Source organism: Xenopus tropicalis, chromosome 4 (genome assembly GCF_000004195.4).
Source record: "Xenopus tropicalis strain Nigerian chromosome 4, UCB_Xtro_10.0, whole genome shotgun sequence".
NCBI lineage: Eukaryota > Metazoa > Chordata > Amphibia > Anura > Pipidae > Xenopus > Xenopus tropicalis.
In genome coordinates this window covers 58201522-58345700 of record NC_030680.2, presented here as the reverse complement: position 1 = coordinate 58345700, position 144179 = coordinate 58201522, and the positions used below count along the sequence as shown (strand labels likewise).

General features: G+C 39.0%; 3 protein-coding genes and 2 long non-coding RNA genes across 8 annotated transcripts; 3 read left to right on the top strand and 2 right to left on the bottom strand.

Annotated features, from left to right (window-relative positions):
* Positions 1 to 1479: 1479 nt before the first annotated feature.
* aprt (adenine phosphoribosyltransferase) lies at positions 1480 to 7697 on the top strand. Of its 2 annotated transcripts, none has more exons than XM_018093015.2 (5): positions 1480 to 1719; positions 3592 to 3695; positions 4695 to 4828; positions 5396 to 5474; positions 5874 to 6379. In XM_018093015.2, exons 1-5 carry the CDS (start codon positions 1637 to 1639, stop codon positions 5924 to 5926), a joined length of 453 nt encoding a protein of 150 aa, XP_017948504.1. In that variant the 5' UTR covers positions 1480 to 1636; the 3' UTR covers positions 5927 to 6379. The 2 variants fall into 2 exon arrangements, with proteins under 2 accessions (XP_017948504.1, NP_001007941.1); NM_001007940.1 differs by lacking the exon at positions 5874 to 6379 and adding an exon at positions 7023 to 7697 and having other exon boundaries at positions 1520 to 1719.
* A 1250-nt stretch (positions 7698 to 8947) lies between these two features.
* cdt1 (chromatin licensing and DNA replication factor 1) lies at positions 8948 to 17525 on the bottom strand. Its single transcript, XM_002933654.5, has 10 exons — positions 17034 to 17525; positions 14592 to 14732; positions 13459 to 13676; positions 12315 to 12509; positions 12085 to 12230; positions 11870 to 11973; positions 11122 to 11310; positions 10425 to 10571; positions 10115 to 10316; positions 8948 to 9830 (listed from the first exon to the last, which is right to left on the bottom strand). The coding sequence occupies exons 1-10, from the start codon at positions 17379 to 17381 to the stop codon at positions 9667 to 9669; spliced, it is 1854 nt and encodes a 617-aa protein (XP_002933700.2). The 5' UTR covers positions 17382 to 17525; the 3' UTR covers positions 8948 to 9666.
* A 10924-nt stretch (positions 17526 to 28449) lies between these two features.
* On the top strand, positions 28450 to 31860 carry LOC116410559. The gene is made up of 3 exons (XR_004222477.1): positions 28450 to 29357; positions 29478 to 29604; positions 31293 to 31860. It is a non-coding gene; the product is annotated as an uncharacterized LOC116410559 (long non-coding RNA).
* Positions 31861 to 48557: 16697 nt separating this feature from the next.
* piezo1 (piezo-type mechanosensitive ion channel component 1) lies at positions 48558 to 142745 on the top strand. 3 transcript variants are annotated; one of them, XM_002933675.5, is made up of 51 exons: positions 48558 to 49440; positions 76915 to 77010; positions 91193 to 91315; positions 91961 to 92003; positions 92242 to 92386; positions 94884 to 95070; positions 95818 to 96031; positions 98052 to 98220; positions 99293 to 99394; positions 99848 to 99938; positions 100632 to 100723; positions 104234 to 104494; positions 106476 to 106581; positions 107111 to 107289; positions 109262 to 109410; positions 110165 to 110341; positions 110425 to 110516; positions 111228 to 111388; positions 111953 to 112129; positions 112657 to 112782; positions 114167 to 114367; positions 114536 to 114740; positions 114837 to 114941; positions 115759 to 115912; positions 117012 to 117255; positions 117639 to 117735; positions 119016 to 119184; positions 119546 to 119635; positions 120010 to 120086; positions 120497 to 120571; positions 121303 to 121406; positions 121509 to 121623; positions 122396 to 122467; positions 123191 to 123363; positions 125487 to 125599; positions 126284 to 126454; positions 127090 to 127348; positions 127532 to 127720; positions 128800 to 128974; positions 129211 to 129316; positions 129805 to 129952; positions 130069 to 130283; positions 132515 to 132673; positions 132792 to 132939; positions 135536 to 135724; positions 135901 to 135993; positions 138030 to 138202; positions 138315 to 138437; positions 139454 to 139533; positions 139945 to 140143; positions 140979 to 142745. In XM_002933675.5, the coding sequence occupies exons 1-51, from the start codon at positions 49377 to 49379 to the stop codon at positions 141226 to 141228; spliced, it is 7425 nt and encodes a 2474-aa protein (XP_002933721.3). In that variant the 5' UTR covers positions 48558 to 49376; the 3' UTR covers positions 141229 to 142745. The 3 variants fall into 3 exon arrangements, with proteins under 3 accessions (XP_002933721.3, XP_012817734.2, XP_012817736.2); XM_012962280.2 differs by having other exon boundaries at positions 100635 to 100723; positions 140979 to 141228; XM_012962282.3 differs by lacking the exon at positions 120497 to 120571 and having other exon boundaries at positions 140979 to 141228.
* On the bottom strand, positions 125975 to 127644 carry LOC116410398. Its single transcript, XR_004222360.1, has 2 exons — positions 127553 to 127644; positions 125975 to 127362 (listed from the first exon to the last, which is right to left on the bottom strand). It is a non-coding gene; the product is annotated as an uncharacterized LOC116410398 (long non-coding RNA).
* Positions 142746 to 144179: the final 1434 nt, after the last annotated feature.

Below are 144179 nucleotides of genomic sequence, written 5' to 3'. Positions count from 1 at the left end.
CTAAATAAGTTTAAAGGCACACCGTCAATTATCCAACCCACCAATTGGGAAACAATGCTAGAAACCCAGAAAATCCCAAAAAGACCACTATCTTTTACATACAAACTCATGATAACAAACCAAGACCTTCCCCAGCCGAACTATTTTGATGCATGGGAAAGGGAATTAAAAATAAATATTCCCCCAAATTATAGAGAAAAAATACTAACAAGCATCCACAAGGCTTCCAGAGCATCCAGAATACGGGAAATGCTCTACAAAATAACCACTAGATGGTATTATGTGCCTGAGAAACTAAACAAGCTCTTTCCCAACACAAGCAACAGCTGTTGGAGATGCAACTCTGAGGTGGGGTCCTTCAAGCATATCTGGTTCTCCTGCCCAGCCATGACACAATTTTGGAGCAAGGTATGTGAAATTGCTAGTAGAATCACCAACACTATTATTCACCCCCTCAATCTCCCTTTGCTTCTTTTCCACTACGGCGATAACAATAAATCAATGGTAAATGATAAACTGACGCTCCATTTATTACACGCAGCAAAAGCATTAATCCCCAAAAAGTGGAAATCAACAAATCCCCCTTCAGCAAATGAATGGGTCACTCTAGTAGAGGAAACCAGAAAACTAGAAGAAGTCACAGCTTTGATACACAATAAGATTCACCAATACCACAGTATTTGGAATCCCTGGTTGACCTTTATAAAATGTTAAAAGGAGTAAAAGACACCGTAACAATATAACCACATAGGAACAGAAGTCTAACACTGGCCAGTGGCACTGGCCGCATAGGATTTAGAATGTATTTTATTACCTCTGTATAACAAAACTCGCTGTTAACCCTGTAAAGAAATACATGACAAAGAAAATGTAACAAAATGCTCCTTCCCCCCCCTTTTTCCTTTCTGTACCCCCTCCCCCTTTTGAAATGCAAAAACCAATAAAGAAAGATTTATAAAAAAAAAAAAAAAAGATATTAAGCTCTACACATGTGGCGTGGTGCCTAAGTCACACTGTAGTTAAGACTTTGCAGGCTGTTTTTTTTTTTTTATTGAAAAATATACTTTATATATATATATATATATATATATATATAATATAAATATACAAAAAACAAACATTTTCATTATCATTCATTCCTTACTTGCATTATACTTTCAAAATAAAGCAATGGAGGTAGGGGGAGTGGATGGGGGAGGGATGTGGAGTTTGCAGGCTGTTGTGTCAGAAGCACACAATACCCATGTGTGACTCATTACTTTCCCCAGGCACTCAGAGAGTTAAAAGCAAGGCATGAGTGCCATTATGTCACTGGGGGCTTGCCGGAGGGAGGAGCATGACAAGTTGAAGGGGTGCTGGAGGGGGGAGAGGCGAGCGGGAGCGGAGAGAAACACGGAGGAGGAGGAGGAGGAGGAGGAGGAGGAGGAGGAGGAGGAGGAGGAGGAGGGGGATGGGGCTGGTGCTGACAAGTTGGTGTGTGAGCTGGGAGGGGGGAGGCACAGGGGGAACACATGCGCAGTAGAGACAGTGAGGGAAAGGCAGTGGTTCTGCCAATTCTCCTGCGCTTCAGGGTAACCACGTGGCTTCCGCAGAAGGAACTTCTTCCGACAGTAACAGGACCATAGCAGGACGGAAGATGTCTGATCAGGAGAAGGAAGAGATTATTCGCACAGCGATTCGAGCCTTTCCCGATTTCCCTTCCCCTGGGATCTGCTTTAGGTAAGGCAAGACGAAAAAGAAGAGAGCAGTCCGGTACTGACGGGCTACAGCTGGACCTAACCATAAGGCTGATGCCAAACGTGGCGTTTTTACGCCGCGTATTTTCTAATTCTCTCAGCGGCTGAAAAACTCCCGATATCATCATCCATAGAAATAACTTGAAAAGACTCGAAGCAAACCACACTATACGGAAATATGCTAGAAAACGCCTTAGCACGGATTTTTCAAGCGTTGGCTGAAATACGCCAGTATTTGCAAAGCAAGCTATTCCTATGTATACGCAAAAGCAGATGCCAGACCTAGCGGAAATATTTTATGTATAATTTTTTCACACTATTAGCACCATGGAAATGGGATTTGCTATGTCACCAGTACTAGGCTGAAAAACACCATAGTCAGGGGCTGTGTGGCTTGTGCAGCGTTTTTAGGCTGAGAAAGAACGCAGCGTAAAAACGCCACGTGTGGCATCAGCCTTAAGCAGGATGCGGCTGCTGTAGGATCTGGGGTTGGAATAATACTGCTTGAGCCCTTGGGGTCTTCAGCGCAATGTTGTTTTTATAAATTTTAATGGTGTCCAGCTACAGCTGTAGCAATGCAGTGTCCAGAATCGCAATTGTCTGCAAGTTTCTCTCCATCGCACTGGTGTTTCTAGTAATGATTGGCTAGATAAAAATCCTGAGGCCTCCAAATACCCTGAGGCTGCCACTTTAACAGCTGCATATATGCTGAATGGCTTCACAATAAGGGCATGCAGAGATTGGCTTTAGTTGTATTGTATTTAAGATTCACCAGGTTTGCCATTGTTGAAGGCAGGTTGTAAAAAGAAAATTCCTTCCACTTCTTCCTCTTTCGAGCTTGCAAATGGGGTCACTAATCCCAGCAGCCAAAAACTATTACCCTTTGAGGCTACAATTGTATTGTTTCTATTCAGCCCTGATCCTATTCATATTCCAGTTTCTCATATAAACCACTGCCTGGCTGCTAAGGTAAGCAAGACCCTAGCAACCACATAGCTTCTGAAAATCCGAACTGGAGAGCAGCTGAACAAAAATAACAGAAAAAGCATAAAAAATGAAGACCAGTTGCAAACTGTCTCAGAATATCAATGTATTCATTATACTAAAATTTAATTTAAAGGTGAACAACTCATTTAACCATGCAGAGTTTTGCTTTCATATGCATTTGGTATGGAGATGATTGATTATTGGGAGGTGGCCACCCTTGTTTCTTTATACTAGTGGGAAAAACCTATTGCCAAGTTGCAAGTATATTGAGCTAAAAGGGTAACAATGCTTAACGTGCATACAAGGGTAAAGTTCTATAAAAATGCTGCTCACTCAATTTTTGTAGCTGAACTTTGACCCTACTGCTTCTGTAACAGCTGAGGTGCCGAAGGTTGTTTATACAGATCTTATTATAGTACAATGTATTTGTTTTGCCTTTTTGTTGGCATTTGCTGTAGATATTTGAGATGTAACACCTATAAATAATGCTGGTGATCCCCTGGAAAACATCACTTCCTGCTAAAAAAAAAAAAACTTGGTTTATTTTTGGCATAAATATATACAGGGAGAGAGACCAAATACAGCCTCACTGACTGATACTTGAACATTCATGTATTTAGAAATAATTAGAAACAAATTAGTAAGGTATGTTAATGACATTAGGGTATATTTTCTATATAGTCCTTTGATTTAAAGGCCCGTATAAAGCCAGACATGTGGATCTAGGGTTGTGGCAGTTGGTTCATAGATATTTTTTGCTGCTAGAAAAGGGAATTGAATGAGAGCAGTTTGTTTTTATGCTTCAGGGTGTTTAGGTTAAGCCTTTCCAAAACTTATCGCCATACTTTTTTCTTTTGTGTTATTGTAGAGACATTACTCCTGTTCTTAAAGACCCTTTGGCTTTCTGCTCTGTCATCGATCTTTTTGAGAAACATCTGAGGGCCAATTTTCCAAAGATTGATGTAATTGCTGGTAAGAGACTTGTCTGATTCTAATCTTTCCACTTTGCCCCTGCTTGAGTCAGTGTAGATTGTCTTTTGTGCCATGCTCAACATGTAACGTATGAATCCTGGCACTGCCAGTTATTAACGGAGTCCAGCCACTTGACCAGAATGTAAAGCACCCTGAAGGTAAGATTGGGACATATCACTTTCTACTCTTTTAGGACATTAAAATAATGTGTATGACTTAGGCTGCTAAACAAAAAAAGTAATGTCTGTCTTTTACTGTCTTACTATTATAATTTGATCTATAAATGGGGCTATATGTTGACCCTTGTTTATAATAATTCATCCTGTTTTGGTCCAGGATCCTCCTTTATATACAGCATGTGGTAGTAAGCCTCTTAGCTCCTAAGGTTACAGATACAAAAAAATATGCTTACAACAGTCACCCTGATTATTTTCCAGGGGTTGTCTAGTACAATAACTACATATAATCTATAAGGTTGTTCTGCCAATAATACATTGTTATTTGCAAGGGAGGGCCAGCCCCTTGTATACATTTATTGCTTGGCAAAGCTGGGGTTACGCTCATTTTCCATGAGGTGTGAAATCTTATAAACATGAATATCAAGGACACATTGCCTAAATTTAGTTATTTTTAGACTCTGGTATTTTATACAAATTGTTGTTTCTTTATAGCAGTTAAGGGAGGAGGAGATGGTTAATCAAATTATTTTATTTCTAAAGAAAACCTCCTTAAGCCTCTGACAAGGGTAGTAGGTTAAGACAAGTGAGAAGTATGTTTATGCATGGGAGATACTAAGGGTGAAAGAAAAACAATCATCTATTAGCACCATTATCAAATTTAACAAAAAATATCTTCAGTACGAAGCCTGTTTATTAAGCTTATACCCATGATAGGTGTATATTGCCCCATAAGATTTTTTTTTTTAACTGTTGGCACAAAATATGGAATTAAAAGTTTCCAAAATTAAAGTTTTCATAAATTAAATGTATGTATTTTCAGGGCTTGATTCCCGAGGATTTTTGTTTGGTCCGTCGCTGGCTCAGAGATTCAATATTGGGTTTTTGTTGATAAGGAAAAAGGGAAAGTTGCCTGGTCCCACAGAGTCCGTTTCCTACAGTCTGGAATATGGAAAGGTAGCTCCAGTATTAATTCAGATCTTATCCACAGTTTAGTCACTAAGAATGCCAAATTCTGTGCAGAACAATCTATGATAAGGTATTAAGTGCACCCCACTGCTTGAAATAATTGGGTCAGTATTTGCAGGTTTTTGTCCCAAAGAACGCTTACCAAGGCTGAGCACCAGTAATTTTGGCCTTGATAATTTTTTTTATACATCAGCCCGATTCCACATGTACAGAACTGAAGAGTAGAATTGAACCATTTAACTCAGAGTGGCCCTGATGACCAGATAGCAGTTTAAATTCTATATCTGAGAGAGGCAAAATACAAAGGCAGATAAACCAAAAGATATTTGCTTTGGACAAGGATGCTGGAACTTTTATGCCAGGATTAAGCATCTTTTGGAACTCAAGATCTTGCTAAAATATATAAAAATATATGAAAACCATTTTAAGGCACGTGTTCCTTTAATGATTGCATGTTTTCATGCTGCAAATTTGTAATAATTTAGTTATATATATATATATATATATTAGTTTTGGGGTCCATAACCAACCAATTTAGCAATTTCATTCTTTTAGGCTGAACTGGAAATGCAATATGATGCAGTAGAGCCTGGACAGAAGGTGGTGCTTATTGATGATCTTCTTGCTACTGGAGGTAAAATCATATTTTTCCAGACTGGTTGTTACTCTAATTCACAATGTAACCTTTGCAAACTACATGGTTATTACTTCTAAACAAAAAAACACATGGGCTGAATTTTTTACTGAAATACTGCTATCTATATAACTATCTATCATCTAAATACACACACATACAAAACACACGTGTGTATTTAGATAAATGATTGTCTGTGTACAATTCTGTGTATCTCTCCTGTCCTTCACACATGTATACATGTAGCACCAAAATTTAAACATTAAAGTGCCCCATCAATCTTTGACAGTTGTGGTGGACCTTTAAGCACTTTTGCGCAATCAAGGCTTTAGTATCTGTGATTTCCCCTCTCCTAGGGAAAATGATAGTTCCTTCTCTCCTTTGCACTTGCACATACAGGTTTGGGACAAGACTTGTATTTCTTCCAGGAGATGAACTCAAATTCTGCTTGAGGGGAATTTGCCATCTGTTGCAACTGTGAGCTGAGACACCTGTGGGCAGTGTGTACCAGTGATAGGATGTGTCACTTATTATTCCTACTGTACTTCTGGCTGCATGACCGTGTCATCGTTAGAATCAGAATTTAGATACGTAGCACATTTTATGTTAAGGCTTACTAGATCAATAATGTCACAAAGGCTTATTTATCAGGCTACCCCACGTTTGCTAATGCCATCTATCTCACTGGAGTTTTAATTTAATAGAATTATATCTGCCCTTTATTCTTATTTTTGGCCTGGTAAAAAACCATTTTGCCTTGTTTTTTTTTTTTTTTTATAATTAAGTTTATTTTGTTATGTATGAGCAAACTCCCAATTCCCTTAAAGGAGACATATAGGATAAATGAAAAAAAAAAACCTGTAATCTTGCAGGCAGTTATGAATAATACATAGTGCTGGTTTCACTTTGGTCTAAAAAGTAATACTATCTGCAAAAATGGCCCTTTATTAGAGCTCCCTATAGATCTTATGTCCCTGTCTGTATTTCAAATGAGGGGTGGGCGTGTCCCAACAGTCCCTGCCAGAAGCACAGTAGGAGCAGATAGCCAATTACAGCCCTGCAGTCACACAAGCAACTACAGGCTTCAGTTCCCTTTCTCAGTTTGCTGAGTGCTCCCCCCCCCCCCCCCCCCCAACCCCTCCTGCACAGCCTGGGAAAGGATGGGCAGAACTTCAGAAATTTTCAATAAATCAGATTGAAACACTATTTTTTAAAGCACGTTCCTTTTAGATGAATACAATTCATTGGCACATTATTGTTTTTCGTGCAATATGTCCCATTTTAAACTGATCATCTATGCTCCTCTCCTTCAGAACTCTAGATGCTTGGCTTAGTGAAGCTGATTTAGTTCACATTTTATAATCTTGTCATTTAGGTTTTGCTTCTTTTTTTACCTTTAATAAAATATTATGTGATAAAGGACACAAGAGAAACAATTTGCTCCTTTCCCAGGGAATAGTCTACATTCTGCTTGCCCATGTTAGATTGATGCCATCTGGTCATTGTGACACCTTTCGCATTACTAAAGTAATTTGTGATTTTGTGCAGGTACCATGAATGCTGCATGTGAGCTGGTTAAAAGAAGAAATGCAGAGATACTGGATTGTTTAGTTGTAATAGAACTGAAATCTCTGAAAGGCGCACAGAAAATAAAGCCTTACACTGTCCACTCGCTGCTACAGTATGACTAGGGAACAGTACACTGTGGAATTATAGGAATCTTTCCTTGCTATTGACCAAGAAGCTTTCCAGGGATCAAGTGTGAAAATGAAAATAAATGTGACTAGTGGTTTTTTTTTTTTTTTTTTTGAATCCACTATAGAAGCAGAGAAATTGCCTGTTGCTGCTTCAGATTTAAGTTGCCCTGAAAATAAGGCAGTTAGAGATGTGCGAACTTCTGCATGGGCCCTTGCACCAGTCTAAGGAGTGCCTTTTGAATTTTTTTTTTTTTTTTCTCCCCATTGTACACTGTAACCATCTCCTGCACAAAAAGCCATTATCTGCATTGGCAGTTGACCAAGGAAAAGGATATATTATTTTCAGGACAACCTAAGCTTTCAATATGCTGAAACTGTTCTATAATTCCACTTCTGTAACAAGATATAGGATTTTACATTTATATATATTTTTTTTAACTATACTCTATACACATAACAGAAAGCTCTGTGTCTCCTGAATGTACCAGTACCAAATAAAACATCCTCAGTGAATACAAGGAGTCCACTGAACTGTTTGTAGATCCTGATTTCATATATTATATTCACTATTTGAAATCCATGCTGCCTGCTTTGTGTGTAGCATCCCACACATTTACAACCTAGAAATGAATAACAGTGCTCATGTAGAGACCCCAAAATGAAAATGCAGTTTCTGGGAAGTCTTTACAAATTCAAACCAAGTTGGACTAGAAATGGAGATGACTTTGTTCATACAGGTTTGTTAAAGTAACAAAAGCAAGCTATGCAGTCTTCAGCTTACAATAACCAGTACAATACAAACAGAACAGTTATCAGAAAATACTACTGGATATTTTTTTTTTAAACTCCAAGAATGTAGAGTTGGTTTAATTTCATTCTAAATTCAAGGGATCTGTAACCTGTTGACGAGTACCTACTGACTACACTGGAAGCTACAACAGGACTTTTTAAGCTTTATTTCATTCTACCTCACCTTACTTGTTCTTATCATTTGACTTACCAAAAAATGGAGGCAACATTTTAAAAGGTAAAAAAAAAAAATAAATAAATTTCAGATATTTTGTATGTCTGAGTCGTTAGTTTAATAGCACACAGGCATTTTGGCAGTTAAATGCTTCATTGTTTCTAATAGCACTGAATGGAAAGTCTGCTATTGAACACATGAAATGGTGACAGATTGACCTTGGTGCCAAACAATAGTCTCTCAAGGCAACTTCGGCAAATCACGGTGCAGCCTATGCCATCCCACCGGCGATTTACATTCTAGCCAGTGGGATGGCATTGTGGGGAGATTATTCACCCTCTAGTTATCTCCCCGTGTCACAGTCCTTAGGGGAGTAATTACAGCATCTCCCTAAAGAGACAGGCTGGAACAAAACCAGACTACAGTAGAAATATGCTTCTTAAAATTACTATTTAAGAATATAACACATCTTATTCAAAATACATTAAAGCCCTACATGTTTCATGCCCCATCTGGGCACTTAATATATTGATTAGGTGCCCTAATGGGGCACAGAATGCATAGGGCTTTAATGTAGTTTGAAAAAGAAAGGAATTAGCAATTTTAAGCAGTGTATTTCTACTGTAGTCAGATTGTGCCAGCTTGTCTATAAGATACTGTCCACCAGCAACAGAGAGGACCAAGCAAGGGCAGCCGTCACTATAGAAATCCATGCAATTACCCAGCCATCGGCTTAAACCTAGAGCAAGCTACACTTGCAGAAAGTGTTATATATGGCCACACTAGGTAATTACAATTCCCATTCAAAGCCATAGCATTAGAAATAGTCTTGTTATTGCCATGCATTGTGGTTAATTCTGCTTACAATTTTATAAATTTCACTGCCTGTAACTTTATCGCACACTGACCAAAACTAGATTGTAAAAACGAGTTTAATCCAAAGATAAAGACAACACATTGCTTTGGAAAACAGTTATGGAGGGGGAACATCTTTATAATAGTATTTTGCAATCATGGTAAAAGAAAAAATGTTGTTCCAACTACCTGCGGAAACATTGCCATTGTTCCAAATACTTTATCTTAATACTGTTTATCTGCCATGCATTGAAATGGACTAGTGTTTAAGTTTAATAGAGGGGAAAAAAAAAAAATCTAACAGCACTCCAATCATGTGTAGCGTATACAGATTACACCATACAAATTATTGGAGTGCTGCTGTATTTATTTTTTTATGAATATTAACCTTTCAGCAATAGAGGTGTTTTCCGGATGAACACCGTAATCTATCACAGTAAATAACATGGTAGGTTGAGCCCACCATCATTTATAATGCATGCATATGATTTAAAGTTTGTAAGATTTAGACAACCCAAATATACCATTATACCTGTAAATTAAAGCCACTACTTAAAAGTTGAATTCAATTTCAATGACACTTTTGGGCTAGTAACTTATCACAATAGACCACTGGTCTCCAACTGTAAATTGCACATTTTAAAATGAATACATCCAGTGTATTAAAAAAAAAAAACTAGAGGGACTCTTCTTCCTTTGTTTTCTTAGCCAGTCGTTCAATAATAAGATTAAGGTCCATAGATTTGTTTAGTTTATAATAAGTATCCTTTCTGATTGGGTGAATGCTGAGCCAGTCGGGCAGGATCTCTGATAGCAAAGCAAGGTGTTTTTCCATCTCACCTAGAAAAGAAAAAGAAAAAAAAAAAAAAGAGGGGGGTGGGTTGTAAAATACCACTGAAACTCATTGATAGTGGTTTTATGAGGTTCTTTTGATTCCTGATACAAAGTACCTCCCAATATGTTTCAGGACAGGGTTCATTTTGAATTATGCAACAGGACATACAATGGGGGAAAAAAAAATACTGTTTGCTAAACCCTCAGTAACCAGCCTATATTCTAATCACAACTGTACATAATTACATAGATTTACGAAGATGTACTTAACACATTTAATGCCTCCTCACCTGGCGACATGGAAGAACGGTAGCTAGAAATAACTCTGTTGCAAGTGACCTCCAGTGTCAATGCGGGCTTCTTTTCTGCCACAAACACATTGCGCAGGATTCTAGCCAGTTCTGGTAGCCTTGACATCATGAGAAGACGCTCTTCTTGCTGTGGTCTGCGGGTCATCATTGCCTGCAGCTTCTGAGCTTCTTTAGCACGTATCTGTTGGCAACAAAAAGCAGAAATGTCAAGTCTGCCTCAATGTCAGCCCCATGCTTACAGTCTTATTTTTAATCTTTTAAAATTGTTCAATAGCTGCTCCTCTCATACCCGTTCTAGCAGAGATTGCGATACTCCTTTTAGTGCATTTGATGTAGAAGCTGTTGCTGCAGATTTAGTCTCCTCACTAGATACATTTTTTGGTTCCCCAGCATTCTCTGCTGTTTTCAGAGCCAGGTTTGCAAGGGCCTTTTCCATCTGCAAGGGGAGAAAATTTGTCACAATGGGAAAATGAACTGCTACAACTGCAAAATGCAATATAAGTACTCTTCACACTACAGAATGGGATGAGGTGCTCAAATGGTGGTGGAAATACTGCAGAGAAAAGCAAAGGCTACACCTCACCTGACATCAGCCTAAGACATTAAGGGGCCTATTTATCATATGGTGTAAAACAATTAAAGGCAGAAAAAAAGTGTAAAACACTGAAAAATTAACCGCACTGACCTAGATAAATTTGCTGTTTAACTGGTGGCCAAAAATGTAATACAAGCCAGCAGATTGACAGACTGGTCTGGCTGGAGAAGCTTGGCATTAGCACTAATAATTTAATAAATTCATAATGGAAAGTAGCTTTGAATGATGTTTTTTTCATTATGCAAAAAATTTTGGGGGTTGATATGTCCTTTAAGTCTTTATACCCAAAAATCATCCTAAAAATCTTTTGAGCAGGGTTTCCAAGAGCATGGGTGAGCAAGAAGTACTTTGATCAGAAGTTAGCTGAAGCTCACAAGTAAATGCCACTAACCTTTGGTGTAATCATGCCTCTAGCTTTGGACAACACCTCTTGAGCAGTTGTGAGCTTCTCCACCTGCGGCGGCAATGGAAGTTCAGATGGCATAACATCAGGCACCTCATCAACATTAAATCGTGGATGCCATCGGGTTAGCTTATCATCTGGCACAACCATGGGAGGATTTAGGGATGCCAGGAAAACCTATTTTACAGGGAAAAAATAATTTAAATATGTAGCCAAGAAGAAAAAGCCTAGATTAGGGTTACACTCATTTTACAGAGATATATACATACATGGCTGCCCCCATAGCCACACAGCAGTTAACCTTTATAAACTATGGAAAGGGGGCCCCCAAACTTTTTTTTTTTTTTTTTTACCTTTGAACCACATTTAAGTGTAAAAACAAAACTAGGAAGCAACAAAAGCATGCAAAAAGTTCCTGAGTGCGTTAAATATGGGCTGTGACCGACTATTAGTAGCCCTAATGTGGACTAGCCGGCTACAGGAGCAGTACACTTTTGCAACTAAATCTTGCCTTTTTAAGCCGGTCAAAAATAAGCACCTGCTTTGAGGCCATTGGGGGCAACATGTTGTTCATCACTGAACTATAGTATAGGAAGCTTTTTGTTGTTACTGTTCCTGCAGTGCTTGGTCAATCTGGTTCTACAAAGAAACATTTGTTTACATTTTAGAAGTTAACTCAAATCAGACCATTGACAAAATATAGCCAGAAAAAAGCATCAAGTGCTGAATCATATACCTTGTGATGCTGTTTGACTATACTGGTAAGACTTCTGTGAAACAGCTGTCTACGCTGCAACAGAGACGATGCTGAAAGATGCGGACGTCCATTTAACTTATCACCTGCAAGGAAAATGCATGATTTTAATACGAATCTAAAGCTACTATCTGGATATTAGAAAATTTGTCTGCAAGTATGTCAGCATCCAAACCCCCACAAGCCCCCCTACCCACCTTCATCAATTAATGGATCTATAGTAAGCTGATAGTCCGTTTTCTTTACTCCATCCTTAAAGGTTGGTATGTTCTTCTCTTGTCTATATTTGTAGGCAGTTGGATATACAGTCTTTATCTGACCAACATTACGCTGTTCAAATTGCCTAGAGATTCAAAAGAATTAAAATCATTTTAGTTGGGTATTTTAAATCAAAGCCCAGCTTCATTGAATTGCAAAGTTTACTAACTTTCTCATCATGTCTTGAACGCCTTGTTTCACTTTGGAGAATGTGATAGTCTCTGAGCGGTTAAAGAGCATTCCCACAATTGTGTCCATACTACGGAACATCTCTGCAAGAACTTTATATTTATATGGCAAAGACAGCCCTGGAGCTGTATCTTGAGCAAGATTATGAAAACGTTGATAGGCTGGGGCTTTTTCACTATAACAAAATCAGAAATATTACATTAAGGCCTGAAATACATTCTCTAACTTAACTTATATCAGTTACACAGTAACATGCATAATGGGAAACAAAAATCAGTTTCAACCTGTCCACATGAAACCTGCTTGCTAATACATTATTTGAGTGAGGGAAAAAAAAAAAAAAGTCAGTCAAAAGCATGTGATGCATGACCCCATGGTCACAAAATGGAGACATGCAGGCCGATATGCTATAAGCTGCACAACTGAATGCTTAGGTACAATTCGTCCTAGAACCCCACTGTTTTTCCCAAGTGCATTTGCAAGAAGCCACCTTTACATCAATACTCTGTATTATGAATCTAATACTAATGAGCAATTTGGTTCAGTATATATTTTGAACCAAATTTCCTAAACTACATATGCTGCAGGAGGACATTTAATATGAAAGGAAAAAGAGCTCATTCAGTTGGGCTTATCTAGAAAGGTGTATAGACACTGTCTATACACCTTTTCTAGATATACACCCCCCACCCCTTAGGCTCACAGACAGCAAAATGCATCCCCTCCCTCACCTCATTCCACTGTGAAGTGATCGATCCAATGACTTTTATAAATACATAAAATATACCCTCCCAAATTTGTGGCCACAGACAGTGACATTCCTCAGAGAACAAAGTACAGCATACAAACAAACCCTCAAAAGTTATTTAAAGGACTAGTGCACTGCACTCTGTTCTCACAACAAAAATTTAATAGTTTAACTTACTGTATGACCTGATGTGTGGTACACTATAGTACTAAAATGACTGACCAAGGAAGGCAGCACAATGTCACAAAAAAAAAAAAAAAAAAAACTGCACTTATGTATGAATACAAACTAATTCAAGCAACTATTTAAGATTACCGAGACCACAGCATTTTGGTGATTAGCAATAAGCCAGCTATTCAAATCCAATAAATCCTACCTCTCTTGGGCAGGTGGCTGTGTAAATTCAACAACCTGCGTATCAGTCTTTGCTCTGATCTTCGTATCTAATTCTTGAGCACGCTTGAGTCTTGCTTTCAAATCTGCGATAGTGACTTTGCCCTCTGAAGATGCAACAGGAAGGTTAACTTTTTGTGCCAGCTCCTGAATCCTCTGTAAACGAGACTTAAGTTCCGGCAGATTCTCCTTTGCAGGTGCCTAGTCAAAAAGGTTTTTAATACACAAGTTAATAAAAATGCTTTTAAAATATGAAAAAAGGCTAAATGAAAAAATAAAAATTAAAGAGGACTTATAAGGATGAGTCGTCATTCACAGGTAGGGGTGTCATTGCTATGCATATCCCTTTTATTTAGAAAAAAAACCCCCAAAAAACTGTCCATGTGCATTGGGATAGACCAAAAATCCCGCATTTGTGAAGCGAGGTTTTCTCGTTTCCCACACAAGTGAAGCGAGAAAACCCTTAAAATCCATGGACTGTTTGAGAAGTTCGTTCTGAAGAGCCAAAAGGTATCCTAAGGGCTGACACACGGGAAGATTAGTCGTTGTGCGACAAATCTCCCTTGTCGAGGGCAACTAATTTCTCTGAAATGCCATCCCACTGGCTAGAATGTAAATGGCTGGTGGGACGGCATACCTGGCACCGTAATTTGCTGAAGTCGCAGAAATTGCCTTGAAAGGAAGTTTACTTTCAAGGCAACTTCAGCAAATTGTGGCACCGGGTATGCCGTCCCACCGGCAACATTCTAGCCAGTGGGATGGCATTTCAGAGAAATTAGTTGCCCGCGACAAGGGAGAATTGTCACGCAATGACTAATCTCCCCGTGTGTCACAGCCCTTAAGTGCGACAGGCATCTTCAAGTGCTTCTTTATATAAGTGCTTATATAGAATAGCACAGTTCTGCAAAAAGTGTGTATAAAAGGGACACTATCAGAATAGCTATATGGCCTTAAAATTTATGCTACAAGAAAACCCAAGAAGTCTTGTGATGCATGGGATGGAAAATTCCCAAACCACAACCTTCCTTGGGCCAAGGGACTTGACTACCACCATGCACAGCCTACCATCTATAGTAGCTGACAGCATAAATACCAAAGAAGCAAAGTACACCATACCTTTGTCTCTGGTGTGGTTTGGTTTCTTTCCAGTTCATTTAACTTTGGAGATAAAGACACATTGACCATGTCCTTAATCTTCTTTCCCAACGAACTAGGTGTAGCATGTTCCAAAGCCACTTTGTTGCATGGACTAGAAATCTAAACAATATAAAAATGTATTAATTGCCAGGATAATCAAATAAAGGATTATTTTCAGAAGAGGAACCCCCCCCCCCCCCCCCAAAAAAAACAAAAAAAAGCAACATTTGCTGGCTGTCAGGGTGTGCAACAGACAGATGCCCCTAAAACCTATGGCATATGACCTTATGGTAGTTTTCATTCAATTCAAATGAATGGCAGGCAAATCAGGGCCATGGAGTCGGTAGATAAATTCTCCGACTCCTCAGTTTCAGAAACCTCCGACTCCAGGACTCTGACTCCTCTGTTTTTAATATGCTAATGTATTTTATACATTCATACAGTCAATGAAAAGCATTCTTCATGCTTCATGGTCACCCAACGTGTTTGTTTATGCACTGCGTGCATTGGGCTTTATTCTTATAGCAGAAGTAATTAATTATGACTGTTTGTGAATTGGGACATTTAAACTTGCTTTATTTTTTTTATTTATTCCCATTTAAATTTAGTAGGAGTCAGTTCATTTTTTGCCGACTCCGACTCCAGGTACCCAAAATTGCCTCCGACTCCACAGCCCTGAGGCAAATTACTTATAGTAAGAGGCCAATCTTAGCCAGACAACATTGCCAATTGGATCCCTACTCAATGTAGCATTATTTGACAAGTTTGTTCATTTTTACATGAATTGAAGGCACTACACAATTGTCAAACATTTGTTTAGCACGGATCCTCAGTTGGATTTATACTGAACTGCAAACCCGTGTTTCAGTATATCAAAGTAATACAAAAGGAAACAGTGAACCTTCTGATGTATTAGTATTGGATCTGAGCCTCTTATCAATTCTGATCTGAGTCACTTATTAATTCTAAGCTAGCAAACAAAACAACCTAGATTGAAGTTACTGCATGCAAGAAAGTAGGCAAGGAGCAGGTCAAAAATTTAACCCAAACCTGCACACCAGTCCCGAAGACTACTACTTTATGACTAAAGCTGGCCATACACACACCGATAATATCGTACGAAACCTGGTTTCGTACGATATTCGGCTGTATGGCCAGGTTAAAAGATTTTAATCGGGCGCCATAGAAGGCGCCTGAGCAAAATCTGCCTTCAGGGCTGAATCGGCAGGAGGAAGAAATCCTATTGTTTCTACCTACTTATTTGCCGTTTCAGCCCTGAATGTTAGTGGCAGATTGAACGATCTTTTGTGTGACCGATGGTCACAGGAAAGATTGAAAATCGCCACGTGTGTGGCCACCTTTACACCTGAAGTGCCATCTTTTGACACATGGAGGCGGAGATTGACCACCATAGGAGAGAGGTCACCACTATCACCAAGCAGGGGTCCTGCTTAAAGTCTAAAGGTGGCCATTCATGGGCCGATTGTAGCTGCCAATATCGGTCCCTTAGACCGATTCGGCAGTTTTTCGGCCCGTGTAGGGGCATCAACGAGGGGCATGCCCAACAGATATCTGGCCTGAAATCGTGCAGATATCGGTCAGGCAGGTTAAAAATTTTAGTTGGATCAGGGACCGCATCGGCTTGTTGATGTGGTCCCCAAACCAACTGTGCCCACTGGCACACCTATAATTCGATCGTTTGGCACCATAGGTGGGGATATATCGGGAGAACATCCCTCAATGTGGGCATATTGGTTAAATACCTGCTTGTTTGATGACCTAACCAAAATAACAAATCTTTTAAAGGAAAAGTTCAGTGTAAAAATGAAATGGAGCAAAAATGTAATCTATAAAGCCTGGAGTGCCTAGATGTCTAACAATAGCCAGAACACCACTTTCTGCTTTCAGCTCTCTAACCTTAATCAGTGACTTTAGAGGGGAACACATGGGACATAACTGTTCAGTTAGTTTGTGAGCACGCGGGTCAGATTCAAACACAAAATAACTAAAGTTATATCATTTATCCATTGTGGGGTCAATTGAATGAGCAGCACATTAGCCTGCTTGTAAAGCATTTGGAGAGTTGCAGAAACCCCTCTCTGGCACAAGAACAAACGCTGCACACAGTGTGGGGCAGTAACTGAACTCAGAACCCTAGAGTTCGCACACTTTCCGTTTCCTGTCTAGCCTGAAAACACAGGTAGGTCCTACCTGTGACCATTTTACCCAACCCCCAAACATATTCCCACAATTCTCAACAAGGCCGCCATTAGGTTAGAAAACACCCATTTGGAGCCAAGCTAGGAACAAGCCTGTCCGCACAGGGGCTAGAGACCCCTGAGGGGATTAGCTTCCTAACTCCCAGCAATATGTCTGTTCTACACAGCGCACAAAAGCAACTCTAGGAAGTAATGACCGTACCTTCTGCTGGACCAAGCCTCCATCTTCCCCCTCTGGAAGCTTTAGTTTTTTTCTCGCCGATTTCCCCTGCCTTTGAGTCCGCAGCGGCTCAGAGTCAGAATCGTGCCGAGCTCGCTTCTTGCTGCTAGGCCCAAGAAACGACTGGGTCACTGTAGGTGAATTGCGTTCCGGGGTGCGGGGCGACCTGAGTATCTCCTCGGCTTTAATCGAGGCCGCCTTACTGCGAGTCACAGTGCGGCGTGTCTCCAGCACGGGTTCTGCCTTACGTCTTTTGGAGTTCTGGGCAGCGGAGCCCCGCTTACTTTGAGCGAAAAAATCGGTCACTCGCATTTGCGACATATCTGCCATTTCTCCCTGGAACCACTGAGAGCAATGCAGTGTAGAAGCGCGAAACTCGGTGGGTCACTAGCACAGGCAACACGTGACGCACACAAACGCTACTGTGATTGGCTATTAGTTAGGACACTAAAGGAACTTCTCTCTCAGATTTCGCGGGCAATGGAATCACGTGATATGGATTTGGATCGTCCCATTCAGCCTAAAGGAGGGGACTGTTGTGTTGTGATATTTGGTTAAAGGTAGTCCAGCCACACGATAAGAGAAGGAGCCCTCAAAAATAACAATAATAATAATAATATTAATGTTCTTGATACGGTGTGTGCATTTAATACAGTTATGCCACTACTTTTTCATATGTGACTTTCATGGGACTGCCGGCCGGCTTCCGTGTATATTAGTGGTACAAAGGTAATTGCATGGCAAAGTAGTATTGAGGAAGCAGTGTCTGCTAGTGCTGGGGGTCCAGGAAATATAGAAATGTAGCGCGATACTGACCGATAAGCAATTCATATGTATTTTTGTGGACAAAATATCTTACTCTCAAAGTTTAGTGTGGCCCAGTATTTTCTAGTGATACCGTTGACAAAAAGGATCTCAGTATACATATTTCAGAAACAATGTAAGTCAGATTGTGCCAATAAAGGTGGCCATACACGGACCGATTTTTTACTTACAAACGACCGATTCCCGAACGATCCGATGCTATCGTTAAGTTATCGTATAGTTGGTGGTGTACGAACGATCGTCGGCCCACTAAACAAGCCGACGTTATCGTCCCCAAAATCGATCGGCCAGGTTTAAAAATTTTGGTCGTTTAACGATAAAATCTGCCAGTTGGTGTGAGTGTCAGACATTTGTCTTTCAACGATTGTTCTCTGCGCATGTCACGATTGCCAGCAGCAGAAGTCAACGACATCGATCGTACGTAGATGTACGATCGTAGGTATTTTACGATAATGATGCGACAAAATCTTTCCCGAATTATCGTTGCCCGTGGATGGCATATCGTATGGGAACTCGATCGCCATACGATCGTTTGTCGATATAATCGTTCATCGCACAACGAGTGAAATCGCCTCGTGTATGGCCACCTTAAGCCACAGCACACCACAGACATTCAGTCAGGATCTAACAGATCCTAACTTTATTTAGTATTCCTTAACACTTTACATATATTGTGTCATTCACATTAATCCAATGGTGTAATTACTAAGGGGGGGGGGGGGTCTGGCCCCTAAATGGGGCCAAATGTAGGATAGCCAGTATGGGGGGGAGTGGGGGCTCGTGCAAATTTTACACCCAAGTTTGTGGCATAAAACCCTACCCCAACTAATTTTGCAGTGTAAGGTCTCTGCCACCAGTTCTATAACTAGTTGCTTTTGGGCCCCATAGCAAATTCAATGTAGAGCCATATAGTATAGTTCACCTATTCTACCAAGCTTTATTGAAATTGCCATGATTGAATATTCAGGCGCTGGTACTAGAAGCAACCCTAGTGGGCTCCTTGGAGGCACTCTCCAAGCTGCCATACAGAGGCTTATCACACTTTTAATGGACAACGCAACCCATGAGAAGGATTGTGAAGTCTTTAAAGACCGAACTAAAAATTTCACAAAACAAGCAATTTGATTCAAATGGTCTCCTATTTAGGGCAACAAATATCTTACACATCTTACTCTTTATCACACTAAACACTAGGGCACATTACCTCTGGCTTAGAGTGTAATCAATTTAATGTGCTATGAGACAAATTTCCACTTCAGTGTTATTTTTAAATACTTCCAGTTGAATAGTGCCTACCTGTCGTAGTTCCCTTTCAGGCTACCTTAAATGGAAAAAATCCTAACATATATGTATACTATTTTAAAGGACCAGTAACACCAATAATTAAAGCATTTTAAAATACTTCAAATAAAATGTATGGTTGCCCTGCACTGGTAAAAGTTAGCAGATAACAGATAAGCTTAATAGAATTGAATAGGATTCTACAGGACTTTTCTGTTATCTACACCTGTGACTTTTCTCTCTTTTTCCAACTTGAATGGCTGCCCCTATCACTACACAGCAGCTTATTTATATGAACTTTAATAGTCATTCTGAAGCAAACACCCCAATGTTACCAGTGCAAAGCAACAGTACATCCTATTTTAATTACTTTAAAACACTTTCATTTTTTGGTGTTACTGTTCTTTCAAAGTAGATGCAGGAAAAGGTGATGTACCGTGTTAGCCAGTCAAAAATGTTTACAGGGTAACACTTTTGAAATAAAAAATAACAAAAGTGGTATAAAGGTGATACCTTTATTTGCTAACTAAGATAATCTTAGCAAGCTTTCAGAACATTTTAGTTCCTTTTTCAAGCTGATTACGTAATCAGCTTGAAAAATAAAGGTATCACCTTTATACCACTTTTGTTATTTTTTATTTCAAAAGGGTTACCCTGTAAACATGTTCTTTTAAAGAGTGGAATACTAGCCAACTTAATAAAGGCCAACAGCAATGGTGTAAGGATATACCATTGCAGGCAGTGAAGGACCGGACTGATCAACATAAATCTGATATTGTCGACAAGAGAAATACCCCAGTTGCACGGTATTTCCTGGGAATGCAACATAATGCTGCTCAACTGAAGTTTCAGGTTCTGGAACAAGTTAACAGACTTGGAAGAGGGGGCGACCAAGATTGCATGTTGTTACAGCATGAGACACGCTGGACACATTTACTAGACACAGTAACCCCTCTTGGTCTTAATGAGAGGCTAGAATTACATTGGTTCTTATAAATATGAACTGGGGTCCTGCAGACTGTTGAGTATTATTTTCCATCTGGCTGGCATTTCTTATGGTAATACATGGGCATTTCGCATTAAAGTTAGCTTGAGTGCAGTTAGCGCTGGATTTCAAATCTGGGCGCCCCTGGGCCGCCCCCCATTCGCGCCCCGCCCCCCCTGCGCATGCGTGAGCAAACCCACCTCCTACCGCGCTGATGCAAGCGCGCATGCATGGGCATTTAAACTCCTATAGGGAGCAGTGGGGAGAAGTCCCCATTGCTCCGTATGGGAGCAAAATGTCAAAATTTTGTTGCGGCGGGTGGCATGCCGACCCTAAATTTCTGCCGCCCTAGGCCCGGGCCTTTGTGGTCTCACCACAAATCCGGGCCTGAGTGCAGTAGCTTTTGTATTATGTATAGTTGTACAGAATTGTTGACAGGTTGTCTCGGTAACCAGGCTCTGGACTGCTTCCTGGTAGCGTGATACATATGCGGATGACATCATTACTATGCGAAATTTGAAATGGTCACGGATGAGTGTCTTGGGTATTAAATTTCTTCCACTTTGTGTTGGTAATGAGGAATTTGCATTGAGAAAGGGGGCAAGAGGCCTCCGAAACATTTGTTCTGTGTATCCTCACTGATTGCTCCAATAAACTACTGCAGAGGCAGGTTTTTCACCAGCAGTACTTGAGTGGCTTTCATATGATATTTACAAATACAGTATATTGTGCATCGGCCCCTGAGCTTAGGTCGCTGGCAGCATCACTGGGCATGCGCAGTAAATCAGCATAAAAGGGCTGGTACAGAATCTCAAAACATAATGTGACACATTTCTACCCTACTTCTTTGTTAAAGGAGAACTACACCCTGCTTGTGCATGCTCAGTTGGGGCAATCAGCTTCAACTGCGCATGCTCAAGCAGCATCCATGTCAGGTTAGCGACAGGGGCAGTTTTTTAAGTTACAGAGTATGCGATAAGGGAGAGGTGAGGGGGGTCAAGGCAGGCCGGTTGTGATAGTTGTGCTATCCACAGGGGAGGAGGAGGCATATGGATTAAAGGGTGTGTCTTAATATGACATAATATAATTCTTTGACATGAATAAAGGGTGATATCCCTACAGTGAGCACCAACCATTTGGGTTTTTGCTGCACTACCACCATAAGAGGCTCAATGCACGATTGAGTCTGAATACAAAAAATTTGTATTTTTTCTAAGTTTTAGAACTGTGCGTATTTTCTACGATATTTTCATTAATTTGCGCAACTTTTTCATACTTTGAGCAACAATTTGTGTGACAAAATCGTATCTGTACAAAAGTTTTGGAATTCATTCAAGCTTTGGTATCATGACTTTTGGGCAGGTTGGAGCTGCAGAGTGCCATTGAGTCCTTTGGAAAGTTTAAAAGGGTCTTGTGCCGTTTACGATCGTTGGGATACGAAAATTTCGTATCAGATCGCCATTCGCAAATGATCGTTTCAATATGAAAATTTCTGAACTTTCGGATTGTAAGTACGAAATTTTTGTATTCAAACGAAAAGAATTTTCAGAAACGATTGGATTTCGTGATTCGGATTTGTACATTAGTGAATCTGCCCCTTAGTGTGGGTATGGTCTTAAAAGCTTTTGTGATAACATGGGTGTTGTTTGGAGTGGGTGTGGTTTAAAAAGGGGAGTGGTCAAGCAGACTTCCATTACCGACCCTCTAGGGGCATCTTTGGAGGCACTGATCTTTGCTAATTGGCTGTGGCTTGTACTGAAGCCCAAAATATAATGTACAATATTTCTGCCCTACTTCTTTAGATAGGCTTTAGTTCCCCTTTAAATGGGTAGTTCACTTTAACTTAACTTTTAATATGATATAGACAGTGATATTCTGAGATAATTTGCATTTTCTCTATTTTTTGTTGTGTTTTTCTTTAATTATTTAGCATTTTGTGGAGCAGCCCTCAAGTTTGGAATTTCAGAAGCTATCTGGTTGCTTGGCTTCAATTTACCCTAGCATTTAGGCAGTGGCTTTAATGAGAGACTGGAATATCAATAGTAGGGTGACTGAATAGAATGTTAAGTAAGAAAGAGTATCAATATTAATAAAATTGTAGCCTCACAGAGCAGTAGTTTTTTGGCTGCTGTGGTGAGTAACCCCCATTTCAGACCTGGAAAGAAGCAGAAGAAGACACATATATTTCCGAACTATAAAAACAAATAAAGAAAAAAAAGGGGAAGTTGTGCTCACCACCTAATTTTAAATCATTAGGCGGAGGTGCAATGAGGCACAAATTCATATAGACAACTACAAAATGTCCTATACATTCACTGCATTCACCCATTATAAATATATATATAGGACAGTGCTGTCCAACTGGCGGCCCGCGGGCCGCATGCGGCCCGCGACCCCCCTCTGTGTGGCCCCCCACCTGTCTGGCTGCTTTGATGGCTTACTCTTGTGTAAGCTCTAAGTGGTATCAGTACTGTGATTAACTGCCCCCCCTGCATGGTTCCACCTCAGATTCAGGCTGTAATCCCTCTGTATTGTTTAAATATGTAATCCCCTGTGTTGTTCCACCTTTTAATCTCTGCATTGTTCCCCCCTGCAGTGTTCACACCTCAGGCTCAGGCTGTAATCACCCCCATTGTTCCCTGTTCACACCTCAGGAGCAGTAGAAACCCACAAATAATCCCTGCACACTACAAAAAGAACATATACTGAGGTGGTACTGCAATTAAAAAGTTTTTTAATATATAGTTATTGTACAGACTGTAGGAGCAGTGCCAGCATTGTGTCACTGTAGGATGCCTGTGTGTACACACAGGCATCATAGGGCAAGCAGAGTATGGCACACACAGGCAGAGTATGGCACACACAGGCAGAGTATGGCACACACAGGCAGGGTAGAGAAGGCAGAGTATGGCACACACAGGCAGAGTATGGCACACACAGGCAGAGTATGGCACACACAGGCCAAGTATGGCACAAATCAGCCAAAAATGGCAATGGGTAGGGAAGGCAGAGTATGGCACACACAGGCAGGGTAGGGCAGGCAGAGTATGGCACACACAGGCAGGGTAGGGCAGGCAGAGTATGGCACACACAGGCCAAGTATGGCACAAACCAGCCAAGAATGGCACACACAGTGAAAGTATGGCACACACAGTGAAAGTATGGCACGCAGGCAGGGTAGGGAAGGCAGAGTATGGCACACAGGCAGGGTAGGGAAGGCAGAGTATGGCACACACAGGCAGGGTAGGGAAGGCAGAGTATGGCACACACAGACAGGGTAGGGCTGGCAGAGTATGGCACACACAGGCAGGGTAGTGAAGGCAGAGTATGGCACACACAGGCAGGGTAGGGCAGGCAGAGTATGGCAGGTTTTTTGCTGTACTACAACCATTAATATGGGTATGGTCATGTGATAACACGGGTGTGGTTTCAAGTGGGTGCGGTTTCAAAAAGGGGAGGGGTCAAAACTGGCTTCCATTATCGGCCCTCCACCACGTACGTCGGAAAAATTCCGGCCCTCGGTACAACAGAAGTTGGACAGCACTGATATAGGACATTAAGACATTCTGTGCATTAAGCTACCAAGCAATGCCCTCCCTTTTAAGCATAACAGGGATTGTTTGTCCATATATTGCAATATACTTCAAGCTGGCCAACTACGTCAAAGTCATCCCCAGTCTGGCCAGTCCTACACTCACTTTTCTAATTCATTAGATAGCTCCCACCCTTCCCAGCTACAGTCAGGTGATCCCAATGACCCCATAAAAGGACAACCATTTGGGGGTTTGAACCTTGAAAGCAAGCAAGTTGCAGATAACACCTGCCCCTTTGTTAAATGTATATTGAAGCAGTAGAATTCTAACCAATAGAACATTTTATAACATGCTAAAAGTTAACTTAAAGGTAAACTACCTATTTAAGCCAGATGAAATATGCAGACCTTAAATTGCATGTCTGGATGATGTGTCTACATGCCTCCCCCTTTCCTCCCCTCATTAATACAGCACTACCAGACATAACACAGACGTAACAAGCAGTGCAGAGAAGAGCACAGGGCAGACAGACACTGCTTTCAGCAGCAACAACATTTACAAATATTTTTGACAACACTTAAATTCAATGTAAAAACAAAATATATATTTGAGTGTATATTCTTTTTAAATTACTGAAGATCTTCCTTTCCACATCTTCACCCCTAGAGGCTGCTGCAGCACTATTATCCGAGGAGTATGCTGTAGATCTCTACTCATACTTATGTAGATGTGTAAATTAGTATGTATGTAGTGTTTGACCTCATAACTTTATTATTCTATGTTGACATACATTAAAATATATTTACATTAATTTCCATAAAATTACTATAGCTTTTAACTTTCACTATGCTAATTTTCTTAGGTGAATCCCTTCCCTTATTTAGATATACACTAGAAAATGTATCAGGATGAGGCCAAATGAAGAAATCTGAAAGGAGTCGCTATTTGGGTGTGACATTCTAGTGTAATGATGTTGCAGCCCTTTAATTATGATTGCATACCTAACAACTTTGAGTATTATATCCTTTGTATATTATATATTGTTTTCAGGAAATCGAATTCTGAATATAGTTGCCATATGCTGAGGGAATTCTGATGCTCTTATATACAGAACATCTAGAACACACAGTTTACTTTGGAATGATTCTTATCTGAAGGAATAATCACTGTGTGTAGAATGAGCAATGAATGATCACACCCTTTTATTTCAAAGCAAAGATCTTGGCTTCTTCATTATATCCCACAATGGCAAATCCCACAATGGCCAAGTCGAGTTTGTGCAGTTTGCTAAAGTTTACTCATCAGATCCTGTAGAGTGTATGTTATAAGCCTATGAGTAAGTGTCAGATAGACACAAAACGAGTCAGGCTACTTTGAGATGAGTATATTATAAAGTTTTCTCTTTTTAATTATTGGAATGGCCTGTTTTTGGATTACCAGAGTGCCCTTCCCCAGTGTTTTCTTGTTTTGATGTCTAACAGTGAAATTGTGCACAGTGCTTTGGATGAGTGCAAGCATACAACATTTTTGGTATGCTTTAAAGCAGTGCTGTCCAACTTCTGTGGTGCCGAGGGTCGGAATTTCTCTAGCATACAAAGCGGAGGGCCGTTAATGGAAGCCAGTTTTGACTATGCCCCTTTTGTTGTATTGTTCTGTTCACCCCCTGCATTGTGTGAACAATACAGGGGGCCAGTTAATTGCATTACTGATACCATTTAAAGCTTACACTAAGGTAAGGCATCAAAGCAGACAGATAGGTGGGGGGCCACACAAAGGGGGTCTGCGGGCCGCAAGTTGGACACCACAGCTTTAAAATGTTGTGTGCTGCTGGTTAGTATTGTAAGTTTTGTTAACATGTTCAGTTGTGCAGCTTAAGGTGGCCATACACGAGGCGATTTCGCTCGTTGTGCGATGAACGATTATATCGACAAACGATCGTATGGCGATCGAGTTCCCATACGATATGCCATCCACGAGCAACGATAATTCGGGAAAGATTTCGTCGCATCATTATCGTAAAATACGTACGATCGTACATCTACGTACGATCGAATGTCGTTGACTTCCGCTGCTGGCAATCGTGACATGCGCAGAGAACAATCGTTGAAAGACAAATGTCTGACACTCACACCAACTGGCAGATTTTATCGTTAAACGACCAAAATTTTTAAACCTGGCCGATCGATTTTGGGGACGATAATGTCGGCTCGTTTAGTGGGACGACGATCGTTCGTACACCACCAACTATACGATAACTTAACGATAGCATCGGATCGTTCGGGAATCGGTCGTTTGTAAGTAAAAAATCGGTCCGTGTATGGCCACCTTTAGACGTAATACTGTGTGCCGTATGGATGTCATAAGGTTTTTGAATCAGCCAAGGTTTTGAAATATTAACAAGGAGCTGTGTTTGTCTTGGGTTATTGATGAATGTGTAACATTGCTAACTGTGGTCCTAACTATGGGGCACATTTACTAAGACACGAATTCAAATCCGAATTGGAAAAATCCGATTGGAAAACGAACATTTGTAAGCGGCGGGCGAAACTTTCAGACTTAGCATGATTTTGGAAGCCTCCCATAGGACTCAATGGCACCCTGCAACTCCAACCTGGCCCAAGTAAAGTCACCATACTGAAGCTTGAATGAATCCAAATCTTTCGTACTCGGCATGAAGGCAACGAAAAAGTCGCAACAAAATACGAGCGCATCGTAACATCTACGAAAAACTCGCGTTTTTTTGCGCAAATCGTATTGGTAACGAAAAAGTTGCGACAATTTTCCGAAAAAATCGCCAAATACCGATCATTACGAAAAAAACACAATTGGACGCATTCGGCCGGTTCGTGAGTAAGTAAATGGGCCCCTATGTGTCCAGAAAAATAATATAGATAAATATATAATGTGGTTCTTTTATGTTGGTGAATTAAGTTCCTCTATTCATTTTATCTGCCACAAAATACACATTTGCCACTTCCCTTCCATTTAAATTTACAGGATATAGTACAAGCATTTATTATAAGTAATAGGGGAAACATTGTTTGTCTGTGTTAAAATATATGAAACTTTTTGTAATGAGTTTGACATGTATGCTTTATGCAATTCAATATTACAGCAAGGCAGTACAGAACTCTTTATGTATGCCATTAATATATAGTTGTGTAAAATTTCTCCAAATAAAGTTAATTATGTTAATGAAGGTTAATTGACTACTCACACATCTTTTTTTAAAGCAGGGCGTACAAGTACAAGATCCACTTGTTTGGCAAGGTCATGTGCATATGTAAAGAGGAGTCTACATAAGCTCTTCTCATATCAGCTGCCCAGGGATCTAACAATGCATGTGTGCTTAAAGGAGAAGTAAAGGTAAAAACTAAGTAAACTTTATCAGAAAGGTCTATGCCATAAGCACTCACAGAAAAGCTTCAGAGTCCTCTATCAAAGGAAACACAGGATTTTGTGTCTCCTTTTTTGTAAACATGTTGTTCCCATGTCTGACTTCCTCTCTCTGACAAATCCTTAATTCCCATGGCTAGAGTCTGCACAGTTCTCTCCTGCTCCCCCTCCCACAAAAATGCTTAGAACTCCCTCCCCCCTCCCTCAGGAATGTGTAATCTGAGTTATAACAGCTAGAGCTGCAACAGGAAGCTACTTAAAATGGCTAATGTGGCAAATCTATTGGCAGTAAAATGCCAAAATGGCTTTCCTTCTCCTTTAAGCGACTGAAGCTTTTGATGGTGCAGTGATGCCCTTGCTTTATGGTGCATGTTTGAGAGTGTTCTCCTGCAAGGTCACCAAGGAATGGTGAAGCAGGTATAGTGAAGAAGAACCAGCAATATTTAATTTTAAAATGCATGAAGTAAGGAAACCATACATAAAACGCATACCAATTTATTTTATAAAATAGAAGCCTGTGAACTGATCATTCAAAAAGTGAATCACTTCAAGGTTGCTTTGCTTTACAAATTTTAATGCAGCACTTCTCAGACATGTAAATATATTTGTTTTATTAAGCTAACAATGGTAATGTTTTCAGAACTTACAATTCTTCATTATAGTGTAATAGATAATAATCTCCTGTATTTGTGCTTCTTATATTTCTAACATACGAGTTAGGAAGAAATGGTAGGTGAAGGGTGCAAAAGGACCCACGCCCCCTAACCCCCTGCCCAACATCCTCCCCTGAACATGTCTGGGGAGGATGTCGGGCAGCCGGGGGAGCGGTAACAGGAATCAGGTCTGGCCTGCTGTGATGCCACGGCCCCGCCGACCCCCACCCCCTGCCCGGGTAAGAAAGCCTGCAGAGGTGGCAACCCTACCTCCTGCTCCATGTACATGTACTCAAATGAAAGCTGTGCTTTTAAGTGAAGGTAAACAGAGCTGCGTAAGGGAGCTAATCTGCTTCTCTCAGCCTGCAAAAACATATTTTGCAGGTGGGGTAAATATATAACAGTAGTGGGAAGGGAAAGATCTAATAATGTATAAAGGAGACTGGATCCAGGAACTCCCAATTTTTTAGCCATTTTTCTTAACTGCCACCCCCTTTTATCCAACATAATTATGTGCTCCAAATGCCTAGTAGTGCATAGCAGTAACATTATGCATTTTGTTGGTGATTAATAAAAAGTAATTAAAGTATAATGCACTAGATGTGCAAGCTGCAGCACCCCAGCAGATACCTTCCTTAGACTACACTCATGCAGCATGACTGGCATATTTTTGCAAAAACAGGTGACTGTGTCATGTGTTATATAGTTGCAAAAGATCCCCCCCCAAAAAATTATATACATATATACTGCATATATATTTAGGTTAAACATCCTTGATGTATGAAACCTCACATAAAATCAGACTGCAGTCTTTTATTATTGCCAGAGACCCAATTTTTTTTTCTACTAAATGCATTATTGGGAAAGATCAGTGGTGTGGCCTAAATTGTCCACATTTAAGCAAGTGTATGCTGTATGCCTTTCACTTATCTAGTGTCCATGTGACAGGTGTGGCCTAAATTGTCTGGGAGGTATTTTATATCCCTGTTACTTGTATAGTGCCCATGTGATAGTTCTATAATAATAGATAATAAATGTATAGTGTAGTGTAGGTTAAATATCCTTGATTTATGAAATTTCACCTAAATTGGGACTGCAGCCTTTTTTATTGCCAAAGACCCTCTTTCTTAATACTGGAGGTGAACAGGGAAAATCAGGGTTGTGTGGCCTAAATTTCCACTTTTAAATATTCAAATGATGGAATTATATGCCATTTCCCAAACTATGGTTGTTTTTTATAGGACCTGACTAACAGTGCTACAGAGGATATGACTTGCAATAAGAGCTGCAGAGTGCTGGGTCCTGCCTTCAGAAGTTAAGAAAGGAGAGGACTTGTAAAGGACAGATATCCTTTTCTTTCTTTTTATAAAAAAAATAATTGGTCTTGGCACCCCCCACAGTAAATCCTGGTTTCCTTGTCCTTTAAGAATAAGCGGTTTTGGAACGTATTAAAAAAAAAATAACATTTTTCATTTTAATTTGTTGTCTGATTTATTGTACACAGGACCTGGCAGTGTGAGCTGCAGAATGCTGGAGTTTCTGGTAAAGAGATTTGCAGTGTCCTCGGTCCCCCCTTGAGAGATGAAGAAAGTTATAGGACTGCTAAAGGACAACAAGACTGTCAATGGTAAAGGTAAAGACACTTTAAACCAGCAGAAGTTGTTAAGAACAGGTTGTTCTACAATATACTAAAGGATTTTTAAAGGTGGACTTTACATTTGACTTGCATTTTTTGATTATTTGTTCTAAACAGGACTTGAAAATGAGAGCTACAGAGGGCTGCAATTTCTAGCAAAGAGTTTTGCAGTGTATTGGGTCGTGCCTTGAGAGGTGAAGCAAGAAAGAGAACTGCTGAAGGGCAACAAGACTTTCAAGCAAAGGTAAAAATATCTTTACTGAGTAATTACATAGTAACATAGTAAGTTAGGTTGAAAAAAGACATACGTCCATCACGTTCAACCATAGTGCCTATATATAACCTGCCTAACTTCTAGTTGATCCAGAGGAAGGCAAAAAAACCCCATCTGAAGCCTCTCTAATTTGCCGCAGAGGGGAAAAAATTCCTTCCTGACTCCAAGATGGCAAACGGACCAGTCCCTGGATCAACTTGTACTAAGAGCTATCTCCCATAACCCTGTATTCCCTCACTTGCTAAGAATCCATCCAGCCCCTTCTTAAAGCTATATAATGTATCAGTCAGTACAGCTGATTCAGCGAGGCAATTCCACAACTTCACAGCTCTCACAGTAAAAAAACCTTTCCGAATATTTAAATGGAACCTCCCTTCTTCTGAACGGAGTGGGTGCCCTTGTGTCCATTGGAAGGACCTACTGGTAAATAAAACATTAGAGAGGTTTTTATATGATCCCCTTATATACAGGTATCGGACCCCTTATCCAGAAACCCGTTATACAGAAAGCTCTGAATTACGGAAAGACCGTCACTCATAGACTCCATTTTAATCAAATAATTCAGAATTTTAAAACTGATTTCCTTTTTCTCTGTAGTAATAAAACAGTACCTTGTAATTGATCCCAACTAAGATATAAATAATCCTTATTGGATGCAAAACAATCCTATTGGGTTTAATTAATGGTTTATTGATTTTTTAGCAGACTTAAGGTATGGAGATCCAAATTACGGAAAGACCCCTTATCTGGAATACCATTGGTCCTGAGTATTTTGGATAACGGGTCCTATACCTGTATTTATACATAGTTACCATGTCACCTCTTAAGCGCCTCTTCTCCAGTGTAAACAGACCCAACTTGGCCAGTCTTTCTTCATAACTGAGACTTTCCATACCCTTTACCAGCTTAGTTGCCCTTATCTGGACCCTCTCTAACTCAATCATGTCCCGTTTGAGCACTGGAGAGCAAAACTGAACTGCATATTCTAGATGGGGCCTTACCAGTGCTCTGTAAAGGGGAAAAATAACACCCTCCTCCTGTGAATCTATACCCCTTTTAATACAGCTCAAAACCTTGTTTGCCCTTGCAGCTGCTGCCTGGCATTGCTTGCTACAGCCAAGTTTATTATCTACAAGGACTCCAAGGTCCTTATCCATTATGGATTTGCCTAGTGCAGTCCCATTAAGGGTATAAGTGGCTTGCATATTTTTACATCCCAAGTGCATGACCTTACATTTATCCACATTAAATCTCATCTGCCACTTAGCTGCCCAGATTGCCAGTTGGTCAAGATCCTGCTGCAAGGATGCCACATCCTGGATAGAATTGACGGGTCTGCAGAGTTTTGTGTCATCTGCAAACACTGATACATTGCTTATAATACCCTCCCCTAAATCAATTATGACCAAGTTGGACGTAGTACAGAACCCTGAGGGACCCCACTGAGAACCTTACTCCAAGTAGAGAATGCACCATTAACAACCACCCTCTGTACCCGATCCTATAGCCAGTTTTCTATCCATGTGCAAACAACTTCACTAAGACCAATAGACCTTAGTTTAGAAATCGTTTTGAATAGACTGTGGTATAACATACTAAATATTATTTCAAGTGAACTACACCTTTTAATTTGCTTTTTTTCTGATTATTGTAAACAGGACCCAGCAATAAGTGCTGCAGAGCATTGGAGTTTCCAGCAAATAGATTTGCATTGCGCTGGGTCCTGCCTTGAGAGGTGAAAGAAAGAAGAGGACTGCCAAGGAAAAAAAAGACTTTCAAGTGAAGGTAAATAGAACTTAAATTACTGTGGGTAGGCAGCCTTCAGTGAATCTATTCGCTAAGTGAGTTTACCAGGCGGCATGTATGAGTGTATATCTAAAGTAGGACAAGAACAGTAAGTGAGTTGACACTGTAGCATGGCATTTGTTTCCCTTGGTTGGTTCTGATTTATTGTAAAAAGAACCAGACATCAAGAGCAGCAGATGATCAGAGTTTCCATGTGATTTGCCCTAAGCTGGGTCCTGCCTTGAGAGTGGAAGAAAGGAAGAGGGCTGCTAAAGGACAGAAAGACTTTCAAGCTCCGATAAAGAGATTTTGAATTGAAAATTTGTTAGGAATAGTATGTTCCGTAATATACTAAATGGTATTTAAAGGTGAACCTGGCACCTGGCAATAATAGTTCTTCCCTGCAGATTATTATTATTATTATTAACATTTATTTATAAAGCGCCAACATATTCCACAGCGCTATACAATAAGTGGGTTTCATACATTGGACATACAGAGTAACATATAAAGCAATCAATAACTGATACAAGAGGTGAAGAGAGCCCTGCCCAAAAGAGCTTACAATCTCATGTGGAACAGTGCAATAACCACTCCTGTGTCTGCCAAACCTTCCTGCAAGTCCTTTGCAGTCACATTAGGGTTTCCATTTACATTTCTGACCAGCATATAAGCAGCTCTCTCTGAAGATGTTTCATACCCTTCCTTGGCTTCCACAGTTCCCTTTAACTACCATTTCTTGATGACATCATGGAGCTGGAAGTGTTTTGCAATATTGCTGTACCCTCCCCCTGCTTTCACCTGCTTTGAAGACATCAATTAACTTTATTTTCTGATCTCACTTTGCTTAGAAGAGCCCAAGGTTTGCCCTCTAGGTGCAAGTTTACTAAAGTTTATGAGAAACATTCAATACACAGAGATATGAGAGCACAGAGCAATGTAGCAGATTCAGACAGGGCTAAAACTAGGGGTAGGTAGAAGAGGCACAAGTTTTGGGTGGGGGGCTAGGCATGTACCTCTTCTGTCTTCCTACCCAAAGTCATAAAGGATCAATGGATGGCAGTCTCCCATTGCACTGCCCACTCCCAGCTCCTCACTTTCCCACGTGCATGGTGTGCGGGGTGGTGTACAATCAGCAGCAGCCTTGAGCTCAACTTCTGCTTGGACTGGCACTGCAAAGAATAGCATAGACAGTGAGCAGACTGGACCACACTATCCCTGTGCTATCTCTGTCCGTCAGCTTTTGCTCTCCTATTGCAAATTCTTCAGCCCCATTGCAAATTCTACAGCCATCCTGGATTCTCCTGCTTGTCTGTGACTAAATTTGGCTTCTGTCTTTTCCCTGACCCCATTAAAGAGTTGCATGCTTTGTGCTCCAGAAAGGTCAAAGGGCCCACTCAGACAGGGGCCCACCGGAAAAACTCCGACATTGGGTTTTTGCACCTGGGCAATAATCCATGGCAGATATTTGCTTTCATTGTTCTAACTGCAGCAGATTTAAATTTGCCAGCACCCTCATTCACCCTAAACTAGGTTCATGACTAGCAAGACAACTGATATCAACCTAATGAGATTATTCTTTAATTCACATACGATACATGATAACGCAGTACTCACGGGTAGTACTCTCACTAGACTCTGCTAAGGCATTTGACTCGGTGGAGTGGACCTATCTGTGAGCTGTGCTTTCCAAATTTGGCTTTGGGCTCAATTTTATAAAATGGATCTGTATGTTATATCTGACACCTACAGCTAAGGTTAAGGCAAATGGAATAACATCTAACCCCTTTCCACTCACACGAGGCACTAGACAGGGATGCCCACTTTAGCCCCTATTGTTTACCCTGGCTATTGAACCCCTGGCCATCCTAATCAGGCAAACGCCGGCATTGGAAGGTTGGCGCTTGTGACCAATAGAGGAAAGAGTCTTCTTATATGCAGACGACCTGCTGGTCTACTTGGCAGACGCAGGCCCCTCATTAATTACATTGGCCAGTATCATAACACATCTCGGGAAACTCTCTGGATTGCAAGTTAATTGGGATAAATCTGCCTTGATGCTTGTAGACCCGACCCCCCTCCCTGCTCTACCACAAGACATCCCCTTAATGGCAGTAGAATCATTTAAGTACTTGGGAATCCAAATCCACCCAGATCTAAACACCTATATGACAAGAAACCTTGATCCAATCATATCCTCCTTAAATAACATCCTACCCATGTGGTCCAAACTTCCCGTAACACTTTGGGGGTTTACCTGCCATGCTTTCTATACATATTTCACAACTCTCCTATCCATATCCCCAGAAGCTTTTTCAAAGCCGTTAACCAGACCCTAATACACTTTATATGGGGAGGCAAAACACCTAGAATTACTTGGAAGAAACTAACCCCCCCCCCCACTAAAGAAGGGGGACTGGGACTACCAGACTTATACCTTTACTACTTAGCTAGTCAGTTGCACTACATTCAATTGTTGTTTGATCCCTACCCAAATATGACTCTGCAAGCAGTAAGAATAGGGTCATTGGAGGGCCTTAGACATCTTCCATATAGAGCAACTAATGACCACAAAAACCTTCCAGTGGTAATGACAACTCTGAGGACAGCCTGGAACCTAGCGCTGTATCCACAACACCCCCCAACCTTAACACCCAAAATACCATTATGGGCAAACTCTTGACTCCCCCACTTCTATAAGTTTCCTGACTTTGTGTATTGGCAACGCAAGCAGATCAGGCAGCTGCAGGACACACGTGATGGCTCTGCACTAGGAACATATGAGTTCTTCAAAGAAAAACTTGCAGAACCTACTCTCTCCCAATTCCGATACTTCCAATTTAGGCAGATATTTCAGGCGCAGTTTGGTGGAGTTGACATACAAACCTCCCAAACAACAGTTTGAAACTGCACTCTGGTCCTCCACTTTAACCAAACCTACATCGACACTATAAAATTCTATTACAAACAACCCCCTCACCATTCAAAACAGCACACCGTAAATGGTTGTCCAATGTCCCAGATCTTACAGAGGAGGACTGGAAAGAGGCAACAGATAGAGGGTATTACTACTTATTTTGAGTAAGAGATAAACTTGTCCAATTTAAATGGCTGCACCAATTTTATCTCACACCTATACGATTGAGGTCCATGGGACGCAACCCTGAAGCACGATGCCATAGGTGTGGAATGAAGGAGGCAAATTTCTTACACATGGCCTGGTCTTGCCTGCATGTAGCCAAATTTTGGTCCGAGGTTATAAATATCCTAGCATACTAAATATCCTAGCAGACAAATTAGAATTCCCCAAAATTCTGACACCCCAGGTGTGTATACTGGGAAATTTGAGAAAATCTGGAGCCCATGGTGGGAGGCAGGCCTAGGTGGACAAGGTTCCTTGACATAAAATGTAACACCCCAATTTGCACGTATGGATGACCTTAATCTCCTAACTAGACCCTTCATGTAACAGCCACTTACTTATAAAACGTCAATACTACATGCAAGACCTAATATAATAGAATGGACCCACGCTGAACAATTGTGATCATTGTCATACCAACCAAACTTATTTTACTATACTACTTTTGCCAAAACAGAATTGAAAAATGTTTAATACTTTACCGCAATACTGTAATCAGTTTTACCCTTTTTCCGTTATCTTTCTTTCTTTTTTTTTTTTTTTGTTTTTATGTATGTTGTTTAAAAACAATAAAACATAATCTTAAAAATTGAAAGAAAAAAAAATTTGCAGACACCACTGTCTTTTATTACATATACCCAATAGTATGTTATGGAATGTCAAATTCTTAGTAAATTTTTAATTTAACTAATGTTTATTTTAAAAGACACTGTTAAAGGTAGACGAAAAAATGTATTGCTCTGTGAGGCTACAGGTTTATTGTTAATTTATATTAACACCTTTCTGTTCAGGCCTTCATCTATTTATCTCCCAGTCTCTTGCTAAGGTAAATGAAACTACAGCAACCAGATAGCTGCTGAAATTTCAAACTACAGAGCTGCTAAATTATTTGTAAATTATGTGTAAAAGTAAATTAAAATATGCCATTATAATTAGTCCCCATATTTAATTAAAAATGGAATAAAAATGTAACTTTCACAATACTTGCCCTTTAAAGCAGGACACACTGCATAACGCTACACTTGAAAGAAAGAAGCCCTATTCTGCCCTCAAGTCAAAATGGAAAGAATGCTGCAACTACACCAAAAGCTTGCTCAAAATATATGTAATGATATAACATTTTTCTGAAACTGGTGATATTTTAAATCATTCTCTGTTGAGCTTAGTTCTAAAGATAAAAATATATAAAGTATTCAAGATAATATCATGGCTAGACATATATTACTATAGTTTTTCTTCTCAGAATGTAATCTTTTGCTATGAATAATAATTGTGGCCTAAAACTGCTTAAGCGCTTTATTTTTTGCAGTGTCCCATTACCAATGTCAGTATAAGAGGACCTTTCGGGCCTGTACCTTGACCTAAATGAAATACCCATTTTCACTTAGCAATAAGTAGTTCTGCAGCATTTTTTGTGTTTATTACAGCATTAAATTCACAGCCATAGATCCACGCATCATGATCAGTTTTGATCATATTATACATCATTACAAATTTCTGAGCTCGTTTAAAACCACAGCATAATGTGTAAAGTGCAAAATGTGTATGTACTTGTCATGTTTCTTTTACTTTAAATTACTGCATAATACTAGGTACCTGCTGCTTTTGTTTTGTTAAATCACATACAGATTGTGAAACTTAACCTATGGCAGTGGGCGGCATTACATCTGGTGTGCAAATATAATCGGCGTCAATAATGGCATTATCATTATTCATTTGCCATTAGCCAGTTGGGTCCATTCACACAACCAACTAGGGGAACCCTGTAATTACCACTAGGTGCAGGCTAGCAATGGTTTCAGGGTTTTTGCTAGAGCCATACAAGTTGCCAGGAGTGCGGACTGGTGCAAGAAGTTTTGTGATGAAGTTGATGTGCACTCAGTTTTGTGACCATTCCTTACGCTTACACTTTAAAGTGAAGTGCTCTGAAAGGAGCCAAATGGCCTTCCATTGTACATAAATACAGTAAAACCATCTTAAATCAGGAAAGTATTTCCACTGAATGCAGCTGTTGGCAAGATTAGATTTATGGCTCAGAATTAAGGCTGTTCTGTGCCATTAAACCAGCAGTTTAGGATGCTTAGTGTAACAGTAATAAGCAGGGATCCTTTGCTCCCCTTCAAATGTCGTTTTGCTTGGTCTGTCTCTTACCAGCAGATCCCATTGCCATTGATCTAAACTATGTCAGGCGTAGACACAGCTGAATTCTACTATTTATATGTTATAAGTAAATTATGCCATATGCCATTGTAAATGGTCCCTATAATGTAATGAACTGTCATTTTTACAATAGCTGTCATTTAAAACAGGTCACATACTGCATAACTCTACACATGTAAGAAATCTAATCTCCAGCTATAATGTGACATGTCACATTATAGCTGGAGGTTAGATTTCTTTCATGTGTAGAGTTATGCAGTATGTGACCTGCTTTAAATGACAGCTATTGTAAAAATGACAGTTCATTACATTATAGGGACCATTTACAATGGCATATGGCATAAGTACATGAAAAGCTTGGAGATTTTATATTAATAAATACATAATATCAAGACTATATATATATATTACTATCATCACAATATAATCTGGCAGATATTTTACCTCCTGGAAAACAGAAAGCACAGATACTGTTGTTGTATTTGCTGCATGTTGTTGAAAAATGCTTGCCGTGAATGTGCCCTGCTACCGTAAATGCGTCCTACCTGTGCCTGCACCCAAATGAATGAGATATGCTCGGGAGCAGGCACATGTAGCCAATATACACATAACAACGCGAGAGAATGCAAAGTCTTGCATTTTTATGCGTATTTAAGCTACATGTGCCTGCACCCGAGCATATATCATTGATTCGGATGCAGGCACATGTAGGATGCATTTACAGTAACGGGGCATATTGTCGCCAAGCGTTTTTCGGCTTGCCGAGAATATACCACGTCTGACATCGGCCTAATAGAACAAGGGGGTATTGAAGCCAGAAGTGAAAACTTATCACTTGGGTGTAATCAATCACACCCATTGCTTAATTTATACATAATTGTAAAAGCCTTTGTGTGTCCTCCTTTGCCCTTGCCTAATACTCTGAAAGCTAAAGTATCTCTTAGTGTTTTTTTTCAGAGCTCATGATTTAGAAACAATACAGCCTACATGAAAATTACTCATTATACCTTCTAGTGACTGAAATTGGACAACAGCCAGGAAGTGGTATAATCATGAGCTTTGTTACCCAAACCCAACAAAGGCTTATTGTGGTGCCTTTTTGTGTGCCTCTTATACACTCATCCAGCGGACTATCATTTAAGTGAAACTGAGACTGGTGAAACTTAAACTGGTGCCTCAAATGGTCTAAGGTAGCCAGGGTGCCCACACCTAACATTTTGCTTTCTGTTTCTAAGCTCCAAATTGCCTCCATACCAGGCACTTGTCCCAGTCCTACAGAATTTTGCTCTTGTGTAAAGATCCTTGTTTAATTAGTTGCCTGCCAAATGAGCGTCTCTTTCCTTGATTTTCCTCCTATGTGGTGGGCCAAATTGGGCTGATACAATCATTTGGAACTTGGACCAATGACTAGATCATAATGGAAACCTATGTAGGCCCATGGGGCAAGGAGGTTATAAAAAGGCCAGTGTGGGTCTTGGCAGATGGGATTTTTGGAAAATGCAATAGAATAGAAGGAAATGCAATAAAATGTGCACCTTTTACTGTAGGTCTAGTCACCAATAGGCATTTACTGCACACCTGTTTGATAACAAACAACTATAGTTTACTATACCAGGGCAAACTCTGCACCTGTTATTACAGTTAGGGATGCACCGAATCCCAGATTCGGGCGAATCCTGGCTTTTTTTAAAGGATTCGGTTTTGGCCGAATCTGCGGTCCCGTCCGAAGCGAATCCGAATCCTAATTAACATAAATTAGCATATGCTAATTAAATGGGCAGGCCCGGATTTTTGGAAAGGCCACAAAGGCCCGGGCCTAGGATGGCACAAATTTAGGGGTGGCATGCCGCCCCGCCCCACCGAAATGTTGAAATTTTAAGAATGGGGCTCTGCTGAACAGGGCCGGAACTAGGGGTAGGCAGAAGAGGCATCTGCCTAGTGCACAATGGGGGGGGCACCAGGCAGGTACCTCTTCTTTTACCTACTTCTAGTTATGGACCCTTTTCCCCCACTGCAGCAGCCCCGGCAACCCCGCCACCCTGTGTGCGTGCATTGTGCACTCGCTTGCGCATGCACGCGTGCATGCGGTATCTTAATAATCTTTATTTAAAAAAACTTGCCCCGCGACTTAGCCTATGTTTTACATTTCAGCCCCCTTATCTTATGTGATTGAGTTTGACACCCCACTATAGAGGAATCAGACCTTGTAACTGCTGGGGGCCCAGGAACTAAAGGGAAACCTGAGTGATAAGCAGAAATAGATTTATGTAAAATACCTTGTTCCCAAAGTACAGTAACACCAAAAAATAAAAGTGTATCAAAGTAATTAAAATAGTTTAGTCTTAAAAAACGGCAAAAGCACTGCATAGACCAAAAGGTATAGCCAAAATTTGTAATGGCCTGTGTGCCATACACACAGGCAGCATAGGCCAGGCAGTACATACAATGTCTGAGGTGTGAACAGGAGAACAATGTGGGTGATTACAGTCTGAGCATGAGGTGTGAACACTGCAGGGGGTGAACAATGCAGAGATTAAAAGGTGTGAACAACACAGGGTATTACATTTTTAAACAATGCAGGGGGATTACAGCCTGAATCTGAGGTGAGAACCATGCAGGGGGGCTGTTTGTTAATCTTAGTACTGATACCAGTTAAAGCTTATACAAAGCATCTAAGCCATCAAAGCAGCCAGGTGGGGGGCCACACAGAGGGGCCGCCAGTTGGACAGCACTGAGACATATGATATGATTTGTATGATGTCTGTACAATATATTCATAATTCTAATCTGTGTTGTCCAGGAGGAGACATTACTGTTAGGGAAACTTTTAATTAAATATGTTGTTGCTCCTCAGGTTACTGTGGTAGCACAATCAGATTTTATGTATAGGTAAAATATTCATAAAAGAAAACCCATTATGTCTCTCAACATGTTTTTATAATCCTTAACACATATTCAATACCAAGATTAACTGGTGTTAATGCCTTTATTTAGTACCTTGATCTATGAAATATACAGTACTACCGTAGACACAGCATATTAATTAGAAAGAGAATTATTTTTCTTTCAAAAAATCAAAATTTTACATTTTGCAGAAATGTGTTTTTAAAGATAAAGCATAGAGAGGCATTGTCTAGTATTACATATGTAGTATCCTATATGAATGTGTAACTAGTGGAACAGGAAAAACTGGTTTTAACAAGCCCAAGAAAAAACTGATAGGGATTCTTCCTGTTCACTTGGACATACAAGTTTTGTGTGGTGCTTGTGTTGCCTGTGTTTGCTTGGCAAGAATGCCTAATTCTTTTATGAACTCTGTTAGAGGTGGTTATTTACTGTGCTGTGTATTGTAAAGCATGTGTTGGTATCATGAGGGGTGTAGCCTTGTTTAATTAAATTAAATAAAGCAAAAAAGGGCCACGCTGCAAAGAAGGGTGCAGAGGCGTCAGTCTGTATTTATTAAGAGACAAGTTAGAAAAAGAAAACAAATATCTTGTTGGTATTAGTAACTGCACTGGTACAATTTAGCACTGTAAATCATCTCTGGTGTTTTATGAACTCTCAATATCTGGCATATAAAGGTTGCAGGAATTGGGCTGCCCCTACTTCCTTTAAAGCTGACCTGCTGCAGGATTTGGACACTCTGTCAGAAAATCGCTAGCTCCTCTTCTCCAGTTCTGCTCAGGCTCTTTCGCTAGGGCTTTGATGGAATGATTGTCATGTGAAGATTGCCATATATAGTGTATCTTCTTACCGTGAGATAATGATACAAGAAACAATCTACCACTACATTTGAAAACAAAATACCAATGACATAACTTGAAGTTACATGGCACCATAGCAAAACTTTAAGGGCCCCCTATACCTCCTGGATCCCTCTGCAGTAAGGGCCTGAAGCAGTGTCAAGGAGGGGCTCAACATGTAAGGCATCTGGGGATGAAAGTCTATTTGCTCTCTCAGATGTGCCAGAAAGCCCTGCTTGGGGGTCAAAAAATATTGAATTGCAGCTACAGCAATGTTTTTTTTTACATCTTTAACCTTTTTATGAGACAATGGGGACAAAAATCGACATGTATATTAATAGAATGGACAATAAGGACGTAGCCTTATTAGTAAAATACATTGAAAAGCGTTCCATTTTATAGGTTGTGGCAATTCTTAATTGTCATTGTCTATCTGTTGAACTTTTTTTTTTTTACTTTGTGTTTATTGTATTTTAGCAATTTTGATATACATACATTTGCATGTTACATCTGCATGTTCAATTGTGTCTATCTGTTGAATTTTATATTTCCATACATAAGATTACATTTCTAAAGTTGGGCATTGTTTGATTATTATGGTTACACAGTATTAGTGTTGTTAAGTTTACAAGGTTGTAAGGTACTGCTGGGATTTGAACCACAGACCTTTCTTTGACCATTGGGTTTGTTCAGCTGTCAAAATCTTCCTGCTAAATTCTAGTTTTCTACCTGCTTTCTGTACAGTGAATAACGTTCACAACTGCCTGATTACCTAGGATCAAATGCTCAGATACAGTGAACAAGATATACAGACAGTGGGTTGAGCTAGTTACCATGGTGCTAAAGGCAGGATGGAGAAAAGGTGGGTTTATAGGCTGAAGTATAAGAAATATTGGTTGTACCTGAATACAATTCCCGGACGCCAGTCAGAGCCAAGTTATTGAATGGAAAGTTAGAGGATATTGCAGCCTCTGTAATTTGCTGTCAGGTTATAACCTCCTATATACAAACAAAAGCTCTGTCCAAAATAAGCAGCTGCAACCGAGTGGACTCTTCAAATGGTTAGTTTAGAGCTAAGGCCCTGGTACATTATTATAAGCGTGTTCTAAGTCATAGGATTATTGCACATATGTCTATGAAGATTTTCATTCATCCAGGTCATGGTATATCTAGTATAAATAAATCTAAAGCAACTGGACTTGTTTTACCAAACATTACCAAACAAGTCCAGTTGCTTTAGATTTATTTATACTAGATATTATTGCACATACTGAAAGCAAGAATTTTGACATTAAAGGTGAACCAAAGCCTTTAAAAAAAAGTCTAGAAATGCTATATTTTATATTCTGAACTTAGTGCCAGCCCAGAGCAGTATTCACCTATGTCTAAAGTTTTGCACAGCAGCTCGCCATCTACTGATTATTAGTTCATCTTGAGCGCCACTGGTGGCACTGCATATGCAAAGCATGATCTAAGCTGCTGTTAAGAAATTACGTTTAAGGAAAGTCAAAACCTTTGTAAAAAATAAGGTTGCATAGGTCATAAAAGCTGATCCAACAGGACTGATTATCAATTCTGCTACACAATACAATGCATTGTAAATCTGAATAAATTACTAACCTGCCTTATATCGTGCATTTATTTTATATATATATATATAGTCCACAGGTATAGCGGTGCACACTGGGAATCCTTTAAAAGTTAGCTTTTATTGAACTATATAAAACTTAATACATGGAGAAATAGGTCAACGTTTCGGCCCCCATCTTGGGCCTTTGTCAAGACCTTAAACATGTAACAACCATCAAAGCTATAAATAGATAAAAGCACAAACCCACACCCAATGGCACAAGTCATTCCAGTCATGTGTCAAAATTAAAAGAAAAGAAACCCTGTACCAAGGAGAAAACAATATCAAACACCATAAGGAGAATTATAATGAGCATACCACTGGCCATAAACTCCCATTTATATTCTGGCCCATCACCTCACATTAAGGGCCCTAGAATCTAAACCCCACAGAGATCTAGCGTTTATTTAAAAAGCAGGAAAAAGAGCAATATTCATTAAGGCCAAAAGGGGATAATGTATTTAAAGTTTTAATCCAGAATGTTTCCCTTTGTAGGAGCAAACGGGAGCGGTCACCCCCCCTCCTGGGTAGGGGAACATGGTCGATTGCAATATAACGAAAGGTGGGTAACCTGTGGCCCTGTTCTAAAAAATGTTTTGCCACCGGTTTATTAGTCACCCCATCACGAAATGCTGTACTAATAGCAGAGCGATGACCATCCATACGCAGCCTCAACGTTTGATCAGTCTTTCCTATATAGGACAAACCACAGGGACAAGTAATCAAATAAATGACAAAAGATGTAGTACAAGTGATATGATGTCTTATATTGAGACGCTTACCCGTATGGGGATGTAAAAAAGTCGCCCCTGGAGTCATATACCGACAAGAGGTGCAATTGGGGCATTTAAAGCATCCAGGTTTGTTGCTACGCAACCATGAACCAGACTGATCAAACGTTGAGGTTGATTTGCCCAATGCTGTGCAATCGGTTGCTTTTTGGGCAAAAGCGAGACATTCTATTTCTTCTTTTAAATGTATGCCAATAGACTGTGTAAAAATCCCAAGGAGAGGGGGAGATATCAATCGACTGTTATTGCAAAAGGAGGCCTTCTGGATTCACAAGCTGGGATGTGTTGCACCGAGGGGACTGAACACCACGTTGCAATTGAACTGTTTTTTGACAGAAAAATAATACCTATTAAGATGTATTACTGTATTATATTGACCCGGGTATAGATACTATAAATGTCATATAATCTATATGAATGTATTATATTTAAGCAAGGTAAAATTGTACGAATAGGAGTCAATGGGTTAATAATATGGGAAACTTTGGGACCATGGACATAGGAAACTGTGCATAGTCATGTATTGTTTTTAAATTTTACTAATTTAGCAAAATTGCACTTTATACGGTTCACATAATGTTCACATAATATACGATGTTGCACGAGTATTTATAGATGTGGGGGCAATTCATGGGAGGAGGCTATTTAAACTGAGTTGTTATATGTATTTGCACCTTGAAAAAGGTCCCAAAAGGGACCGAAACGTCGGTTGTACATGCAATTATAATACACAAGAGATTTTTTGAAATACAAAGACCCTTGGTGCTGGCTGTTTTATTTTGATATTTATATGATATCCCGTGCACAGGGGCAGCTGCAGAGCAGCAGATTTTGGAGTGTGGTGCTGTCGTGTGGACTGTTTTATACAGTGGAGGAAATAATTATTTGACCCCTCACTGATTTTGTAAGTTTGTCCAATGACAAAGAAATGAAAAGCCTCAGAACAGTATCATTTCAATGGTAGGTTTATTTTAACAGTGGCAGATAGCACATCAAAAGGAAAATCGAAAAAATAACTTTAAATAAAAGATAGCAACTGATTTGCATTTCATTGAGTGAAATAAGTTTTTGAACCCCTACCAACCATTAAGAGTTCTGGCTCCCACAGAGTGGTTAGACACTTCTACTCAATTAGTCAACCTCATTAAGGACACCTGTCTTAACTAGTCACCTGTATAAAAGACACCTGTCCACAGAATCAATCAATCAAGCAGACTCCAAACTCTCCAACATGGGAAAGACCAAAGAGCTGTCCAAGGATGTCAGAGACAAAATTGTAGACCTGCACAAGGCTGGAATGGGCTACAAAACCATTAGCAAGAAGCTGGGAGAGAAGGTGACAACTGTTGGTGCGATTGTTCGAAAATGGAAGGAGCACAAAATGACCATCAATCGACCTCGCTCTGGGGCTCCACGCAAGATCTCACCTCGTGGGGTGTCAATGATTCTGAGAAAGGTGAAAAAGCATCGTAGAACTACACGGGAGGAGTTAGTTAATGACCTCAAATTAGCAGGGACCACAGTCACCAAGAAAACCATTGGAAACACATTACACCACAATGGATTAAAATCCTGCAGGGCTTGCAAGGTCCCCCTGCTCAAGAAGGCACATGTGCAGGCCCGTCTGAAGTTTGCCAATGAACACCTGAATGATTCTGTGAGTGACTGGGAAAAGGTGCTGTGGTCTGATGAGACCAAAATAGAGCTCTTTGGCATTAACTCAACTCGCTGTGTTTGGAGGAAGAAAAATGCTGCCTATGACCCCCAAAACACCGTCCCCACCGTCAAGCATGGGGGTGGAAACATTTTGCTTTGGGGGTGTTTTTCTGCTAAGGGCACAGGGCAACTTATTCGCATTAACGGGAAAATGGACGGAGCCATGTATCGTGAAATCCTGAACGACAACCTCCTTCCCTCTGCCAGGAAACTGAAAATGGGTCGTGGATGGGTGTTCCAGCACAACAATGACCCAAAACATACAGCAAAGGCAACAAAGGAGTGGCTCAAGAAGAAGCACATTAAGGTCATGGAGTGGCCTAGTCAGTCTCCGGACCTTAATCCAATAGAAAACCTATGGAGGGAGCTCAAGCTCAGAGTTGCACAGAGACAGCCTCGAAACCTTAGGGATTTAGAGATGATCTGCAAAGAGGAGTGGACCAACATTCCTCCTAAAATGTGCGCAAACTTGGTCATCAATTACAAGAAACGGTTGACCTCTGTGCTTGCAAACAAGGGTTTTTCCACTAAGTATTAAGTCTTTTTTTGTTAGAGGGTTCAAAAACTTATTTCACTCAATGAAATGCAAATCAGTTGCTATCTTTTATTTAAAGTAATTTTTTCGATTTTCCTTTTGATGTGCTATCTGCCACTGTTAAAATAAACCTACCATTGAAATGATACTGTTCTGAGACTTTTCATTTCTTTGTCATTGGACAAACTTACAAAATCAGTGAGGGGTCAAATAATTATTTCCTCCACTGTATATATATATATATATATATATATAATTTTTAGTTATTTATTTATTCTTTGGGCAGTGTGTCCAGGACTTGAAGGCCAGTAGTAGAAGACAGAAGTACATACCTAGAGCCCACTATGGTTGTGCCCTAAGCACATGCCTCTTCTGCCTACACCTATTTCTAGCCCTGGGCTTTTGGCTTGGATAGACGCCCACGTAGCATTTCTAGTCTAATTCTAGCTTAGTTGTTTGTTGAGCTTTAGTTAACCTGTCACCTATACTCATGCACTGATCTTGGCGCGTATAGGACTTAAAGGAACAGTAACACCAAAAAATGAAAGTGTATAAAAGTAACTAAAATATAATGTGCTGCTGCCCTGCACTGGTAAAAGTTGTGTGTTTACTTAAGAAAGTCTACTATAATTTATATAAATAAGCTGCTATGTAGCCATGGAGGCAGCCATTCAAAGGAGAAAAGGCACAAGCACTTAGCAGATAACAGATAAAACACTATTGTATTCTACAGAACTTATCTGTTATCTGCTATGTAACCTGTGCCTTTTCTCCTTTTTTCCAGCTTGAATGGCTGCCCCCATGGCTACACAGCAGCTTATTATATAAATTATAGTAGTGTTACTGTAGCAAACACACCAGTTTTATCAGTGCAGGGCAACAGTGCATTATATATTACTTTAAAGCTCTTTCATTTTTTAGTGTTACTGTTCCTTTAAACCTGGAGAGGGGGGGCAGCCAAGCTGACTCTCAAAGGTAAAAGCTAAGAAGATCTTAGTGGGTGGGGGGAGGAATAACGTCATCTTGGTAGGGACTATTGGAAGCAAACCTTTGCATGAAAATGAACAAATTATTAAGCAATTAAGTAGACAGTTCTGTGCTAGAAGAGCAGCATTCTACATTTTAATGTTTTAGTGTTCCCCTGGAGGCAGGCATTTGCATGTTTTGAATTCCTTATGAGTACAAAGGGGTGGATCATCATATGCAGTGTATCAATAAATCATTAAGTGATCGTTCTTCTGAAGCCGATATATACCAGCACACACAGAATTCCACAGGCTGCATTTTCAAACGATACTAATGTTTAAAAATTGACAGGGACCTTGATTTCATAGAACCAGCACACACAGAATTCCACAGGCTGTATTTTCAAATGATACTGATGTTTAAACATTATTGACAGGGACCTTGAGATAATAATAGGGAGGCCTACATGAATATATTGCAATCCCTTTTTTATGGGGTTGATAACGTCTTTGTAACATTTTGCGTATAATGTCTTTAAAAAGTTCTTTAATATATTGATGTTTAAGAACCAAATCAGATATTGAGTTCTATCAGTCGAACAGTTGCTAGGGTGTAGCATTGAGCCCCATTTGACTCAACATGCCCCTTATCACTGTGGCAGAATGTACAAGATGCAACTCCTATCTGAATATTTGTGCCAGATACTACAATACAGTCAGTGTAACACCAGGGCCTTATGTATTACAGACAATAAAAGCTTATTCTCCCCAGTGCTCCTTTGCCTTGAACAAAGATGTGAATATTCTCAGTACGGAGTTCAGGATAGCAGAGAACAATATTACATATACACTTACCAAAAGGATTATTAGGAAAACCTGTTCAATTTCTCATTAATGCAATTATCTAATCAACTAATCACACAGTTGCTTCAATGCATTTAGGGGTGTGGTCCTGGTCAAGACAATCTCCTGAACTCCAAACTGAATGTCAGAATGGGAAAGAAAGGTGATTTAAGCAATTTTGAGCATGGCATGGTTGTTGGTGCCAGACGGGCCGGTCTGAGTATTTCACAATCTGCTCAGTTACTGGGATTTTCACGCACAACCATTTCTAGGGTTTACAAAGAATGGTGTGAAAAGGGAAAAACATCCAGTATGCGGCAGTCCTGTGGGCAAAAATGCCTTGTTGATGCTAGAGGTCAGAGGAGAATGGGCCGACTGATTCAAGCTGATAGAAGAGCAACTTTGACTGAAATAACCGTTGCAACCGAGGTATGCAGCAAAACATTTGTGAAGCCACAACACGCACAACCTTGAGGCGGATGGGCTACAACAGCAGAAGACCCCACCGGGTACCACTCATCTCCACTACAAATAGGAAAAAGAGGCTACAATTTGCACAAGCTCACCAATATTGGACAGTTGAAGACTGGAAAAATGTTGCCTGGTCTGATGAGTCTCGATTTCTGTTGAGACATTCAAATGGTAGAGCCAGAATTTGGCATAAACAGAATGAGAACATGGATCGATAATGCCTTGCTACCACTGTGCAGGCTGTTGGTGGTGGTGAAATGGTGTGGGGGATGTTTTCTTGGCACACTTTAGGCCCCTTAGTAACAATTGGGCATCGTTTAAATGCCAAGGCCTACCTGAGCATTGTTTCTGACCATGTCCATCCCTTTATGACCACCATGTACCCATCCTCTGATGGCTACTTCCAGCAGGATAATGCACCATGTCACAAAGCTTGAATCATTTCAAATTGGTTTCTTGAACATGACAATGAGTTCACTGTACTAAAATGGCCCCCACAGTCACCAGATCTCAACCCAATAGAGCATCTTTGGGATGTGGTGGAACGGGAGCTTCATGCCCTGGATGTGCATCCCACAAATCTCCATCAACTGCAAGATGCTATCCTATCAATATGGGCCAACATTTCTAAAGAATGCTTTCAGCACCTTGTTGAATCAATGCCACGTAGAATTAAGGCAGTTCTGAAGGCGAAAGGGGGTCAAACACAGTATTAGTATGGTGTTCCTAATAATCCTTTTGGTGAGTGTATAAAAACCTGCTTTTTGAACTCCCTGATCTCCTTTGAGTCCATAGTAATGGCACTGACATTTGGCAGGCCTGCACTTTTTTGTGCAACTCCTATTGTTATTTAGCACAGAGTTGAAGGAAAAGGCATTGTCCCTGGCGCAGCACACACCCTCCTTTCATATAGTTATTTTGTAAAACAGGATCAGAGGCAGAGATTCAGCTCCCATTTTACTCCTGGAGCCATTGTGAAACTTGTAGTTGCAGTTTTCCCCGGAAGCGCTGAACTGTTCCGTGTGCCATAAATTTAACGTGTCATCTCTCAGCAATGAGGCGCAGAAGGTGCAGTTCAATAAATTGGACACTAGAGGGTGCTATTACTGTTCATGTGTTTTGACAACGGGGTGCAAATATTTTTTTCCTTGAAAAAGTGCGAGAAAAGTAAACAGCACATGGGGCAAGCGACGGCCGAGCCTGCAGTGTTTGACAAGGACTGGGTAGCCCCGTGGGTCTGAGCCTGGTATATCTGTGGAAAACGAGCTATATACTTTAGGGCACCGCTTTGACACAGGACAGGGAAACACTTCAACATGGAACTGGAGTGTGGCAGGGACGGGCATATGGTAGCCTGACAGGGAAGTCCGTGCCAGCAGCCGTGCTAAGTGCACAAGCCTTGCCATTCCGTTTGGTAATGCTATCAATGCAGGGTGTTAGCAGGTGCCCCTTAGCCCCATGCCCAAGCAGGAAAGCGCAGTTTGGCAGCAGCGGGAGGTCATGCCAGCCTAAGTGGGGAGAGCGCAGGAGCAGGCCGTTGCCCAGCCGTGTCCCTCTCCCTGCTGAGCTGTGGGTGTATATGGGAGGAAGCAGGGAAAGTCTGTAGGTAAGAGATATAATAAGGGAGGGGGCAGGACGTATAAAAGTCAGAGCAGCCTCGGGGAGCAGGAACAGAGTTTTGGGGATCACCTAATGGGGAAGTGAGTTTCTGAGTAAAGTGAAAGATCCGTCATCCTCTGCGCGCCGCCCCACTTGACGAAGTTTGTCCCAGTGGCGGATAGGAGGGAGGTGCGGGAGTGAGCTGGATGCGCCGTCCTGAGCTAAGCCGGACTTTCTGCTCATCAATGGGAGCTGCGCTGCTCTGGCCCTAAGGCTTAGGCATGGAACATGTGACTCTGTAGCGCTCCTCTATGCCGGGCTCTCCCTGATTCCGCACTGAGGACTGGCTCAACTTAAGCGGGATGGAACTGCAAGTCCTCTGTGGGGTCCTGTTTTGGCTCCTTCTGCCCGGCTCCCTCTTGGCAGGTGAGTACTTATAGACATATGGCCAGTAACACATTAGCCGCAATAGTGGACTTTTTTTTTTTTTTGCATTTAAACCTGCGGCCCTCCAGCTGTCATTTATCTTCCCCCAGCATCCATCGTCAGGCATTGGACAGCCCAAGCCTGGTTGGGGTGCTGGGAGTTGTAGTTAAAATGCATTCGAAGAGATGCAGTTGGGTATTAGGGATTCAGAGTGACAGTGACACTTATGGCTCATTCATTTGATGTGACTTTGCTTTTGTCTGCTGGGGGGGGGTCTTAGTATTACCAACTCCAGGGATGAAGTCCTGAGTTCCCTTTCCTTTCTTTAAAAACTTGCAGCTTTCCCTTTCCTGTGTGGAAAATCTTACTCCATGGAATCCCATTTCATATTACCCCTGCTGGGAGTGAATCTCACACAGTGCAAAGCGGTGGGTGTAGTGATTTCTCTATGTCTTCTGAGTGTAATGCCTCATGCCCTGCCTTCTGGAACACAGGGAGGCACAGTCAATGAGCATTTTAGCCTACAGATTCTGTCAAAATGCTTTTAAATAAACATATATGACTAAAAGGGGGCAATGCAAATAAGGTCAGATGGCTGCAACAAAACAAATATGCACAGGGTGCTGGAAGCAAACTATGATTTCAGGCAGTTTACAGTCACACTCTGTTGGTAAATAACCCCCCACCCCCCAGACCTTCCCTTCTGCAAGTTAGCTGCTAATCTGATATGAGACAGGAGTCATGTTAAACTTGGATCCACATTTATACTTAAACCAAGTACAGGTCTAATGTTGCTAAAAGAGCTGCAGTATTTGCCAAGGTGTACAGATAGTATACCAGCTTATAGGTTCTATTATGTGCAGTTTAAATTCCAATTAGAGTGCATCAAGTCCTAGTTAATGCAGCTGCCTCGGTTCTTAATTGGATCACCTTTCTTTAAAAACCCATGTAACTCCAACCAATACAAAGTGGTGTACACGTGAGAAGTGGAACGAAAATCATACATGACTCCAAAATTTTTTTACAAATAAATAACTGCAAAGTGGGGTGTGCGTAATTATTCAGCCCCCTGAGTCAATACTTTGTAGAACCACCTTTTCCTGCAATTACAGCTGCCAGTCTTTTAGGGTATGTCTCTACCAGCTTTGCACATCTACAGACTGAAATCCTTGCCCATTCTTCTTTGCAAAACAGCTCCAGCTCAGTCAGATTAGATGGATAGCGTTTGTGAACAGCAGTTTTCAGATCTTGCCACAGATTCTCGATTGGATTTAGATCTGAACTTTTACTGGCTGGGCCATTCTAACACATGGATATGTTTTGTTTTAAACCATTCCATTGTTGCCCTGGCTTTATGTTTAGGGTCGTTGTCCTGCTGGAAGGTGAACCTCCGCCCAAGTCTCAAGTCTTTTGCAGACTCCAAGAGGTTTCTTCCAAGATTGCCCTGTATTTGGCTCCATCCATCTTCCCATCAACTCTGACCAGCTTCCCTGTCCCTGCTGAAGAGAAGCACCCCCAGAGTGATGTGCAGTGTTAGTTTTCCGCCACACATAGCGTTTTGCATTTTGGCCAAAAAGTTCCATTTTGGTCTCATCTGACCAGAGCACCTTCTTCCACATGTTTGCTGTGTCCCCCACATGGCTTGTGGCAAACTGCAAACGGGACTTCTTATGGTTTTCTGTTAACAATGGCTTTCTTCTTGCCACTCTTCCATAAAGGCCAACTTTGTGCAGTGCACGACTAATAGTTGTCCTATGGACAGATTCCCCCATCTGAGCTGTAGATCTCTGCAGCTCGTCCAGAGTCACCATGGGCCTCTTGGCTGCATTTCTGATCAGCGCTCTCCTTGTTCGGCCTGTGAGTTTAGGGGGACGGCCTTGTCTTGGTAGGTTTACAGTTGTGCCATACTCCTTCCATTTCTGAATGATCGCTTGAACAGTGCTCCGTGGGATGTTCAAGGCTTTGGAAATCTTTTTGTAGCCTAAGCCTGCTTTAAATTTCTCAATAACTTTATCCCTGACCTGTCTGGTGTGTTCTTTGGACTTCATGGTGTTGTTGCTCCCAATATTCTCTTAGACAACCTCTGAGGCCGTCACAGAGCAGCTGTATTTGTACTGACATTAGATTACACACAGGTGCACTCTATTTAGTCATTAGCACTCATCAGGCAGTGTCTATGGGCAACTGACTGCACTCAGACCAAAGGGGGCTGAATAATTACGCACACCCCACTTTGCAGTTATTTATTTGTAAAAAATGTTTGGAATCATGTATGATTTTCGTTCCACTTCTCACGTGTACACCACTTTGTATTGGTCTTTCACGTGGAATTCCAATAAAATTGATTCATGTTTGTGGCTGTAATGTGACAAAATGTGGAAAAGTTCAAGGGGGCCGAATACTTTTGCAAGCCACTGTATGCTGTAATTAAACATGCAGGCCTTTATGAGCTGAAAAGCTTAATCAGAAGTTGTCCATCCTTTTTATGTTTTGCAGACACGACTGCTTATGAATTTTATAGGCATTCCTTAGGTCTGTGGAAGTAAAATGTTTTGTGACCTGGTAGTGCCTAGTGGGCAGATCTCAGAAACAACTGCTCTGGCATTCCTGAGCAGCAGCAGTCTGTTAATGCCAGGTTTAACCATAGGCATTGCATATTCTTTGTTTTTAAATGGAAAGTGGGGTTTTAAACACTGTGGTTCTTTCTGATGGCACACAGTGGTAAAAATGCCATTTCTTGTTACTATGCCTATTAATAGAAGGCTAAAAAGCAGTTTCTCATCTTCGGTGAGTGTTTCTTCCTATTTTTCTGTAGTCTGATTAACAGTGACGCCATACCGGGTGTCTAGGGTATGGTTAAACACCACGATATGAATCACAGTTGTGGTGTGTAAGGGAGACAAAATGGCATGTATGCCATTATCCTGAGACTGCATATATATGGGCATTTCTTATTCTACCTGGCATACACTCATCTGTAATTCCACCTAGTGGTCATAGACAATTAAGTTATTATGTTTTCTCTTGTTGCGGCAGAGTAGCTGCAGAGGAACTGGACAGACCGTTGACTCAGTTGGAAGTTTTTATTTTCTGTCAGATTTGGACACACTTTCCCTCTGTGTCTCTGTGTACCATTCAAAATGGAAAGTTTTCCCTTCAGATCTGACTTTTGTACTTACAGACTTATTTAACAGCTGGGGGCTGATTTACTAACCCACGAATCCGACCCGAATTGGAAAAGTTCCGACTTGAAAACGAACATTTTGCGACTTTTTCGTATGTTTTGCGATTTTTTCGGCGTCTTTACGAATTTTTCGTTACCAATACGATTTTTGCGTAAAAACGCGAGTTTTTCGTAGCCTTTACGAAAGTTGCATAAAATCTTGCGATTTTTCCGTAGCGTTAAAACTTACGCGAAAAGTTGCGCCTTTTTCGTAGCGTTAAAACTTAAAAGGTGCGAAGTTTCGCGTAAGTTTTAACGCTACGAAAAAAACGCAACTTTTTGCGCAAGTTTTAACGCTACGAAAAATCGCAAGATTTTACGCAACTTTCGTAATGGCTACGAAAAACTCGCGTTTTTACGCAAAAATCGTATTGGTAACAAAAAATTTGTAAAGACGCCGAAAAAATCGCAAAATACTGATCTTTACGAAAAAAACGCAATCGGACTCATTTCGACCCGTTCGTGGGTTAGTAAATCAGCCCCCTAGTGTCCAGTTTAGCAGCTTAAAGGAACAGTAACACCAAAAAATGAAAGTGTATAAAAGTAACTAAAATATAATGTGCTGCTGCCCTGCACTGGTAAAAGTTGTGTGTTTACTTCAGAAAGTCTACTATAATTTATATAAATAAGCTGCTATGTAGCCATGGAGGCAACCATTCAAAGGAGAAAAGGCACAGGCACATAGCAGATAACAGATAAAACAGATCTGTTATCTGCTATGTAACCTGTGCCTTTTCTCCTTTTTTCCAGCTTGAATGGCTGCCCCCGTAGCTACACAGCAGCTTATTATATAAATTATAGTAGTGTTACTGTAGCAAACACACCAGTTTTACCAGTGCAGAGCAACAGTGCATTATATTTTTATTACTTTAAAGCTCTTTCATTTTTTGGTGTTACTGTTCCCTTAAGTCCAGTTATATTACTAATATATATTACTATATTACTAATATCACATAATTACTCTCCATTATAAGAATACCAATCTTTAAACACATGCTTTAAAAGTGCTCTGTTATTTTATTGATACCATTAGCGATTTCAATTTTAATATTGCTGATGTTGACAGCCTGTTTTTAACCTTTTAAATCTGCCTGTTGCTATAAATGACAAGCAGTTTCCAGTTAAACAAATAACAGGCTGCACAGTCCGGTTTGGGTGCTTTCCAGCTGAAGAACCTCAGCAGATAATATTCCACGTGTGACATGGGCTTTAGGTAGCTACATGCATTCCAAGCCATTCAGATTAAAGGGTATTTGATCCTGCTAGTTGGGCTTCTGTTGTTTTGCAGAAAGGAAATAGAATAGTTAGCAGAGTACCAGAAAATATATTCCCCCATGCCATTAATTTTTAAAATAGTAAAGTAGTTTCCAAATACATCATTTTTCATTGTTTACAGGTAAACATAAATATCTTCTATTTTGGCAACAGTATATTTCATGTTTAATAGTATCATATAGTTATCTGGTAGTCTAGGAAGCAACTGTATAAACCTTAGCTGATAACCATTTGTTTAGTGATTTTAAATGGAAATGCTTGCTAGTATGGAAATGTGAAGGTTAAGTGACCAGACCTTCCTTTTAAGATGAAAAGCTTCAAAAGTAATGTACATCATTTATTTATATAGGGAATATCAGGTTGCGTTAGGTGCACTGTCATTAGTAGCATACACATTACAACATCTGAAACTGTGGGTAGTGGTTGCATAGGTCCTTCCCCTCATAGAGCTATGGAATGTGTCACAATGAATGTATCAATGTGCAGGCAAAGGCTTGAATTGTACTCTTAATCCATGAAATAACAGTGATTACCTTCAGGGTGATTGACCTGGCACAGTAGTACTAACTTTCTCTTATATCTCGTACCTCTTCCTTAAATGTCACAAAACGATGGCTTGATTCTGTTAACCTTTAACCCCTTCTGTAGTGTAAGGCTCTACATGTGTAATAATAGCTGCATGCTCATTAAACTGGTGGCGTCATTGACACTGAAGTGGTATGTTTGAGGAATGTATTTGGGTCAACAGAGCATAAGGAAAACAAGAGTGTGGCTCCTAGAACTGTTTTAAAACTGTCATTATGGCATGCATTAACGAGAGTCGTAGATGTAAGCTAATATGTCCAATTCGAGGCCTGCTAACTCCAGCTGTTTAAGTCCCCTGCTACCCCCAGTAGATTTCAGTTATAGTCTATTTTGGAGTGGAGTACCTGAAGCCCACCAGAAAACTATGGTTTTATGGTGGCTATGGCCACCACCGTCACCCCCTCACAAAGTTTTCACCCCCTATACATGGGTGAGTAGAGCTGTACCACACCTCACACAGTTAACAACTTATTGACAGAACATTACCCCCAAAAACTTTGAGTAAAATGTTGAGTAACCCCTAACATTCCAATGAGATCACTGCATAAATGGATAATGAGCCTGGAGGTCAGTAGGGCCAAGCGGGAAGTTTGCTAGTTTCCCCGTGGGCCGGTCTGGCCCAGTTATAGAACAGTTTTGGACTCCAGTTGCGCTGTCCTTTGAATTAAATAAATGCATTAAAAGATGTAAATTATAAAAGAATAGACCTGTACATATCATAAATAGACATGATGAGTCTCATGTACTAATAAGTATGTCCAGTACCACATTATAATAAATTATATAATATCCTGTAAAAATAATCATTTAATTTAAAAGTTGACACCAACACCAATGCTCGACAGTTGTAACAATGTTGATTCACAGTTCCATCAGTACTTACTATTAAACACCTCCAGAGTTCTATACAAGTTAAGATAGGAGACAAAGGCATAGTGCTAATGCATTACAGATCAGGAGTTCAAAGAAGCCATTGTATACCACATCATTAACATTAATGTCCGACTTACTTGGCGCAAGTCAGTTGCGTTCAAGGACACATCCTGTTAGGGTAACCCTGAAATTACTGCCTGGAGAGTCTGTGGACTTGTGTGTTATTTATAAAAGCAAGCTAAACATAATTACTTATTTATATTCTCAATTCAACCACAATAGAGAGAAGTAAGAGAAAGACATGAGATCCTTCCTTATTATAGATCTGTGCTGTCCAACTGGTGGCCTGCGACCCCCTCTCTGTGTAGCCCCCCACCTGTCTGGCTGCTGTGACTGCTTACCTTTGTGTAAGCTTTAAATGGTATCAGTACTGAGATTAACTACCCCCCCTGCATTGTTTACACCTCAGATTCAGGCTTTATTGTTTAAACATATAATCCCCTGTATTGTTCACACCTTTTAGTCCCTGCATTGTTCATCCCCTGCATTGTTCACACCTCAGGCTCAGACTGTAGGAGCAGTGCCAGCATTGTGTCACTGTTTGTACCACCTGCCCTATGCTGCCTGTGAGTATGGTACACATAGGCAGCATAGGGCAGGCAGAGTATGGTACACATAGGCAGCATAGGGCAGGCAGAGTATGGTACACACAGGCAGGGTAGGGCAGGCAGAGTGTGGCACACACAAGCAGCATAGGGCAGGGAGAGTATGGTACACAGAGGCAGTACTCTGCCTGCCCTATGCTGCTTGTGTGCCATACTCTTCCTGCCCAATGCTGCCTGTGTGCCATACTCTTCCTGCCCAATGCTGCCTGTGTGCCGTACTCTTCCTGCCCAATGCTGCCTGTTTGCTATACTCTGCCAGCCCTATGCTGCCTGTGTGTGCCATACTCTGTCTTCCCTACCCTGCCTGTGTGTGCCACAGTCTGCCTGCCCTATGCTGCCTGTGGGAGGTGAACCTGGCAGGGGTTTGTTCTGGGAGTTTGTAAGCAGTTTAAAATAGTCATTATATGGTCCCTATGGTGTGTAAATATATGCTGGGGGTTGCTGTGCTATCCACAACGGAGGAGGAGGCATATGGATTTAAGGGTATGTCTTAATATGACATAATATAGTTGTTTCACATATGAATGAATGGTGATATTCCTACAGTGAGCACCAACCATTTGGGTTTTTGCTGCACTACCACCATTAATGTGGCTATGGTCTTAAAGCTCTTATGATAACATGGGTGTGGTTTGAAGTGAGTGCAGTTTAAAAAAGGGGAGTGGTCAAAATTCGCTTCCATTAACGGCCCTCCGCCATATAGGCCCAAAAAATTCCGGCCCTCGATACCACAGAAATTGGACAGCACTGTTATAGATCAATGGAGGGATTGCTCTACCGCGATAATTAAAGGTAACTATAATGTTACCCTTATGGAAACATCTATCAAATTATTTTACCGTGCCTAGTATGTGCCCAAAAAACTACATAAATGTTTCCCTCAGTTCCTCTGACTTACTTTCAGAACTGCAACGATATAGGATCCATGTGGCATATATGGTGGGCATGCCCCATAGCTATGGAACTATGGAATAAGACTTGCTCTCCCACCTTTTGTACACAGAAATACAAACAAACTAACAGGTGATGTTCCTTGGACATACACTAACAGGGTACAACAATTCCACACAGAAACTGAATTAACGTACTGTACTTGCTTGGCCACCAAGATACACAGTGCAGCTAGATGGGAAAACAGGCATTCTCTCTAGTGCATGGGTGCTACAAAAATCAATTTCATCAAATTAAATTAACAAGTAAAAACACAAGTGGATGACACCATGGAACTGTTCAATAAAGTCTGTGACTCCTGGAATCTCTACCAAGCAGGTCTCATATAATATTAAGGCGATGATGGGGGAGAATCATTGCCAAACTTAAAGTTGTATTTTGCATGTGTTATATTTAAATGGTGACAACCTAGACAGTGGAAGACAAACTGTTTTTCTTTTTTTCTATCTGACCTATCTAGACCCCCACCTCCCCCTCCCTACTTCCCCCTATTTTAAATCTTGAGTGTTACAATTTCAACTGTAATACAGAAAAAAATTCAAATAAAAACAAAATAAACAAAAAAGCAAGCTATGAATGTGTGTGTGCTCAAGGCCTTTGTGAATAGCTTCAGTGGGTGCACAATTTTGCATCCATACTAGCATTTTGCCTATGTGCTCATAAATTAGCTCTAATGAGACTTTGCTGAAATATAAAGTATAATCAAGTCAGTCTTGCATTCTGTGCTCTCAATTCACACGTTCAAAGAACTATTTCGCAATTTCTAATGTTGGTATATATTACAGTGGTGCCATTACCTGGGAGTTGGCTATGCTGCTCATGTTTTTAGAAATCATGGATGTCAGTGCAACACAAATACTGTGCGTTATACAGATCTCATAATGGGATCTCTTAATGGGAAACCCCTTACCTAGTAATTTAGAATTAAGTTTTTTAAGTTAATATAATATGAAGAAATTATTTCCTTTCTCTCAATAATACTAAAACTACATTGTACATGATGGTAACTACACTGATCCATATTGATAGCAAAACATTCCTTATGGGGCTTATTTAATGTTCAAATTATTTTTAGCTTAATGAAGATATGGTTATCCAGTTTACTGAAAGAACCCTTTATCTGTAAACCCCCAGGTATCAAGTGTTCAGGATAATAGATCCTATGTCTGTACCTCATTTTAGAAAGAAAAAACTTTCACACATTGGGTACAGTTTACATACTCATTCCCCATCCGTATGGCAGTTAAAGCAGATGGAAAAAGAACACACGCAGGAGACAATAATATCTCAGCACAAAGGCGATACTGTGTAAGTCAAAATAATCCTCATAATATATGCCCTTTCAGCTTTACATAAAGGAAACCTCTATATAAACAGTTTTTTGCCTAATGAAAGCACATTTTAAATCTAAGCAACTTTCCAGTAGACATTAACTTTAAAACCATTAACCATTTAAGTGCCAGCAGAATTTCACATTTCAGTTAAGTTTATGTAGGAACTCTATACAGGTATAGGACCCATTATCCAGAATGCTCGGGACCAAGGGTATTCCGGATAAGGGGTCTTTCCGTAATTTGGATCTCAATACCTTAAGTCTACTAAAAAATCAATAAAACATAAATTAAACCCAATAGGATTATTTTGCATCCAATAAGGATTATTTATATCTTAGTTGGAATCAATTACAAGGTTCTGTTTTATTTCTACATAGAAAAAGGAAATCAGTTTTAAAATTCTGAATTATTTGATTAAAATGGAGTCTATGGGAGAAGGGCATTCCGTAATTCGGAGCTTTCTGGATAACGGGTTTCCGGATAAGGGGTCCGATACCTGTATATTGTTTTTTCTAAATACAAAAAAAAAGAAAAATTGGTATTTTTAATGATATAGGGATTTATACCAGAAACATATTTTATTTTATGGACAAAAATTCAACTGATCTGGAAAGCCTCCTGTCTACCGAACATGCCAATACTTGATATATATAGTTTTATGGAGATTTCTGACTTCTATAGATCAAAAACTCCCAGCAGTAAATTACCAAATTTTCAAAGCATTACAGTAGAATACAGGATATTCCAAAGCCAAAAATCCTGGAACATTAGGTTTACCTTTATATACAGTACAGGTATAGGACCTATTATACAGAATGCTCGGGACCAAGGGTATTCCTGATAAGGGGTCTTTCCGTAATTTAGATCTCCATTCCTTAAGTCCACTAAAAAATCATTAAAACATTAAATAAACCCAATAGGATTGTTTTGCCTCCAATACGGATTAATTATATCTTAGTTGGGATTAAATACAAGGTACTGTTTTATTACTACAGAGAAAAAGGAAATCCGTTTTAAAATTCTGAATCATTTGATTAAAATGGAGTTTATAGGAGACGGGCTTTCTGGATAACGAGTTTCCGGATAACTGATCCTATACCTGTATTTTTAAAAATTACACACTCTGCAGAATCCAAAATTGGTAACCATGTCTTCCAACTCCTAAGTACCAAACAGCAATGCTTTCTTGAATTTGGCAGTTTCCATAAATTATGAAAATTCTAAAAAATTGCCTCAAAGTTTCCATTTTCAAGCATCATATCTCCCGCATAACATTATGTACCAAAAAAACCCATCCTAAATATTAAAGTCAAGGGTCCACTGAACAGTTTAATGCCCATTGTACATAGGATTACCAAAGTATCTGGCATTTAGAGACCCCAAAAGGAAGTTAGTGCATGCAAATTGCCTCAGAGATCACTTCAGCTACTAAAAAAATCAACACATTTATTGCATTTTTTGTGGGGTAAAAATACTTTGACCCCCCCTCCATTATATACCCCACATTTCGTAACATATCAACAAAAAACATTATAAATATGAATGCCATGGGCCTACTGAACGGTTTGATGCCCTATATGCATGGATTTACCAAACTATGTGGCGTATAGAAGCACCCAAATGAAAATAGTGCATATGAATTTTCACGTCCGACGCTCTGAGCGTTGCAATATTATCTCCCGTTATTTTATTATGTGCCATAAGACCCCCTAAAAGTATGGAGACCCTAGAAACCATGTATTTTCTGAAAGTACACATTCTGACAAAACAAAAATGGGTAAATACATCTTTCTACATAAACTACCAAACTACAAAGCTATGCTAAACATTATGGGTTTTATGAAATTTCTGAAAATCATCATAAAGCTTGCATTTTACTTTATTATGTACCCCACATTTTGTAACGTATCAACATTAAACATTATAAATATGAATGCCCGGGGTCTACTGAGCAGTTTGATGCCCAATATGCATAGATTTACCAATCTATGTGGTGTACAGAGGCACCCAAATCGATATATATCAGACAAAATTTCCATGGGCAGAGACAAGTAACAAAGAACAATGTGACATTCAATAAAACCGCTAAAATCCATGTTTTTTTTTTGCCTAGTGTACTTTGCAGTCAGAATCACAGTTTGAGTATTTTGGCTTGGGGCGAATTAGTTTTATAGACAAAATCAAGAGAATAACACCTATGCATAATTGAAAATGCAATAAAATTACTAATAATGCAATAAAATGAATACAAATGCACCAAAATCACAGGAAATGTAATAAAAGCACCCAAATAAAATACAAAAGGTATTGTGCTATGCTGTTCGAAATGGCAATAAAACATTTTTTTACAAGCAAAAAAAACCCGATGCAATATAAGTGTGTGTTTGTGTATTTGTGTGGTGTTTTTACACTTACCTGGGGTGGGCAGGCAGAAAGATCATCCTGGAGGAGGCAGGAGGGAACCGGAGCAGCTTTTTTCTGTGAAGATCCGGTGAGTGGGTGGTGCAGGAGGGGAGGGGGAGAGCAGGAAACGACATTTGCGTAATAACAACGTGCCTGTCGTTTCCTATGGGGCCCCCTGGGCGATCACGCTCCAGTAGCCAATCGTTCCCCACCTCTGCTCATTGCCTAGGGGCTGGGGAACGAGCGGGGAGTGAAGCTCCCAAACCCGGAATCTACGTTCTGTGGCACTTAGTTACTAGTCTCCTACATTGTATCAGAACTCAGTCAACCAGACAGATACTGCTTTCAATAGCACTTACAATTACAAATAATTTTAATACAATATTTCAGTGACAATAATGTATATTAGAAGGTTGCTAAAAATTATATTTTCTTTCTTTGGACGAGCTTTTCATTTTGGGTTTGCAAGCCCTGTACGATACATATACTTATGTATAGTACATATACATGTACTATACATAAGGATTTATTTTCAGAAATAAGAAAACAAGGTACATCTTAGAATATGTGAGGGCTGGTGGATCTATGTGTTAGACACACTAGCTACTCATACTTAGAAAGCATTATTTTTATTTTAAGCATTTGTAAATCACTAAGCTGCCATAGAGCATAGAACCTTAAGTTCTGACATGAAAGTACCACAGTTCTGACACCACAGATGTGTTTGTGAGTTAAATGTAGCCATAAGGGAAAGCCCTAAAGGTTGTAATATGGGGTTCTCTGTTTCCTTTCTGTTTTTAGCAATGATACTTATAGCTTAGCAACTGTGATATATTTGTAATGCTTTGTGGTTACTAGGAAATGACAATTTGTGTACATCCATCCATTAGCTCATTAATGCTCTATGATATATTACAGCCTCATTTGAACTTTATGAGGCCTTTGTAATAATCGTTAGAAGTGGAACACTTAACTGCAATATAGTTGGACTTTTGGTTGCACATTGCTGTAACAGAGCTGTAGATTGCTTTTATAGCATGTGTGTACACCTACATTTAACATTATTGGTTTGATATTTCTGATATTTGCTGAATATTTGTATGAATATCACATCGATCCATTATGCTTAGTGTTAATCACAAATTGTTATTTACCTCCAGGGATGATTTTATAAGTTGTGAGTATTTTAGGCATGCCTGTATATAATGTTATGTTTGAAACTACATTTACCACTACTTATAAAATCTTTGGTGTTACTGTTTTGTAAATGCATATTATGTAGTGTTTACATGTCTTTTAATGTGTCACTTGGTGAACATTATTTATACAGGGATTGTTTGATACAGGTTAGGGTAAAAAACCTTGTGATAAAAAGTGTTACTGTATTTCCTCAGAGATTTTATAAATAGTGCATTATGCTAAAGGTAATTAAAACATTTTTTGTGTGTACAAAAAGCATATATTTTTAATTTTTAAACTTTCTAAGAATTTGATCCATTCTTGGTTTTTGCTGCCTTCTTTTAAAATTAGAATTCCTCTGAGGACCTTTATAAAACAAAAACTTCCCAACTGTTTTTGTTAACTTAGAGCTATAGAGGAAATTCTACTTTGTTTTACAGCTTCCTAGACATTAACTTAATGATAACTGAAGAGCCTGGGTTATCGTCACTTCTAGGTGCTAATATGCTAAAGATGGAGTACTGGCATCAGAATGTGAGATTTTGCTCAAAGGTTCCCATTTTTGGGGTCTATGGTCCAAATTACTATACCATACAGTCAGTGGTGTGAATGAGAGGCTGGAATTTGAATAGGAGAGGGCCTGAATAGAAAGAAAAGGAATAAAAAGTACTAAATAGGGCACATGTGGCATATTGCACTTTATTATATTATACTTCTAGTGGCTATAAAGCCATTAATTCAGGTTAAGGACCAGCTGAATTGCCTTATCTTCGGTTTTCTGTTGCTGCTAAGGGGTTTATTAAAAAATGCATGACCCCTTCAAACTTTTGGCAGACACCTGTGTGCTGTTACCAAACCACACTTGTGTCCCACAAAGGCCTGCAACCAAGAACCTGGAATTCTCTTTTTAGTGCTCTACAACATCTGGGGAGGAAAGAGGCAACGGGACTCAACGGGAATTAATTTATTTGAAATGTCAATGCCCCTACTATGGAAATCCAGTTTTGCAAAGCTAATGGATAATTAGTTACTTGGCCAATGGGTTTTCTAACAGGCACAGGTCTGGTAAGTGGGATTTTTAGTGACAGACATCTAACATCTGTATAAACACAAAAAGCTGTTTAACTTGCCAATAAAAGCAGCAGGCAGCTTGTTCACCACACCTTTAATTGGATGCATTCCCTTTTATACAGCATGATTTCATAAAGGTGCTATATACAATAGCATTTTGTGGGCAGGCCCTTCAAGTCTTAGTTACTTAATTAAATAATGGAAAACTGCTTCCACACAGGCTAGAAGTACGGTTCCCTTTTGAGATGGGTTGACTTCAGATTCATTACATTGATATAGGGCCTGTTTGTTTTTTTTTCTGTGCGTGAAGGATCAAGTGATTTCAGTTTAGGACCCCCCCTGGAAAATTAGCTGAGCTAAAAAGCGAGTATTGGCAGATAATAACTAGAGTGTTTGCTTTGTGCAGTATTCCTTAATCAGAAAAAACTGGAGTGTTTCTCATGCGCATTTCTACCATTCAACAAGTGAGTGCTGGGATATTTTGGCTGTAAGAGATGTATTAGTAGAAGTGGCTCGCCTAATTCCTGAGCTCCACAAGTTCAAAATAGAAGATAAGTTTGTCCACTTGGGAAGTTTTTTACACTTTTTAAGGACATTCTATCGACAGATGAAAAATCTGATTTTTTTTTTTCTCGATTCAAGTGTACAATGATGGGCTGTATTTCAAAATTCCCAAAGAGATGAGTGATGCCTGACTCAGACATGTGAGTCACAAGATGTGTAGCAGAGAGGAAGCTGAGTTATATGCTACAGTAGCTAACGTTTATATTCCGTGCATGTCATTTATGCAACAAAATAATTAATACTATGTATATTTGCACTGTAGCGTGCAGTAAGGTAAGACCTGTCAGAGTGGTGCTGGCAGTCTATTAGTGCCAATGACTTTTAGTAAAATAGCTGTGGGAAGTGCCTTTGGAACAGTGAAACAGAGGAATATAGTAACTCATAAACAGTGATTCCCCAAATATACTTTTGTGTGTTTGATCTCTGGGCTACTTCTCTACTCGCACAGTAATGCTGGTTTACTTCCACCCCAAACCACCTCCACACTGCTCTATTTCCTACTGTTTTACACCTGCAAGGATAATTCTTTTTGTCACATTAGGCTTGTGTTTCAAAAAGCACAAAAGCAATGAACAATTAGAGAGATGAACTGTGGTGCTTGGTAAGTAGCCTTGTGGCAAGGCCCATACTGGAGATTTGCAAGGCCCATACTGGAGTGTCTGCTTTAAGTTCCCAAAAACTAGTGCTTTATATTGGGCCTGTTTGGGCCTATTTTGACTCTCAGACCAGACATGTTTGGGGATGAGATCAGGTGACTTTTATTTTATGTTTTCAAATGTGTTAACACAAATATATCTAGGGTGGTAGTGCACCATAGCATGGTGAGCTTGTTGCTCATGAGACACTGGTTGGGGATCACTGGTCTAATGGGAATGGATATGCTATTATATTATGAATGGATATATTTGTTCCCAATAAGTAATCAGTGCAGGGCAGATCCATATTAAAAGAAAAAAGGTAGGGTGATCAGAACGACAGCTTGATCAATGAAGGACAATAAGGACATTAAACAGTGTAAGATAGCGTTCTCCTCTTCTTCCATCTGGCCAATACAGATGTTGAATATATTTACCAACATCTGTATTTTCATAACAATACTGTAGAGCCTAGATATCAGACCTTTCATATATCCTGGTTGTATAGTATTAATGCAGATATTATTGTCTAGTGCAGGATAGCCACAGGGAAACTGTAAATCAGAGCAAGACACAAGTGGTGAAATAGGTAGTGGTTGGAGATTATATACAAGTTTTAGTTGTTCAATGAATTTGAGCAAATTCTCTGTCACTTATCCTATACAGATCCCATTTTCTTTCCATGCTGTTTGTATTCTTTCTCTAGCCCTGTGCTGTGCACCTTATGTGCTACCGAATTTTTCTGCCCTACATGGTGGAGGGCTGATAATGGAAGCAAGTTTTGACCACTCCCCTCCCACTTCAAACTACACCCATGTTATCCCAAGAGCTTTTAAGACCATACCCACATTAATGATTAATGGTGGTAGAGCAGCGGAAAGCAAATGGTTGGTGCTCACTTTAGGAATATCACTCTTCATTCATATGTACAAGAATTATATTATGTCCCTTAAATTCATATGTCTCCTCCTTTCCCTGTGGATAGCACAGCAACCCCCAGGTTCTCCTCCAACAGGCAACATAGGGCAGGCAGAGTATGGCACAAACAGGAAGCATAGGACAGGCAGAATATGGCACACACAGGCAGCATAGGGCAGGCAGTACATACAGAAACAATGCTGGCACTGGTCCTACAGTCTGAGGTGTCAATAGGTGAATAATGTGGGTGCATACAGTCATAGCCTGAGGTGTAAACAATGCAGGGACTAAAAGGTGTGAACAGTAGAGGGGTTTATATGTTAAAACAATACAGGGGTTTACAACCTGGATCCGAGGTGTGAACCATGCAGGTAGCCAGTTAATCTAAGTACTGATACCATTTAAAGTTTACACAGCAACCAGACAGGTAGGGGGTCACACAGAGGGGGCTGTGGCCCGCCAGTTGGACAGCCCTGCTCTGGCCCATTTTTCTGCCCTAGGCAGACTATGAATACTAAACTAGTAATACGAAAGTGTGAGGAGACATAGTAAGGACAAAAATGTTTTCTCTGGAGTGCAATATAACAAATTAGATTTTAGGAAGTAAGGCTATTTTTATAAGGTTAATTATACCTACAACTGAGAAAGGTAGTTCCCCCAAGGTTTGTAGTTTTTCTCTTGTATATCTTACCATTGGATCATTGTTTTCTGTTATATAATCATGTGGAAATCTGTTAAAATGGACACCTTGATAGGTGAACTTGAGCATTAGTAAGTGTCTTACTACTTGTTTTTGCTTTTGTTGCTCTTCTACAATATATAGAATATGCTGGACTAATTAATACAGAGGCAAGAGCATTGCCTCACCTCATTAAGAACTATTAGAGCTCTGTTGAAGGACTTGGTTAAATCTTTAATGAGTATTTATTAGACTTAAGGTAAGGAGATCCACATTACTGAAAAATCCCTTATCCAGAAAACAACAGGTGTCAAGCATTCTGGATAACAGGTCCCATACCTGTATACTGCAGTAAAACAGGTAGCATAGCATAAGCAAGAGTTCACGCATTAGTCTCTGGAATTTGCAGCGTTTATGTATCAAAGCCATTTTCTAAATTCCACCCAGACATGTAAGGGTTTCTTTTTTTATGCTGTTGCTCAACATTCTTGCTGATGTGCTGTTTCTGCATGCATGGAGAAACCAACACTCCTACTGTAATATGTGATATGCACAATGTTTATGAAACTGAGAGATAAAAATTGGCAGGGTAAAGAGGGGAGAACTGTTTGTTAGCATTGGTTGAGGCTTCAACAAAGTTTATCTAAATATCTAATTGGGCCTCTTGCTTTTTTTGTAAACTTAAATCAAACCCAAGAATAAATAAAAGCTTATTCTGTTATCCCCACAAACTTTATTTTGATCTCCGAACTGTTTTAACAATAGCGTTACTATAAACTTTTCAGAGATTTTTTACTTTAATTCAGTATTTCTTAACCTAATTTTAATTCTGCTTTTTGAAAAAATGGTGTAGAACTAGTAATGTGCCCAGTTTTAATTACTGTATGCTACTGTATCAGTAGATTTTAGTGACCCATTTTAGGGAAATGTCCCATGGAGAGATTAGTTGCCCTTGATAGATCTCTGCTACTAAAAGGGTTGCCACCTGTCCGGTTTTGACCAGAAAAGCCCGGTTTTCGGAAAGGCTGCCCGGGTCAAAACCTCCTGCCCAGTTTCCCTAATTAGAAAAACCAGGCAGGATTTGGTAACATTGATGCGGCGATCGGGCAATCACCGATCGCTGCGTCATAGCCCCGCTACATGACATCATGACCCCACACTTCCCCGCCCCCATGATGTCATCCCCACTCCCTGCCCCCAGCATTCTTGTCCAGCAGGGATGACAATCCTAGCGACTAAGTTTTCCAAAATTGTCTGCTGCAGAAAGCTTGTGTGACTTTGGAAAACCAAAGCGATGCATAGGCCTTTCCATTCATCTTTCACTTTGTAACTGGTGGAAAGGCATTTAGTAGAGATTAGTCACCCGTGGTAGCAGAGATCTGACATGGGCAACTAATCCCTTTCTGGGATATTACCCTTAAACATGTCGACTTGTAACTTAAATGTGTTGTTTACCTTTAAATTACATTTTAGTATGCTGTAAATAGTGATATTCTGAGATAATATGCAATTGCGCCAAATTTGATATTTTATCATGGTGATGGTATGATACAGTAAGTATTTTTTAGTAAGATAAGAAATTAACCGTTAAACTGACACACTATTGTATTTACTATTTGTGCTCATCATTTTATTAATCTTCCCATTGTGAAGCTGTCAGGTAATTACTGCAGTATAGATGACTGAGAACTCACACATCCAAATCACTTAATGAATACAGACATTTAATCAAATATGGCAATGGAAATGATCCTTAAGTGTACATAAAATAATTTCTGCACAATCCATAACATTGATATAAATGGTATAAAAATTATACCTTGCTGGTCCATGAGCAGATGAGTTACAGATAATTATTGATGTGGTTCGATGGGCCCTATGCCTATCATTGAATTAGCCTGGTATCCCTTAGGTGGGCATTAGTGATAGCACCCGACCTTAACCCGCCCGCTCCCAACCTGAACCCTACCCGACCCGGCTTCTGCCCTGTATTTATAGACCCGCGGCCACCCTGGTCCTCCCTGATGGCGAAGCTTGGTGGGCGCTGCCTATAAATTCAGGAGCAGGAAGATGCAGCTGGCAGTGCTAAGTTACATAGTTACATAGTTACATAGGGTTGAAAAAAGACCAGTGTCCATCAAGTTCAACCCATCCAAGTAAACCCAGCACACCCAACCCACACCTACCAATCTATACACTCACATACATAAACTATAAATACAACCACTAGTACTAACTGTAGATATTAGTATCACAATAGCCTTGGATATTCTGATTGATCAAGAACTCATCCAGGCCCCTCTTAAAGGCATTAACAGAATCTGCCATTACCACATCACTAGGAAGGGCATTCCATAACCTCACTGCCCTCACCGTGAAAAACCACCTACGCTGCTTCAAATGGAAGCTCCTTTCCTCTAATCTAAAGGGGTGACCTCTGGTGCGTTGATTGTTTTTATGGGAAAAAAGAACATCCCCCAACTGCCTATAATACCCTCTAATGTACTTGTACAGAGTAATCATGTCCCCTCGCAAGCGCCTCTTTTCCAGAGAAAACAACCCCAACCTCGACAGTCTCACCTCATAGCTTAAATCTTCCATCCCCTTAACCAGTTTAGTTGCACGTCTTTGCACTTTCTCCAGCTCATTAATATCCTTCTTAAGGACTGGAGCCCAAAACTGCACTGCATACTCAAGGTGAGGCCTTACCAGGGACCTATAAAGGGGCAAAATTATGTTCTCATCCCTTGAGTCAATGCCCTTTTTTATACAAGACAGCACTTTATTTGCTTTAGTAGCCACAGAATGACACTGCCTGGCATTAGACAACTTGTTATCAACAAAAACCCCTAGATCCTTCTCCATTAAGGCAACCCCCAACACACTACCATTCAGTAGATAGTTTGCGTTTATATTATTTCTACCAAAGTGCATAACTTTGCACTTATCAACATTGAACCTCATTTTCCAGTTTGCTGCCCAGTTTTCCAATTTTGTCAAATCGCTCTGCAAAGCAGCAGCATCCTGCATGGAACTTATAGTTTTGCACAATTTAGTGTCATCAGCAAAAATAGAAACAGTACTGTCTATGCCCACCTCCAGGTCATTAATAAACAAGTTAAAAAGCAAAGGCCCAAGGACTGACCCCTGCGGTACTCCACTAACCACACTGGTCCAATTAGAAAATGTTCCATTTACAACCACTCTTTGTACTCTATCCTTCAGCCAGTTCTTTATCCAATTACAAATATTATGTTCTAGGCCAATATTCCTTAATTTGATCATTAACCTTCTGTGAGGTACTGTATCAAACGCTTTAGCAAAGTCCAAGTAGATGACATCAACTGCCATTCCAGCATCAAGGTTCCTTGATGTTGTGGGCGGAGAGAGCGAGTCCAATAGCTCAAACCCACCCGCGACCCGTAAGTGACGTGTTGAGGTCGGCCAGAACCCGCTCAACCCACGGGTAAACCTGCAACTTCCGTAGGTTTCAGGTCAATCCGCACATCACTAGTTGCCATATTAGGAGAAGATCTGCTATTTTGCCAAGGATCTTAATGTGTATGGTGACCTTAAGAGTTAAATTGTATACTAAGGGGCTGATTTACTTACCCACGAACGGGTCGAATGGAGTCCGATTGCGGTTTTTTCGTAATGATCGGTATTTTGCGATTTTTTCGTATGTTTTGCGATTTTTTCGGATTCTTTACGAATTTTTCGTTACCAATACGATTTTTGCGTAAAAACGCGAGTTTTCCTATCCATTACGAAAGTTGCGTAAAAAGTTGCGCATTTTGCGTAGCGTTAAAACTTACGCGAAAAGTTGCGCATTTTTCGTAGCGTTAAGTTTTAACGCTACGAAAAATGCGCAACTCTTCGCGTAAGTTTTAACGCTACGAAAAATGCGCAACTTTTTACGCAACTTTCGTAATGGATACGAAAAACTCGCGTTTTTACGCAAAAATCGTATTGGTAACGAAAAATTCGTACAGAATCCGAAAAAATCGCAAAACATACGAAAAAGTCGCAAAATGTTCGTTTTCAAGTCGGAACTTTTCCAATTCGGGTCGGATTCGTGGGTTAGTAAATCAGCCCCTAAGAGTTAAGTTAAAGCTGAACAAGTCCTTTTTAATGTTCTACCCACCGTCATATGCAAAATCTTTTCCCAATATGCCTACCTAAGGTGGCCAATATCAGGCTAATTAGGGCCAAATGATTGAATTAAACCAGCGGAAATAGGCGCCGTCGGACCGAGTACCGCATCAACGAGACAATGCTTTCCCCAATACATTGGAATATCAAACCTGCCCAATCGAGATCTGACCAATTTTAGGCCCGTCGGAGGTGCATACACGGTCAGATAAGCTGCCAAATCGGCCTATAGGACCCGAATCTGCAGCTAATATCTGCCCGTGTATGGCCACCATTAGCCTATTCTGTGTGACTGATTTTTGAACAAGGTTTTATCTTTGTAATCCATGTTGTCTGTCTGCATTTGTTTTTACAAATTAGCTTGGAAACTCATGTGTAAATAGGGTCATTTCAGAAGGTGCACTTTGACTGCACACTGGAAAGCATTGAGTAAACAGTTCACCTAGGAGGGGGCTGCAGATTCACACTAATGTGGAAGATGTCACACCAATGGCAGGGCCAGGGAAATATATCGGACCCTAGTATATCATCTTGGAGCCAGGGTTCTTGTGCAGTGTCTATGATTTTTTTTTTTTTTTTTTGGTATCTCCTGCTTCCTTTGTGTCACAATAAAGAATTATCTGGCCCGCCCATTGGAAGGTCCATAACTCATTTGCCACTGTTTTACTTTCATTAACTTGTCTCCTTGCTTCTCACTAGATAAACAGGGTTGTACCTTCATTTACCCATAATTAAGTTATAATAATTGAACTCTGTTGTTTACGAGGAGGAATCACAGTGTAGGACTGATGCACAGTTATTCTGGGTTTCTGATAAATCACCATCTATTTTGTTTATAAAGATGCCCCTCAGAAATCAGATTTTAAAGGCTTTGTATGGGATCTACCCCTAGTTAAAATCCAGTGCAGCACACTCTTACTATAGGTTAATCTGTCTGTATTTTTTCATAATTTTTTTTGCTGCTATCCACTTTTCACAACTCTTTAACCCACACAGCCAGTGATTTTCTTATCTCCACATCTAGCTCTTTATTAGGTGCCTAGGCTTAGTTCTCCTGAAGCTGTTCTGGACACATTGTTATGGTTTCCTGTCAACAGCCCAGTGTAATGAACCACTGTGCCCAATTTTAAAATGTGGTCTGTGCACACACTGGGGTGTGGCTGCTCCTAACTAACAGTGCCGCCTACAAAATCCTCAAGATGACAGCAAAAAGCAAGATTGTTTCCTGCTTGCACCCTAGGAAGCTTTCTATATTCAGGCTATCGCACAACAATACTTAGAAAATAACATTTATGTATCCCAGGGGTATTTAAATATAGCTGTGAATTCGCAAATGGTTAACTATATTTTTTAATGTGGCTCTCCTTAATCTCATTTAGTATGACAGATTATTTTCCTACAGCGATTAAAAAAAAAAAAAAGAAATAAATAAAAAAAGTTGAATATAAAAGCTTCAACTTTCAGTATCTTTAGTACCGCTGTTCACGTGTTTCAGACAACTTATGTAGTTTGGCTATCACTCTCTGTATGACAGGTATATGCAACCTTAAATGAAAGGGGAATGCCTGCTGGCCTAATATAAGGAGATTAAGTAGAAGCTTTATGCATGTTTCCTTGGTGATAACTATCAGTGTCACTGTTTTGGGTTTGATTTATGTGGATAGGTTGTGAGCAACAGACCGAGGCCCTAGGTGCTCTCCTGAGGGTGGGTTAGCAGAGTTTAAAACTAGTAGCAGGCTGCTTCCTGGAGCTGCTGGACAGGAATTTTCCATCTTCCTGCCGAAGACCATCAAATTATATTCTATGGAACAGAGCAGTATCTGTTGAGAGAGGGTTGTTTTTATGGCAGTGTGTATAGTCTGCACATATGTCTCATGCAGCTAGATGCAGAGGCATGTTGTAGAAATGATTTGCATTTTTGTGTTCAAAAGCAAGTCTCACTAAAATATAAAATGTTAACTTTCTTGTATGTTTGAGACAACAAGTTGTAATGTGTTTTTTTTTCATATATAGTACTGTTTTTATATCTATACATGATAAATGTAATACTAAATGCACCAGATTTAAACAGCAGTGTGCGAGACTGTGAGAGGCACTTTTTAAAGATGGCAGCTGCTAAGTTGCTGTATGGCCTTAGTCTTATTGTGCAGTTAGAAAAAGAGCAATGCAGGGCTCTCTGCATCTGAAAATTTATTTCCATGTCCTTTTGCTTGTTATTGATATGCACACATGACTGTTGTGCATGAGAAATAGTAGTTTCTCTTATAAATTATCCCCACTAACCTGTATGTATATGAGCAAACCTCTACATTTGACCCAAAATTCTCAGATAATCAAAAGTTTTTAGATTGTTGAACTATTGTATGCTGGCAGATGTCAGACACTATGGACTTGATTTGACTTGAAAATGGACTTGATTGTTCAACATTATAAGTTCTGAGAAAAGGTTTCTTTTATTACCTTTGTGAATAGGTTATGATTTGTTGGTGCTGTACTGGACCTCCTAGGGCAAACCAGAGGAACCTGATATCCAGGACCACCACAATTCAGTGTAGCTAGTTCTAAATGTTATAGTTTCTAGTCTATGATGGCATTTGGGCTGATAGAGATCTTCCTTAGCTGGGGCTTACTAGTACCTAAGCTCACCAGTATACAGCATGAAATAATAAGATTCTTAAATGCTCTATGTTTTTAAAACTCTGTATTGTAAGTAACAAAGCAAAAATGTTGTTCTACTGTGTGCTGTCATTATTTTTGGATGTATCCAAAGGTTATGTCCATATTACTAATTTATTTATATATATATATAATATATTATTAGCCAGATGTGCTCACTTTTTCACCCTTCTTTCAATGTGTTGTTAGACACCAACTATAAAGTTGCTGGGTAATTCACATTTGGTTACATGTAATTGACTATTGACTTGATAAATGCAGAAAGTCAGACTTTGTGCCTGACACAACTTGTTGAATGACAGTAGCAGTCAGTGGCAACTGGGAAGGTCAATGAGATGAGCAGATTGTTTGCATACTGTACCTTCCTGCCACTCCTTGTGTTCTATACACACACATACAGTCATGGCCGAAATTGTTGGCACCCCAGAAATTTTTCCAGAAAATCAAGTATTTCTCACAGAAAAGTAGTGCAGTAACACATGTTCTGCTATACACATGTTTATTTCCTTTGTGTGTATTGGAACAGAACAAAAAAGGGAGGAAAAAAAGCAAATTGGACATAATGTCACACAAAACTCCAAAAATTTAGTTTTTATAGAATTAAAGGTAAAAACCCTATTTTGCTCCACACATTCTTCTACATCTCATCTAGTATGTAATAGAATAAACAATTCTAAGCAACTTTCAATTAGTCTTCATTATTCATTATAAATTGCCTTCTTCTTCAAACTCTGTAGCTTTAAAATGGGGGTCACTGACCCCGGCAGCATAAAGCAATTTCTCTGTGAGGTTACAGTTTTATTCAGTTGGAGAGAGAGTTGGAGAGTTGCTGAACAATTATTAAAAATAATTAAAAAGCTACAAATAAAAAATTAAAACAAATTGCAGATTGTTTTGGAATATTACTCGCTACATCATACTAAAAGTGAACAACCCTTTTAAAATTATACATACGGTAAGTTGTCTGCTTTTTCTACACTGTAGAACAGGGATTTTTAACCTTTAAGTTGCGACCCAAAAATTTGTTATTGTTTTGTTTTGGACAGTTCTCTATGGTCTCCCTAAATAAAGGAACATTTCTGATTGTAACAGAAAACAGTAAAGGCAACCTGTGACCTATGTGTGTTAGATGTGTGTTAGATTATCAAAATAAACTTTGCTTACGCTAATTAAATTTAAATGTTTCATTTTGTCCTGAAATTCACAATCTTAGAGAGCAGGCAGGAGCCATTTTGCATCATCATCCCAATAACTTTGTAGTATATGTACTTGGATTTTGCTAAACTCAGTGTCAAAGTTCTTTCTTACTTTCATCATAAAAAGCAAGTTAAGTTTCTAAAGTGTTACGTTGTAAGATTTATAGTTTAGCAACCGCTGGGAACTGCCAGGGTGGAAATTTGTAATAAAAACCAAACTGTTAAAAATCAAATACTATATGTCAAATTTCTCTATATGTGGGGAAATAGAGCAATGTATTATGTGTAAACCCAAAACAGAAAGACATACTCATAACAATGCCCACCCTTCCACGAGCACAATGTGTAATTTCCCCTAACACTATCATTTCCTGACAGAATAGCTCTAAGAATGCACAAGGGATTTTATAGTCTATTAATTTCCTAAACCCCCGCGGGTTGGCCTACCCAACAGTCATAATTATTAACATGTACGTATTTATAAAGCAACATTTATTCTGCAATGCTGTACAAAAAATGGATGTATACAGATTTACATAAAAGAAACCAGTAACCAATACAAGAGGTAAAGAGGGCCCTGCCCAAAAGAGCTTGCACAGTTTTCTTCCTGAGTTGCCATGACCCAATGACCCTTTTGTAATGTGCTGTTGAGTCTTGATGTTATCTTAAATGTATACATCAAAATATTTTAAATGAGCACAATGCTATGAAAATTGCTATACATGGTAGCAGTGGTTCCTAAACTGGGAGCCTGGAGCAGTGTAAATGAATGGGGGGGGGGGGGGTTGGGCTCAGTCTAAAGGTCACTTAGGGTGGTATGTTTTGCCCATGGTATTTATATAGCACTGACACATTGTACAGTGGTCACATCAATTCCTGCTCCCACTGGAGCTTACAGTCTTTCATATTCACACAAAGCATGGCCACTTTTATTAGAATTCAATTAACCTGCAAGTAGGTTTTTGGAGTGTGGAAGGAAACCCACACAGACTCAGGGAGAGCATACAAACTCCTTGAAGAGAGTGTACTGGCTGAAATTGAACCCAGCGCTGCAAGGCGGCAGGGCTACCCACTAAGCCAGCGTTTTTCAACCGCTGTTCCGCGGCACACTAGTGTGCCGCGAGATGTTGCCTGGTGTGCCGTAGGCAGGGCCGCAATTTTTACTTTCAAAAAAAAATCCGGGCCCTGTCATTGGTTGCGCCCCGTGTGTACGGGTGACGTCAGTACGCACGGGGCGCAACGTTATAAAAGGGCCTGTGTGCGGTCGCGTGTAGGCAGAAGTGCAGAGGCGGCGCGCGTGAGGGGAAGATGCTGCTGAAGCCGCCAAAGAGTAAAATGCTGCTGGGCACCAATGTATTAGGGGGGGGCCACGGGGCACACTGACTTATGGGGGCACTGCTGCTGGGCACCAATGTACTAGGGGGGCTGGCTCTTGGCACCAATGTACTGGGGGGCACTGCTGCTGGGCACCAATGTACTAGGGGGGCTGGCTCTTGGCACCAATGTACTGGGGGGCACTGCTGCTGGGCACCAATGTACTAGGGGGGCACTGCTCTTGGCACCAATGTACTAGGGGGGCACTGCTGCTGGGCACCAATGTACTAGGGGGGCACTGCTCTTGGCACCAATGTACTAGGGGGGCACTGCTGCTGGGCACCAATGTACTAGGGGGGCACTGCTCTTGGCACCAATGTACTAGGGGGGCACTGCTGCTGGGCACCAGTGTACTAGGGGGGCACTGCTGCTGGGCACCAATGTACTAGGGGGGCACTGCTGCTGGGCACCAATGTACTAGGGGGGCACTGCTCTTGGCACCAATGTACTAGGGGGGCACTGCTGCTGGGCACCAGTTTACTAGGGGGGCACTGCTGCTGGGCACAGAGTTAAATTTTTTAACATTTTCTAATGGTGGTGTGCCTCGTGATTTTTTTCATGAAACAAGTGTGCCTTTGCCCAAAAAAGGTTGAAAAACACTGCACTAAGCCACTGAGTTGCATTTGTGAAGAATTATTACTTTTTCTAAAAACACATGAAAGGCTAGCTGGAAGGTCAGTTGCGATGATATTTTTGGCGAAAACATATTTGCTCATCTAGATATTCTTGGAACTATAGCTGATACATCAATGTTAGACAGCTAGATATCTATCTGTGTTAAAGCTTAAGGCCACTAAAGTCTCTCTGTCTTATGTGTTTCTTTGAAATACCAAGCTCTTCAATAGAATATCCTACTTGCACCACTTCAGATAGCTAAACTGTAACTCCTATTTAGGGGTCATACTGCAACAGCTGGTGTATGGCCACAAATTAGACAACCCTGCTTTACAGCCTTTAAAGTAAAACAAACATTGACAATTAATATGGTTAGAAATGCCTTATTTTATGTACTGAATTTATTGATTTTAGTCTTTATACTTGTCACAGGAGCTCCCCATCTTGGATTTTTTTTGGATGCGTCAGTGACACTGCACATGCACATAGCACTCTGAGTAGCTATTGAGAAACTAAGCTTAGGGGCTGTGGCAAATTATCAAGCAGAAAAAGAGGCAGGTCTGTCATATTAGCTGATGCTAGAGGCAGGGGCGATTCTGGACATATCGCCGCTTTTTGCCACCCCTGGTAACTGGGGCGCTTCTGCCGCCTGAGGTGAGTTTCTCAACTTGCCTAATGGCAGAAGCGCCCCTGGCTAGAGGGCTAATTATTAAATTCTGATGCTAATTGCACTAGTTTCTGAGCTACCATGTAATGTGAATCTGAATAAATACTAATCAGCCTTTTTTGACAGCAGCACAGAGCATGTGCAGTGAATCAGCAGAAATGGACATGGGGAGCTACCGGGACATGATTTGATAAACAGATTGTCAATGCTAAGGGGCTGTGGTTGCCTTGGGCAGATACAGAAGCCCAAAACATAATGTGCAATATTTATGGCCTATTTCCTAAGTTAAGCTTTAGTTCTTCTTTAAAAGCAAATGCAATTGGCTGTGGTGTTGTTATTAGGCCTTTTCTAAACCATTCAGCAATATTATATTCTGGTTGTTTTCTGTAAATAGACACAATTTCTGAGACTAACATTTAATTTCTCTCTTCTTCCACAGCCTGCTTATTCCGTTACAACTCCTTGTCACTGGTGTACCTGTTTTATCTTCTGCTTCTGCCATGGTTTGCTGGACCAAATCCCTGCAGCATGAGAGGTAAAGGCATTATTATGATGTTTATAGGGACTCTAAGCAGTATTTTACAAATGGTGTAAACCTGAAAACTGTTTGTTACTCTTTTTTTATTTTGATTTGGATAGGACAAGGAACCGTTTCTCACTTTACACTGGTTTCAAATCATTCCATACATTATTCAGTGTCTCATTCCTACTTTTTTTTATCTAAGAAAGGAGGCAAAATAACCATTTCTTCTTTCTTCCTAGAGAAGCACAGTCTTTTTAGCCAATGTGCCAGTTTAGGCTATTGTCCCGCTAAGAGATTAGTAGCCCTCGATAGAGCTCTGCTACTGCGAGCGACTAATCTATCTGAAATGCCTTTCCACTGGCAAGAAAGGCCGGTGGAAAGGCCTACTCATCACTTTGGTTTTCAGAAGTTACGCAAAGTTTACACCTTCAGGCAACTTTGCGCGACTTTGGAAAACCCAAGCCGGGGTAGCAGAAGTCTATCATGGGTGACTAATCTCTTTGAGGGATATAAGCCTTATAGAGACAAAACCATGTAGATCTTTTTAAAAAAAGAATGGGCAAAAATAGCTATCCCCCATGTGAATGAATAAGCCACATTTATCAAACTAGTATTTTAAATGATAGTGAAGTGAAAAATTTGCCAACTATGTGAAAGATTCCATTTGATGAGAAAAAACATTGCTCTGGTAATCACTGGGGTGATCTGGGATTTCAGTCTGTAGATGTTTTGCATATGCTTTCTAACAGTGTACACTGGTTTTTAACCAGTGGCCATAAATAAAGGGGCATAGTAAAAAAAAAAAAAATACCAGTTGTGTAAGTAAGTTTCAAAAAAGGAGGATTACAACTAAGGTCTGGTTCCAATACATGAAATTGTAGGATTTGTTAATGTGGAAGTTTTTGGTTTTATCTAGCTTTACTGTTTCCTGTTTTCCTGTTTTCCTGTTTACTGTTTAGACTTAGATTGTAAGCTCTACGAGGCAGGGACCTCCTTCCTACTGTGTCTCATACCACATGGCACTTATATATATATATACATATATATATTTATTGTATTTATTTATTATATCACTTGTCCTGCCTGTGTGTAATTTTGTATTCTGTAAGACTGTACAGCGCTGTGTACCCTTGTGGCGCTTTATAAATAAAGTTATACATACATACATACATACATACATACATACATACATACATACAAGTGCAGTTCCACTGGTATGAACAGCAGAAGTCTGAATACTTTGACCTCACTTCCCTTGAACATAAACATGTTTATGGGACTTAAGTTTTTTTTTTTTTTTAATTCTTTGCCAAAAACTGAAAAATAAGTATCTGCAAATATTGACACATGTTGTCCAAGAACTATTTTGGCAAATCTGCAAGTGTATGAACAGATACAAATGTTTGCAGACTCAAAGTCTTCATAGGGTAAATGGCCCAATAGAATTTCCATTAGAAAAGAAAGGTAATTGATTGATAAGTATTATAATACTTTTTTCAAGCAGTTTTATTTTAAGCTGTTGGTTTTGTTTTTTTTTTTTTAATCTAATTTACCATTTGAATCTGCTAATAATAGTTAGAAAATACATTTGGCCAATTATCATATAAACAATCCTGGTCAAACTGTATTGTAGTCTGGTCTGTCTCTTTTAGCTATCATCCTTTAGCAGGTGATGTCACTTATTATATTCCTGGTCCCCGTTTCACTAGTAAAGTGCATATATTTTATAAAACTGGGGTTGTTAGTTGCATTGTTATGATCATAAAATTGACAAGCCACTATACCATGTCAAGGTAACCCCTATATGGTGGTCATAACTATTTACCTCTAGCCTAGCATTACTTGGGATAAGTGTATCCTGACCTGACTATTAGCTTTTAACCCTTTTACTGCCAGCTGTTTTGGTCAAAGCGGAACTTGTATTGCCAGACAGTTTTTGAACATTTTGCACTGTTTCACTTTAGGGGCCTTTCCTCGGGGGGACTTTTAGTTTACCCAGGAAAACAATATATCGTTTTTTTCAGAACAACCTAAGCTTTCAAAATATTGTAGAATTTTTGTGTAATTCCAATTCTGTAACAAGATATAGGCTTCTAAATGTCTAAAAATGCAAAAAAAAATCAAATTTTCCATAATATAAACACACATTTCTTTTTGCTCCAAAGTACCAAGCTGTAAAGCTTTCCTAAGTTTGCAGATTTATATGACATTTAGAAAATCGCATAAAAATGTTGCAATTTGCCGCATTTATCTCTCACAATTTCTTGATAAAGATCAGATAAAGGTAAATCACCCCAAATAGGAACACCTATGGTCTACTGAACAGTTTGATGCCCAATATGCATAGATATACCATCTATGTACTGACCCCAAAATGAAAATAGCGCATAAGGATTTCTAGCCTGCCAGCTCAGCTTTTGCACACAGAGCCCCCTGTCAGTGTATTATGTGCCGAAACTTCCCCTAACTATACAGAGACCCCCACAAAACCATATATTTTTGGAAAGTACACATTCTGAAAAATCCAACAAGGGTAAAGAGTCCTTTCTACACCAAAGTACCAATCTGCAAAGGTTTCCTAAAGTTATTGGTTTTTATGACATTTCAGAAAATCGCCTAAAAAAGTTGCAATTTGCCGCATTTATCTCACACAATTTCTTGCATACAAAGGCAAGTCACCCCAAATAGGAACACCAGAGGCCTACTGAACAGTTTGATGCCCAATATGCATAGATATACCAAAGTCTGCGGTATGTACTGACCCCAAAATGAAAATAGCGCATATGGATTTCTCGCCTGCCAACTCAGCTTTTGCACACAGAGCCCCCTGCCAGCGTATTATGTGCAGTAAACCCCCTAACTATACAGAGACCCCCAGAAAACCATATATTTGTGGAAAGTACACATTCTGATGAATTCAAGATAGGCAAAGTTATTTTTCTACACCAAAGTTACACCTGGCAAAGCTATGCTAAAAACAGATTAGGAACACTTATACAGGGATAAAATGCGATAAAACCACAAAAATTGTGCAAATCAGTGAAACAACAAAATAAGTCACACGACAGTGTAATTAGTGGTCAGTATATCTGATCCAATAGTCACGCTGTCAAAATAAACAGTTTTAGGTAAAAGAAACTAAAAACAAAGTGGTAAAATGACAAGTGTTTGTGTATACATGTGTGTACATGTGTAAAAGTTGTGTTATAGTGTGTATATGAGTGTAAATAAGTGTATAAAACTGTGAAAAATGAAAAAAAAAAAAAAACTGCTAAAATGTGTGCTGTAAGTGTGTGTAAATGTATGTAAGTGTGTATAAATGTGTGTAAGTGTGTGTGTAAGTGCGTAAATGAAAAAAAAAAAAAAAAAAAAGTCCTTACCTGTCCTGAAGACCCAATCGCCTCCTTCTCAGTGGGCCGGCTCTGGGGGGGAAGAAGAAAGCAGCAGACACGATGCGATCGCGTCTGCTGCTTCCTGGAGGGTCCTGCGACACGATCAATCGCAGGACCCTCATGACAGCCCCCCTGGCACATTGCCCAGGGGGGCTGTCATCGTTAGAAGCTTTCTGCAGCGGCGGCACATGCAGAGAGCAGCCCTTAAATGCCAACGACGTATGGGACACGTTGTTGGCATTTAAGCCTTTTTACTGCCACGACGTATGCCATATGTCGTTGGCAGTAAAAGAGTTAAAGGAGAAAGACTGCCAAGATCAAAACACAGGTGAGGAATTTACTTGCACAGCCCCCGCCCCATCCTGTTTAACCTATTATATTCCTATCCTGAATTTATATTTCTAGTACAAATTTTTCCAGTTTAAGGGGAAATAAATGTCCTATAAAATTAGAGCCTGCAGTGACTTTATTTTTAAGTTCTGTAATAAAACCAATTTCCATTGGGTTTTCTTTTAAAAATTGAGTTTTTGCTTAGGTTTAATAAGCAATTTATTTTACATGACAGCACCCATCAGACATAGGCATACTATTGCTTTACTTGTCAAGAAGTTATAACTTACATTTGATCATTCATAAATTATAACTGATAAGTCTAATGTCCATTTAAGGGTACGTCTGATAATGGTTAATTATTTGTAAAAACAAAAAGACTGTACCACAAAGCCTGATTTCTTGGAATGTTCCAAGAATAAGTTTCTACAGATGCTGCTCGAGACTTTTCCTTACAAGGTTAAAGCATTATTTTAAACAGTCTAAGTATTGAAAGATGCTATAAAATCTTGGGGTGGTGACAGAGTACAGAACCGATTTTATTTTGTAATACAAGGCAGCGCCCCTGGAAAAATGACGACTGTTCTAAAACTATACACCTGCAAAACCTAACCACAGCAATTTTAAACAGCTAACATAAAAGGGAAATTTATTTTTTCCCATGGACAAATACTGTGTGGTATAGCTTACCAGTAGCTAAACCATTTCTTACAACCCATTCATCTTGATACACTAAATAGGACACCGTGTAGTCAAAGTGCATGAATATGCAGCCATCGTGAAAACAAACAGTGTCGAGAGTTTTTTTCCAACAGATTGTATACATTACCATTATTATGAATAAAGGATAATGTATTTGATAGAACTTTATGTAGATACATTATTTACATCTACCCCAGTGGTCACTATCATAGTGACACACACTAATAAATTTTAATAGCAGCCAATGTATCTGATTAAAACTTTTAAGAACATGATACTGATTTACTCTGAGGAACCTTGGACCCCAGAACTGCACAAGTGCTTCTTAGGTGAGCACTAAGGGGCATGCACTTGTGCACCTTGGTGCTCTTGCTTCCCATTGTAGAGACCTGCATGGGTCTGGTCAGGCAGAACTGAACCAGACCCGCAACCCTACCTTCACCCACCACCCTGGTATTCCCCCTTTGCAGAACTGCAACCCCACCCTGTCGAATTGACGGCACTCTGATGGTGGATCAACCAGGTAAGAGGGAGAAAAATAGCATTATTGTCAAGGATAGGAGGGTGAGAATACATCGGTTTTTGAGCTGGATACCTAATCAGAGTACCTGCAGACTGCACACATGGTCAGGAAATCATGGACTTTCCACCCGGAACCCAACTGCTTTATGGGTACCTGACCCAATGCAGGAATCTGTCCCATAGTGTAGTAAATGACCCCTAAGTGTTAAAATGATATATAGGACCGGTACAATATGCTTTTTGTGTTAAAACTAGTGCATATACCTAAATAGACTGTGGAGCAACCAGGGTCACTACAAACCTTTGAAAAAAATATTTACCAAAAATAAACCTTTGGGTAAAAGGAAAGGGATAGGAAAATTCTGAGTGGAATTCAAACAAGGGGAGGTTTATACGAAGAGGAGACTTGACAGTGAGAAAAGTAAGGAGGAATAAAAAGTGGAAAGATAATTTACAGAGCCTGGTGGATACCCTCCTAGGCATGTCTGATAAAATAGCAAAGACTAAGACCAAAAAATTAAAAGTTGTCCAAAAGTAACCAGAGAAAGACTTAAGAAAGGAGACACAAGAGGAACAGGTAAAACATTAGGACATTTTTAAAAAGCAGAGCAGCATAAAAGATTTATAGGAATAGAAAACATTGAGTAGGTTAGAGCATTTATGAATTAGGATTCACATTACAGCAATACATTGCCATCTACACGCATACATACTGTATATATATATAATAAAAAGAGTGCCCCACACACAAGGGCTTGATACAAAAGAAAAAGTGTTTTTATTGAAAAAATTCCAACGTTTCGAGCACAACCAGTGCTCTTCCTCAGGGACAAACACCTTTTGTATCAAGCCCCTGTTTGTGGGGCACTCTTTCTATTATATTTTTGTTTTTGACCTGCACCAAAGGCATTTGGACTTGTATAGGGTGTGCTCCTCCCTGTGTACTATATATACCAACTAAGATATAAATAATCCTTATTGGATGCAAAACAATCCTGCTGGGTTTAATAAATGTTTTATTGATTAGTCTTCCTATTGTTTAGTAAAACACCACACTTTTGGCTCACCTAATCAAATATTTACTCAGTCACACTTACTTCACATTTTCTAGAACAGGCAGCCATCTCTAAAAAGGTATTCTCCCTTCCTTTCCCTCCTTGCTTCATACTGCACATTCCCTCCCCCCCTCCCCTCTGCCAGATCCACTTCTGATTGGCTGATGGGCATGTGTAGCTCAGAACAGGAGACAGGATCAAGTTACACACATGCTCAGAGAATAGGAAGGCTGCCGCTGGCAGCCTACAGGAAGGACCGAGAGATTTCAGTGATGTCACTGTAGTCTTCACACTGCTGTAGGCTGCCAGCACCATATCTCAGAGAAGCAAGCAGGTATCTGGGAATTTAGATATGCAGTAAGTACTTAAAAAGAATGCCTTTAGACTTACTTTTAATTTATATTAACCTTTCATTGTCCTTTAAGGGGCGGAGATCCAAATTACAGAAAGACCCCTTATCTGGAATACCCTTGGTCCCGAGCATTCTGGATAATGGGTCCTATACCTGTGTGTGTGTGTGTGTGTGTATATATATATAATATATATAATATATATATATATATATTTTAATGCACTTTTTTTGTATTAGGTAATTAAGTATCGATTATTCATACTTATATGATGTCGGGGGTTAATGGTCACTAGGGGTAATGTGCATATGATGTCACTGATACTCCCTGGATTCATGGGAGGAGGCTATTTAAACAGAGTTGTTGTATGTAAATGTACCTTGAAAAAGGTCCTAAAAGGAACCAAAACGTGGGTTGTAAATGCAGTTATAATACACTATATTTATTTGAACCACAAGACCCTTGGTGCTGGTTGTGTTTGATTGGGTGTGTATATGTATATATGTAATATATATATATATATATATATATATATATATATATATATATAATCGCATCGTACTACAAATAAAAGACAACAGGTTACATTTGTTTCTCAATATCATACACATAGTGCTCGAATACAGTCTGTTTTAAACAGACATTGGCATTTGTTGAGGGAATCTTATCCCTCTATTACGGTTTTTCAACATCCTCCCATGATGTCATTTCGTAGAGGAGGGACCATTGGTAGCAGATTGGTACAGGCCGAGGTTCCCACTGTATCTAGAAAATTTACTTTTCTGGGACCACCTAGGGAGGGTATGCATAAGTGCAAGGGATGCTCTCAATGCCGTTATGTTATGACAGGTCCGGAGTTTTTGAATCCCCTTACGGGCAAATCATACAGGATACGTGGACACAACACATGTGATACCAGTTTTGTGGTGTACATGCTGGTGTGTCCATGTGGTTTTATTTATGTTGGTGAAACCACACAAAAGGTCAGAGATAGATTTTCACAACACAGATCTACCATTAATACTGGCAACAAAACTCTCCCGGTCTCTAGACATTGTTTGGAGATGGGACACACTTCTGATGACTTGAAATTTTGCGTTATACAGCATATTGCTCCATTAAAAAGAGGAGGTGACCGTGTCCTATGCTTGAAAAAAACTGAAGTTGAATGCATTCATCGTCTCAAAGCTTTGACCCCATACGGACTTAATAGGGATTTGACCTACATCTGTTTCTATAATATATGGGTATATATCTAGGTATATTGTAGTTTTACATTTGGTATAGTGTTTCAATAATGTGAGCGATTTGAGACTTGAGAAAGGGATATGGTATTCCCGAAACGTTGTGTTCTGACTGTTACTTTGATGGACAAGCATCTGCATTGAAGTTGATTGTACTTTGATGGTCTTATTGCAAGCTTCAATAAAAGCTACATTTTATGAACGAGGAGTGTGGCTCGGTTGGAATACAATCCAAATCTGTCAGATTGCGAGGGCATCTCCTGTGCACAGCCCTCCTCAGATCACCTCACAGATTTTCAATCGGATTCAGGTCTGGGCTCTGGCTGGGCCATTCCAAAACTTAAATCTTCTTCCGCTGAAGCCATTCCTTTGTTGATTTGGATGTATGCTTTGGGTCGTTATCATGCTGAAAAATGAAGTTCCTCCTCATGTTCAGCTTTCTAGCAGAAGCCTGAAGGTTTTGTGCCAATATTGACTGGTATTTGGAACTGTTTATAATTCCCTCTGTCTTCAGATGTGTTTTTGCAAAATGTAGGCTGGCTTGGATGTTTTTCTTCGTAAGAAAAGGCTTTCGTCTTGCCACTCTACCCCATAGCCCAGACATATGAAGAATACGGGAGATTGTTGTCACATGTACCACACAGCCAGTACTTGCCAGATATTCCTGCAGCTCCTTTAAAGTTGCTGTAGGCCTCTTGGTAGCCTCCCTGACCAGTTTTTTTCTCTTCTTTTCATCAATTTTGGAGGGATGTCCAGTTCTTGGTAATGTCACTGTTATGCCATTAGCTTTCTGTGCGGTGCTGTATCAAATGCTTTAGCAAAGTCCAAGTAGATGACATCTACTGCAATTCCAGCATCGAGGTTCCTACTTATCTGTTACACATAAAACCATGCTGGCACAAATTTACAGTATTGTGATTTTCAATGTATTGAAGTATCCTATCCCTTATTACCACTTCCAAAAGCTTTCCTACTACTGATGCCAGACCTCAATGAATCCTGAAAAATTAAGTGAAGAGTTTTGGCAATCACAGTGTTAAGCTCGTTAAATACCCTGGGATGAATACCATCTGGTCCTGGACCTTTGTTTACCTTTACATGTACAAGTCTCTTTTGAATTTCCTCCTGAGTGACCCATGCATCAGTAGTTATATTACTAGAATTGGGTCTATTAAACGGGAAGCCTTCATTAGCTGGCTCCTCAGTTGTGTAGACAGATAAATAATAGAGTTCAACATGTCTGCTTTTTTCTATATCATCAGCCAACTGACCCCCCTGTATTAATAAGGGCCTTGCTTCATTTTTTTACTATTTACATATTTAAAAAAATTTTGGATTGCTTTTACTCCTAGCTCCAATACCCCTATCCATCTCTATTGTAGCTTGCCTGATAGCTTTTTTGCATGCTTCATTTGCTTCATTGTACCTGATGAAAGTTTCTGCTGTCCCAGCTAACTTGAATGCTGTAAAAGCACGTTTTTTTTTTTTTTACCAACCTCAACACTAACATGCAATGCCCTTGCTTCCAAGGGGAATATACTGACCTGTATACTTGCTAAGCAATGTTTTAAAAATTAGGAGAAAAACATGAATTAAAGCTGCCCATTTGTGTGAGAATGGCAAACCATAATTGCTCCCTACATGAGGCTTCTTGGTTGAGAAGTTTGTGCAATAGTTGGAGTGTAGCACTATTGATGGTGCTGGGTTATATTCCCTGTTCTGGCCAAGTGCCTGGAACTATTAGCAATTGTTTTAGCTTTCTTCAGGGACAAGTGGTTTGTCCCTGAAGAAGAGTACAGTCAGTACTCGAAACGTTGGATTTTTTTCAATAAATTTTTTCACTTTACTGTTAAGTCCTTGTGTGTGCGGCTCTCTGTCCCTATATATATATATAGATATATATAGATATATATAGATATATATAGATAATATAATTATACAGTGGATATAAAGAGTCTACACACCCCTGGTAAAATGTCAGGTTCCTGTGCTGTACAAAAATGAGACAAAGATAAATCATTTCAGAACTTTTTCCACCTTTAATGTGACCTATAAACTGTACCACCCAAACTGAAATCTTTTAGGTGGAAGGAAGAAAACCAAAAAAACAAAAATTTATGTTGCATAAGTGTGCACACCCTCTTCTAACTGGGGATGTCGCTGTGTTCAGAATTAAGGCTGATGCCACATGTGGCGTTTTTCCGCTGTGTTTTTTCTCAGCCTAAAAACGCCGCACAACCCACACAGCCCCTGACTATGGCATTTTTCAGCCTAGTACTGGTGACATAAACAAATCCCGTTTCCATGGTGCTAATAGTGCGAAACAGGAAAAAACGCCGCGTATTTCCGCTAGGTCTGGCAGCTGCCTTTGCGTATACATAGGAATAGCTTGCTTTGCAAATACTGGCGTATTTCAGCCAACGCTTGAAAAATCCGTGCTAAGGCGTTTTCTAGCGTATTTACGCATTGTGTGGTTTGCTTTGCGTCTTTTCAAGTTATTTCTATGGATGATGATATCAGGCGTTTTTCAGCCGCCGCCGAGAATTAGAAAGTACGCAGCGGAAAAACGCCACCCGTGGCATCAGCCTTAGCGATCACATTCAAAATCATGTTAAATAGGAGTCCGCATACACCTGCCATCATTTAAAGTGCCTTTGATTAACCCCAAATAAAGTTCAGCTGCTCTAGTTGGTCTTTCCTGACATTTTTTTAGTCGCATCCCACAGCAAAAGCCACGGTCCACAGAGACCTTCCAAAGCATCAGAGGGATCTCATTGTTAAAAGATATCAGTCAGGAGAAAGGTACAAAAGAATTTCCAAGGCATTAGATATACCATGGAACACAGTGAAGACAGTCATCATCAAGTGGAGAAAATATGATAAAATTGAGGAATTTTGACCTAGAGCATAATATTTGTAATTGGATAGAAAACTGGCTGACGGATAGATTACAAAGAGAAAATAGAACATTTTCTAAATTATCCAGTGTTGTTAGTGGAGTACCGCAGGGGTCAATCCTGTTTCTACTTTTGCTGACTATACTAAACAATGCAAAATTATAAGTTCAGTGCAGGATGCTGCCACTTTGCAGAGCGATTTGACAAAATTGTAAAAGTGGCAGCAAAATGGAAAATGAGGTTTGATGTTGACAAGTGCAAATTTATGCACTTTGGTAGAATTAATATAAATGCAAGTTATACACTAAATCGTAGTGTTTTGTGGGGGGGGGGGTCCTTAATGGATAAGGATCTGGGGGTTTATGTAGATAACAAGTTGTCTAATTCCTGGCAATGTCATTCTGTGGCTACTAAAGCAAATAAAGTGCAGTCTTGCATAAAGAAGGGCTTTGAATCAAGGGATGAAAACCTAATTCTGTCTCTTTATAGGTCCCTGGTAAGGCCTCACCTTGAGTATGCAGTGCAGTTTTGGGCTCCAGTCCTTAAGAAGGATATTAATGAGCTGCAGAGATGTGTAACTAAGCTGTTAAAGGGGATGGAAGATTTAAACTGTGACAGTACCAGTTAACATGCTTCTACACATCCGAAACATCGTTTTTTGTCAAGTATATTACTGGCCGAATCGGCCAGCAATCCACTAGTTTGGCAACTTTGCATACCTTGGATTTTCAGCTGAAAAGATGCAGGATTTTTCTGGAGAAGCGCTATTAACTGATGCATTTTGAAAAAAACATGTTTTCCCAGGACAGTACAGGTATAGGACCGTTATCCAGAATGCTCGGGACCTGGGGCTTTCCAGATAAGGGATCTTTCCGTAATTTGGATCTCCATACCTTAAGTCTACTAAAAAATCATTTAAACAAAATAGGATTTTTTTGCCTCCAATAATGATTAATTATATCTTAGTTGAGATCAAGTAAAAGGTTCTGTTTTATTATTACAGAGAAAAAGAAAATCTTTAAAAATTAGAATTATTTGCTTATAATGGAGTCTATGGGAGATGGCCTTTCCGTAATTTGGAACTTTCTGGATAACAGGTTTCTGGATAAGGGATCTTATACCTGTATTCCTTTAAATTTGGGATGTTTCTGGTCCCTTAACACTGGTTATAGAGCATATTGAGATTATAGGTTATTATAAAGAGTACTTCTTGGGAAGTTATTCAGTGTATAAGGAAATGGTGCAAGTTAATTATCACACTGGCATTTTTTTTAACGATTTTTCCATTGCTGGATTGAAGGGAACATGTGGAATTATCATTGAGCTTTCTCACATTTCCAGAGGTCTTAGGATAAGGCCCTAACCTCTAAACACATTGGGTTATCATTTTTAGAATTAAGACTCTTGATTAATTTCTGCTGTCCTAGGAAAGAGTGTAATGTAGGCACACAAATGGATAAAATTCTGATCAGTTAAGCTTCTTTCCGAAAATTGATGTTAGCACCATTTATAATCCGGCACTTTTGAGCCCTTTTGGCCTAGGGCTTTGTGGACTTTATATAGAACAACTGACATTTTGTTTCTTTCTATAAATTACTTGTCTGGCACCATCATAACTCATAAACAAAATATCTTTCAACACCAGGGAACTCAATATGGCTGACTCACCAAATTCTATAGTGGACATTAGAGATGAGATTTACCTAGAAATCAGAGCTAGATCACCTTATTTACCCTCTGTAAATACGAAGATACGTCGTCTATGTGTAAACATAACTCCTGCGCTTTTTATTATGAGGAGAAAAAACAATTGATGCAGTTTACACACCGTCAATTGTATATTATTTTTTCCTCTGTAATAAAAACAGCATCTTGTACTTGATCCCAGCTAAGATATAAGTAATCCTTATTGGAGGCAAAACAATCATTTTAGTTTTATATAATTATATGTTTAAATTACTTTTTAGTAGACTTAAGGAATGGAGATCCAAATTACGGAAAGACCCCTTATCTGGAGAGCCCCATGCCCAAGCATTTAAGATAACGGGTCCAATACCTGTAAATATTTTTAGTTTTGTTGCCCAGTTTGGTTAGTTAGGGTGCCCTTATCCTCTATTAATGTTATGAATGCTATTATGCTTTATAATAGCCTTTAGGAGACAATAATCCATCACTTTGTCCCAAGTAACATGAATTCAAATTTCAAACATTCAAACTGCAGATTATTTCTGGTTGTGTATTATAAGGCAAATTTATAAAGTTGTATAGTAGCTGTGTAATACCTATGTTGAATACAACTGTAAACATCATAGACATAAATGGTGTGTTTATAAAGCTTCATTGTTGCCTTTACACTTAATTTCATGCCATGCATTGCAATTACAGGAATAATCCATTCAGGTATGATTGTTTTTATGCCAGACTTCTAGACCTACATCATTAGTGTAGAGAGCGCTTTTTTCAGGTAAGCAATAGCTTACTTTTGTTACAGTTGAAACTATGGTCTGGGTTGCTGGAGTGGATTGAGTAGTAAATCATTTAATTTTGATTTTAAAAATATTTCCAATAAAATATAATATTTTTAGACTTTAGATTTTTCCCACTGGCAAGATACATCAGGAAGTGGTAGCAAACCAGACATTGGCTAAAGGGTCCCCCACCTCCGTGTGGAAAAGGGAAAGGTCCAGGCAATATAATAATTTCATGTTCCTAAAGGAACCATATAATATAATGTTAATAACTGATCTTCCTGGCTATACTGGTTTAATTACTCACCAGAATGTTAGATATTTTTTCTGATGGTTTGGATATTGGTGTGTGTAATACCTGGCTGCTCAGACTTGTGGTAAAGAAACATCTTATAATCTGGGCTAACATTAAAAATCAGATTTTAGCGTGATTTACTTCATAATAGTAACATTGCAGCACTCTGAATTATGTGAAGGTGTTTAATTAGGGCAAAAGTCCAGGCAACGTGTTCTAATAAAAAGATACACCTTCACATCATTTGGAGTGCTGCAGTGTTATTACTTTAAAGGATTTTACTGTTACTTTGAAACATTGCCTCATCTTTTGAAACAAATAAACATCTTCACATTATTTAGAGTGCTGCAGCGTTAGTACTTTGAATTATATATTATATTTGAATTATCCCCTTGCAGTGGGGTAAGTAGCTTGCACCCAATGCTATAAATAACGCACTTAGAGAAAGGGTGTGATACAGCCCGAAACATGTTGTGTGCTGTGGTTTGAATAAAGGCTGAAGCAGTTCATCTGCGTGAAGGTGCTCTCCTCTTTTTCTGTGATATGCTATAAATAACGCCTTGTATAGATGAGCATTTCCATCAGTACTTTTGGTTTGACGTGACGTACTGTACCGATATCATATATGATATATATGATATCATATATGATAATGGTGGCAGAAATCTACTTGACCCTCTTTTGTCTCCTATAAGGATGTCATCTATCCTATTGTGAGTACAACAACCTGCTATAGCTGTAGTCTGGAATCACTTATTATGTAAATTTTCATTAATGTATTTGGAGGTGATTTGTTTAAAATTCTGTGTGCCCAAATATTCCTAAAATGTTCAGTCGTATTATGGTACAACTATGTTTGGCCAGTGTCCTTGTAATGCTGTAATACAGTTTTTGTTTGTATGATTTACAGTTAGTGTGAACATTTGATTACTTTTATAGGTCACACAGGACGTCTGATGAAAGCGTTACTTGCTACCAGCATCCTCTTCCTCTGTGCTCATCTCATCTTCCAGATCTGCCTGTACACAATACCTGAACTGGATGACCTGCTAGGGCACAACTGTAAGTGCAGAATCATTGAGGACGGACACCAGAGCTGGAATGTGTGACCGTACTCCCGATATACTGTTTCCCCTTTCCCCCTGTCATAACATGAAAGTGGTGTTTGATTTCCTTGGCATTTATTGCAATCTCTGTACTTTCTCAGTGAGTGTATATTACTATACATGTAAATATAGAATATATTTTTTGCTGACTGCCAGCTGTTGTGTTGAGATGGAAACTGTTACTACAAAGGCAATAGTCAGACAACCACTCTTGCTGCCTTTCCATTTGAATTGAGTCAAGGAATATATTAAACAATATACTAAATTAGTAAGGTGATATTGAGGTCCATCTTAAGTCAGCTGCAAAAGGAATATTCATTGTGTGTGTATATGGACATTTTAGTGTTTATGTAAGGTTTGTAGTGATTAAAATAAGCTCTAGGTAACAGGCCAGATCCATATAATTTAGCCAATTCTCAGGGTATGATTGCTGTCCTAACCTTTCCTGAGGTTTGTGAGTGATGGAGCTGCGACAGCAAATTCAATAGTCTCAGCTGTGAATATGCTATATCTAGGTATTGTAGATCCAACCGAGCAAATCTCCTCAAATGTAAAGCTGCAGAGTATAAACATTAGGTGATGCGTCTTCTTTGTTTTGCAGGCAGCAGCTGGGATGTGTTGGCTCGTCACGTAGGTATAAACAGGTAAGCCGGGCAGCTTTTCAGACCCACTGGTGCTGCATGCACAATTATACATTCAATTAATTTATAATTTTGAGATGCATTAAAACAGAAAAAAACCTACATACACTCCACCTGTATATGGGCTTACACAAAATTGGCAAAGTAGTATATGACATTAAATACTGATTAGACCCATAGATATCAGTTATACAAAGCACATGGATGCATACCACTGATTTAATATATCTTGTCCCCAAAGGCTGGATCTTTCTGATATCCCCAACATGGTGCGACAAGTGTCCCCAGATTTTGGCATGTTTGTCGTGTCAGCATTGTGCCTTGGCTTGTGTAATCGCCTAGTGACCAAGAAGAGACGACAGAGGTCTTCAGGCTATTTTGAGCAGGTTGGAGCAGTGTTTTTATTAGGAAGTGATACAACATATTTATGCCTTTCTATCCTATATTTACTGTTTATTTTTTATCATTACCACAGACAGTTAAGTCCACTCTGGTATGTACCCTCTCAGCCATTTTTACCTAGCCTATTTCTTCATAAACTTGACACTTGGATCATCGGTTATTGTGATGGTTGACCTCTGCTTAAACTTTGAGGGATTTTATAGATATGTAATAAATAACAATAATTTTGCCCAGCTGAGGTAAACTATGCAACCATTTGTTTTTTTGTATTGCTTTTAAACTTAAAAGGAAAGGCTAAATCATTGGGGGGGGTGCCAAATTTTATGACCCCCCCCCAGCAATTGTAACTTTCCTTCTCCTTTAAATGCTACATGCTAATTGGTTGCTATAGATCAGGGGTGCTCAAACTTTTAAGAAGGGGGCCAGTTCATTGTCCCTCAGACTGTTGGGGGGGGCAGACTAAAGTCCCCCCCCCCCTGTGTCCTCATACTGTGGCCCAATCCTCCTGCTCCCCCCCCCCGCTTAAATTGCCTTTGACATTATCTCTGCATCTTCGTAGTTCAGTTTCTTATACTTGAGTCTGCTTCCGTATTCATTTCCATTTTATCTTTCTCTTTTTTACATACTATTTTATTAATTTTTTATGTTTATCTTCTCACTCCTACTTCTATTGAAAAGTAATGTTCTACATGCTTTTTCTCCTTATGTTCAGTCCAAAATAAAAAGGAATTTATTTACATTGATACTGCCAACTTGGGAGAAGGCAGAACAGCTTGTGCCAGTCACATGACTCTTGTTTTTTCCTTCTCCTATTTCCTCCCTTGACTGCATTTGTAATTTGCCACCCTGCTGTACCACTGTTCTGCTTACTGGCAAACATTTTACCAGAGCTATATTTAAATGTATACCCTTTTGCGATTTGATTTTGTTTTAACCCATTTTGTTCTTGTGTGAGTTTTCTCTAGGTACTCTCATTTCACTCTCATATTCCAAAACCCCAAACAAAAGTTTTGTTTTGTTGCCAATAAACCTGTCCATTGTGTGTGATCGTACACTCAAATTATAATTTGCACAGGAACTGATATGAATGAACTATAGTCTCTGTAAAGTGCTGCAGAATATGGCTGCACTATAAAAATACAAAATAATTTCATACTTGAGTGACCAGCAATGTTTTCAATAGCTATGGCAAAGTCCTGCTTCCCTTTTGTTTGCTTCTTTGTTTCGATAGGAGGGGTTTGGGTTTCTTCCCCTTGTCAGGATCATGACCTGTAGCTGTGAAAAGATGCCAGGTTGGAATCAGACCCATGACAGGCAGATGTGAATTGTGTGACTAAAGGGAGCTGGAAATTCACTTAGAACAGAGCAGAGCCAGAAACTGCAATACAGCAGTAACCTTTCACCAGCCTGACAAAGGCTGACGAGAATCTCTGCCTCCTAACTGTGTATTTTAGACTCTTTATACACCGGAGAAAGCAGAGTGCAAGAATTTGCATAGGGGTTTTGCCATATTTTTACAGTGTTCATTTTAGATTTTTTTTTTTTAATTTGTGCAATTCTTTCTTTACAACACTTTAAAAACACTAAATAGATGTACCGCAGGCTAATAACCGCTTCAAAATTCCTTTCCACCATAGGAGTCGCAGATGGAAAGGCCTACGTATCACTTCGGCTTTCCAAAGTCATGCAGAGTTGCCTGCAGGAGGAAACTTTGCACATCAAAGCAATGCATAGGCCTTTCCACCGGCGATTCTCTTTGTTGCAGTTGGAAAGTCATTTCGGAGAGATGGAACATTTAGCATAAAAAGAGTGTTTCTCTTAAAATGGCCAGCCACCAGCTCTAGCTGAATTCAAGCATGCAGATTAGACATTCTACCTTTAAACAGACATACTGCTTCATATCAAGTTTTCGCCAAGTTTGGGGGGGGTGCTTTTTGCTGAAAATGTATAAAGATGATAAACGTATTATATTTCTTACAGTTTTATAACTAGGTTAACTGTTTAACAACAAAAAAAGGCTTTGACCATTTGTTAACGTTTGTTTAATAAAGTAACTAAAGAAAAATAAGCAAAGAACACTTATTTATACCTCTGGTATACAGTTATTATCTGCAATGGTGCAACTAGGTCCTTTTTCAGAGCTGACATGCAAAAACTTGGAAAGATAGACTGAACACTGCACTCACATTATAACTTTAGGAGAAGTTACTTCCCTGCATGATTTCAGTTATGACATTTAGGAGCTGTTCCCTTTATTTGCCCCATATGTATTCCACAATTTTATATCTGATTGTTGCTATTGAAACTATTGTGAAAATATATAGAGCCTGGATTATCATCCAACATGTTCTTATCCACTGACCTAAATCTTAAAAAATCTTCTAATAAATCATTCCTGACTTGAAGACTATGGAAGAGACACAACCTAAGTGACCACCATCTCCAAACCCTACTAAATGTCCTATATTTTATATTTTACAGGAAGAAGAGAGGACTGAACTTAACCTAAAATATGAAAGTAGAGAGTGTGATACAGAGTTTGAGGTGGGGGGAGACTTACATTCTGTTCCACGAGACCGCCTTCTTGGGTCCTGGCTTAGAAAGGCAGCATACAGGCTTCTGGAAACAGTGGAGAAATCACTTGCTGTCTTACTCTTGGCTCTTGCAGGTACAGCTCAGAGCATTTTGTTCTTCCACTTGTGGAATTTAATGATTTTTTAAAACTACTGCTCAGTAGGTGGAAGTGTATGTGTGAAGATGATGATACTAGTGAAATACTTATTCAGACATAGCTGTTGTTGCCACTAGTGGATATGTAAGATATGTAATTGTATAACAAGGAGAATTATAGCTGTAATACAGGTATGGGATTCCTTATCTGGAAACCTTTTATCCAGAAAGTTCTGAATTACGGAAAGGCCATCTCCCATAGACTGCATTATAAGCAAATAATTCTAATTTTTAAAAATGATTTCCTTTTTCTCTGTAAAAAATAAAACTGTACCTTGTACTTGATCCCAACTAAGAGATATAATTAATCCTTACTCGGGGCAAAACAATCCTATTGGGTTTATTCAATATTTAAATGGTTTTTAGTAGACTTCATATATAGGTATACCCTAATATCAGCCAGGTATTGCATGAATATGTTTTAACAAACTTGGCAGCATAGACCAGCATTGAGTCACAGCTCTTGCAGCAGAGGGTTTGTGTGTAACTGTAAATTTTATACCTAACAGCTCTCTCTCCCATGAATTATGATGGAATTTTGTTTCAGCTGCCAGGCCCTGTAGTAAATATTTACATAGTGTAAACAATGTCATATATACATAATATAAATATTCTCCACAGCCAAACAATTGGCCATTAGTGACTTTTGTGTTAAACCTAGCTTTCTTTTCTTTCATCCCTTCAGGTATCACTGATCCCTCTGCTTTCTCAGCCCCATATTATGTGGTTTTCATTGGTCTCTGCACATGGTGGGCCTGCCATTTTCCCATTAGCCAACTAGGCTTTAATACTATCTGTGTCATTGTTGGGTTCTTCACTGGAGGTCACATGATTTGCCTTTATATTTACCAGACACCTTTTATCCAACAAATGTTTCATCCTGAACAGTTATGGGCAAGGTTTGTATAAACGTATACTGTATTAGTCATACAGTCATTTATACTCACGATTACATGTGGGTGTTAATTGCGTAATAAAATGTACTATGTGTTTTTAGTCCTAGTTGTAAACTTGTGTCCGTTTTAGTTCACTGAGGTTTTCTGTAAAAGTAGAATATTGGTAATAAGTTTAACAAAACATTTGGCCTTTATAGTTAGGTTTTTCCATGATTTTTGTCTCTCCCTTATTTATTTGTTGCTATGTAGTCTGTTTACTGAACTACTGTTGGTTAGGTATATTCATGTTCATATGTTCATTTCTCCATCTGTGTACCTGTCTTAACCAAAAGTTTATTATCTTTATTGGAGCACATTCAGTAAAGACACGTCATTGCTCCAGCCCTCTTCCATAGGAATATTAAATGGCCAGGCTATTTGTAAAGTTCTCAGGTAACCCATATGTAGAGCATTTTGCTGTGGCACAAAGGGCATTGTGATTGTTGTTACATGTAACTGTGACACTAACCCCTTCTAGTCACTGTTTCCCATAAGAATGAGTGCTGCAGATTGCCCAAAACTATTTTGCCCCGCCTGCTCTAAAAAAAAAAAAAAAAAAAAAAGCAGAGTAGCACAGTGTGGTCAGCAGGAGTCACGTATCTTCTCTTTCAAGCAATCTCCCACACTGGTCATACAAAGCTGAAGCCAGATCCAGAGCAGCTCCAGTTATACATGCTTAGTGTCAGCGATTTCTGGAAACAGATCACTGGTACTAAATCAAAACTATGGGGTACATATGTAATCCAATTAAACTGAACAACCTGGAGTGAATCAGCCTGGAAGAATAGGTCATAATCTGTCATGAACAGGGTAAAAAAACTGATGCCTACCCAAAATGTATTTACCTGTCCTATTTCTGTTAATTTCTGCCACATTGCGTAAGGGCACGCCCACTGCATTTTTTTAATGTGGACACAAGGCATAGAGAATCTAACTACAGCTCTGGGTTTAAAATGTTTATGAAGAAATACATTTTAAAAGCAGAAGGAAAGGTAAAAACAATCCTTACTTCATTGTAAAAGGCAATGTGAATGGTGCCTGCCAACTGCACTGCTTTCTGTATTGATATTGGTTGACTTTCTCCATTGCTACTCCTTGGTGCCGAATACCTAATTAAAGGAACAGTAACACCAAAAAATAAAAGAGCTTTAACGTAATAAAAATATAATGCACTGTTGCCCTGCATTGGTAAAACTGGTGTGTTTGCTACAGTAACACTACTATAATTTATATAATAAGCTTCTGTGTAGCCACGGGGGCAGCCATTCAAGCTGGAAAAAAGGAGAAAAGGCACAGGTTACATAGCAGATAACAGATAAGTTCTGTAGAATACAATAGTGTTTTATCTGTTATCTGCTATGTGCCTGTGCCTTTTCTCCTTTGAATGGCTGCCCCCATGGCTACATAGCAGCTTATTTATATAAATTATAGTAGACTTTCTGAAGCAAACTCACAACTTTTACCAGTGCAGGGCAGCAGCACATTATATTTTAGTTACTTTTATACACTTTCATTTTTTGGTGTTACTGTTCCTTTAAGTAAAATGAAAGTGATAGTAGAGTGTCTGAATACTATTGCAAGACAGTCTATTCATTATTGTGAATATTTGTAACTTTGGAGTAAGTCCTGATTTGATTTAGGGGAGGAGGGTTTATTCTGATAATGTTGATTTAACATTTAAGTCTTGGTGACGGATCAGAGCCAATACCTAAATTTGAATAAAAAAAATCTGCTTTTAACAATGTTACACATGTTCTTTTTTGACAGCTGTATCCCTTTAACCAACTAAAGATAAAATATTTGGAAAGGAATAAGAACTGTATATAGATAAAATAAAATAAAAAATAGCAAGCAGACACATTACGCACATTGTACCTTGTGCTTAGTATATTTTTCAGGCATTTTAATAATGATTTTCCCACATTGACTAAGAGTAGAAATGTATTTAGTGTAGGGTCTGCTCACGGAAAATTTTTCCTTGCAGGTTGTTTGGTCTGCATAACATCATCAGTCACTCCAACATTACAGACTGTACCCATGACTCTCTGAATCAAAACCTTGACTGGCCTGTGTATGTTCATCCCGGAATCTTATTACTGCTGTACTACTCCCTATTATCAATACTGAAACTGAAGAGCTCTGACAAGAAAAGGGTGAGATAAGTGCTATTTAAACAAATGATGATGATGATGAAGAACAACAGTGATAATTGTTACAGTTTTAATTTATTATAATCAAGGCAACAAATATCTAACCACAGTAGCACTGTTAATACTTTTTGCGCTGCATATAGGATGTTTGCTATCATATTTGAGGTACAGTAAGCCAAATAAGATTCTTTGCTTTTAAACGAGTGACCAGTATGCACCCACTATTACATTTTCAAACTAAATTTAAAATAGTAGTTATTTAAATTTGATCATTTATTGGGGCAAGTTGTATTGCTTTGCTTGAAAAGGCAAGTGGCTATAACTTATAGTTAGTTAAATTATAATCTAAAACCTGAGCTAAGGAAAAATGGTAGAGCTGTAGTGGACAATTTGTTGGCCCTGTAAAATTATGAGAGGGGAAAATTCTAACAATACAACTATGGGCTTATTTATCAATTTTCAAGTTTGTGAATTTAAGAGTTTTTTTCCAATTTGAATAAACTCGCATTTTTTAAAAACTCGAAAGCTTGCTTATTTATTCATTTGGAAAAATTGCTCAAATAAAAAAACACAAATACCCTTTTGAGTTAACAAACTTTAAAAAGAATCTCGAAACTCAAACATCTTAAATTGAAAATATGGCTTGACTTTTGTCTAGGACAACTACCATTGACTTCTACATGAAGTCACAAGCTTTTAGCTGACTAATATTTACATTAGAGTTTTTGGGGTTTTTTTGCACTTAAAATAAATAACAGACATTTGAGTTTTTGAACCGTAACTCAAATTTTAGCTAAAAAAAACTCATTCATATGTTGATTAATCACTCCCCTAGTGTAATTTAATTTTGGGTTAGATTTGTGAAGGGAGACACTAAAGAGAAATTGTAAAAGTAAGAAATCTAAATGTAGAAAACAAATTTAGCCATTAAAATATAAAACTGCTCTTTATTCAAGTAAAGTGGAAATAGGTTTATTATTATTTAACCCCTTACATGCTATAGTAAATTATATAATGCCCTCCAAGCTTTAGAAGCCTGACAAAGGCCATCTTACATGTAAGTTGTGTAATTTAGATTTCAGGGTGTGACCTTCGGAAATCTCAGCAGGAGGATATGGAGTTGACTGATATTGAGCCAGTTTCAAAGGAGCAATATAGTGCGGGAGAAGAGACAAAAGTAAGAGCCTTCTTATTAATGTTCATTCCTTATTTGATCAAAAGTGCTAATTAGCAATTTGCTTAAACTGTGTACTTTACACTGAAATATGATGGCACCATCATTTTATAAAAGAACAATGGGGGCAATTGCTTAGGGTCCATCAGGACGGGGTTGGCCCACTGTCAGACCTTTCATCTTTTATAGCTTTTGCTCCAAGAATTACAGACCCCCAAAGGACAACTTTTCTAAGCACAATTCCTTCGATATTTAGAACTGTATAATGCAGTGGCACTTTCTTGTATTTTACACAATATGTCCCATTCAAATGCAAATAAGCAAAGAAGAGAATGCTCTGTGTGCAAAACATGATATGCCTGTCAGTTTTAAAAAGCACAAGTCATATTTTTTATTAAATTATTATATATTCCTTTCTCTGTCAATGTGCCCACCCCACTTTTTTTGTTCTTCTAGCCAATGCTTCAGAGGATGAACACTGAAGAAGAGGCTAAACCCCAAGACTGCACTGTTCATGTGATTAGAAGAAATTCTAATCAACTGCCAGGTACAGATTCTAACCCATGTGTGGCCCAAGAAACCTTGTGGGACCTAAGTTGTTAAACACACACACACACAAATAAAATAATTCACATTGTTCCATGCAAATTCTCTACATTTTAATGTCTTAAAGATATTACTCCTAAACCTGTATTATTTACTTAGTGATCATCTTTAAGTTTACACTTCTGTCCTTTCTTTTGGTAAAATGCGTCATAAATACATTTCTGAAGGTTTTCTGCATTCCTTTCTGTCCTTCTCTAATTGTTTTAGTATAGTGATGTATGCAAGCCCGTGAGTATTTTGTGGAACTTCAGCATATTCTGCATACTTACAATGAGAACTTGTTAGTATTCCCTGTTGCATGCATACTTATATTCTCTGACATTTTCCATGTTACATTTATAGTCTTTGCTCTAAATACCCCCAAAATACATTTCCAAACTGTTAAATGCTTTTAATGCCCCCTACCATAGTTGGTGATCTTTATGTAACCACCTACATTTTTCTTAATATGGTTTGCTAAGGAGGTTATTGAGCCCAATACAGATCAAAAGGGGCAAAGTCAGTGTAAGCAATACTAGTTTTCAGTTAAGGCATTTGGACAGTATTTATAAATGGCAGATATTAGGTAATTTAGTACATTAATGTGAGTGTAGAACTAAGGCAGCAGTAGAATTAAATTATGTCTCTTTTGCAGAAGAACTTGAAACCAAGGAGCCATCACAATTTCACCTGATGATTCATGTAATACTGAGCCAAAGCTATATCTGTGCGCTTATTGCAATGATGGTATGTATTTATCCTAACCTATACATTGCTAGGTTTTACTTGCAGCCATTTACATTCATCTGCATGGAAAGTTATTTTAGGGGCACTTTGCCACCCATTGAAGAGGAGATTTTCAACACTTTTACAGTAGCCTGTGTACTTTATTGAGTACATTTTTTAAAAACTGGTATTTTAAAGGGTGCATGTACCGTATATACTCGAGTATAAGCCGATCTAAATATAAACCGAGGTATCTAATTTTACCTAAAGAAAACTGGAAAAACTTATTGACTCGAGTATAAGCCTAGGGTGGGAAATGCAGCAGCTACTGCTAAGTTTCAGTAATCAAATAATTTAATAAAGGACACTCAGCGTGACCCCCTGTGAACTCTTCATAAATATATAATGTTGGCAGCTGCAGATTAGGGAAAGGTGATTAGGGAAAGGTGGATGGAGGACCCTTTGACCCTCCTGCCTTGAAGCTGCCATACTAAGTATCAAGGTAAGAATGCTAATATGAAGATACTTTAACATTTAGTTTAAAATAATTAATTCTAGTCCCACTTTTGCACCTACAGTAACTGCCTCCTTCTACTTACCCTATTGTACACTATTATGCAGTTCCCATTTCACTCCATATTCACTGGGCGCATCTTAGAGGTTTCTGTTTCTTGTGTGCGACAGCACACACGCACGGACGCGGATATGCAGGGGGGGGAGGCGGGCGGGTCATGCGCAACGAATGCCAGTGCAGCAGCTATAGACTGAGGCTATAACTCGAGTATATATGGTAATCTATGATAATTTTCTCTGTTCTATTTGTTAGGAGAAAATGTGGTTCAGTAAGAAAAGAGCAGATACACTAGATATTAAAGACAGCAGCAGTGTGTCACATTTTTGTAACATCAGAAGCCATTGTCACAGAAAATTGGTCCCACATTATAGATACAAATATTGTATTTGCATTTACATAGGGTTATAGGGAGCCTGTAACCCCCAAAAATGTTGGCCTTTCTTAAAGGGGTGGTTCACCTTAAAGATAACTTTTAGCATGTTATAAAAAGGCCCATTCTATGCAACTTTTTCAATTGGTTTTCATTATTTATTTTTTATAGTTTTTATTTGCTGCCTTCTTCAAACTCTTTCCAGCTTTCAAATGGGGGTCACTGCCCCCGGCAGCCAAAAAACTATTGCTCTGTGAGGCTACAATTTCATTATCATTGTTACATTTTGTTACTGATTTTTCAATTCAGTATTCATATACCAGTCTCTCATTCAGACCACTCCTTGGTTACTAAGGTAATTTCAACCCTAGCAACAAGATACGTGCTGAAATTCCAAATTGGAGAGTTTCTGAACAAAAACTGAAATAATTAAAAAAACACAAATAATAAAAAATGAAGACCAATTGCAAGTTCTTGAGCTAACTCAAAGGTTAACAACCCCTTTAAGGGTTCCTTCTTCCCCCATATAGTATAAACACAACAAAGCATAATTATCAGTGTAACTTTGAAATTCAAACATACACACAAATAGCTCAGCTCTCAACCTAACAAAGCAATTATTCTATAGCAAATGTTTTTTTAAATAGCATCTACAAAAGCAAGCATTAATGTTATTACTTTTACATTTGAAGTGGTCCTCTCATGCCTTTTACCAAACACTGGGGGCTGCATTGGGCAGTCATCTCTTTCTGTAAAAGATGTTTGTACAGCCTATTCTTGTTATTAAGCAGACACACACTAGCATTACACTATAATTTTAATAGATCATTTACTATAAAAGTTTGCCAGCATTTTCAGCCAGTGAAGAAGTGCAGAAATTCTACCAAAGACATTCATTTTGATTAAACTCTACTGTATATAGTGGACACTATGTACTATGAGCCTAAGATTGATGGTATAGCACATGCTGTTTTACAGGGAACCATTGTATTATATTCTGTGTCGATATCTTGTGTAAAAGTTATTTTGGATTAAATTTAGGGATTGTAGAGTTCAATTACCAAGCCCAATCATTTGTAGCAGCCACCTCTGATACCATGTATACATAATTTAAGGTAGCAAGATCAGCTATATATGTGCACAATATTTACAAGCACATTATATTAATTTACCTTTTACAGCAGGTACGATGTGCTCTGAAAATTTTGTGTAAAATTGCACTAAAGCCCCAGATGAGGAGAAACTTGTGGAAAGGATGTGCGACAGAAAGTTATTAATTACAAACACCATATTTTTTGTATACAATATGTCAATGTCTAAATCAGGGGTGTCAATCTCAATCACATAAAGGGGCTGAAATCTAAAACACAGGCTAAGTCGCGGGCCAAATGTTTTATTAATATACTTAGTAAGATACTAAGGGGTATATTTATCACAATGTGTAAAAAGTGGAGTAAGACATTACCGGTGATGTTGCTCATAGCAGCCAATAGATGCTTTGCTACTGTTGAAATTTGATTACTGATTGGATTCCTTGAGCAACATTACTGGTAATGCTTCACTCCACTTTTTACACAGCATGATAAATATACCCCTTAGTCTTAGTTACTATGTGAGGAAAATGGAAATTGATCAGGCTGGATGGTCAGACACTCTCACCAAGGGCCACATAAAACAGCCAGGTGGGCCGGATTTGGCCCCCGGGCCTTGTGTTTGACATATATGGTCTAAATCAAGCTACCTACACTATATATTGCTGATGCATGAACTAATGTGCATTTTGTGTGTTTGTGGGAGCTATAAATTATTCTTAAAAGGCTAAATATTATTGCAGTTTTCATATATTTTAGAGAAGATATTAAGTTTCCTTTTATAGTTGCTCAGTAAAAAGTATCAAGTATTTATATGTTTTATTTCTGCCGTGTGACTAAAGTTTACATATTGTCACTGTTATTATGCAGTCGAACCAGTTCTGCTAACTCAACTAATGCTTTACAAGAATATGGACTAAGGCTACAGAAGCAATAAGGTTGTTTTTTTAAGCTTAGAATATCACAGGGCTTGGCCCAAAGCAGGACACCTTTTAATGAAAGTGATGGAGTGCTCATGGGCACAAAACTGAGTGCCTTAAAGCCCATATAGAAAGCAGTCATGCCATGCAAGTGCAGACTGAAAATCCAGCACAAGTTGAAGAGTGCAAGGCTCACATGTTCAAGGGATAACAGTACATAATACTTATCTTCAGTATAGATGTTAGTTACAGGGCTCTGGCTGTACCATGTACCTGCAGATGCTCCTACGTGTATGCATAAATGATGTATATGGATGTGGGCAACATGCACACCCCCTTAAACAGTTTCTCCTGGTACTTGCATATTGATGCCAGGATTACGTCTTTGTGCCCTGTGTGGTAGGCATACAGCTGCAGTTGATACTAGTAGCTAGGGGATAAAATAGATGACAGTTTGTTCTCCTTTTTGTGCACTGTGTGTTTCCACCTTATTAAATGATTTCCATTAATTGTAAATATGAATTTATAGAGTGATGTTGTACTGCTTGCTAATATTGTGACTTAAACCTTTTTTAGGTGTGGAGCATTACATATCACAGCTGGCTGACTTTTGTGCTGCTGCTCTGGGCATGTTTAATCTGGATGGTGAGGAACAGGCGCCAGTTTGCAATGCTGTGCTCTCCCTTTATTTTGATGTATGGAGTGACTCTCTGCAGCCTGCAGTATGTCTGGAGTATGGACTTGAGAGAAGAGCTTCCGACACAACTTGGTTTTATGAAGCTGTCACAGCTGGGACTGGTTCGCGCACCATACCCCTGCCTTAACATGGGAGCACTGGTAACCTATTCACTTAACACGTTCTCTGCTTTGATGTCCTATGCTAGGCAAGATTACTGCATAAGATGCATATTTATGTATTACTTCATGTAAAACAAGTAGATTCAAATCAGATGTTACATCTGTTACATTTTATATACTTTTACTGTAATGACATGTAGTTGTAAAGATTTGTATGGATTTCATACATTCTTAAAGGAAAAGTAACACTAAATTTTTAAAGTAAAAAAGTAAAAAATCTATTCTACCCTGCCCCAATAATTGCCCTATCCTGCACACCACTTAGCATTTTGAATGCTTTATTAGAAAATACCTGATAAAACTTGGATTCCGGTCAATTGAAATAAGGCGATACAGCGAAGGAAGGAGCAGCATCCGCTATGCAACGATCGATTCATCAAGCCTAGCCTTCTTTCTGTATAGCAGTCAGGCTAGACTTGATCAATCGATCATCGCATAGTGGATGCTGCTCCTGCATCGCCGCATCGCCTTATTTCAGTTGACCGGAAGCCAAGTTTTAGCAGGTATTTTTTAATAACGCATTCAAAATACTAAGTGCTTTTCAGGATAGGACATTTATTGGGGCAGGGTAGAATAGATTTTTTACTTGAAAAAATTTAGTGTTACTTTTCCTTTAATGCCAGAGGCATATGGGGTAATATCTTGTAGCTGATCCAGGGGAAGGTGGTAGTTCCAATGGTGAGCTCTATGTTAAGTGGCTCTGGGTACAGCACAGCAGTTCTTTTACATAAGTCTAATAAAACTGTGTTATATTTATTTTAGGCATTATTTGCTCTTCTATTGAATTATATATGTTAACTGTATAATAATATCTGTTATGTCTTAAACCACATGCAGCATAGCAGGGACTGGAGCATATTATACAGATATGCACTGCTTTAGGTACATGTAACCGTTTTTTTGTCTCTTAATACTTAACAATACTCTAATTCAAAAAATGTACTAATTATGACCAAAATACCGAGGACATGTTTTATTATTTTGAAAGAGGTTCATGAGCTGTATAATGCTAGCTGAATTCAGCTTAATGGGTGTAAAAATGAAAGTTAAAATGAAAGATGTAAATAGAGTTAGTGGTTTGGGCCAGTTAGCAGAAGATGGATTTTCTAGATAATCGCTGGCATACTTTCTAATTATTGTTTTTCTTTTAGGATACTGTCTATGAAGATTCTCATTCATCCAGGTCATGATATACAGTATCTAGTAGAATTAAGTCTAAAACAACTGGACTGGAGTTTTTCTTGAAAACGTTTCACCACTCATCCGAGTGGCTTCTTCATTTGAACTGAAGAAGCCACTCGGATGAGTGGTGAAACGTTTTCAAGAAAAACTCCAGTCCAGTTGTTTTAGACTTTTAGGATACTGTGCATATTGTGCCAAACTGTTTTAATAACCAATGGGAATAAATTTCACCTGTAGGGGGATACACATTCTGTTTTAGAACAAACTAGAAAAACAATATTTAGCTTAAATTTAGAGGACATAGGAATATCAGAAATTAACATCATAAGCAGGGAAACTACAATAACATCACAGTTTAGCAATAACATCACCACTTATACCGTCCCAATCCCTTTTTTTTTTTACTATCCTTACCACCTCCAGGAATTCACCAGTACTGCTGTATTATTGCAGGACATCAAGATTAGCATTCAGAAAGGTCTTACACAAGGATGCCTGATTGCCAGTAAATAATGACTAGCACTTAAAGAGCACCAGACAGTATTTTTTAACCCCATTTTTGTATTGATTTTCGCAGGTTTTTACAAGATCAGCAGTGGTGTGCATCATTACATTAAAAATGTTTTCACAGAAAAAAGCTAAAATCTCTAATTATGTGATTCTATTTCTAAACACAAAATTAAGAGTTACCTTAATAGCAAATAATTATATATTTTCCCATGTATGCTTATTTATGAACTGATAAATACTGATACTGTTTTTTTTATATCCCTGTTAGCTACTTTACACGCTGACATTTTGGCTTCTGCTGCACCAATTTGTAACAGAAAAATTTCTAAAACGTAAGAAGTTTATGTCCCCACTCCTGGAGGTCACAGTGGCAGGTGGGTACCACGCGAATGTTTGGGTATAAACTTGTGCCGTGTATATTTAAGCATCCTAGTTTAAAGGGTATACACATTATGGATAGTATGTGGAACACCAAGATGGCTGTGGTAGTGGTTTAGCAGCATCCTGATATCCGTAGATGTATCTTTTACATTGCAAAATAAACAATTTCCATATTTGATATTAACAGGCTATTCCACTTGCTATTATCGGCAATGGGAAGCAAACAAAATACTCTGTGTGCCATAGGTTTATGCTTTTTTGTTTATTTGATTGATTCACATGTATTATTGCTTAGGTGTAATTTTGCCTAGTCTTGGTAAATGAGCCCCACATGTGGTGTTTTTTTTTTCTTGGTTGCACTACAATTATATATCTCTTCCAAAGATTCTAAGGAATCAGTGTATCTTCCGCAAATTGTGATGGAAAAAGTTCAAATTAACCACGAAAAAAACTTCACAAATGCATATTTTGTATGGATTCAAACCTATCCTTAATAGCCCATTGTCTTTTCTACTCTTTAAGATGCTGGCAAAGAAAAGAACCTGCTAAAACGTTTTGGGGAGCAAGTAAAAAGCTTCTATGCAAAATACTGGATCTATGTGTGTGGAGGCATGTTTATTGTGGTCAGCTTTGCTGGTAGGCTGGTAGTTTACAAAATAGTCTACATGCTTCTGTTCCTACTATGCTTGGTGTTATTTCAGGTGAGACATGGCTTCTTCAAAATTGCTTACTGCCATATTTTCTGTGGTCGAACTAGTGAATTATTTTATTTAATTAATTTACTTATATTTTGCATATTGTTTCAAGTTTTTACCTAGTTTAACATAGTCCCCTTTTTTAAGTGAAACTGAAAACATTGTTCTTTGTTTAAACTATTAAATTACATTTCTGTAAAGAACACTTTTTTTCTGAGAAAGTTCTATTTTTCACTTTTGGTTTAATAAAATAAAAGTCCCATAAGTGCAATTTTTGTTTGCTGGTTTATTCTAAAAGATTCCGGCACCCAGGCACTTGATTTCTAAATGGAGTTCAAACTTTGGGCTGTTATACACATAAATATATATACATAAATATGAGTGTGACAAAAGTAATAAATGAGTTGACTACCATGTTCAGGTTTGTGGGTTTACCCCACTTTTGATTTTCTATATATGTAAATGTGTGAGTTAGTGTCTGTGTTATGTAATTGTGTTACATTTTCAACACTTTCACACTTATTGACTTATTTGCCTTGAAGTTAATTTTAGTATGTTAAGCAACCTTTCAATTGGTTTTCTTTATTTGTTATAGTTTTTGAAATAATTTCCTTCTTCTAACTCAGTTTTAGAAGTTTTAGTTCAGTTTTTAAAGGACATGTAAAGCCTACATTTGCCTACAATGTATATCAGTTGGGCATGCCTCCCCCACCCAAATTACATAATTTGTACTGTATATATCCCCTCCATTTGCCAGCACCATCACATTTTCCTAAAGCGAATAGCAGCTTTCACCAGGTGGCCATTTTTCCTCTGATACATAATTGGATACATTTAAATCTGCAAACAGCATACACACACAGACCCATTTAATCAAGAATACAGGCTTACACAGGCAGAACTGTCTTTGATAAAAGTTCTGCTTTGTTTGAGCTGAGCTCAGGAGAGTTGGTTGGGAGAAAAAAACTGAAGCAGACAGCTAGAGCTGAGTTTCTATGGGAACCAGCAATGCCATCTTTTTACTGGCTGCTAGACTGGGGGGCCTGTTTAGTAATCTGAGTTTAGAACAACTGAGCATGCCCACAAGCCAACAGCCAAAGCAAATTCCCGAGGGAGGGGGCTGAGTGGGTTACAGGAGGAGAAGCAAATATAAGTGATTAAGGGGACACTGCAGCCTTACTATTAACCTCTGGACAACCAGTGTGGCAGGCATTGAAAGATTTCAAAGAGGCTGTTCACTGATTAAATTTTTGTGTGTGGGGTTTACATGTCCTTTAATAGGTGTCTAAATGATTATTGTTAAATGTTAAGGGGCTGGTTTATTTATCCTTAATAAATTTTACTGAGCAAAAACATTACAGAAGCTAAAAGAATTAACAATTTACCTTCCTCACTGGAATGATTTGCTCCTGGGGAAAATACGTTTCCAAATCCTTTGTCTTCACGTGAGTTTTGCATCAGCAAGCAAGAATTTGGATGGGTGGGATAGTATTCGGCAGTAGTGCTGAGTGCTACCATTCCCATAGTGCAGAATGGTATTCAGCACATTCAGAGTACTGGCACATCTGTCTGCTCTGATAAATGTGTGAATTCTTTCAAAACTTTCCTAACTGAGAGTCAAAATATTTTGTAAATCACAAAATCGATCAAGCTGTGGATATCCCTCTGAAATCCCTGTTAGATCTATAATAAAACTGCCCCTAACTCCTAACTTAGTCATTGATTAAGGACTTGCTGTTGTCCACATGGTCAGCTGTGTTTAATGTTTTGTTATTTGATTGAAATAAGTAATATTGCTTATAAAGTAGAAAGGATCAATTCATAGCATTGAACACACATTTCTGATTTGAGTTGCTATTGATGATGGGATTGTCCCATTCACTCTGCAATAGAGTATTTCCTATAGTGCTATACTGAAAATCTGCATTTGTTATATTATATAAAATAGTAAATCTATTTCCTCTGCTGTTTTTATTAGGTGTATTACTCTTTGTGGAGGAAGCTGCTGACTTTTTTCTGGTGGTTAGTTGTAGCATACACAATGTTGGTTCTTATCACCATCTACACCTTTCAATTTGAAGAGTTTCCTGAGTACTGGAAAAACTTGACCAACCTTACAGATGAGCAGTATGCATCCTCTTAGTATAATATATATATCTTAGTATAATAATATAATCTGCTTTAATCTAATGTATCCTCATTTCTCCATATATAATGTTTTTTTTACCTATTGCCTGGCACCAAATGGAAGCTTGTTATCTGTAAATGTTATACATTAATGTTATTAAAATGAAATTGTAAAGTATGTCAATTCATTAATTTACTTTCTAACTAAAAGCTGACAGGGTTACCTCACCTGTAGCCTTGCTGTCTTTAAAGACATCAGCAGAGTCTAAGCCCAGTGCCTAAAAATACCAAGACTCATTTATGAACATGGTGCAAAGTGCAATATTTTGGATGTAAATTTCACTTTTTTTTTTCTACCCACAATGCAGTGTAATTGTGGCTGCATGTTAATATTACCAATAGTTTTTCCTTGTCCCGCACTGGAAATGCCACTAACCTACTGTATCTAAGAAGCAATAGGGTGTCAAACTTATATCCACTAGTAGTTTAACTTCTATTTTCTTTCTGCCTGGATTTCTAATCAATCATTTTCTGCTTGTAACAGTCTATTCTTCATTATGTAGGCAAACTTTTCTGTTCCTTTCATACTAAACTTGTCATCTCTTTTGACTTCTGCATAAAATTCATTTATCAACTCTGTTTACTCCCTATGTGGAACATTTATTTTCTCTGCCTGCTAAACCTCTGCTTTGTAGATACCATCAACAATAAATATTTTGCATTGGCATACTCAGCACTGTTCTGTGTTTTACAGGTTGGGTGATATTGGGCTTGAGAGGTTTAGTGTGTCGGAACTTTTTACCAGCATCCTTATCCCAGGCTTCTTCCTCCTTGCCTGCATCCTCCAGTTACACTACTTTCATCGCCCTTTTATGCACATGACCAACTTGGCACATGCCTCATGCCAAGGAAGTTTCCATAGCCACGAGAGGTATGCACAGCTAAACCTAACTCTACTGGTGTTTAGTAAGATGGGTGCTTGACAACCTGTCATGAGAAATGTCTTTCTTATAGTGAGCAGCCAAAGGAAGAAGAAGAGAAAGCTGGTGCATGCAGTGATGCTGCTGCTGATGAGGAGGAGGATGAGGAAGAATCTGCACATGGAGGTAGGACTGAAGTAGTTTTCTTAAAAAATATATGTAGTTCACCATTTATTTGTGATATTTGTGTATTCATTTTTTTTATCCCTCAGTAAAACATTCCTACTCATACAAAAATGCATTTGTATGGTGGGAGCAGCTATAAGGCTTACCTTGCAGAGCCATTCTTTATGAACCTTAAAGCAAAAAATTAATAGTAGTATGCATACACAGGTTGAAGGTTAAAGCGGTTTACCCTGCTGATGAAAGTTATTTCTACAACTTTTATATAGACAAATAATTTATTCCAAACCCATAATCATTTTTCTTTTCAGCAAACAACAGAACTATTATGGGCCTCATTATTATTTAATACATATTGTTAAAGATTAAAATGATTGATATAAAAACAGCAAGTGATTTAGGGCACACTTTTAGATACGATCTAATAAGAATGTTCAGCACTCTAAAGTGGAAAAAGAAGAAAAGAGTCTACATATGGCAAATAGTGTATGCATACAATGTGGTACAAATCTTTTTTAAAGGTCACCCTAGCTTCATTAAATCTGCTGGAAAAAATGAACTTTTCTGAAAGTTTACAATCTTTGTTCACATTCCATCATTTTTATTATTTTGTCATCTCAAAAGTGGTACTGTAACAAATGGCCAACACTGGCAAAAGGGTGAGGTTCAGTGTTTGTTTCTTTCACTCATATAGTAAATCTTTTGTGGTTACAGCTGATCTAAGTAAATGGGACCTAGTTACACAGCGCCTTTCTGTCCTGTCCTTTAAGTTCTCTGAGCTGCTGCACCGATTACAGGTTTTCCTTTGGAGGCTTTTGGAGCTCCATGTGTTGAAACTGGTGGCTTTGTATAGCGTGTGGGTTGCCCTGCAGGAGGTAAGTATAAATGTACTCCTTATGGATTAAATGTATTGTGGTTTTTTTTTTGTGGTTTTTTTTTTTAAACTCCACATCCTACCTCCGCATGATTATTTACAGGTCCAGCACTTCTAGCTAGAGTAAAAATGCAAATGGTACTTTCACCAAGAGGAGGATTACACCTCCCCTGGCCCAGTGTGATGGATCCCAGACCTATAAGTAACATTGAATATGTGAAATATATATAAATAACAGTGCACTGATGGTTTGTTAGTGATAATGACATGATTGTCATTAATAGAAATGTCCGTTTCACTAGATAATAATCTATTTTTGTAATGGATATGACATTCACAAAGTTGCTACAGATAATTACATATAAGAAGTATTGCAAGATGCGGTAGCCCCTTAAATATCTACCCAATTTTAAACCCACTTTAAAATTATTTAATAATGGACTAATATATCAACACCCCCCCCCCCCCCCCCCCCCCCAGTTTATCTAGTTGTTCTATATTATTAGTTAGTTTTTGGAATAAGTTCAGAATTCATTAATATGAGTAAAAAAATTATTTTATACAGGTATCTGTGATGAATTTCCTTTTTGTGGTCCTATGGGCTTTTGCTATGCCTTTCTCCCGATTCCAGCACATGGCTTCCTGTCTTTGCACCATCTGGACCTCTATAATTATTGTTTGCAAAATGCTTTACCAGCTTACTGTTGTCAACCCTCTGGAGTACTCTAGCAACTGTACTCAGGTAAGTCATACATAGTAAGGCCAATTTATGTTTGCATGATACAACAAGGGCATGTATTGACGCAGAGTTGCAATAGTCATACCACCATTAAATAAAGTGCTTGCCTAACATACCATCCTCTTTATGCACTGTTTATGAATATGTAAGTTATCCCTACTTTGTAGAAGAGGACACAAACCGCAATCAGCCTTGGATTTATATCTGGCGTGACCCTACACCTTTACCCTACTCTACGTGGCACATGTACAAGACAGCCTTTTGAGAATTTTCCTATCAAAAAGATATATATTATATAATGAAATAATAAGCAAGTTTACTGGGATGTAGGCAGCTACCAAACCCCACTCCTTTACCACTAGCTCATTAATCGAAATAATGAGATAAAAACATTATTTACCAGGTAAGGTTGTCTTAAATGCCTTGCCCTATCCATGCTAGGAGAAGCAGCCAACTATTAGTACAGTGGCTTATCTAAAAATATATATCTATTTAGCTGTCACCCATTAATTCTACTACTTCTTTTTCAGCCTCCTCTAAATAACACCAGTCTCCTAGAAGACGAGATTTTGAACTCCACCCTTTATAGAGAACCTATAGATCCAGCAAACTGGTTTGGTATCAGAAAAGGTTATCCAAACCTAGGTTACATACAGGTACTCTTTTGCTTTAATGTCTTGTAAATCTGATTTTATTCAGCAGATTAAAATAAAATTGCATTACACAGCACTTCATCTATTGAATCCATATTTGTTTTGCATTTTGTGCATAGGTTTTAATAATTGGGAACTATTACAAACATTTCTGCCACTTTCTTACTAATAAATAAGTAGCAACATAAACCCTGATATATTGTGCATTACACAAAGTTAGTTATATAGGTATATAAGTTATATAAGGTAGATATATAGGGCTGGTGTATAGGTTGTCAAAGAAGAACTATTATTGTCCATCCAAAATCCACCCAAATGACCACACATTTGCCAAGTTTGCATGTGCAACTATACAAGCGAAATGGTTGCTGGGAGAGGAATTCCGAGCAGAATCTGAAAGGGACCTGGTTGTTCAGTTCACAAGGCTAGTAATCCTTCACTATATAAATTGTATATGATGCTCTTATATGATAAATGTTACTGCACTGCTATCTTTTACTTCTAGCATATTAAATGTGTAGACAAGCTATACAATAATATAGCACTGACTCCCCCACCCCTTCTTCAGTACATTGCAGCATATTTGCCATATTCCCTTGGGCAGCTGACTTTAAGATAGGCTTTGTTCCCTGTACACCGGAAAGGGATGTATTCTGGTAAATTTAGAGTAAAGTGCTATTTTTCCAGCTATAGCTACATCTTACATTTGGAACAGGCAGGAAATGCATTTTTAGGGACAAACAGAAGCAAACCATGTGAATGTGGTAGCTGCTAAATATTTATTCAGTCTTTTTTGCTTCATTATATGCTTCTAGTAGTTCCTGTTTACAATTCATTGTATAAACAGGCTATTTTCCTCTTTATACTAAAGTGTTTTTGGGTTTTTTTTGCATTTATTTCAGTACCGTTGTTGTATGCACAAAAAAACTTTTATTTTTCATAAATCAGTATTGTATTCATATTGTCATCAAGACAAATGAAATAGACCTTGGTGCAGCACCCCACACTTTGCAGAAATCTACAGCTAGTGAATAAAATATCAAACTTTTCCACATCTAGTAACCCATAGCAACCAATCAGATGTGTGTTTTAAAACAGTTGACCACTGATTGCGACCTTTTAAGTTTGCTACTTGTGTAGTAAGCCATAGCAAGTATTAACACAAATTTTTAAATAACCCCATAACGTCTGTATTTTTAAAATTTTGTACTTTGGTGTTTTTTCTGTATCGACCTGGTATTTCTTATGAATGAAATTGAATAGAGGAGGAGAAATCATTTAAAATAAAATATAGCTGCCAATAGAGGAAGCTAATGAGAGCTCTTTGTATAAACTGATAGAAAGATGACTCTTCCTTGGTGTCAGCTTTGCTTTTATTCCCCACCAGAATCACCTGCAAATACTCCTACTTTTGGTATTTGAGGCAATTGTTTATCGGCATCAGGAGTTTTACCGTAAACAATACCAGCTTGAGAAGCCACACATTCAGGCTGTATTTCCAGATGTCTACAGAGAGCACTTGGACCAAGGCTTGTTCAGCTGTATCAAATATTTTATCAACTATTCCTTTTATAAGTTTGGTCTTGAGGTGAGTTCTCAGGAATGTGAGTAGAACCTGCAAGACAGTTTAGTTCTGAATGATGTGTTTATTTCATGCAATTCATACATACATTTGATGCATTTTAGGCATATTCTTCTTTTAAGATACACAATTATTCACAGTATTCTGTGTTTTGTCTTCACTGATGATTTTTAGATCTGCTTCCTTCTTACTGTGAATGTGATTGGTCAGAGGATGAACTTTATGGTAATCTTTCATGGCTGCTGGCTGATAGTGATTCTTACTCGACGACAGCGAGTCAACATTGCAAAATTATGGCCTAAATACTGTGTGTTCCTAATCTTTTTCCTGTTGTGGCAGTACATGATATGTCTGGGCATTCCTCCGGTGCTTTGTATAGGTAAGAGGACAATCGTAATTGCTGGAATCATCCTACATAAATATCAGAAAGAGAGCCAGCATGCAGATTGCTTACCTTTTTCCTTCTGTCTTCCAGATTATCCCTGGAGGTGGGACACATTTGTTCCTGTCAACTCTGCACTGATAAAGTGGTTATATCTTCCAGATTTCTATACTACACCTAAATCTGTCAACCTTATCAGTAAGTTAAAGCTGGTTGGTGATGATAGTCTTCTTGTCTGCTTAAGATTATGCTGTGCATAATATTTATTTTAAAAGGAACATTTCTGGCTGTAGTTTGCTGGGAATGGAGGTGGATTACTACCCATTATAATCAAAGAGAAATTCCGCCAGTCTTGCACAAAGGCACAGTTGTTAGCCAAAACTTTATGTGCTGCTTACTATAATGGCAAGTGATCGGGTTCCAGTCAGTCTCCATTTCAGAAACTTGGTCCCTGCTGAAAAGTGTCCACATAAAGAGTCACCTCCTACAGCTACTGGCCAAAGAATGTCCTGTTTTTGTCTTATCCTCCCCACGATTCTGTTGTAGGGGCACTTCTTTTTGCATTCCTTTCACAGCAGCAGGAAAATATAACATGCTGACATTTTTTTTTATATTTAATGGAATTCATTGGAATGGAATTTAATGTATTCCCTGAATTGCTTATTCTGCTGGTCTTCTCTCCTCCAGCCAAGACTCCAGTTCCCGCAGTGTTTGTCATGTTCTCGAATCACGGCAAAGTACAGCTACTGTTTTCAGAAGCAAATACCTTTTGCATTTGGTATTACACAATAGAGGAATTTCAGTTTGCAAACTATGCTTAAACCAGCACAGAAAATTGATGTACCACTTACATATCAAAATGTTGAAATATATTGTTGGCCAACTATCAGATACATACAGAAACCATTTTATGTTTCTTTTTTTATTTAGTACTAAATGGTACTATGATGCTGTCTGTTTATCTGTACATGCACTCTCTTTTTGTCTGTTTATCATCCTGTCTTCTTGCTTGTAGGTGATTTTGTTTTGCTGATTGGTGTGGCCCAGCAGTGGAAGGTGTTTATTAATGAGAAGAAGGAAGAATGGTACACTATGGCAGGGGAAAATGTGGAAGAGTATGAAGCTCCAAAAGACAGGCCCAACCCTGTACCTAACTTCATCAATTGTCAGTGAGTATCTCCCCCTATCTGTGGGCTCGCTTCTGAAAATGACTCTTATGACATCCATTAATGCCTAAACTTAAATAGAAATATGGATTTCCGATTACTGAAAATATTTTGTGTGATTGTGCCCAATTTGTGACGAAGCCTATACAAAGTTGTGTCCATTTTGGCAATTCAGATTCAGTTGTGGCAGGCGCTGTACAGTTGTATCAAGAGAATTGCCCATTTGGTCTGCAGTGATGCTGGAATTCTGGGGAAAATTCATTGTGGGGAAAAAATTCCAGTTGCACCTTGTTTGTGGATGTAAAGATCCCTACTGTTCATCCTTTTTATATAAGTGCATATGCCATAATAACATGGGAAAAGGCAATCATATTTAAACACCACCCTAGATTTGGTGAAGTCCTTTGAAATCAATAAGACAAATGTGTCTTTAAAAAACTACACAGGTATTCACATTAGTTTATTAATAGGTCCCTTTGTGTCCCTAATTGTACTCTTACTCCTGACTGTATGCATTGCATGCAGCAGTACTCAAGCAGAGACCAAAACATTAATTACATTGCATTCAGTAAACATTATAGAAGGAATCTTTACTGGCTTGGAACAATGCATATTTTTGTGACATGCATGATAAAATCTTTTAGCTTCAAACATTACTGAAACCACTCTGCGGAAAATAAGGTAAAAAGGCAAATTACTAATATGCAGGAATGCACGGCCAAAATTACAAAAATTAATGAATATAATGGTTTTCATATGTATTATATACAGCTTTTCTAGCTATTTTCATTGTAGGCTTTAATTCTCCTTTAAAAATAAAGCCATCATTGTGGGACAATAGCATACACTCTTCATTGGTGAACACATCTTGAGGTCTGCAAGCATTCTACTCTTCATGAAGGTGTATCTATGAAATACATACTCTATCACATCAGTGCCGAATGTTTATTGTATATTTCTGTATCCATAAGTACATGTTGTATTACTTTCATATAGACTGCAGTCACTTGCTTCTTTTCCATGGAGTGTTGATAAGTAGGTTTCCATGTTATTTATGTATATTTATGATCCCTTGCAGTGACCGCTTTCCTTACCTCTGCAGGTCTTATCTGGATATGGTGAAAGTAGCAGTGTTTCGGTACCTATTCTGGTTTGTCTTGACTGTGGTCTTTATAACAGGGGCCACTCGCATCAGTGTTTTTGGCCTAGGATATTTGATGTCCTGTTTCTACCTTCTTCTGTCTGGCACAACCCTTCTGCAAAAGCCAATGAAAGCCAAGCTGGTGCTTTGGGACTGTTTGATCCTCTACAACATCACTGTTATACTGTCCAAGAACATGCTGTCGGTGAGTTCCTTTGAATTATTTTCCTGTTTATTATGCTTCCTGTTTGCTGGAATCAGAATAGGGGTAATTTATAACTCATTTAAGTTATTTAATTCAGTTTGTGGTAATGTTGGTTTGTCAGAGGTAAATTAATGTAAAATAAGGTTGATCAAGAGGTTAATCAGTACATTTATAGATAGAAGCATGTCATGGCTAAATTCATGTCGGTGACGGGAACTCATCCTGGGCAAAGTGTGGTTATAACTCCACCAGTCCCTCCAAATGTGACCAGGAGTATAAGATCATATTATTTTCATGCTTCTCTTTTCTGCCTCCATTTTGTCAGTGCTACTCTAAACTGTTTGTTTGAACTGATCTATCCATTACTCCTTTCTCTTCGCCAGCTCCTGTCTTGTGTATTTGTTCAACAAATGCAAACCAACTTTTGCTGGGTGATCCAGCTCTTCAGCCTAGTTTGCACAGTTAAGGGTTACTACAATCGTGAGTATTTTGAAGGACTTGTATATCAGTGAAAGGTAATGCCAGTGTCTCTAATTAAGTGATACTGACAAAGAATGGGATAATTATTTTTTGTGCTGGACATAATACGGACTAAAAAATTATATGTAATTATTTGTTCTAAAAGCATCCTTATCACTCCAACTACAACAAAAATAGTAAAATATCATCTACAGGAAAATGTTCTGGCCCTTGACAGGTATTCTATAGTGTATATATATAAGTATTATGCATAAAACAGGTGACAGCTGTTTACAGAAAGCAGGAAATACAGTAAAAGTATTGGATGTTCTGATGGTAGCAGATTTTAATGCAACATTGGGGAAAGCAGACCCCACGGCCCCCCTTTCCTCCCCCACTACTGCGGTGTCTGCTTCCTCTGTTACCCCACTGATGACCATATACTGTATAAAAACCAACAAAATGTCTACTGAAAACATGTACATTTAAGCCTAGTTGTAAAAGGTTTTAAAAATATATATATTTTTTTAAAGTAGATTTTATTACAAAAATGTATAAGGCACAAAAGAAAACCTTACATGTTTCTTGCTAAGCAGCATTAAAGGAGAAGGAGAGCTTAAAGGAAAAGTAACACTAACATTTTTTGAGTAAAACATATTTATTCCCTGAGTCAGTGCTGTCCATCTTCTGTGGTACAGAGGGCCGGAATTTTTCCGACCTACGTGGTGGAGGGCTGATAATGGAAACCAGTTTTGACCACTCCCCTTTTTGAAACCGCACCCACTTGAAACCGCACCCACTTGAAACCACACCCGTGTTATCACATGACCATACCCATATTGACCTGTGTGTGCTATACTCTGCCTGCCCTACCCTGCCCTGAACAATGTGGGTGATTACAGTCTGAGCCTGAGGTGTGAACACTGCAGTGGGTGAACAATGCAGATATTAAAAGGTGTGAACAGCACAGGGGATTACATATTTAAACAATACAGCCTGATTACAGCCTGAATCAATCAAAGCAGCCACACAGGTGGGGGGCCACACAGAGGGGGGTCGCGGGCCGCCAGTTGGACAGCACTGCCCTGAGTGATTAAGCCTTTCCTTGTCCTTTAATGATAGACCACAACCCAGGGGTGCTGCTACCATGAGGCAAGTTTAGAAACTCGCCTCAAGCAGCAGTGCCCCAAAGTTACCAGGGGAGGCAAAAAACCACTCCTGGTAACTTAAAGAGCCGAATTTCAGGGGCCAGAGACACCCTTGCCACAGCCTATGATTAAGTGCTGAAACTTTTTTCCCAGCCCAAGATATGGATAAAGACCGGGATTGCTCTCTGCCAGTGGAAGAGGCCGGAATCATTTGGGATAGCATCTGCTTCTTATTTCTCCTTCTCCAACGAAGAGTTTTTTTGAGTTGCTACTTTCGGCATGTTGTTCTTGACCTTCGTGCCTCCTCCCTTCAAACATCAAGGTTGGTGCCCTCTATATGTATATTATTATTATTATTATTATTTATATAGCTTCATTTTCTCATACAGAGCTTTACAGATTGAGATACAAGTAGATGGCATTACATCTTACATTACATCAAACATTTCACCAGAAAGTTAAAAACAAAATTAAGATTATGGGGGCACAAACACTAAAATATCAGTTGTTTTGCTATCAGATAATCATTTGTACTATATTTATAGGCATGTATGGGTTTCCATGACTTGATAGAAACAGCAATACCTGTAATCTGGCAATAAAGCAATGTAGTCTTTCTTTTTTTTCTTCTAAATTTCTTTAATTAACATATTATACCTGACCAGAAAATGTATCTTTTACAGAGGTTTTGAGCTCTTCATGGCCAGCATCAGAAAGAATGTGTTTTTCCACCAAGAATCTGAGAGACGATCTCTTAACCAGCTCAGGAAGCAGTAAGAACTCAAGGGAATCTTGGTGGTGGTTGGTGATGTGGATAATTGTGTTTCTTTCAATCATACTTTTCTGCATTCCCTTCACATTTATCAATTAATGTTAAACCACCTTCTATAAGAATGATTACTGCAGTTCTCTGTATGGGTCCCTCTATTTGACATTAAAAAGATTTGCAGTTTTTTTTACTTTTGATCAGTGTTCATTACTAAAGCTATTCATCTTTAATCTTTGGATTAGGTAGCTCACTTGGATTGCATTGGTGGGTCATCATTCTCAGACAGTGATTTGATCCTAGTAGTGTTTGCAGAGCAAATACACTTAATATTCTGAAACTGTGAAGATAATTACAGAATTTACCTTGTTTGTCCCACAGAATGGAGAGAATCCGAGCAAAGCAAGAACGCTATCATGAAGGCAGAAGACAAACTGATAGCAGTCAAGTAAAGGAAGGTAAGTTCCATGCACCATTGCTTTAAGAAGTTAATAGATATACATTTTGATATGTGTTATTAATTTATACCTTTATGCAAACTATATATTTATAGCTGGTCTAGGAATGCACCAAATCCACTATTTTGGGATTCATCCAAACCCTTTGTGAAAGATTTGCCTGAAAAAAAATTCAACTTCCGTGTTTATATGATGAAAAGTCACGTGATTTTAAGGATCAGGATTCGGTTCTGCCAGGGCCATGGATTTAGTCGAAAAAGGTTGAATCCTGAACCAAATCCTTGATTCGGTGCATCCCTACTCTGGTCCCTTGCCTATACCTCACCCTGTTCTGTTTTTGTCTGCATGGTACCTTCCTTTGTGTCCCAGTGTGCTAGCTCCCAAAAAACGTACTTGTTGCTCTTTTCCAGGTGAGCCTGGCAGCAAGAAAGGGTCCAGTAGGCAAAAGATTCATTGGAGCCGCCCATGGTTAGACCACGCCTCAGGTACCCATGGGTACTGCTTACAAGCAGATACTCATTTTATGATATCGTAAATTACAAATTACCTGATATTCGAGACATAATCCATTAACTTGTATGTATACTTTCCAAAATTTAAAAATCTAATGTTGGGTTAATTAGCCAACAACATCCCCCGACCCGCCAGAAATGCCAACAACTTTCATGCTCCTTTTGGGGTCTGCTGTTCAGGATTTCTGATGCCTAAATCGGGACCATTGGGTGGTATGCATATTTTGTCAAAAGAGACAAAAAAAAAAAAGTTGGGTAGTATGCATAAATGATTTAGAGCAGAGACAAAAGTGGGTGGTATACTTAAGTTCTCAAAGGAGAAAAAATAATTGGGTGGTATGGGTATGTTCTCAGAGGGGGGGGACAAAAGTACATTATTATGCTGTTGTGACCACATTGTCTCCTCCTGTGCTGAGGTACCTGCCTAAGACTTGAGGGTTAAGATTCAGTTTGATTTAACTCCTAGTCTGGTTAAATGTGTTGTGATAGCAAAAGCTGAGAATGTTTCTCACAAATAGCCTGTTACTTTAGGGACATATTATAAAACTTGATTTGTATCATTGTATTCAACTGTGTAATATGCTACTTGTGTCATAATAGCATTAAATCACGGTATCTAGCATCAAAGGGTAAACTCTATGTTGCTATTTTCTTATCTTGTATTTCTTGTTTTCTCTTTGTACCTATGTCATGTTTTCTGGCAGTGCTGCATTCAGGAGATTATTTTCTGTTCGAATCAGACAGTGAAGAGGATGAAGAGTCTTTATTGGAGCAGGATCAGAGGCCACCCAAGCAGAGTGCTTTTCAGGTATGAGCAAATAAGTGCTAATTTTAACCCATTCCTAATTCTAAATCATTCATTTTGTCCGCATTATATATATTAAACATTAAACTTTTGCCTTTTGATCAGCTTGCATACCAGGCATGGGTTACAAGTGCCAAATCTGCGCTAAAGGAAAGAAAGAGTCGGCAGAAAGAGAGATCTGGAAAGGTAGAAATGGTCACGGTAGAGAATAATGAAGCAGGTGAGGCAGAACAGTTGTCTGTACATGCAGAAATGCTGCTTAATTGAAACAAATATTATTTAGGTAAAATATTTCATTTCTGGGAGTATATTAATATCCATTAGTGGCAGAGTGCTGAATGGTTTCTTTTGGCATCTACATGGTAAATTATGTAGAATGGCAACAGTACACGGGAGTGCCAGCCTTAGATAGATAGATAGATAGATAGGACCACTATACGGGGTTTACCTTGACGTGGTATGGTGGCTTACCAATCTTATGATCATAATTTTGTAACTAAAAACCCCTGTTTTTGTAAACACATGCACTAGCATAGACAATTACTTGTGAAACAGGGGACCAGGGAATGTGCATTGATCAATCCCCCCTCTCTATTTGTATACATGGTAAATTAATCTGAAAATCCTGAAATCACACTCACCCGTTCACGAAAACGTGACCTTAATATTCACACTTCCCCATAACTGAACCTGTCCTGAACACACAGGCAATTTTAACACACTCTCCCATACTCCTTGCAACATACTGCCCAAGTGAAGCACAAAGCAACGCATGTGTTTTCACTGGCGATTTACCTTGGGAAAATATTAGGTGCCAGTGGTAGAGCAGATTTATTGTGGGCAACTAATTTCCATGCCTGCCATCACCCTTAAGATTTCCTGCATAGAAACGCATAAAAGAGTGGATTGGATTTTGAGGATTTTGAGGATGTATAATATATGGAAGAAGTGACAACATCATGATTTTTATTTGTAACTCATTTTATTCACAGGAGGGGGGACAGAGTCTCATACCCAGGAACCAAGGGAGAAAGGAGAGGATAAAGATCTGAATGAGGAGAGAGGTGAGCAGTGGTATGGATAGGGGTGCATAAAATGCGTGCAATGCCAAAAGTTCATCCATTAAGATATTTGTTTTGAAGTTCTAGAAAAGTATCCTTTCTTTCAAATGTTACATATTCAAAAATAAAAAATAAAATCAGTAATTTGGTTTGGTGTATATAACAAAATTTTTTTAAATGTGGCACAATTGTATTAAATATAAATATAAAAATATATATTTTTTTTACTTGCTTAGTACTATTCAGTTTCTGTTAATAAATGTATGCAGTTTGTATAAAATGACATTAAACTATCATGGCGTTGCTTTAAGCTTTTCTGCAGAATTAAATCTTGCAAATGATTTTGGGGTGTATTAACTAAATGGCCAACTTTCACCACATAATAAATATGCCCCTGAAAAATCCTATACAAATGAATTGAAAACTGTTACATTTCATTATGACACTTTAATAAATAGCTCTGTGAGAGTCAGATTGAGTTTAATGATTTGGCCAAAGTTGGTGCCAGTAGCAGTAGAATACTGTTTTCTTCCCCAGCTTCATAAGAATTATGTATGTAGCACTTTTGCATTGTAGTAAGTACACATATACAGGGAATAAAATAAATGCTTTCTTGGAAGATTAATTGGGAAGTTCAAAACAATCTTAGAAATATGTGTGTTCAATCATTGTACCTGTTAGTGCAGGTTACATCAGATATCTGCATTGCCTGTTTGTTCTCACCAGGAGGAAGCAATGTGGTACAGCGTATCCTTGACGTGTTGAAGTTTCTCTGGGTTCTTTTGCTTGCCATGGTGGATGGACTGATCAATTGGCTAGGAACCCTTACAAAGCAGCATGTTGATATGTCCACAGTACTGTGGGTAGAGAGATATATCATAACCCAAAAACTGTCTAAGGTGAGGCTATATATAGATATAAGGTAGGAACTTTGGTCATTAAACATTTTATCGTATTGTCTTACACTTCTCTGATGGGGTATACAGCTGCAGCAACAAGGGATTCATTGTTTATTTTTTTGTTCTACTGCATCCTTACAGTCATGTAATAGAAGCACAGGAACTTGTGGCTTGGACAAGTTATTAATAGGCTTTATTTTCCTGCTAACATTTGCCTTGCTACTGCTGGTAACAGCATTCTTCCAAAAAGTGTACGGGGTTAAATAAGTCAATAATTTTTATACTATTATTAAAAGGATGTTTTATCATTATTATTATCATCTCTGTAATATTGCAGCAGTATACCTGATAGAGGAGAACACTTCTGCTAACCTGAATGTTTTTACCCTAACTCCATTAAAAGCCACAGCTGGTAATGGACTTTAGAAAAGAATAGGTTTATGATTAAGAGCAAACAGAAGGTACTGAGGAAACGAAAGGAAGTTTAAACAAAGAGAAATAAAAGAGACAAAGATATTTTAAGGGCCGTGGCAGACGGGCGACTAATCTTCCCGAAATGCTATCCCACCGGCATACACTGTGCCGAAATCGCCGAAGTTTCCTCTCAAGGCAACTTCAGCAATTCCAGCAAATAGTGGCGCCGCATATGCCATCCCACCGGCTAAAATGTAAATTGCTGGTGGGATGGCATTTCGGGGAGATTAGTTGCCCGCAACAAATCTCCCTTGTCACAGGCGACTAATTTCCCTGTCTGTCACGGCCCTAAAGCCCTGTTTCTTAATCTTGGCTCCCAAGATGTTGCTGGAGTATAACTTCCAGTGTGCTGTAACCCTTGTTCCAACATTTTTCAAAATTACAACAAGGGTTACAGCACACTGGAAAGTTGTACTCCAGCAACATCTGGAGACCCGAGGTTAAGAAACAGGGCTTTAAAGGAATAATAGACGGTTCTCATATATTTTTTCACATGATTTATTTGATTTGATAAATATCTTTAATTACTGCATACCTCGTAATGCTCCTGTATGTTAAACTGACTCCCAAATCATTAAATAAACACATATTTAAACCACTGCTTAGTAAAATACACTTTCCTAGGAAATAGGAAGTGTGGTTTACTAGCAGTTTGATCAAATGTCTCACACTTAAAAGAAAAATCTAATATAAATGAACTGTGCAGTTTGTTTCCTTAAATACAAACAAGGAACAAGTAAATAGCAGCTTTCATAGGACATGCTATACCGTGTGACAAGGGGGGAGGGCGGCTACTATCTCCTGCCCCACTCTTATGGCATAGCGCTCTTCTCCCTCATTTTGAAGGTAATATTTGGGCAGAAGCTGGTGTAAAATGGCTTCTACATATTGTAGGGACCAGTAACTTTTATTCATTGGTCCAACTTCAACACCAGTAAGAAATCCAAGTCCAGCTTTGGACTCCATTTACATGGGAGAAGGAGAAACAATAGGTTACCTGAAAGAAGTTCTAATGTGTAGCGCTGGCTTCTTCTGAAAGCTCACTCAGGCACAATGCACTGAGAGGGCTGCCTACAAGTAAAAACAATACATTTGTTGGTTCAAGAATAACATTTTAAATAGTAGAGTGATTTATTTGCTATGTAAACAGTGTAATTTATAAATAGAAAGTATACCATAAAAATCATGACTACGAATCATGAGTATCCTTTTAACTAGGGGAGAAACGTTTATGATGGGGATGTTAGGGCATGCTGATTTCAAATTAAAGGAATAGTGCTGTCTCTCTGTGGACACAACATGCTTAGGAAAGGGGAATTTAGTTAGGATTGTCCTATACTGGACACATTATGTGTGTGTGGAAGTATGTTGTTTTAATGGCTTAATTGGCCATCTGCCAAAGGTATGATTACATAAAGTTTCCATAACTGAGAGAAAAAAAGGAACAGGGGTCCAAAAATCTGTGCTTGAGATGGGAGAAATGAGGACATAAAGAGCTTGAGGCTTCATCATCATCATCATCATCATCATCATCATCCAAGAATGCCAAGGGCAATGTTGATGGCAGAATAAATATTTATGGGAGTTATGGGCCTAGAATTACATTCAGAATTGTGTTTTAGTGACACTGTCTTTTGCGCTTTTTGCAGGGAGAAGATATCAACCGCAGGGATTTGGAAAAGGTATATGAGACAGGGCAGGATGTTAGGGAGCCTAGGATTTCATCTCCTCCAACTGATATGTCAACTAGCATTGCTTCAAGGCAAGTACATGTGACAAGCAGCACCTCCAAAGAAACCCTCAAACTCCCACATCTGACTGTAAATTAAATACCAGTGTGTTTTTGTTTGGTTTGGTATGATTCACTCTTAGGGCTATATCACATGAGGCATTTTTATGCTGCGTCATTCTGAAGATGAAAGTAATGACACACATTACTATAGAAAAGATGATTGTTGTAAACCACACACATTTTACAAGCTGATATTTTCATGAGTAGGAGCTGATACACCAGGACAAAGCAAAATCTAATAAAACAAATCAATACACCTGGATTGCAGCTACATGTGGCATATAAACATAGCGTATTTAAAATGGTTGCTGAAACTACACAAGAATTTATTTATTACACAATTCCTGCAATACCAATTTTTAATGCCCTCTGTTTAGATCCCAGTGTTCATTGTAGCATACTTTTCTATACATGGTTTGTAGTTATAATCCACATGATGAAGTTTAAATTAACATAATGTTGTGGTGAACTTGAATAAGTACAAAGGTTGGTTAAAAAAGGGAGGAGAAAGAATCACAGGTAATTTAGAGAAATGCTTTTACTTTCCACAGGCAGGTTTTATGCTTTAATATATTACAATTTCGGAAGAATGCCACAAAGAATGTGACAAAGCCCTTAGGGAGTGAATGGGAAAATTGTGTTTTTCCTCTGCAGTGGCTGTGAGGAAGAGGAGCTTATCTGCAGCACAGCAGAGTGTACGGAAAATATAACACAACTCAGCACCGGGTACAACACACGAAGTAACAGCTTGGACTCTATTAGGGGGTTTCCGGAAATCAAGCCAAGTCATCGTTCTCGTACTGCTAGTGAATTGCTGCTTTCCAGGTGTGGTGGTATCCTTGCTTTCTCCCATACTCCCTTTATAGACTTGCTATATTTGCTCCTTGTTAGTATGAAATAAAGAGTGCACAGTCTGAACTGGGAAAACCTATTGTTATACAGGTATTGCTAAAAAATTATTACTTATTACTCAAATAATGATAATGTAGTAGGTGTTTTGGAAAATTAAAATAACCTTTTCCACTGGTGATATACATTATTGCTGGTGGGAAAGCATTCTCAGGAAATTTGTCACCCAAGATAGCACAGATTTATCATCAAATCTCCCTGTGTGCCATGGCCCTTAAAAGTCTGAATGAGGATATTAGCCTGGGTTTGCAAAGCTACTAACCAGAAGTACGAGACCAAGTTATGGTATTGGAACTGGCACTTATTTGATGGAATTTGTCCATATTGCTTTATAATATCAAACTTTTATATAAGTGAAGAAAGAATATGGAGACAAACAAATCTTAATAGAAAATGTGCCTTCAGTCCTGCTGACCACATGGTGCAGACTTGGAGATTACTACAATCTAGGGAGCAGATGCCTAGTTATCTTTATTTTTTTTTCCTTCACATCAGCTTCAATTTAAAATAATTCTTGTAATGCTATAATTGCTTGCATGATCTCTTCTCAGGCCACTTGATTTCCCAGAGCTCTCCGAGTCTCAGCACTTCTTTCAGTCTCAGAGTCGTATTCTGAGGCTCCTGTTGGCCCTCTATAACTTTGTGGCTGCTCACTCTGAGCTGCTTTGTTACTTCATCATCATTCTCAACAACATGGTGAGCGCTTCCCTGATATCACTGTTCCTTCCAATTCTCATCTTCCTGTGGGGTATGCTGTCCATCCACAAACCCAGTAAGCGCTTCTGGATGACTGCTATCATTTTTACTGAGGTATGTCAATTGCCCTGAAAAATTTGTTTTGAAAGGAGTCAATATATTAAGTCACTGTTATTTGATGCATTTTATACTATTTTTTTTTTTTTTAGATTTGTTTTTATATGAGGCTTTACTTGTTTAGAAGGTTGGCTGCAGCATGCACAATGAATGTAAATGTATTTCCTGTCTCTTTTACAGGTTATGGTAGTAATAAAATACCTCTTCCAGTTTGGTTTCTTCCCATGGAATAATTATACCATTCTGGTACGCAACGAAGGGAAACCATTTTTTCCTCCACGTGTCCTGGGACTTGAGAAGAGTGACTCGTACATCAAATATGATCTGATCCAGCTCTTGATGCTCTTTTTCCATCGCTCACTGCTCATGGTAAAGGCATTATACACACAGAAATCATGGTTATGGTTTCATGCTTTACTGCCTACAATCCACCTCGGATCAGTTATGGAGAGCAAAAGATCTGTGTTCTAATTTGTGCTTTAGTACTTGCGCTATTATCTTTATTTACAACCCTGTCAGTCACAACTCTTGCAGTAACGACTCTGTCCCTTAAAGGGAACCTGCTATATATATATGTGTGTATATATATATATATATATATATATATATATAATATATATGATCAATGAAGGCCAGCACTCATTTATTTATTGGGATAAATAAAAAACCATATAGTATTACTTTTTGCGAATCATTTATTTTTGCTGACAATGCTATTTCAAAAGACCCCTGAGTGCTGGCCTTCATTGCACTTATATTTGTACTTTTTTACATGAGCACCCGGGCAGTTGTGACTTAGTATGTGGTGTGCTTCCTGTGCTGGAACACTCTCTCTCTCTCTCTCTCTCTATAATATATAAAAAAATAACCATATTGTAGTGGAGATTTACACATAATGGCATATTAAAGAAAAGGTGAAAGAAATCTCACCAAAGGGAAATGCCGTTATTATCTAATTACCTGTATCACTATTTTATAAATATAAATCCAAGAGCAATAGAATTTCCTAGCAAGGAGCATTTTTTTCACCTTTTGCTAATTTTACCCACAGCCTTCTTTATTTTTACCTCTAGCTTAGGGCACATGGATGAGCTTTTTACCATATTTCAATAAACGTATTTAAAAATTGCATAGCAACTTATGCCACTGTTACAACCCATGCATATGAAATTGCATACAATTACATGTGGTAAGAAGCCATTTTATAGCTTCGGTTCTGTTAAACTACTCTGTAGGAAAGAATTCGTTATCTCCCTGCTAGCTGACCATTTTACACTAATGCAGCCAACTGAATTCTCCTCCAACCCTGGGCCTCAATGCTAGAGGTTTTGCACCAGAAAAAAAAAAGATTGAAGATGAGCAATTAAAGAATGGCAAAACAATTGAAAAAAGTGTCTATTTGCCAGAGTTCCATGGCAGTTACTGTGCTTCCTATCCTGTATTTGCAGAGTTATGGTCTTTGGGATCGTAAAGACTTAGACCTTGAAGAGAGAACACCCGGGAAGGATAAAGGGAGCAAAACAGAGATTCAGGCATCCCAGGATCTGGAGCCAGCAGGAGGCAGTAGCTCTTCCCTGCGTCAGCGCAAAAGAAAAGAATCCCAGGGCAGTGTGCAAGAAAGAGGTGCGGAATCAAACTGGACATGTGCTGTACAGTTCACCTCTTGTTGCAGTTAGTGCTTTCTCATTTCTATCTTGCTGTGATAGCTTGAATAAAAAATAAGTCTGTACAGCATCTTGGACAAACATTTGTGTTACCTATATTTTTACTTTGTATGACTATTGTGTTTGTCTGTAAATCCCCAGCCCCTTTTTTGTGTAAGTCCGACTTTGTCCAATTTTTCAACCTTTAATTTTTAGATTCCTTAAAAGAGAAATCACTAGATGTGCAGAAGAAGAAAAAAGGAAGAGTGGCTCTTAGGGTGAAGATCATGGGAATGAAAATGCAACAGTTCTTTGCCTGCATGTGAGTTAACTGGTTCTGGGTGGGTGTTTTATACTATTGCAGCGTTTAATGCTTGCATTTTAAATTAACCTCTTCCTGTGCTTTATGAAAAGGTATAGAGAGATTTATGGGGATTCTATAGTAGTTATACAGATTTGTGCTTATGGCATCTCTGTTTTACGTATAAAGGTAAGTGTATTTAAATTTGTTGTGCATTTGGTGAAAAAGTTAGAATGCGAGATGGTCTATATTTGTACACGCTCATCCTTTGTATTATTACAGAAATCTATTAGTCTTTAAAATCTTGTCATTTTATTATCTGTATGGAACTGACTATAATGAACAAATATAGTATTCATGAAGGAATTTTATGGTGAAAATTGTAAGAAGATTTTATGCTTCCTGCAGTTAACAATCCATGTAATGTTTATAGATTCCTGATGTTGCTCTCTACCTCTGTTTGAATTCAGATAAAGTACATTTGAGACTAATTAATCCTTATGTTGCAGAGTGCGGAATATATATCAGCCAGTGAAAGCTTTTTTCCATGATATTCTACATACCAAGAACCGTGCTGCAACAGATGTTTATGCCTTCATGTTCCTCGCAGATGTGGTTGACTTTGTGATCATCGTATTTGGGTTTTGGGCTTTTGGAGTAAGTCTTAGCTCTGACTTTTCTGTTTCACCAGATTTCTCTCTTGGTTTTTTTTATAAGAGACATTAGGTTTTAGAATTAGAACAGTTTTAATTTCAGGGCTTTTACTTCTCCAGAAACACTCTGCTGCTGCCGACATAGCATCATCTCTCTCTGATGACCAAGTACCAGAAGCTTTCCTAGTCATGGTCCTCATACAGTTTTCCACCATGGTGATAGATCGTGCTCTATACCTGCGGAAGACTGTGCTTGGAAAGCTCATCTTTCAAGTTATTCTGGTGATTGGGATACATGTCTGGATGTTCTTTATCCTACCAGCAGTCACAGAAAGGTAAGCATTTCCACTTGTGATTGTGATTTAAACATCCAAATCCTTGTATTTTGCTTACTGCAGATGTTTCTTGCGACAGAACGTCATACACAATAGTGTGTTTACAGCAGAGTCACTGTAACTATTTCTAAATGAAAGATTTCCAAAGAAAGAAACTAATCGCACTAAATCTGTTGCAGGCAAGGCTGGTCTATTTAACTTACCCTCTTCAGCCCAATTACATTTTTAGGTCTGTGTATTCTGATCAGTTAGGATGTGAGATTTAGCTTGCCAGAGCACATCTATCTTACTGTGGTCAAGACACAAAAGTTGCAGAAAAGCAGCCAATCAATACACTCTATCATGAAAAGGAGACTTCTTGCTCTTATGATATCATCCATATAAGTCCCTTTCCCACACTTTTCATGAATACTCTACAACTAGAATTTAACTAAAAGTTGACAGAGAAAAAAAAAGAAAACCTGAATTCAGGAAGAGAGGCTATTCTCTAAGGGGCTAATTTATTAACATTAGAATTTGAGGTTTTACCACAATACACTAAAACTCCCAAATTTGATTTAGGTTTCGAGATAAAGTGAAAAAAAATCAAAAAGCTTGAATGTAAAAATTTGGCTTCTAAAAGCTGACGAGTCCATGTAGAAGTTAATAGGAGTTGTCCTAGCAAAATTCAAATCCTACCTACATGCAGCACACCTGCTACATTTAACTCATATACAAACCAAATTCTGCTTGGTTGTGGCTTTAAGCAAGTTGACTGCTGCCTTAATACAAATACAATACACCATAGCTACTGCTTTAAATGTGTATAATAGTATATATTATATATCTAACCTGGCTGTTGCATTTACATAGGCCATAGTCACTGCATGAACAATACCTAAACAGCATGTTCCATGATTTTAACCGATTTGAATGTTGCTTAAAACAAACATGATCACTGTCAGTAATGTTATCCATACTTTCCTACAGATCTGGAATCTGTATAAGCAAATATGACCCATAACCATAATACTGTTTGGATATTGACTTAGTCTCCATCACAAAGAGTTGCTAAGATGTTTCAACACATACAGAATTGGTTGTTACTTTTGCCAGTAAGACAACCACTTAAGTGTTTTATCATAAACATTCAGTTTAGATGGTATATTAGCCAGCATGGGAACTGCTGAAGTGTTATGATATGCACTTTCAGTAAAGGTATTCCATAAAGCTGACCCAAGAACACTCTGCTAAAGAGCTAAGTGCTATGCTGTATATTTTATGCTAGCACATATTCCAGTGTACACACTGGCTGAACCAGGTTTTATAAACGTATTGCATGACACCAGTTCCCTAGACTTTAAAACTAGCCAGGCTTCAGATGAGGAAAGGCAGTAGGAAAGTAGTAGCAGTCAGCGTGACAGGACGACAACAGATAGCCTTACCTTATTGGAGATTCATACCCCATTACCAACAGCTGAAAACTGCCTCCAGAGTAATTACCTACAACTGCTATTTGTACAGACAGGCACTGCACTTGCACTGCTCCCAGAATAGACAAACTTGCAAACTTACCAATTCACTCCAAGCGTTAGGATACTCTGGAAATCAGACTTGGATCTTGAATATTATCTCTATGCACTTGCTTAAAAGCCCCCCCCCCTTTTTTTTGGTTGTAAATTACCTCAACCTTGGGTAAGACTTGTGAGGAAGGGAGCTGGCACTGAAACCTAAAATTCTCTATTCAAAGAAAAAAATGATTCCCAGTATAGGGGAAAAAAAGGGAGGACATAAGTCTTAGACCCCCTAACTAAGCCACCCAGAGATATCTGCTAACCCAGTGCCACCAGGTCAAACCCAGGACTCCCCAGCCAGGAGTAAGTTACCCCAATGGGCTAGGTTAGCCGAAACACCTGATGCTTGGCTAACTGCCACCTCCCTCTCCCATCTATAAAAATGACATGGGTTACAGGGGCCAAACACACAACTGCTGTGGGATGCTGTATTTAAATCCCCTGAAATAGTCAAAAATGTAAGTCATTTCATTGTAATGAGATCTTAGTTTGTATAACACATTATATGGATATTGTGTCTGATATCTTGTAGATGTGGCTGAATTGCTAAACCGAGAGCACCTAATAATTGTTGTAACAGCTGCTCTGTACATGTGTTCTGGGGGAATGTTAAACAACATCCTATTTTATGCTTTGGAAGTGCCTTGTACTAAATTGTCTGCTCTTTTCTACCTGCAGGATGTTCAATCAGAACACTGTGGCCCAGCTCTGGTATTTTGTTAAGTGCATTTACTTTGCCCTGTCTGCCTACCAGATCCGCTGTGGGTATCCTACCCGCATCCTGGGCAACTTCCTTACCAAGAAATACAACCACCTCAACCTATTCCTATTTCAGGGGTAAGAAGATGACGACTAAGCACATTTTTAAGGTCTCACAAGATGGGACATTAAGGCCATAATTTTAGTGAAAGATTCTGCTGGAAGATACTTTATGCTCTTTCTTATTGTTTCACAGGTTTCGCTTGGTTCCGTTTCTAGTAGAGCTCAGGGCTGTAATGGACTGGGTTTGGACTGATACCACCTTGTCCTTGTCCAACTGGATGTGCGTGGAAGACATTTATGCTAATATCTTCATTATCAAATGCAGCCGAGAGACTGAAAAGGTAAAAGCATTTTTACTGTTACTGTTCCTCATGTGCATAAGTCATAACAAAGCTGATTTTTTTTAAGAAACCATTAAAACCTAAGATGTCATATAGTTCACATTTGTCTTTCATTTCTGTAAGTGTTCTGTTTAAACATATAGACATTGTTTATTCATTCAAATGTTTTAAGCTGAATTTAAGTGCGATTTTTAACGTTGTGAAAGTTCTTCAGATAGAAGATTTTAAAATGATCTTAAAAAGTTGCTGTTCACCTTATGATTAATAACTTGTATTATATAAAGTGTGATATTCTCAACTAATTTGCAATACATTTTTTATACATTTAAATCCTTTTCTCTCAGGGCGTCTGTGGGACACAGGGCCCATGGGGTATAGTAGGTACCAGCATGGTCCCTGTGCCCCACAGACGCCCTGAGAGAAAAGGATTTAACGGTGAGTATCATAAAATCTCCTTTTCTCTTGCAGGTGTCTGTGGGACACAGGGACCACGCTGGTACCTACTATACCCCATGGGCCCTGTGTCCCACAGACGCCCTGAGAGAAAAGGATTTAACGGTGAGTATCACAAAATCTCCTTTTATTGGTTAGGTTGTATTTCATTTTTCTCCTGTTGGAATCATACCACAGTCTGTGTAAGATTTGAACTATATATAATAATAATATAATATTAATAATAATATTAATCACCCCTCTTACTAGGGTTCCGGTTCTTTTGAGAAGCAGACAAATAACCCACACCAATAAGTGTATATTAAAATGAATATATTGAGTAGCAAATCAATGGATTGTTACACTTAAATGATTAATTAACACAAAACAATATATATACATAATTTACATTTACAGATTAATGACAAAATCTACATTATTATAGCTACCAATGAACAAAGAACATGGTGGTCTAATTCCTTGCCATGGCCTCCTCTCCGGTCTGTCTCACATCCTGCCCAGTCACTTCTGATCCAGTCCCAGGTGCTCCTTCCAGGTTCTTTTCCCAGGTTGCTCCACCCAGGTTGCTCTGTCCAGCCCACATTTATACACCTTTCAGCCACTGCCCCCCACATACCAACTGATCAGATGGGGGTTGATACAAACCACACCTTGCCCATTGTTCAGTAACTGTTGAGTTTTATGGCTTCTCGGAGACGTACTGTCCCACCATCCACAGAAAAACCCTTTGATATGGAGATTAACTTGAAAAACTGGTTTATATTAATCATTAGAGTTACCCTCTACACAGTGTATGATACATAAATATGTATAGAGACACACAAACATACATATATATATATATATATATATATATATATAACTCTGCGGCACCTTTTATTAATATATATATGTAACACAAATAATGGCACCCAAGATACACGATTTCTTACAACTGGACCTAGTGCTCACATACAGAACACTGATCATACAGTTGAGCAGGGAAAATACAAAATGTATGAAACCTCAATCCAGGTGTGGATAGCTTAAAGGAAAATTGAAGCTTAGCTAAAGAAATGCTGCACATTATATTTTGGCTTCTGTACCAGCCCAAGCCAACCACATCCCTTTAGCACATATATGTCAAACACAAGGCCCGGGGGCCAAATCCGGCCCCCCTGGCTCTTTTATGTGGCCCTTGGTGAGTGTGTCTGACCATCCAGCCTGATCAATTTCCATTTTCCTCACATAGTAACTAAGACTAAGGGGTATATTTATCATGCTGTGTAAAAAGGGGAGTGAAGCATTACCAGTAATGTTGCCCAAGGCATCCAATCAGTAATCAGATTTCAACAGTAGCAAAGCATCTATTGGCTGCTATGAGCAACATTACCGGTAATGTCTTACTCCACTTTTTACACATTGTGATAAATATATCCCTTAGTATCTTACTAAGTATATTAATAAAACACTTGGCCTGTGACTTAGCCTGTGTTTTAGATTTCGGCCCCCTTATGTGATTGAGTTTGACACCCCTGCTTTAGCATCTGTGATGCTCCAAAGAAGCCCCAGTAGATCCCCATCTTCTTTTCTGCTAATTCACTGCACATGCTCTGTGCTGCTGTCAGTTACTGAGCTTAGGGACCGACTCACAATATACTATGTATATAAAATATAAAAGTGACGATACAATACAAGGCAAATTAGTAATTGATTCAAATTCTCATTACAGAAACCAGTGCAGTTCGCCCCAGAATTTAATAATCAGCCCTGTAGCATCAGCTTCATTGACATATAAACCTAATTTTCTGCTTGATGATTTGCAACAACATCTAACCTTAGCTTCTCAACAAAACCCAGAGCAGACTGAGTATGTGAGTGTCACTGAGTATGTGAGTGACCCCCCCCCGTGCACAACTTTGAAGGCCTTGCTCATTGTTGTTATAAAGATTCTGAAACTTTAGGCTGCAGCAAGTTCAGTTTATAAAAGACTGCATTTGTACCCATGTTTGTTATTAGGGTTTAATTTTCCTTTAAGTCCATTGTTATATGTTTAACCTACATTTTATCAAGCCCATTCCAGAGCAGCGCTAAAGTAATCTGTTCTGCCAATTTGAACTTTGTTTTCCTCGGGTGACTTTTGTATCCACTGTTATCATTGCAGAAATACCCTCAGCCTAAAGGACAGAAAAAAAAGAAGATAGTGAAATATGGAATGGGTGGTTTGATCATAGTCTTCCTTATCTGTATAATCTGGTTTCCCCTTCTCTTCATGTCGTTGGTGCGCTCAGTGGTGGGAGTCGTCAACCACCCTATCGATGTCACGGTTACTTTTAAACTCGGGGGTTATGAGGTAAGTGAAGAGTGAAAAATGGTGGTTGTGTTAAGAGGATGAATTATATATATATATATATATATATATATATATATATATATATGTGTGTGCTAAAAATTGTGTGTGTGTTTTTTTTATGTTGGTGCACTTTGTCCTTTATACTTATAAACTATTTTTTTTTTTTCACACATCAGCCTTTATTCACGATGAGTGCACAGCAACAGTCCATCCAGCCATTCACCCCACAGCAATATGAAGCGCTTACCTATGAGTTTGAGAGACAGCCGGTAAGTCCTCATAATCTAGAATGGTTCACAACCAAAAAACACTGGAGGACACATTAAACCATAAGATATTTGGTTTTATTGTTCTACCAGCAGCTGGCTGAAAAAAAGCCAATCACTCAGAGGTTGTTATGGGTTACTGCCAAGGTGCAGGTTTGCCCAGTATTTTTACATGAGTTATCTTGTGTATTAGTGAGCATGTGCCAGTAACTCATATGTACTGTATAGTTGTTCAGGCAGTCAGTAAGTTAAGGAATGTGGGATGCTGGTAGGAGACAGGTCTTAATGGAACAAAGCAGTTTCTCCCAGGGCTGATGTGATTTTCCTCATGCGAGTAAAAGTGAAAGGTTATTTATATAGTGCAGAGTCAGACAGTGCAGCTATTGATTATGTTCAGCTCCATAAGGTTTCACAGTTTGCTCTGTCTCCCCCTGTGGAATACAAAGTTCTACTTATTTTTGCATGTGGTACACATCCTACAAAAGACTTTTTTTTCTTACCCTGGATTTCTGTTACAGTATAAAAGGCATTTGGACAAAAATTATGCTTCCATGCATTCTTTTTTATATATCACACATTATAATGCTATTTAAGCATCAGCCTCAGTCTGGAGGTTTATGGCATGAGTCATGACTTTGTAGACAGAAGGGGTATTCACAAAACAAAAAAAGACTTAGTTGTAATCCTTAGTAAAAGGCAATTAGTATCTGGTCAGCAATTAGTATCTGGTCAGCAATTAGTAACCATCCATTACCATGTGCATTAAAACTATAGAAACCTTAAAATTCTGATTGATTTCTATGGGTTAGTACTACTGTGTAAAATTTCCTAGGGACCCCACATAACCTTGGTTTAGTGTGGATAAGTATGCAGAGCTATTGTAGCTTTGTAAAGTGCAGTTATAACTGGACACATTGGCGCATATTAATATGAATTATAAGCCTTTAAACTATTATGTAGTCTGTGCATTTTCAGCATTGTATTCAAGAGCGGTATCATCAGACCCTTGCAGCCTTACCTACTGTAAACTCAGGCTGACATGATTACATATGGAATCCGTATCAGGGGCGGACCAAGCCGACCGGGCGCCCTAGGCAACCCTGTCGGCCACCTCGCCCCCTGCACCTTCCTCCTTCCCCCCCCCCCTTGGTGCGCATGCGCAGTTGAACGCGCGGGGGGCGGGGTTCTATGGATCATTGCCCCCACCGCGTAAGGACAAGCGGCGGGGGCAATGACTAAAGAGAGCAGACTAGGGGTAGGCAGGAGAGGCTGCCTGGTGCCCCCCAATTGTTGCGCCCTAGGCAGCTGCCTCTTCTGCCTACCCCTAGTTCCGGCCCTGATCAGTATGCATTTTGTTTTTATTATTATTTTTTAAAAATCTAATATGCAGGATCACTACCAATATATTCATGGTTGAGCATGGTTCCTTCCCAATTGGAGTGCTTATAATTTTAGTTTAGTGCCGGAACTTCTCCAAGACATGGGGATTTGGCACAGGATTGAACCCAGGAATCTCAGAGCTAGAGTCAAGTAATCAGAAGTTCACCTAAAATTAATTTCCCTAACTTACTGCAAGGGACATACTGTAGACACCATGGTTTTAAAGTCTTTAGAGGAGACAGTGAGGGCATTTAATAACATTTAGGGCTGGCACAACCCCTTTTATGTTACCCAAGTGTAATGAATGGCCATTATCATTCTTTTAAATGTTTTTATTTGTATATAAACCCTAAAAACAGCTGGCCTTTGTGGTTTTTCTTTTTATAATTTCAGCAACTAGAATGCAGTTGTAGTACCAGACTGGAGGGTTGCAGAACAAAAAGGGCAATAATTAAAAATAAGGTTGATTGGTGAGAATGTGTGGGGGGAAAAAAGAATTAGAATTTGCAGAGCAGATGGTGTGAAATAGAATCTGTATATGACATATACTGGTTAGAGAGAAAATGGGTAGAATGTTTAAAATATGTGCAGTGAATTGGTGTATTTTCCTCAGTGGTATCGTGCGATTTCATCGAGAAATATCACTTTTCTTATTCCAGACTGCCATGCAGTTCATTACTTTGTATAGTTATGAGGACATAGTGACTGCGCGAATTGAGGGAAGTTCAGGATCTGTATGGGGAATCAGCCCTCCAAGCCGTGAGCAGATGAGAAAGGAGCTGCAAAATGGATCCTCTGACATTACACTACGCTTCACCTGGGATTTTCAGAGGTGAGGGGATTAGCAACACAAGTTTCTTTCTTATTGAACTTACATGGTCCATTCTACTTCAAAATCACTGTGTGACTTGCTTAAACAACACCCCCTCTGATATCTGTAACAGGGATCTGGCAAAAGGTGGCACTGTGGAGCACACATCTGAGAAACACACTAAGGACTTGGAGCCTGGGAGCCAGGAGAGGATGGAGCTGGCAGATCTTCTTCAAGGAGTACGAGACACCCCTGTGTGAGTTTTACATGATGCCTTTACTGCCCCAGTACAGCTTTAAAGAGATACTGACACCAGAAATTAACCATTTATTTACATCTATTATAATATTGTCCTAGCATGCTATTTATCATTTCTCCTTAAAAGTTTTTTCCCAATGCCTGTACATTCCCTATCTGATCCCCCATGTTTCTCTATGAAGGCGCAGCCATATTTGTGCAGGAGTTGGCTGTTAGCATTAGAAGCTATAACTGACAGGCTGAGAAGGGACAGTCAGGTTGGCAGGTTTAGGAACTTCAAGTAACAATTACTTACGGAAGCAGCTCTGTCAGTGAAAAATGATCAACACAATCTATAGGCAACTCTTTATGTACATTCATATTTTGAAGATTAGTTTTTGGTGTCATTGTCACTTTAAGTCAGAATTGCCATGAGAAATTGTGGGCCTTGTATGCCTGCCTGGTCTTACCCAAAACAAAATCCCACCTATTTAGTGGTAACCCTACCCTTTCAGAGCAGCCCAGGCCTCCTGTCTAGACCAGGGCCCTGGAAGGACCCCCGTTTCCTCAGTGGTGGCCCTTGTCTAAGGTTCCTTAGTAGCCAGTAGTAGGCAGTTTCCCTGTCTGCAAGTTTTTATACTGTGAGAGGAAACTCTCATAGACATGAATAAAATGAGGTCTCTTTCGCCGAGGCCATTGCAAAACAATCTGTTACTAATAGTATTTCACACAAAACAATAATGACAGATTGTATTTTTATTGTTTGCATAGAAATTTAGGAAACTGCAGACCTGAGCGAAGTCACAATAGTTGGTAGACTATAAAGTAGGGATTCTTTAATAATGTGACATTCCTTTTCTTCCTACAATAGAAAACAGTAATAAAATAAGGTGCAGAAATTATTCCAAAGCAAGTTTCAGCTTGCACAGCTATTTCAGCATATACACTTGGGTCATATGATGAAAAAGCTTAAGAAACTGTTATATAGCACTTCTGTTATGTGTGCAAAATTGACTCATTAATCTGTTATTACAGCTCTATCCAGCACTTGTTTCCAAAGTACATCCGCGCTCCTAATGGCCCAGAAGCAAATCCAGTGAAACAGCTCCAGCCAGGTAAGGGGGTGTACCATGGGCAACCTCATTATTGTCTATCACAGCCTGGGGCAGGAGTTTGGCATTATTCCCTCAGGTAAGGTTGCCACCTGGCTAGTATTTTACCAGACCAGCTGCTAGAAATAATACTTCAATGTTATTAATTAGAAAGCTAAAGATAGGAAGGCTGGTATTTTTCTAGAGAGGTTGGTAAATCTCTACCCAGTCAATGCACAACCAGTACAGGAAAGTACTGTTGCTTTAATTATGAAAATAACTTTGAAATCCAGTTTCAATACAAATACTTTTAGGAAAGTGGCAGCGGAGATATTTTTCATGTTTTGTGGTCTATAAATATGCTGTATGAGTGCTGCTGGATTGTGCAGACAGTAGGGGCATATCCAGTGTACTAAAGGTGTTATTTCTGGGCAGATGAAGAAGAAAGTTACCTGGATGTGGAGGTGCAGCTAAATCGGATGCGAGTTGCAGAGGGAAATAGCACCAGCAGTTTTGTGGAGTGGTGGGTTATTACTCTAAAAGACTGCGAGGGAGAAGACTGCAACATACTACCTATGGTGATTTTTAACGATAAAGTTAGCCCTCCTAGCTTAGGATTCCTGGCTGGATATGGGTAAGTTCATAACAATTTACAGCACTTAATGGAGTAGTATTCTTCCCCCTTGTTTAACATGAGTTTAAATAAAAAATATTTTTTGACTATTCTTTTAATAATGAAAAATATATGGTCTATTAAGACAAAATATATAATTTGTGAAACAGATTTATATTTGACCCTTTTTACCTTCTTTCTGATGAAATCAATATGTGTAAATGTCCAAACCAATCACTGCTTTAGGATTCCCTAAAACAATCCTTCAGAGCAATGAAACCAAGAGAAAAACTTAATTGCTGAAGGCTATGGGATAATCAACAAAAAAGACATGTTCTATGGTGTAGTATTTCTTGCACCTCTGTGTATCAGTGTCATGTTTGATTCCTCAAACCAATATGAAAAGGGCAATTTTTTTATTTTATTTTTTTTTAATGGTTTCTTTTTCTTTCTCCTTCTTTCTTTATGTAAATTCACTGAGCACTGGTTAATTCATTAAAAAAGACACTGCTACACGGAGGTGCAGTTATTTTGTCAAGAAATATTACACCATAGAAAATGTCTTTTTTGTTGTTTTCCCCCATACCCTTCAGCGCTGAAGTTTTTCTACTTCTTGTTCTAACTCTGGAAACAAGACTGGGACTGGAGCCTTGGCAGGAGTAGAGCTTGCCCAAGTGGCTTCTGCACAGCTAGTCCAGACTCAAACAAAATCTGCTTTCAAATTGCAATTATATATATAACTACTTAAAATGTATATTTTAGTATGTATATTAGGAAGTTTAGACATTTAGGCATTTCCCTACATTATGAAAAAATTGTTTTGTTCGGTCAGTAATGCAGAATGTGTTTGTTGCAGGATAATGGGTTTGTATGTATCTATTGTCCTGGTCATTGGGAAGTTTGTGCGCGGCTTCTTCAGTGAAATCTCTCACTCCATCATGTTTGAGGAGCTGCCTTGTGTGGATCGGATTCTCAAGCTGTGCCAGGATATCTATGTGGTGCGGGAGCGTGGGGAATTGGAACTGGAAGAGGAACTCTATGCAAAACTCATCTTCCTGTATCGCTCACCAGAAACCATGATCAAGTGGACTGTAGATAAGGATTAAGGCTTTCTCCCTTGGTGCAGGGTGAACACACCTACTACAGATAAAAACACTGAGTCTTACAGGAAAAGAGAGAAATATCTGATGTGGTTAAATAACTGAGCTGACATGCAAAGAAAGGCACTACAGACTGTAGCTAATGAAAGATATGGCTTGTAAACCCCTAATCAACACTTATGTCCAGGAGTAACAGCTTATGTGTACACTTTGTATTGGACTCACAGCCATTGGAAAATGAAGTGTAAGCAATGGACGTAAATTCTGCAGTGCTGCCTATGGCAGGAGATATTGGCTTATGTAGGGAGAAAGCAGTAACTGGTGTCTCAAGGTGGTTTGTGATTCTCAGCAAGCCTGGAAAAGTTCTCACTCAAGCTATATATGCTGCTCAATATTAGATGACTTCACTCAAGAAAATATATGAGTCTTAATCTGACCTGGACGGTTCTTTAGGATATGAACTGAGCCTGACGTGATAAATTACGTGATTGTTGCAAGCACCTTGCAGAGAAAGGCGTTCTTACAAAACTTACCGACTGTTACAGCAGAAACTGTATGCACTGTCCAAGATCCATCCTTGCGCTTGTTTCCAGGAGGTGGATGGGTCAGATGGTGATCAATGAAATGGCTGGTATCTATGCCTCTTCCCACTGTGCCAAAGACTATACTCTAATGTGCAATAATACTGCAGGATAGGAAGCAGTTGTCATCTTTCCTTAAAGGTGAAGGAAACCCAAATCCATGGGGGGACACCACTCTGACTATAATCGGATACTTTCTACCCTGCACCAGTGCCCCACTTTTTTTTTTATTCACTAGGCTGGAATCTTTTCTAAGATGAGCATGGTGCCACCATCTTAATTCTTCTTCCCATGAATTCCTTGAGAGGCACATTTGCAGTACCCTGAAGTCTGAAAAACTATTGTTCTGCACATGCACCCACCCAGGGGAAGGAATACATGGCAGAAGGGATAGGCCTGAGCTAGAATATAAGCAATTATAGGGCTGCCTAACAAACTGGGTTTCCTTCTCCTTTAAGCTCCTGCTTTTTTTAACAAATCTAAAATCATTGAGATTTTTAAGGAAAAAAATGTTATTGGGAATAAAATAAAAAGCTTATTTGTAGTAAAAATAAAGGAAGTGTTTAATAAATGGCAAAAAGCTTAAAAATGGACAGAGCCACCTTTCTTGTCTGTCTTCTCTTCCTAAACTAGAAAGTTTCATCTGTTTTTCTTTTTTCACTACATGTTTCTTTTACACAAGTATTAATTGTATGAATATGTCCTGTCTGAGGCAGTCTGCTGCTTTACACTGAAAGGGTTATTACACAGTTTCAAATAAACCTGTGTTTAATGCAAGTTCAGTAAATAAAGTTGCCCATACATGGACCAATAAAGTGTGGCTCCTGATAGCGCTGGAAGCTTACTGACCTGAGCAGTCCAGAGTGGCTCTTGGACTGCTGGCCCACTGGATATCTGGATCGAAAATGGTCCTGACTATGGGCATGTTAAGGCTTGAACATACTTACTGCCTCTTGTTTAATTCAAATATAATTATATATAGGTTTCCTTATATTTGCACTGAAACTAAAAACAGTTAAAGGGTTAGTTCACCTTTAAATTAACTTTTAATATAATGTAGACATTGATATTCTGAGACAATTTGCAATTGGTCTTTTTTTTTTGTTTTTGATGGTTTTTCAGTTATTTAGCTTTTTGTTCATCAGCTCTCCATATTAGCTGCTATCTGGTTGATAGGGTCTTTTTTACCCTAGCAACCAGGCAGCATTTTAAACAAGAGATGGGATTATGAATAGGAGAGGGGGCTTCATAGAAAGATAAGTAATAAAAAGTAACAATAATAATAGAACTGTAGCTAGTGCTGGGCGGTATGACCAAAAATTGATATCACGGTATTTTTCAAAATTATATCGGTATCACGGTATTTGACGGTATTTTTTTTTCCCCATGCATGATTAGGTGACCACCCCAAACACCCGCCACCCGCACCCCCCCCGCCACCCCAAACACCCCCCCCCCGCCACCCCAAACACCCCCCCATCCGCACGCAGCCCCCCACCCCCCCATCCGCACGCACCCCCCACCTCACCCCACCCCACCCCAAACAACCCCCCACCCCCCCAAACACAACCCCATCCCCTTCACATAAGTATAACCCACCCACCCCCACCCCAAACACCCCCCCATCCCCTTCACATAAATATAACCCCCCACCCCATCCCCTTCACATAAGTATAACCCACCCACCCCCACCCATCCCCTTCACATAAAATATAATTACTGGCCAGGCACCCCCCCCCGACAGCTCACATTGGTATCCGACTCTGAATGCGTCCTAGCGATGGCGCTTTTGTAGAGCGTGCGCGCTGACGTCACGTGCGCACCCGGAAGTATTCAGCACACCGGTATGGGGGTATGTCAAAAATTTATATCGGTTTCAAAAAAAAAAACGGTGATCGGTTTTTACCGGTATACCGCCCAGCACTAACTGTAGCCTCACAGAGCAATAGGTTTTAGGCTGCCGGGGTCAGTGACCCCCATTTGAAAGCTGGAAAGAGGCAGAAGTGAGGCAAATAATTTAAAAACTATAAAAAAATAAATAATGAAGACTAATTGCAAAGTTGCTAGGAATGGGCCATTCTATAACATACTCTATGCAGGTATGGAATTCATTATCGGGAAAAAAAACCCAAACCATTATTCAAAAAGCTCCGAATTGCAGGACGGCCATCTCCCATAGCCCTTATTTTAATAAAATAATTTGTTTTTAAAATTAATTTTGTTTTTCTGTGTAATATTAAAACAGAACTTTGTACTTGCTGGTAACGAAGCTACATGAGTCCATATGGGAGGTAAAACAATCATTCTGGGTTTATTTAATGTTTCAATGATTTTTTAGAAGACAAATTAAAGACCCTTTATCTGGAATACCCCAAG

Bases quoted from the DNA above. Each gene is read 5' to 3' on its own strand.
- aprt (NM_001007940.1), top strand. From the start codon at position 1,637: ATGTCTGATCAGGAGAAGGAAGAGATTATTCGCACAGCGATTCGAGCC. The intron at 3,696-4,694 runs GTAAGAGACTTG...ATGTATTTTCAG, and splicing joins AAAGATTGATGTAATTGCTG to GGCTTGATTCCCGAGGATTT. The intron at 4,829-5,395 runs GTAGCTCCAGTA...TCATTCTTTTAG, and splicing joins ACAGTCTGGAATATGGAAAG to GCTGAACTGGAAATGCAATA.
- cdt1 (XM_002933654.5), bottom strand. From the start codon at position 17,381: ATGGCAGATATGTCGCAAATGCGAGTGACCGATTTTTTCGCTCAAAGT. The intron at 12,231-12,314 runs GTTAGTAAACTT...TTGAATCTCTAG, and splicing joins GTTCAAGACATGATGAGAAA to GCAATTTGAACAGCGTAATG. The intron at 9,831-10,114 runs GTGAGGAGGCAT...TTTCTTTTCTAG, and splicing joins CCGTTCTTCCATGTCGCCAG to GTGAGATGGAAAAACACCTT.
- piezo1 (XM_002933675.5), top strand. From the start codon at position 49,377: ATGGAACTGCAAGTCCTCTGTGGGGTCCTGTTTTGGCTCCTTCTGCCC. The intron at 95,071-95,817 runs GTACAGCTCAGA...TCATCCCTTCAG, and splicing joins CTTACTCTTGGCTCTTGCAG to GTATCACTGATCCCTCTGCT. The intron at 139,534-139,944 runs GTAAGGGGGTGT...ATTTCTGGGCAG, and splicing joins AGTGAAACAGCTCCAGCCAG to ATGAAGAAGAAAGTTACCTG.